At 36.3% G+C, this 111,400-nt stretch overlaps 8 protein-coding genes and 1 long non-coding RNA gene across 12 annotated transcripts; 5 read left to right on the forward strand and 4 right to left on the reverse strand.

Moving 5' to 3' along the window:
• Positions 1 to 9,391: 9,391 nt before the first annotated feature.
• LOC148694280 (uncharacterized) lies at positions 9,392 to 14,465 on the forward strand. The gene is made up of 2 exons (XR_015966384.1): positions 9,392 to 9,510; positions 14,281 to 14,465. It is a non-coding gene; the product is annotated as an uncharacterized LOC148694280 (long non-coding RNA).
• Positions 14,466 to 17,369: 2,904 nt separating this feature from the next.
• On the reverse strand, positions 17,370 to 27,980 carry LOC137739148 (Root hair defective 3 GTP-binding protein (RHD3)). The gene is made up of 23 exons (XM_068478658.2): positions 27,778 to 27,980; positions 26,713 to 26,862; positions 26,310 to 26,376; positions 26,121 to 26,223; positions 25,200 to 25,270; positions 24,979 to 25,042; positions 24,793 to 24,858; positions 24,581 to 24,628; positions 24,438 to 24,500; positions 24,231 to 24,287; positions 23,889 to 24,047; positions 23,733 to 23,801; positions 23,548 to 23,639; positions 22,808 to 22,886; positions 22,247 to 22,412; positions 21,006 to 21,130; positions 20,546 to 20,808; positions 20,246 to 20,342; positions 19,995 to 20,159; positions 19,122 to 19,226; positions 18,399 to 18,493; positions 18,212 to 18,308; positions 17,370 to 18,059 (listed from the first exon to the last, which is right to left on the reverse strand). Exons 1-23 carry the CDS (start codon positions 27,779 to 27,781, stop codon positions 17,832 to 17,834), a joined length of 2,433 nt encoding a protein of 810 aa, XP_068334759.2. The 5' UTR covers positions 27,782 to 27,980; the 3' UTR covers positions 17,370 to 17,831.
• Positions 27,981 to 43,402: 15,422 nt separating this feature from the next.
• LOC137740199 (WD-40 repeat-containing protein MSI4) lies at positions 43,403 to 49,555 on the forward strand. Its single transcript, XM_068480025.2, has 15 exons — positions 43,403 to 43,646; positions 44,033 to 44,096; positions 44,514 to 44,600; positions 44,691 to 44,753; positions 45,673 to 45,738; positions 45,892 to 45,966; positions 46,265 to 46,340; positions 46,606 to 46,813; positions 47,023 to 47,104; positions 47,320 to 47,393; positions 47,602 to 47,713; positions 47,830 to 47,904; positions 48,531 to 48,598; positions 48,858 to 48,957; positions 49,082 to 49,555. The coding sequence occupies exons 1-15, from the start codon at positions 43,525 to 43,527 to the stop codon at positions 49,175 to 49,177; spliced, it is 1,368 nt and encodes a 455-aa protein (XP_068336126.2). The 5' UTR covers positions 43,403 to 43,524; the 3' UTR covers positions 49,178 to 49,555.
• Positions 49,556 to 51,165: 1,610 nt separating this feature from the next.
• On the forward strand, positions 51,166 to 55,905 carry LOC137739291 (transmembrane 9 superfamily member 7). Its single transcript, XM_068478842.2, has 7 exons — positions 51,166 to 51,463; positions 52,733 to 52,897; positions 53,026 to 53,135; positions 53,345 to 53,453; positions 53,529 to 53,641; positions 54,207 to 54,357; positions 54,484 to 55,905. The coding sequence occupies exons 1-7, from the start codon at positions 51,230 to 51,232 to the stop codon at positions 55,639 to 55,641; spliced, it is 2,040 nt and encodes a 679-aa protein (XP_068334943.2). The 5' UTR covers positions 51,166 to 51,229; the 3' UTR covers positions 55,642 to 55,905.
• Positions 55,906 to 56,529: 624 nt separating this feature from the next.
• Positions 56,530 to 58,228, reverse strand: LOC137740584 (uncharacterized). Its single transcript, XM_068480424.2, has one exon. It carries the CDS (start codon positions 57,721 to 57,723, stop codon positions 56,650 to 56,652), a length of 1,074 nt encoding a protein of 357 aa, XP_068336525.2. The 5' UTR covers positions 57,724 to 58,228; the 3' UTR covers positions 56,530 to 56,649.
• Positions 58,229 to 60,917: 2,689 nt separating this feature from the next.
• Positions 60,918 to 62,710, forward strand: LOC137740585 (uncharacterized). Its single transcript, XM_068480425.2, has one exon. It carries the CDS (start codon positions 61,370 to 61,372, stop codon positions 62,462 to 62,464), a length of 1,095 nt encoding a protein of 364 aa, XP_068336526.2. The 5' UTR covers positions 60,918 to 61,369; the 3' UTR covers positions 62,465 to 62,710.
• A 1,917-nt stretch (positions 62,711 to 64,627) lies between these two features.
• Positions 64,628 to 71,131, reverse strand: BGAL1 (beta galactosidase 1). Its single transcript, XM_068480988.2, has 19 exons — positions 70,590 to 71,131; positions 70,291 to 70,386; positions 70,074 to 70,186; positions 69,906 to 69,972; positions 69,704 to 69,796; positions 69,408 to 69,551; positions 68,817 to 68,905; positions 68,584 to 68,689; positions 68,410 to 68,497; positions 67,698 to 67,816; positions 67,449 to 67,613; positions 67,076 to 67,254; positions 66,857 to 66,966; positions 66,478 to 66,587; positions 66,265 to 66,375; positions 66,074 to 66,184; positions 65,743 to 65,948; positions 65,318 to 65,654; positions 64,628 to 65,221 (listed from the first exon to the last, which is right to left on the reverse strand). The coding sequence occupies exons 1-19, from the start codon at positions 70,764 to 70,766 to the stop codon at positions 65,111 to 65,113; spliced, it is 2,532 nt and encodes an 843-aa protein (XP_068337089.2). The 5' UTR covers positions 70,767 to 71,131; the 3' UTR covers positions 64,628 to 65,110.
• Positions 71,132 to 99,430: 28,299 nt separating this feature from the next.
• Positions 99,431 to 103,326, reverse strand: LOC137739961 (uncharacterized). 2 transcript variants are annotated; one of them, XM_068479719.2, is made up of 7 exons: positions 102,939 to 103,326; positions 102,168 to 102,328; positions 101,389 to 101,478; positions 100,849 to 100,901; positions 100,527 to 100,629; positions 99,811 to 99,925; positions 99,431 to 99,638 (listed from the first exon to the last, which is right to left on the reverse strand). In XM_068479719.2, exons 1-7 carry the CDS (start codon positions 103,162 to 103,164, stop codon positions 99,619 to 99,621), a joined length of 768 nt encoding a protein of 255 aa, XP_068335820.2. In that variant the 5' UTR covers positions 103,165 to 103,326; the 3' UTR covers positions 99,431 to 99,618. The 2 variants fall into 2 exon arrangements, with proteins under 2 accessions (XP_068335820.2, XP_088555470.1); XM_088699344.1 differs by having other exon boundaries at positions 100,358 to 100,629.
• A 940-nt stretch (positions 103,327 to 104,266) lies between these two features.
• Positions 104,267 to 110,286, forward strand: RH20 (DEA(D/H)-box RNA helicase family protein). 3 transcript variants are annotated; one of them, XR_011069138.2, is made up of 11 exons: positions 104,267 to 104,488; positions 105,004 to 105,269; positions 105,668 to 105,847; positions 105,963 to 106,124; positions 106,345 to 106,499; positions 107,756 to 107,848; positions 108,057 to 108,142; positions 108,238 to 108,464; positions 109,107 to 109,174; positions 109,274 to 109,507; positions 109,974 to 110,286. XR_011069138.2 is itself a non-coding variant. In XM_068479954.2 (10 exons), the coding sequence occupies exons 1-10, from the start codon at positions 104,433 to 104,435 to the stop codon at positions 110,030 to 110,032; spliced, it is 1,518 nt and encodes a 505-aa protein (XP_068336055.2). In that variant the 5' UTR covers positions 104,267 to 104,432; the 3' UTR covers positions 110,033 to 110,286. The 3 variants fall into 3 exon arrangements, 1 of the variants encoding a protein (XP_068336055.2); XR_011069139.2 differs by having other exon boundaries at positions 104,280 to 104,488; positions 109,102 to 109,174; XM_068479954.2 differs by lacking the exon at positions 109,107 to 109,174.
• The last annotated feature ends 1,114 nt before the right edge of the window (positions 110,287 to 111,400 follow it).

Here is a 111,400-nt window from a genome sequence, read left to right on the forward strand (position 1 = left end):
TAATATGAACTTGATTACTATTATTTATAGTATTATATATTTATATATATGTAGTTTTTTTACTATATATGTGTTTTCAAAACGGGGGTTATTGTGTTTGAATGGTTTTAACTAGATAAACTTGATCCACTCACACCTTGTTTTTCAACCCCTGATGACATAGCAAGAATAAGGAGAACTCCAGTGGTGACAAGTGGGCATGGTAGTGAGGCATCCACCTTTGGACTTTGATGATGATTCCTTACTGCAGTTTATGCTAGTTTATAATAATTGCATGATCATACCTTTGATCATGCATGGCACTACACTTTTATGTGTTTATTGTTTTATAAGACTACTATCTGCTCTGGTGTGATGTTATAATAAGGGGATCGTATTCCTGAACTTGTGTCCCCAAGTAGGGAGGTTGATTAGGAAGACTTTGTAGTGATTTTTGTTTATTAATAATGAACGTATTGGTTCAAATTCACTCACATCATATTTATCGTATTATGGCTTTTGCCATTAAGTTGGCTTGTAGCATCATCTCACGATGGGGTCATATGGTCAATTTAGTGGTGGTAGCATATCTCAGCCTCATAACTTGTGTTACTGAGGTCGGGGTGTGTCGGATTAGGTAACCGGACGAAATCCTTCGATGGTTACAAAATGAAAATCACAATTAATGATTATTTTAGCTTTGATTTTGATGATTTTTTCATAACTACATTCCTCTACCCTGGAAGAATACAATGAACAAACTTGATCATCAATTTAAAATATTTATACTAGTGGATACCACTAAATCTTACGTTCTACTTAATGGATGGATGGGATAAACTCTAGTGTTTGTTGAATCTATTATTTGACGGGATGCTATGAAACTAGTTTCAATGATACAACCCTAAAACTTGTTTGTATATACCCCGAGATCACAAATGCCAAAAATACCAAAAACAAACTTTTGGGGATTAGGTAACTGGACTAAATCCTTCGACGGTTACAAACATATCATCATGATTTAACGGCTATATGATCTTTGATTTTGATGATTTTTTTTTTAAGATGGTAGTTGAGAGTAAAACCATATACTAAATTGACTTGATCATCAAATTCAATGATTTTTTAACCGTTTGAAAATGAATTTAAAAAGTGAGAAGAAATAATTTTTTGATGTTTGCCCGGCGAAATAGGTTCGAGTCGTTGGGCACACGAACATAGATTCGTCGGGCTACACTGTTAATTTCGTCGAGCAAACGTAAAAATTTCCCTCCAATTTTTTCCCAAAAAATCAAATTTGCCCCTAGAATATAAGGTTGCCCAGCGAAAATTTCTGAACTTTCATCGGGCAAATTTTATTTTCCAAAATTTTTTCGTCAAAATTAAATTGTTTTAAACTACCTTTGCCCGCCTAACGTTCTAAGTTTGCCTGATAAAATTTTAAGAGTTTTAAACACGTTTCATCTTTTTTAAACCTCCCAACCAACCGTTCCATTGGGCAAAGGTTTGATATGTTATAACACTAAGCACCCTTCTTCTTCTTCTTCCTCGTCGCGGCACCTCCTGAACTCTCTCTTAACTAATATATCCCGACGGCACTGTCTATTGGAATTTACAACATTATTTAAATACGACATACCAACAAGTTCCTTTCCGTCGGTTGATCACTAGGCCGTCGCATAAATTAGTTTCTACCCAACGAATAAATTTGTCGGGCAATTATCTACTTAACCAATGGATCTATTTGTCCATCGGGTAAATATTTGAGTGATGATCTTGGTCCTACTAACTTTTACCGATGAACCTCTGTCTGGTAAATACTATACCAACAAATTGGCTTTTATGCCGAGGGAGCTCTTCCGTCTGGTAAACTATTTTTTCTTGTAGTGTAAGAAAGTTGTTAAGTTAGTCAAAAGTCAACTGACCTAAATTAAAGAGCAAAACCTAATAATCGTCTACATAATTAACCTTATATCTAATTATCTTGTTTATTATGTAAGTATTAGCTCTCATTACGCTACTAGTCACACCAAGTGTACCTCATCTTTTGGAAGTAGAAACTGTGGCCCTCCTACTATTAGGTTGGTATCTCATTCTTACTAAGGATTACTAAAACTGTAGAAGGATCTAGCTATAAGCTGAGAAAGCACCATGGAGAATGGAGAAAGAGCTTTTCCTCCTTTTCTACCCCATACTTTGGTCCTATGAATGATTCCTTGTACAGGTACAATATATAAGAAGTGATTTTCGCTACTTTTTTTCCTCTTCATGCACTCTTCCATCTTTTTGTAGGCTTCAAATATTGAGTAATGGAAGATGAATCTAACTCCTAAAAACAAGATATGAGTGCGGAAGGAAAAAACGAGAATTGTGAAAAACAGTATGTACCCATACATATTTCAGTTGATCGAGTAATCTAATTGTTTGACTACCAATAAAGTACTAAATTCTCTTTGGAACATAACACCAAGGAGGTTGAAATACCAAAAAGTTATTACAAATAGTTACCACACCCAATAGTACATGTATGTTTGGGTGAGAGACTCCCAAACTACAAGGCATTTTAAGCAAATGAAGAAGAAATTTGTCACAAAAAGTTAAATAGGAGGAATTAGAAATGCACCACATGAACATTACAAAGATATGTAAAAGAAATTTGTTAATCACTTATTTCAAGCAATCATTTGCAAATCTCTCACGTGTTGCATTTTTAATCTCGCATATCTAACTTTTTGTGATTCATTTCTTCATGACTATGTCTAAATTCTCCTGGCATTTTAATGCTTTTCACTCACACATACTCTAACTGGTTTGGCAATTTGAGTTTCACCAACGTAAAAAATGCATACAATAGATGTAGTAGGTCATCTTAAATATTCACTTTCACATGCTTTTCCAACTCCCTTTAAATCTAATAAAAATAAGACAACATAAAAAACAAACCTACCTAACACATTTTCATCAATTCATATTGCTCGCACAAAGAAGGTTTTAGAGCCAAAATAGTCCCTGAGATTTGCATAACACATCACCTTGGTCCCTGAGATTGAAAATCAATAGAAATGGCCCATGAGATTGTCCACCATCCATTATTTTGGTACTTCCATTAAAAACTCCGTTAAATGTTCCGGAGCTCTTGGCCAAAAGTTTGGGCAATTTTCAAAGTTTTGTAACTCAATCGTTTCTTAACCAAATTCGACCCATAATATATCAAAATGAAGATTGGAAAGTGTAGATCAAGATTATACCATTTATAAGTGCAATGGTTTCCGGAGATAGCCTGAAAGATGACTGGCCAGCGGGAAAACTGGAAAACTCGTCGGAAACTGGGTAAATTTCAAACGTTCATAACTTCTTCAATACACAACGAAATCGAGTGATTCAAAAACAAAAATCATACGTCTCGACGAGACGAAAAGAATGGTACCTTTCTCAATGGCTAACTCACCTTTTTTGGCAGGAAAACAGCTCGAAAGTGGCTGTCTTGATCTCGAGTTAGCCACTTTCGAGCCGTTTTCCAACCAAACTATGGCATCATTTTCTTCGTCTCGTTGAGAAGTATGATTTTCATTTTTGAATCACTCAATTTTATTGAGTATTGAAGAAGTTATGAACATTTAAAGTTTACCCAGTTTCCGGCGAATTTTTTAGTTTTCCCTCGGACCAATCACCTTTTAGGCTATTTTCCAACCATCTCCAGCAACCATTGGGCTTCTAAATAGTATAATCTTATTCTACACTTTCCTATCTTCATTTTGATATATTATAGGTCGAATTTGGTTAAAAAACGATTGAGTTACAAAGCTTTGAAAATTGCCCAAACTTTCAGCCAAGAGCTCCAGGACACTTAACGGAGTTTTTAATGGAATGACCAAAATAATGGATGGTGGACAATCTCACGGACCATTTCTATTGATTTTCAATCTCAAGGACCAAAGTGATGTGTTATGTAAATCTCATGAACCATTTTGACTAAAAAGCCTACAAAGAACCAAAGCCGCAAATGTTGGGTCACCAATTTATGAGTGGAAGACCATGTATGTATATGTGATCCAGATATATACACGAGAAAATTGATGAATTTCACGTTTCTTTGGTACAAAAAATGTCACAGTTTCTGTCCTTATACTCGTGAGCTTCTGGTGTAAGATGGTCATCCAGGTAATTAAAAATATAACGAGTTAGTTCACTGAAATGTCCTTCAAATCTCAAAACGAATATATACATATATATATGTATGTATGTATGTATGTATGTATGCATTTATGTACGTACGTATGAGCTTGAAAACAGTAAGTTTAAATTAATTGGCACATACAGCTCCTTATGGCCTTGTTTGTTAGAGAGGAATGGCGTGGATAGGTCTATATATATATATTCATTATAGTGAAGCCAGTTTGAAAGAAGAAATGAATGACAACTTTCATATTTTTTTCAAATTGAGGGTTTCTATCACTACTAATTCCCACAAAAATGGTAAGATTACTTTTTTTCATGAGTAATATTTAACTTGGACAAAATAAGAAAGTTGTCATTCATTTCAATATTCAGAATACCTTCAATATAGTGAACAGTTTATCCACACCAATAAACAAAAGATGCCTATAAGAATTAATTCTCAAGTTCTCATCAACCATGGCTTGTAGGTGTCCTGGAATCTTTAATACTCTCACCAATATACTATCAGGAGAAACATGGAGTGCCTGGGTCTGCTCTGACTCTCTCCTCCAAGGACCTGTGTCAAATTAATTTTATTTATGTTTTTTTTCGAAAAGATGCTTGGATGAATTGAAGATGTGTATATAGGGTCAGCTGTAGCTAGCTAGATCTTGGTTGTATGCATTGCTGGACCAAATTTCACCTTATCGAGTCAACCACTAGACGGGTTTCAAGTTATCCACGAGTTTCATGACAGTGTAAATGTACTTTTACTACTTGGATGTTGGAATCATCTGCCTGTGGTTCATATGCAAATAAGCACTGTGATGCACGTGCCACATGGTTTAATAGATTGTTTGATCACATTTTTCGTAATGGATTATGTCTGCAGCTTGATATACAAGTTAATACTTCCACCATTCCCAGTAAAGAAGAAAGTTCTCAGTTTCTCACTATTTAACGTGACATCATTTCACCGTCCAAATGTCATAATTAATTAGAATTATTTATTCTCTTTATTATCATCTAAAGATCATCTTTAAAAAAATCATTCGATAATGAAACCATTTAGCCATCCATATGTTAACTTTGCATCCTTCATGACGACAGTTGCCAGTCAATTTCTTTTATTCATACAGATGACTAAAAAGTCTCATAATGAGTTTTATTACAGATGATTTTTAGAAGATGATAAAGAGAATGAACAATCCTAATTATGACCTTTGTATGGTGAGATGATGCCATGTTAGTGGGGAATGGGGACGTTGTTGGTCAATTCCCTAACAACTTAAGCTTTTAGGTTTGGTGACGTTGAGCAGATGTGGTCGTTGGACTTCAGATGTGTTGAAAATGAATCTCATATTGATAAGAGGAAGGACCTTGCATGTGCTTATAAGTAGTTGAGCTACTCCCTATATTGTCAATTGGTTTTATGGTGGAACCTCATATTAATAAGAGGAAGGACCTTACTTAGATTTATAAGTAAGTTGGATTATTTCCCATGTCACCAAATATTTTTATAGTGGAAACTCAACTTCCTTTAATATGTAAGCATATATGCTCCTGTACTATGAAGAAAACTGAGGTTTCAACCCCAAAGCCAATCGGCAATAAGAGTTATGACACAACTCCTAATAAACTTTGTGAGGAATTTCTTAATTAACTCTCCGATTTGGAACTTTTACTTACATCTATACGGTAAGATGAGGTGAGGCTACTCCACGTATATGATCGTCTCTCTCTCTCTCTCTCTCTCTCTCTCTCTCATTTGTTTGCATATTCACGTGCATGATGACTATGCACGCAAGATATAATGTAATTAGGTTTGATATACTTTCTTAGCTCATTTCTTAACAACATGAATCAAGATATAGTGTAATTAAGTTTGTTATACTTTGTTAGCTCATTTCTTAACAACATAGCTTTTTGTGCTAGTGGTTATCTGACGTTATACAAAGATGAAGTCTCTAATTAATATAGAAGTATAGTAATCAAAGCGATCGATCTCTTTTAGAGTAGCAAGTTTGATTATCATCAAAAGAATGGAAACAAGTTCATGGGAATATAGAAATTCAGTTAGCTAACGGCACGAGATAAGTCCATGCCGTTGGTAGCTCTTGTTCAAAATCAACTACAGCTCTAAGGTACCCTATTAATGACCATTTAAGGATGAGTACTTTTTGCCTTCATCAATTCCAAGATCCCGCTTCGTCTAGTCAATTTCTGGTTTCAACAATATATGGTGGTTGTTGTTGAAAGGATATCTTTGTTGGAGAACAATTCAAAAATAAACAAAAAATAACAGAAATAATCAGAACTTGAAATTCTAATACTTTATTAACCAAAAATACTTGATGTGTAGAATGAAATTATACAATAAATACATAAACTAATATAAGAATATCAATGATACTAACTTGATCACAGAAGATAGAGGCTAGCGTAAAAGTTATGTCCTTCGAACAGTATTTTCGTCCCACTCTTGTGCTTGTGGTTCTACAACGTCTGCTTGATCAGGATTCAACTACCTAATTCTACAACCCGCACTGAATTCTAGAATTCTAGCGAATTTGCTTTATGTGCTTACTCTCTGGAAATTTCGTACGGAAGAAAAAGAGGAAGAAAATATGATCTCACTTGGATACTGTGATTGAAAATATATACAACTCTTTCTAATAGCTATTTCTTTTAATCAAAACGTTTTTTAATTAATAAATTAATTAAAAAACTTAATCCGAAAATTAAAATTAATGAATCTGATTAATTTTAAATTCCAAGCCCAAGGCCCTTGTCTTGATTAATTAATATTAATTGTATTTAGGCTATATTATATTCAAACCTAATCCGCACAACCATAAGGCTCAAGCCTTCAATCCATTTCCAAATGGTCCAAGTTCTAATTACTAAGAAGAAGGAATAAGTCTATATAAAGGCTAGTGAAAAAAATATTGTTGACCAATGTGGGACAAGAGGGTCTCAAACTCCTACAATCTTGTACATACTCAAGAAATAAGCATTGCTCTTTCATTAATTCCTTTTTTTACTGTGGTGATATACATGGTTGTTCGTTTCCTAGCAACTCGAACGACTGTCTAAAATGATATCGAACTCTTGTTGGAGGAGGTGGTGGGCTCGGAACTTCTAATTCACGATTCATTCATCTGTGAGTACATACAGGACATAGTTGAACACAATTATGCAGTGGTAGTTCATTCCCTAATAACCGAGTTTAGGGGAGTGTATTATTAACAACGAATAGTGCTGATTTTAATGAGGAAAAGAAAGAAAGAGCCTCAAATATTTCGGGTTATGAATGTACAGGTTAACTAGTTATGCACATTGATAAGTTTTAAAGAGTTTTAGCTGGCCAGGACAAAGCCTTTCTGTATACAGCCGTGAATTTGGACATAGCTCGTCTCATTATTTGTTCAATTATTCTTTGCTAATTAGGTCTGCTGGGTTTTACCCCACAATGACAATATATGCCTCTCTATGTGAAGTCTGCCTTCAATTCTAGCTGATAAAAGCTCACCAAACAGACAAACAACCTCTAAATTTTTGCAATAGACAAGCCAACTATGTGTCTGCACACATTAACCAAACCAGCAGCTTCTGGTGTTGGAATGAACTCGTATCTTTCAAACTGATCGGAAAACTCAACTCTCCTCTAGCCTGTTTTTCCGAAAACAAAAAGTACGTACCCTACCAATATAATAAAATATTGCTTCTTACCCTTTTCTCATCAACCGAGAGTATATGTTTTCTTTTCCTTGTGAGGCAATCTAACATGTTACGTTATGAGATGGTACATCGAACGTATTATATTATTTGACCATGACTCAAGTTTGTTAATTAAGCGTATGTTTAAATACGAAATCATGATTCTGACAACGTAGGAATACCGTATATCTAACAAGAAACCATTCGTAATTTTTATGCGTCGATGTCAACAGGATTACAGATCTTAATCTTTTCTTTCTCATGCAACCATGCATCGCAGAGAAGATAAAAGAGTCATAACTGTTGGGAGTAAATGTCTGCAAGCTTCTGGTATGAACATGCTAGCTTTATCAGCATATGAACTAAGAGATTGAATCACACGTAAAGAAGCAAAAATAAGAACAAATTTTGAAGTGTCCGTGTTCTAAGGAGGCACCTATATATTTCCTTCACAAAATTTGATCGACCACTGCTATAGTGCTACGTACTCTCCATCTCCTTAAATTCTTCATTGAATGATTGAACGGTCGACGATGTATTCGTATCATTTACATTCAATGATCGATGAGGCTGGAAAGGCACGAAGTTAGAGATATTCGTATTTATGGAAAAATGGATTGTGAGGCTTGCATGGTCTGTGACACAATATGGGCTGGTCCCTGTAATTAATTGTATGATCTGGAAGAAGCTCCTACATGCATCATATATAGACCTTTTATAGAAAAGACATAAAATAAATAAATAAATAAATAAATAACAAAGAAATAGTGCCGAGAAAAGTAAGAGATTGTAGAAAAAACCACATGAAAAAGCAGTCACTAAGGACATGAAAAATGCTATGAGCATTAGGGATGGGTTCAAAAAACCGAAAATAAAAAAAAACCGACAATCGAACAGGACCGAGGCCGAAAAAAACCAAACCGAACCGAACCGAACTAATATATATATATATATATATATATATATATTTAATATTTATAAATAGTTTAGTCATACAATCATAACAAAACAAAACATGTTGCCAAGTTGGTTTCAGTTTTTTAATTTTTATGAGGAAATTAACAAAACCCTGTAACCCTAGCCACTGGTAGTAGCAGCCACACTTTCTATTTTTCATTCCCCTTTTCTCTCTCTCGTTCCCTTTTTTAATTTTTATGAGGAAATTAACAAAACCCTGTAACCCTAGCCACTATTAGTAGCAGCCACACTTTCTATTTTTCGTTCCCCTCTTCTCTCTCTCGTTCCCTACCTCCAGACTCCTTTCATGAACCCTAACCCAGTAACCCTCTCACGCAGCCTGAGCCTCCTCTCTCTCTCGCTCAGTCTTCAACTTCAATCTCTCAGGCGACCCACGACGGCGCGACCCTTCTCACTCTCAGTCTCTCACACCTCGCCCTCGTCGTCAGTCTCTCATCTTGCCGTCAACTTTTTCTTGCCATTTCGAGTCTCGACAGCAAAAGGTTAGCCTCTTCTCTCTCTCTCGATCTTCAACTTCAATCACTCTCTGTCTCTCTCAGTCTTGAATCCCAAGCGACCCCGAGTCCGCGACGGTGCGACCCTTCTCACTCTCAATCTCTCACACCTCGCCCTCGCCATCAGTCTTTCATCTCGCAGTGAGCTTCTTCTTGCCGTTTCGAGTCTCGACTGCAAAAGGTTAGTCTCATACTCTCATTTCTCTGTGTTTAATTTTTTTGTTCTATTTATCTATTGAAATTGGTTCTGATTAGAGAAGGATTGACACACCCCGACCCAGAAAGTTCACTTGGACCCTGAATCGAGCTGTGCTGGCCGACACCTGGAAGGTGACGAAGCCATAAAATGTGATAGTGTATAAAAAGTGAATAAATTTGAATCTAAAAGTGTCTAAATACCAGAGTGCGCTATGAGAGGGAGCAAACCCATTTCACTGCGCGATGTCAGAGCATAAGTAAGGTACAGTAGTGTGGGTAAGAATCATACCCTTAAAAGTAGCCACCAATACTAAGATTAGCGATATATCCTCGTCGATACGAACTCAGCAGTTAAAACCTGAAGGGGTACAAAACAAAAAGTGTGAGTAAGCAGTAAAACCAAGCTTCCCAAAACTATTACCTTTCTAACAGTAATAACCCCTCACTGTAATTCCCTTATCGTTTTCTATAGGACAGTACAACATATATACATATATCCAAACCATACTCAGAAATGACCAAAACCACGGTTTGCCATCAACTCCACCATACATTAATAAGTAAGTCAAATGAACTTAATCAATACAAAGTGATATATCAATCAGAATCATCTAAAATGACATGTACAACTTATCCATATCTCATTAATCATGGCTAGCATATAAGTCAGAGTCACCTATAGTGACCTGTATGACTTATCCATATCTCATCAATCATGGCTAGCATATAAGTCGGAGTCACCTATAGTGACCTGTACGACTTATCCATATCTCATCAATCATGGCTAGCATATAAGTCGGAGTCACCTATAGTGACCTGTACGACTTATCCATATCTCATCAATCATGGCTAGCCAATAGCTCAATAAGTATACCTGCACACGAGTCGGAACCACCTAAAGTGGTCTGTACGACAGGACTGGGTGTAAATAAATACGCTCAAGTGCTACGATCACGTGAAGACTGTGCGAATAATCGCGAGTCACCTACGAGTCATAACCACCTAAAGTGGTCTGTACGACAGGACTGTGCACCTACCTTGGATCCAAGGTGAGCGTAAGATGCGTGAGGTGAACATCACGTGAAGGACTGTGCCCTGGCCACGGGCGGGAGCACTAACACCGGGGTGCAGGTTTATGAGCTCTCAATGCATCTCAATATAACATGTGCAACTCATGGCAACCAGTACGACAGTATCGAAGTTGCCTAACACATAACTGTAGTCATGCTATAACGCAATCGATTCAACTAATACCATAAACTCACCTGAACTTACCTGGGTGTCCTGCGTTCACCTTTGCACTTGAAAGCATTCCCAATAATTATATGCAAGTAATATACATATGGATATACCATGATGCAATCTAATACTCAACCATGTCGTAGCATTTTCAATTATAAACAATACGGTGTGAAGTGTACAATCAATAACGCCCTACTCCCGAACTACTTATTTTCAGGGATAATTATCCATGACAACCCAATTAACACTAATTTAACTAACTAATTCACAAAACTAAAACTTGCTTTTACCAAATTCCTTCGCATTACTCAATTTCCCAAGCAAGGCTTTTGTCTCAAATATTTTATGGCTGCATCTAACGTCTCGTTAGACTGCCTACGTACCCTAAACAGGGATCAAGCCATTCGTAGTTCATATAGGTACTTCAAGCATTCACAATAATTATATGAAGGTAATATACCTAATCAATTTAAAAGTGTCGATAGAACTCTCAATAATATGTACGATAAAAAGGAAAAGATTCACTCACCTCGAGTCCACGTTATGATTCTCTAGCGCACGCATCGAGGCGTCCTGAATGATTGGTCTCTGTGACAAATTATCAAATCACATCTCAGAACTCTTATCCGTAGAATACGTAATTCACATAAAACACAACCTCAACGACATTCTAAAATAGTTTGAGACCCATTGACCACAAGTCAACAGTCGATCAAAGATCAACGGTAGGGTTTACAACCCTGTATAACTTGATTCGGAAGATCCACATATCAAATTTCCAATCCGCAACTCCCAACGATCCACAATATGTTTCTAGAATAACATATTAAAATTTCATTACGATCCAACGGTCAGATCTCCGCCAATTGCCTAAAACAAGTGGCCGTGAACATTTATTTTACTAACTTACAAATCCAATTCAGGAAGATTCGTATGTCGGATTCCCGATCCATAAATTCCTATGATCTTTAAATATTACGTATTATAATGTATCCAATTTTGGTGACGATCCAACGGTCGGATCATCGATTCACATTTTTATCAAGTAACGTATCGTAACGAATTTAGGTTCCAACGATCAACCTACGTCATTCAAATGACAAAACTGAATTCAAAACATTCGACATAGCCTAAAGATAGCATTGGCGGCCCACTGGCCACGCGCCGCCGCAGGTGGCGGTCGGCCGCCCCGACTCGCCGAAAAATCCAACTATTTCCAAAAATTCTCAAACTTCACAGAAATGAATATCTCAGTGAGTGGAGCAACTTTCATACCTGCCACGAAGTCCAAAAGTGGACGGAAGATGGTTAATTTTTCCCACAAAGCCGGTGGGTGCCTAAAACTTCCCGACGTCGATTCGTCGTCTACGGTGGTCCAACGGGGTCAAGGTTGGTTGGGTTTTGCTCCTGGGATGATGGGCTACAAAGTCCAAGTGGTGGCATCAGCCATCTCTTTGCCGATTTGCCGGAAAATCGAAAAGGGTGGCCGGAGCACTATTGATTTTCGTCAACTTTCGTGGCCTCAAACCGCCACATACCATGGTTAATCAAGGTGGTTCTTGGGTGGGTTTTGTAGAGGGGAATGAGAGCTTCAAGATGGTGGTTGTGGCATCGAAAAAATCCACCGGAGTTGGCCGGAATCGGCCTTGGAAAATGGGAACTCGTGGTGGGTGCGGGTGGACGGGAAAGCCACTTCCTTTTTCCTTTTTTTTTTTTTTTTTTTTTTTTCTCTTCTTTCTTTCCTCCATTTCTGATTGGGCTTCACCCCACAAAGTGGGGATTTAATTTAATTAACACTAAACCTTGAATAACCAATTTCGAACGTCCATAACTATACCGTTATAATCCGGACTCGCAAACGGCTTTCGTCTATACGTTCGTACCAACGACTACTACAAGGATATGCTAAAAGAATAAGTCCCACATCTCTCAAGTCGATGGTCAACGGAAGTCAAAGTCCTTGCCTCTAGGGCAATTTCGTAAATTCACGCTTTTAAAATAAAATAAAAACGTAAAATTTGGAACGGGTTGTCACAAGGATTCATTTCATACTTTGCATTTACTACTTACTCTTGGATTTATTAGTGTAATGAATTGACTGAGATCTATGAAAGCACATGTATATGGGCTTCTGCTTACCGATTCTTCCTGATCTGGTATTTTATTGACTTGTGAATTTCACACAGTGTGCTTATTTTTAGTGTGATTGTTTCTAGGTTTCTTTCTGCCGTTACTACTCACTTTTCGAATTATGGTTAGAAGGATAGGACTTTGTGACTCCATATCTGCCTTTAAAATTCTATGTGATAGTTTTTCTATTTTCTCGATTTATGCTGATTAACCACGTAGTGAGATAACGGTTGCATTGTTGTAGTCACAATAAAATTATGTTTCACTTCCTAACTATGAAGACGTCCGTTTCTCTTCCTTCAAAGCCATATGATATATATCTTTAGGTCTTTACTAAAACAATCATTAAAACTACATGCATAATCAGAGAATACCCATGTTTCAGAAATTGTAATATTTGATTAATTATTCTTTGTCTTGATTGAAGATTTTGATGGTTTTCTGAGATTTTGAGAACCTGTTTGTGGGTATTGCTTTGAATTTTAGATGTATATATACACAATAAAACTATTGGTGGTTACTGTTATCTGATTTCATGCTATGCACTCTTGTTTTAAGTTCATCCAAATCATTCCTCGAAATTTATAATCACGAGAGAGGTTTACAGTTTACACTACGTATTTTGGAATCCTATGAGAATCTGTAACTGGTCTTTTATTATGCAATTAGGTGGACCAATATGCAGAACCATAATTATAGTAAAAACATATTCCTTCGACCATAGTATTACCCACCAACAACAATTTTATCTTATTTTTAGCATATTTGATCTTCCAAGAGAGAATTAAGATATAAAATGAATGACGGTTTGTATTGAGGGCATTAAACGTGAAGTAATCACAAAGATATGAAATGTAGAGAGGTGTGAACAGATGAGGGTTTTCTTTTATGTTCTTTCCTTGTTGGTTATACATGTTGATTTTGATTTGATGTTAAAGTTATTAACTACATCAGAATGAATGGTTGGTTTGGCATAAACTAAGTCATTAACTACATCAGAATGAATGGAAAATCAGAGATAGGAACAGGACTGGTTGGTCTTTCCTCTTCATGTAAAATTGTGCTTGTTGTGTCTATCTGGTAGATATGTTAAACCAGAGTGCCTTCGAGTCAGATTTTGTGAGGGGGTTTTAGTGTTAAGTGGATTTTACATATCATTTGATATATGCTTGATTTCATTTGGTTTATCATAGTATACACCTCATAGGTCTGTTCTGTCTTATTCTTGCTGCATTTTTGTATCATTGGCCTTGAAAAATGATCACATAAGATTAAATCATAATTTTTTAACTTATATACCAATAACTGAATCTGCACCAATTTACTTTTGTATAAGTTTGTAGTACTAACTACTATCCTCTTATTATTTTGTGTGAATTAGATGAAGTCAAAGGCGTCAAAGGTCTCAAGGGCCTCAAGCTCAAGTTCAAACTCAATGAGATCAAAATCAAATAGCCCTCAGGATCAAACGAACTTTGAATGTTTATTTTCATTGTCTTTGATTCTATTAGAAATTCGGAATGCTTATTTTATCTATGTTGAAATGGGACTTTGATTTTATTTATACTCCTCTAGATGTATTACAAAATGGCTGCAAATTGTTTTCTTTCAATTTTTTTTTGCTATGGAAAATTTATATAAATAAATAAATAAAATAAAATAAAATAAAAAAACCGAACCGAGAAAAATCGAACCGAATATTAACCAAACCGGACACAAACCGACAAAAAATCGAACTGAACCAAACCAAATAGTAATTTCGGTTCGGTTTTCGGTTTTGGCAAAAAACTGAACCGAACCGAACCCACCCCTAATGAGCATTGATACAATATTCATTACTTGAATTTTGAAAAGACTGTTAGGGCATGTTTGGTAATGTATTACAAAACAATGTATGAATAACTGTTTTGTAAAATGAAAACAACAAATACAATTAAATGCGTTTGGTGAATTAATCCCAGATTTTTTTTTTTTTTATTTTTTTTTTTTTAGGAAAGTAAACATTGAAAATGTGTTTGATACAAATATTAAAATGTAAAAAATAATAATTAGTGTTTTTGTTTTGTTTATGTTATATAATTATAAAACGGTGGTGGTGGTGATAATATAGATGGTGGTTACGGGTGATGGTGTTGATGGTGTATGGTTAATGGCAATCACGGAGTGGGGACGAGGCATTGGTGGTGGGAGTGGTGGTGCCATATATGGTGATTGTAGCGAGGAGTAATGGTAGTGGTTGCAGTGAGTGGTTGTGGTGAGTAGTGGTGGTGGCAATGGTGGTTGAGAGCTGGCGGGGGATATGGTGGAGATGGTGGCCATGGTGGTGCGGGTTTGGTGATGAAGATAGTGGTGATGTTGGTGGTGGTGGTGGTGGTGATGGTGTTAGTGGTGGCGATAGCAGTGGTAGCGATGGTGGAAGGTGGTGATGGCAAGGAGGTTGGCGGTGGTTATGGTGATGGCAACGATGGTGGGGTTATGGTGCCAGCGACAATGATGGCAGCAGTAGTGGTGAGAGATGGTGATGACAAATATGATGGTGATGGTGATGGTGGTGGTGGGGTGATGATAGCGGTGGTAATGGAGGCGGCGGGAATTGGTTGAGATATTGATTGTGATGATAGTAAAACTCTTAACTTTATTGCGTAAATCTTGTGTTTTACTTTGTATTTGAAAACTATTCTTAAAACACACACAAAAAACATCAATATGATAAATTACAGAACCTAGACTGAATATTATATTTTGTGTATTTCATTTTCTATATTTGTTATTTATAACGCATCTAGGGCCCGCCTTGGCCCAGTGCTGGCTGGGCGACCTCGGGGCTCAAAAAAATTGGGAGCGCCAAAATTATTAGGGTGGTATATTCATATATATTTTCATAAGAGTATAAATTTATAAAATTTGGTTAAATAATCAAGACGTTTAACTAGAACTGGGGGTTTTTGTTGTTTAAAATTAACAAGGAGATCATTCGTTCAAAACTCTGTGTATTTATTTATTTTCTAACTTTTACGAATTTATTTCGTAAGGGTACAAATTTATCGAATTTGGTCAAATGATTTATAAGTTTAACTGGAATTGATGATTTATGTTGTTTAAAATTAACAATGAGGTCTTGATTTCAAAACTCTATGTGCGTTTTTTTACCTTCCAATTTTTACAAATTTCTTTTCATAAGAGTATATATTTATAAAATTTGGTTAAATGATCAAGAAGTTTAATCAAAAGTAGTTGTACATGTTGTTTAAAATTAACAAGAGGTCCTAAGTTTGAAATGCTATGTTCATTTTTATTCTTTCTAATTTTTACAAATGTCTATTTGGTTGTTGATTTATTTTTAATTACTAGCTAGTAGCTATGTGGATTGTAGTTTTTAGACATTCATTCTAATTCAAGTCTAACTTCAACAAAGAGTAATGAATAGAACAAGTTTTTAGACTAAATTTGCAAACAATAAGGTGTGTCACCAATAAGAGATAAGCACGTTAATTAACATTTAAATAATAATTCAATCATCAACAATCACATCATATGGTTATAAATCTGGTATCCCTAGCATTAACCTTCAAGAAATTAATGTATGTATGTCTATCGATAATAGGTTTAATTTTGGTGCTCATTCATTGCTGATACATATCAATTAAAGACTCGAAAGATATGATTGTTTTTTAAGTCCCATATGTTAATAAGGAAAAACATCTTACTATTTAAATAAAAAAAACACTTTAAAAGTTCAGATAGAAGGGAAACAAAACTCATCATCTATCTATTTGTACACCCGAAGTTTTTTTGGTTCCCTTTGTCTCAATACAAAATAAATTAGCTTTTTTGTGTTCTAAATTATTGAGTTTGAGATGCTTCTCTATAATATAAATTTATCGAAATCTTACATATGAAAACAAATAATTTTTTTTTATACAAAATTAGGGTATAGTAGCATCGCCATGGGCCTAAAAAATCTCAAAACCGACCCTGAACAGACCAAACACATTTTGAAAAGTTGTTTTGCAAAATGTTACCAAATAGAATCATGACTCCTTTATAATTCACATTCAGAGTTTGTAGCCGCAAGGTATAGAGGATGGCCAATAATAATCTCTCCGTCGGAAACTGGTGACTGGCTCCAATTCGTAGCTTTGAGTCAAGCAACACGTCGAAAACAGAAGAGAGCAATTTGAAGTCCGAGATGACGAAGACAACAAGGTTATGAGGCGAGCAAGAGCAGTGGTGGGCAAATGGCCCTTTAATGGAAATGTGTTAAACCTTTACATGACGACATGAATTCAAATCTTAGCAGTGACTAACCTCACATCTAATCTAACAAAATCGATCGTTTGACAAAAAAAAAATTAAAAAAATAAAAAAATAAAAAACTAGCAGTGGCGGGAAGAAAGTAAAACTACTGTACACAAAAGAGTAAACAAACAGAAACTAAAGACTAGGATTCTCTCCCGGGAAAATATAAAATTACCAAAAAGAATTAGTATAGGCTTTTATCCAAAGGAGTGTTCTTACACATGAAATACTGAGTGAATTGCTTGCCAATATTCAGTTAACTCCAACACCAAGCATGGCTACAACTTTAGCAATACAAAACTGATGCAATCAACGAACATGATCGATATCAATATCGATCACTGAAAGGAGCCATTAGTAGCTCCTCCAACACCAAATAAACAAGAACACACCTATACTGACAAAATAAATGCTTAATGGGGCTTCCTCAAAACAACAAACTGCCCCTTGTATGCGGCACTCGCTAAAAAATGATGCCTACAAAACTATTACTGCTGTACGCTTGCAAAGGTAACATACAAGCTCACAGAACTAACATACGAGGATGATAAGCGACTTAACACCCTGACATTAAGTACGCAGAACACCAGAATCTTCAAACAGAAAAAAGGGCCTTTGTTCAGATTGTTTAAACTAGTCGTGTTTTGAGGAGCTGGAGTATTCAGATTCTGTCACTCCCGATGAGCCACTTGATGACATTTCACTGCTAGAATTCCCTTCTTTCCCATAGCCCGTTGATGCTGGTGCAGGGTTCCTCGGAGGATCATTAGCTGCAGGCTTTGCCCCTTCTTCTGCTAGTCTTTTCATCATGTTCATGATAGTTGGTACCACCTTGGTCGACAAGGATAGAAGCCCGGGAAGCTGCAGACGCAGTATCACACGATTACAAGTCAACTTCTAAATAACCCTTTGCAATAACAATATGTTGTTATTCGTATTATATGACCGGAGTCCTATCTTAAATAGTTTGGGAAGGGATGAGGGAGGAGATAAACTTGTGATTTGATACTCACAGCACCATTGCGGAATTCACCCGCGACGTCTAGCTGCACCCATAGGGCTTTAACGAGTAAAAAGGCCACAAAGATGACGCACAGATAGAAAGGATTTCTGCCATGAAGGTATAGTGAGAATGGTGGTAATGGATAAAATAAAAGGTAGAGCACCAGCATCATCATCTACCTTCACAAAAGTATGTACCTTAAAAGTGTCATAAATTCATTGAATCCCAGCACAATCAAGGCAACAATAGCCCACGGAGGTGGCAACCAGTTGTTATTACGCTTGTTAGCTTCCTGAAAAGTAAAATAGCATAAGGAATGGACTAGGTGTGACTATCAGTAAGTTAAGCTCATAGAAATACTAAATTGAAGAGCTATTGATAAGAATATTTATATCACATGTATCGTTCAATATATTCATCTCAACCGTGGCTAAAAACTTTGAATCTAATGTATTCCAAGTAACAGTAACCATTTATGCAGGGCAATAGCAACACTGCATGCATTGACTCAACTGCAAAATATAAGTTAAGCGGCCCTCTATAATGATTTGGTTTTACCTCTTTAACTCCTTAGAACTATTCTCTAATCTCTACCAACAATAACAAAAGATGAAATATTACATGAGTAATTCAATTAAGAAATTCTGTTTGAAACACCTCTTGAAAAAATAATGACCCATTTGATTTAAATTAAACAAAATCTAGCAAGGCATAAGATCAATAAAGGTGTAAATGCACTGCAATGGTACAATCTAAATCTAAACCCAACAAAAACACAGTATAACAATAAAAGCCCACCAAATAATACTTTATAGGAGACCCAATAAAAAACAGTTCATGGATTCCATTAAGAAAAATAAGAAGCCATAGCAGATGGAGGACGAAACAAAACATATATATTAGCAAGCATTGTATCATACCTGTGCAGAAATAGCCTGAGAAACACTGTACTCAGTCTCTGCCTTGAATTGCCGCCACAAAGATTTGCACTGGACAGGTGTGATCAATGTTTTTGATGCTGAAATCTGCAAATAAGAGGGAAGTCACAAAAGCTACTTGTTGCTTACATGAAAAACTAAGGCCTACCAGCAGTACCACAGAACGAGCACATAAAAGAATACATTGCCAAACCCGACTAAGACTTCCGGGATCAGCTGAACCCCTGGCTATTAACTGTCTTTTACTTTGCAAATTTCTTTGTTAAGTTTAGTTGTCTTTCGTTAATGTACAACCCCTGTTTAACCACTATAAAAAAAAGTGTAACTCCTTGTAGTTGTAGTTACTAAAAGAAAATTTTAATCATGAGTAATGTGACTAGTCACTACACCCATATATGCCTCCCCTATTTCAGTTTTCTGTTCTCCTATTTCATATTTTACTTAAGTTATCTAGATCATCTCAGGTAACTGGGTGGGCCAGTGCATGCATATGCATAATATTTAAATGTTTTTATAAGAGTTTTCAGTGCTGTATTTTGAATTTGTGATACACCCATATACTAAATGTCATATTTTGGCATATGCATTCTGACGGGTAGGCCAATGTCATTACTAAATTTTACCTTTTAGTTTCCCGACAATGCTAACACTATTTTCTTAAAGATGGGACATTGCAATACAAACAACAACAACAACAAAGCCTTATCCCACTAAGTGGGGTCGGCTATATAAATCCTACAACGCCACCGCGCTCAGTTTTGAGCCACCTCTAAAATAAACAAAAGATGGGACACTGCAATACAAATTAAAAATTCACAAGCTTGAAATTTAAAAAAAATAAAATAAAAAAACCACCTCTTGCCAAGTGCTTGAAGCCAGTGGGTCAGCGGTCGTGATACTCCGATCTTTAACAGCAGCATTTGTGGAATCCACCAAGGCAAGGGACAAAGTATTCTCAATATTATCAGCGCCCTCATCATCCAAACGGATTGCAGCCATAACAGAAAGCAATTTTAAGGACTGCAAAAGTTGAAAATATAGTTGAGAAATCTTTACGGAGAATTCAGACACAAAATGTAACAGATAATACAGAAACTGTGACATACTGCAGAACGAGCAGTTTTGGTAATTGATCTAATATCTTCCTTCCCAGTCCAGACACGTGGCATTGAATCAGAATCATGGCTAAATAACGTTGCAAACCTGTAGATAATTTTAAACCCTCAGAACCATGGCTAAGTGCTGTTGCAAACCTGTCAGAAAATTAAATCTAAATTTGCACAAGATAAACTCAAATTTAGACAACTGAACGTCTCAGAACCATGGGCAAATTCAAGCTTAATTTTCATATGATAAAATCTGAAACAATTAGACACCTGAATGTGACCATTGCAAGGATTTCCTACCTGTCCTTCATACGAATCAAAACCCTTCCAGCCTCTTCCTTTGTTTTAGCTTCTACCACACCTCTTGCATACGCCTCCAGATTTGCAAGTATTTGGCCCTTAGCTTCTTCATCCATATCAAAACCAGAAAGTGCACTAGAGAGCCCGGAGACAGCTGATTCTGTCTCACGCCGGAAAAGTTTTCTTATTGAGGGCCAGGTCTCACTATTAGCTCCATCTAGAAGAGCCTCTACTGGTGCCGATAATGCATCCTTCAATTTTGACTGAAAATGTAGTCAAATTATCAGCATGGTCCATTAGATAATTCAATCAAGAAAAATATAGGTCAAAACCATATAAGTTTTTGCTTGATCCCAGTTCCCTTTTAATTTCCTTCTGCACTCTAATTTTGCTTGGGTTCTAATTATCCGTTACCCCAATCATTCCACAAGGACCAGTGAAAAAAAATATGCCAGTATACCTCATAAAGTGCAGTAAGTTCAGATAGCTTAGCAGCACGAACTGAAGCAATATGGGCTTCTATATCTCGTTTAAGTTTATCCCTTACTTTTGATGTGTCCCAGTTTGCTAGTGTGATAACAGCATCTGCAAAAATAATGTGTTAATATTACATTGTACTTTCAAAGCATGAAAAAGGAACTGAAGAATGAATGAATACTTTGCAAGGAGATAAAAAATACTCAAGAATCATCTTTTTTCTATAGCATAACTTAACTGAAGTTCCTTCAGAACGCTTACTCGAGCCAAAGCAAACGTATATGAAACAATTCTAAAACTAAATTGTTTATGTCCACAATTTTTTTTATGTGTATGTAAATCCATTTAACTCAATTCAATAACAAATCTAAATGATAGATTCATCATATATCAAAACAAAACATTTCATCATAAAGTATGAAGTAAAGAATTTTTTTTCTAAATATTTGATATTTTGATAGAACGAGAGTTCTTTCGTCTTGAAATCCGACTACTATTAATTTGAAGAGGGCTATTTCTTATTCTGTATTCTGTATTCTTTCTAAAATTCAAGGACTAACCGCTGTACAGAATTACAAAAAAATCCTGAAACACATCGATGACTTGTGATAGAACTTATGCTTGATAGAAATATTAGTATCATATAGAGTCGACGAATGAGGTGCATTCATAAAAAAATTTAAAATTCACAGACGAAAAAATGGCAAAAAAGAAAGTATTAATTTCCCTTCTATATCTTGCATCTATAGTATTTTTGCCTTGGTGGATCTCTCTCTCATTTAATAAAAGTCTGGAATCTTGGTTTACTAATTGGTGGAATACTAGGCAATCCCAAAATTTTTAATGATATTCAAGAAAAGAGTATTCAAATCTGTGGAGCCAATTCAAAAATCTGTTATTTTGAAGTCTCCCCCTTAAGAACACATTGGCTCTGGTAGGAAGAAACACTTTACTCAACTTGTCCTTGAACGTGTTATAAGGTGTACACTAGTACATGTCAAACTGTTTCGTGACCTATGTATTCTTCGATTCATCAATTTAAAGGCTTCTCATATTTTGTAATTCAGTTTTTTTAAATGTGTTCTGAGGAGTGTACATCGATACATTCCAAACTGGTTATGTATTCTTTAATCAACTTAAAGGCTTCTCTTATTTTGTAATTCAATTTTTTATTTATTCTTAAATTTTCAGCTATTGCTAAAAAATGGAATTCCCAAAACATACCTGCACATCCTTCATCAAACAGAGCCATAAAGGACTGAGAGCAATTATGAGCAGCCGCTGAAAATCCCTCCCCACCTTTCAAAGCCTTATCAAATGCTTCCTTGAACTTATCCAGAGTACCAGATCTTATATGTCCCAGTAAAGCTTGGAACGCAGGTTGGACAAGCTAACAAGAAAGGAAAAATAAGATTAGAAAAATGGGCAGAAAAGGTGAATAAGAGAACAAAGACATGAATAAGGTAGATGGTATTGGAACTCATTTTATATTCAAAAGGGATAATTTTATGCAAAACAAGTTAAACTTTAATCTCTTGGAAGGCCTCAAAAAGCTTTACTATACATTGGTCTTCAATTTCCGTAGGCAAAAATAACTTGTTTTCCAATACATTTGACATGTATAGCAGATTCAAGGAGGAACTACAAACATAACTTGTTCTTCAATTTCTATAGGCAAAAAAATTACAAAATATGCAACACTGCATAGCCTCAGTAGGCCCTACAGGGGGGAGGGGGAACAAAAGAGGAACATAGCTTGCACAAAAATGACATCGAGATTATTACTTGCAGCAATTTTTCTTCGAGCTGCTGGCGCTTCCCAGTTCTGACACCCTCATCAAAATATATAGCCTCTGCATCATACCTAAAATTGCACAAATAAACATATTAATCAACTAAATACAAAGAACTATTCAACCACACAAGGCAAAAGGTGAACTGCAACAGAAACCTTAAACCTGAAGTTGCTCAGTACAATTAAAGCGAAGGTAAAGTTACGCGCACATTTCTAACAAGCAATTTAACGAAAAATCTGAACATAAAACATAAAGCAGCCAACTTTATTTCTCTTCCTCCCCTTTTACTGTGTCAATGAGATTCTTTCTCTTTCTGTTATTACCATTTTGTGTATTGTTCACTCGTCTTTTACAAGGCCTCAACCTTGTACCCAAAAAACAAAGGAAAAACCTTGACCAATAGCACGGACTAACACTTGATCACCCACTATTCCGAAAGCGCTTTGGGTATTTGACATAACAAAAAACCATAGTGTAACCAGTGCCCATCCTCCAGTTGAATTGAAATGAGGCTCACTTAAAGAGTCTTGTGTATCATGAGTACCATAATCCAGAACCTAGAAGCAAGTTTCTACAACAAACCTAACGTGACCATCAAAGTGAATTCTAGATGTTCACAGAAAGTGCATGCTACCTAATTAGCACAAGACAGTTAAAGAACTTCTCTCTCCTTAGATCAAAATGTATCCTATAGCTTTGCCGCCAAGAAAATCAGATGAAGATACTTACTCTGATAGATAAGTATCAAGGATTGAATTGAGCTTCTTCCCAAAGCCAGAAATAGGACCGGACTGAACAGCCTCATCCAACTCACTCCACTCCTGTGATAATTTAGGAGTTCAAGGGCCACCAAATTTATAACGTCAACAAGATTTTAAGAATAAAAAAATGTGGTACCATATGAAAATAGATACCTCATTTCCTGCAAAAGCAGCATACTTCTCATTTGCAATTTCTTCACAACGTACAGTAGCCACCATGACCTACAATGATTGAACAAAAGATGGCTTATTTAAAATAAAATGCATAGGACATGAATGTCATAAGTGAGAATATATTCACAGGGTTACCTTGTGGGCAGGAAGATCAAGATCTTTGTTTTCTTTGATGACTTTCCATATCTGCTGTGCACTAAACGAAAACCCTGAAGCAGGAACTACTCCCCGTCGGTCTCCAGCAAGACCACCAGGTGCAATAGAATGATAAAATCTCTGCCTCAAGCTAGCAACCTTAATTTATAAACATAATTTACCAAAGAAAGAAAACAAAAATGTTAGATAGCTATATCTAGCAAAAAGCTAAAGTTCATTGTATCCCAAGAACAAAGAAACCAATATTAAATTTTTAATTTAACCTGATACAAGGCTAAAAATAATTCTATGTGATCAACAGACACACATATAGACATATACCTGCTCCTTAAATTGCTCTTCCTTTTCTTCATAACTAGAAAGAGCAACAACCTCAACCTAACCATTCAATCATCAAAACATTGTCAATACACATGATTCATAGTTTTCACCACAATAACATCAAATTACTGTCGTTCTTTAACAGTTTAGCCCACAAAAATGAGTACATGTCTATGCTCATATGTCAAAAAAGTATTGGCATCTTACATTAAAAAATTCACTTAGTGGAGTTTCCTTGTGGGCTTCAGGTTTAGGAACAGAGTCCCATATCTGCAACAAAGGATAAAGAAGGTTGAAAATAAACATCAACTTAAGTCAGAAAATAATAAGTAAAGAAATAAATCACTTACCTTCTGAATGTCTTCTCTAAGCACTGGTTCTAAATTTTCCAACGGCGTCTAAACAGAGAAAAGGATACAATCAAAAACTCAACCCAGAATTGAAAAGACTTATACAAAGAAACAAAGTGATGCAACAGGAACTAAAATATGAATAATAAATGCAGAGTAAAGTTGACTCCATCTCAGGCTACGACATAGGAAGCTAGAAGAGAGGAACTAACCCTTGTCTTATCACGGATGACAAACATCAGGGTTGTTTTACGCGGACTAAATAATCGCATCATCACCTGTTAGTCAAGCATAAAGTTATAAAAAATTAAAAAATTTAAAAAAAAAAAAAAAAACCAAAAGCAATCTTATGACATTTATACTAACTGCTTAAACACAGAAGCTAGGTATAAAAATACTTGGAACACAGTCTTCAGGAGAGGCTTGTTTGCAGCTTGCTCACGGCCTATATCATGGCACCACCTGGAAGACAAAAATTGTTTTAGAGAATAACTCACATGGATTATGGAAAAATGAAACCCCAAACAATATATTAATTAAGAGCAACTAAGCAGGATATAAAGCAATACATATTGACATGGTTAGACTAAAAAATATTTTAAAGGGTAGAAAAACTCACATGTTTATGAGCACTATATCTGAAACAGCAAGAGCAAAGAGGGCACTCTGCTTCTCAAATGCAGTATCATCCTTGAAAAGAAAAACAGATAATAATAATCAAAACAATTATGTCATTCTTGTCCAGAACTGTTTAAACAGTTAGATCAAATGTTACAGTATAATGCATTACAGTGTTTAAACAGTTAGTTCAAAATAAACGAATTAAATTACACAACCTAATTCCATATTAAAATACTTGAACCTGGAAAAAGAATGTTCACAGAATAATGCATTACAGTGTGGAATAGTTAATAAAGACTACAGACATTTGCGAATCCACTTTCTACCATCTTATAGTTGAGCTTGATGCATTAAATTTGAAGATCATTTTAATAGAAAAGCACTGATCCAGTGTTTTATAAAATAAAATAAAAGTGAACTTGTCAGGTAGTTGCACTCTATTAAGGGTAGTGCTACCCACACACACATTTTTACTTCTCACACACCCCCTTTCCATTTTCAGCCATCGGATCAAATGAATTAAAGAAGATCAATGGCCAAAAGTTAACAATGGTGTGTGGGAGGTAAAAAGGGTGTGTGAATGGCACTATCCTCTATTAATTCCACAAATTAATTGATCATAGCAGCAAAGGAATCATAGCATTTGAAGGCTTCACAACACTCAACATTAAAAAAATGTACAATTGCACGAGAGAAACAATGATAAATCCCTAAGTGATAACACTTTTTCCTTTCCGTTTTCTCATTTATTTGCTAGTCAAATTACCAACGTCTACTCTTACTTAATAGAGTAAGTATTGATTTTCTTTAAGCTACAAGGGCACAGAAGAATATAACAGAGAACTGGTTTTGATGATAAAATCCAAGCATGACCATTAATGATAATTTAAAGATAACTAAAGTGGGGTGTAAAAAGCACCTCTCCTCGTTCTCTTCCATCGGTACCCTCTAAATCCATTACAAGAGTGCAAGGCTCAATGCCGGCGCATTTTGCAACCCAAATACCTTTGGTTGTTTGCGACCTGGAAAAAAAAAAAATGCACCCAACATTTTGTGATCATAAAATAAAAACATAACTAATTTAATATTGAGCATCATGAGAACTTGCCTTCCTCTAAAAGCATCCATCTCGCGAAAGTTGGTAGCAAATAAATGATTTAACAATGTGCTCTTTCCTGGCCAGATCATTAGTAGGAAAAAAAAAATTAAGTGAAACCTTAACATATATTCAGGAAGAAGAAGACAATATGACATCCCTCCATGCAAGCTAAACTCAAAAAATAGCTTATCGGTGTCAGATTTGAAAACAGAAAACATATTCCATAGAAATTCATGCCTTTAATTACCAAAGCACATTATAAACTCTTCTCCGTCTGATTTAAACTTCAAACAGGTAGCAATATACTGAACAATAATTTAATAAAACACACTTCATCATATCTAAACCCTCAACAAAGTTACCCGGGAAAAATAAAGACTTATATGCTATGCTTGAGGAAATGAATGCATACCACTACTTTGTGGTCCCATAATGGAGACAACGGCATAAGAAAGTCCGCATTCAGCCAATTTTGCCTCCTTAATAAACTGATCAATTCCGGTGACATTGAATGTACCATCCCCGTCAAGAAGCTGAGTAGAGCAGCACTCCTCACTTTTTGCTGGATGAGAGTGTGCTCAAATGTTAGATAAGAAACAAAATCCATGGATTTCAAAGATACAAAATGTCCTAAAGAAACAGATAAAGAATTCAATCTGGCACACATTAGGTTTGTTGATTCAAATATCATGGAAAGCATTTATAAAAAGCCAAAATAAACAAAGACCAACTGTACAAACAAACATAATAGCCACCAATTTTCTCATTACTCTTAAAAATTCATCCAATCATATATATTTCTGCGTGCCTTTTGTACATCACAACAAAAACATAATTTTTTTAGATCTTGAATTTAGAAAGGTAAATTTTTTACACTGATCTGCAAGTATCATGCAAATTAACCTTACCCCGATATTACATTGCTGATGAGAAAGTTAAATCAATTACATTTGTGTAACAAATTAATCTACTGACCTCAATTAAGCCCAAAAAAATCCTATAATCCCCAGATTAACATCCAATTACATTTCCGGCATCTCAAGCTTAACTCAATGAATAAAAGAGAAAACATTTTGTTATGTTTTCCTACACTTTCTGACTAACCAAACAGAAACAAAACAAAAAAAAAAAAAAAAAAGGGGGCTTTTACAACCAATTATTTCCCCTTAATCTACCCTTCAAAACCCCAAAATTTGCATCCAACTGATGCAAAATCAATCAAATCAACCTAAATTAAGTTATATTACACGAACAGTTAAACACAAAAACTGAAACCCAAAGTAGGAAATGCCAAATACGCATGACCGCTCTCTGTATCACAATCAATAAACGTCTGAAATTGATGGCAATCAGGTGGTAAATCGCAATTAATTAATGGAAAACGGAAAATTAAACAAATGGATAAATAAATAAACGTCAGGTTATAATTATGATTTGGGTAATATAAATCAGGTGGATCGGAGGAATGAGAAGGTACCCATTTTCGGGCGAGATTGGCCTCGAAGAGCTTGAGATGACGGGCTTCAAAATGTGTGCGAGATTGAGAGAAAGAGATCGGTTAGGAGCAGAGAGAAGAGAGGGAGAGAGAAAGAGCAAGCGATCGCAGAGGAGAGAGAGTTTGAGCTTTTGTTCTTAAAAAGTGGGCGTGCGTGACTTTCTTTTGTTCCTCTAATTACTTTTAGGTGATTCTTTTGGCTAAATCATTTTCTTTTAATAGGTAAAACTTTTTTTTTTTTTTTTAAATTCCCTCATTTTACTTTCTCCAATCAACTTGATTGAATAATTTAACTAGTATTTAAAATATTCACGAAATTGTTATTTTTTTTGTAATATATTGGAAAAATCAAATGATTGATACAGAAAGGTAAAATGCAAACTTTACCTTATATCGTCAAGATGTAAGAAAATCAGTGGATGTCAATAATATTTACCAATTCACTACAGAATTCCACCAGAACACATTGTTGATTTTGAACTTTTGAATTTTTTTGAGAAATTATTGTAATTTCGATTAAATCTGAATGAGTTGACCCACCAAATTACAAATTTTCATAAGTTTTATTGAGAATAACTGATATCAATTTCGTTATATCCATCGATATTTCTATAAATTTGTATATCGATATTTTAAACACTAAATTTAATAGACACCAGTATTTTTTTCTTGTAGTGAAAATATGCTAGTTTTACCTATAAATGGGGTATTTGCTAATCATTTTGATTAATTTATTCAACATTAAGAATATTTTGTTTCTGATGTTTAAGCTTTTCAAATTTTTTTTTTTTTTTGTCAAATGATATATTTTGTTAGATTAGTCATCGACAGGCTTGAACCCACGTCGTCATACAAGGGCTCAACACATTTCCACCACTGTGGTAAATGATCACTTGCTCAAACTTTGTATTAAGGCTAAAAGGATTCTAAAGCATCCCCATTGAAAATATGCAAATTTGATATTAGAAAAATCATATTATATTCTTTTTTACTTGAGAGAGATGTAGATGAGAGTTATTACTTTTGATTTTATTTATATTTTTTGATAAAGACGATACTTTTCGATAAAGATTTATCTTGTACATTTGTTAAGCATTTGGCATCCCTAACCACTGTTAAATGGCACACCTCATTTTAAAGCTTTCAACTAAAAAATCATGCATTGTTGTCAATTTTCGCATCTCGAACACAAAATCATAGAACATTACTATGGAATTCTACGGCATTTCTATTAGACCACTTATTAGTATGCATGCTATGCATCAAATTTTAATTGAACATGATGGTTGAAAAAAAAATATTGTGTGTGCTCTTTATATACACACATACAAAAGAACTTGTATACTATACGTATCATAAACATGTTCCACAATTTAATTAAATCCCCGTCCTCCAAAAAATTGATACAAATTAGAGGACAAGCATATATTTCATAAAGCCTTTAGCTATTGGTCGCCATTTCTCGAGGCAATTATGACACATGATGACTTAGGGAATTATTAAAGTTGAAAAGAGTGAATTATTATTAGGAAATTTTAACGAAAAGAACACGGTACATTTAATTTTAACGAAAAATTATATTTTTACACTAAAAAATGAATTATGGTACTATTCATATTATTCTTTATTTTGTCCTTATCATTAAAACTCAAAGTTTTCAAACCATTTTCATTAGTTTTCTTTTATTATTTTGGAAGATTATAGTTGCACATATTTTTCTTCTTTACACATTGTTTTTACTTTTAACTAAATATTATAATATCGAAAAAATGTATATTACATGAGTTCACCAACATTTGGCGTTTTAGGTTAATAATAATGGAATTTGTGCTTTTTTTTTACACATATTCTTGTGCTCTCGTCAAAACTGAAATTAGTAATATCAAATGACACCTAGTACTACGGTCTACAGGTATTCCTTTTCACTTATAAGTGAGAGGTTTTAGGTTCGATTCTCACCAAATGTGAATTTGAACCACATTATTGCTAGCATATTATGAGGTTAAGCCCATCCCTTTTCCTTTAGCGTAAATAATATCGTTTGTTAAAAAAAAAAAAACAAGTCACTTAGTACTACGATTTAGTGGTATTTCTTTACTAGTAAGCGAGAAGTTTTTTTGTTCGATTCTCACCAAAGGAGAATTTGACCCACATTATCACTAGCTCATTGTGAGACTTAACTCACTTCCCACCTCCTTAACGTATATAATATCATTGTCAAAAAAAAAATTCTTGTGCTCTTGTTACAAGACGATACAGCAATTGTTTTTGCTTTTTAACAATCAATATCATCTATACTAAGGGAGAGGGAATGAACTTAACATCACAATGGACTAGCAACCTATAGTATACAAATTGATATCCAAAATGGATTTGGATCCCATCCGGATTCAAATTGTGGGGATCGTAAGGATCCTCATATTCTAGTCATTTATCGTACATCGTGCGGTCATAAATTATTTTGAATTTCTTATTAAAAATTAAATACAAATAGTACCTAACAAAAAATGATCGCATAATGTATGATAAACAACTAAGCTATGAGGATCCTTAGGATTCGCAAAAAAAAAGGATCCGAATAGGATCCCCACCCAAAAAAAAAAAAATCAAGATAGGATCCCACAAAAAAATCTGAAAATAATCCCTATAAAAAAAATCTAGAAAAGATCCCCACAAAAATGATCGGAGAGAATCATCGTCTCTTCAAAGTAGGGGTGCATGGACCCACATTATTTCACCGACCCAGTTGCCGCCCAGTGTCCTTTTCAAGAATTGAAAAAGAAAAAAGGTTGGACGGCTCGATCGGCATGGACTTTGCAGCGCCCTGGGGACACGCCCAGCTCGCAGCCTTCCGTAGTGGCTGCTTTCGGTCCACAAACCCAAGCGTGGGACCCCTCTTTGCCCGATTCAATATTCAATATATCTTCCCACGGTTTTGTACTAAAATTAATAACCAAAATACATTAATATAATAATAAAACAATATTGAATAGAAATGAAGAGCGATGGCTCTCATCTGTATCGATTTTTTTTTTTTTTTTTTTTTTTTTTTTTAGGGTGGTGGTGGATAAACTTTTTATTGTGATGGGAAACATTGATGATACACCATATATTTTTATGTAAATGATTGAAAATTTTATTTAAGTTATTAATTTTTTAATATACATATTTTACTATTTGTATAGTAACATATGATGTACCACCTCGTATGCTGATCACATTGAAAAATCTCGTGTGGTGAATGTTCCATCATTATTAAACAACATTCGTTTGTCTAATATTGGTCCACAAGATGAAGTTATAAAGATAGTCCAAAATTACACATTCATTTATTAATAATATCAAAGAGTAGTGATAACCGGTAAACGTTAAAGGTCTGAGTCAAGTTTGTTGTACATCTTGTTTCGCTTTGTTTTCTAAAATTTTAATTTGGCTATGAGGTACTATGCTTTTAATATGAACCAATATCTCCATGTCTACGAGTTTTACTAATTATTTTTGTAAAACTAAAGGTATTTTCCCATTTATTTTGTAGAAGACTGAATTTGTAATAAAAGTGTAATTTTCAAATTCTCTTAAAACTTTTTTTGTTGAACAACTGATAGTATCTACATTAAAAATGAAGGAAGCTTAGTCTCATAATGCACTAGCAATAATGTAGTCCAATTTCACATTTGATGATAATCGAACCTAAGACCTTTCATTTACAAACACATACAAAGCTACAGAGGGGACCACCCCTCCCTCACCAGAAATGAAGCCTAGGAGTAACCATCTGCCCTTCCAATGGGGTAGCCGCAAAGGCGCAAGGAGGTGCAGCCGCACCTTCAGTCAACAAAAATCAAGCCTAGAAGCGAGATTCCACCCCTCTACTTACTACTACTCCTCAATTGCGGTTGCAATGGCAACAGATCCCTTTTTTTCAGAAATCTAGGCCAAAACAACGTCGCTAAAGAAGAAAATTTTAAATGAAACGGTTTGTTTTGTTAAAACGAAGAACAAAACAGCAGGGGACCCATAATCCATATACACACACATATCAACGCACTTTGTGGTCATCTGGCGATCTGCATAGATTTTTCGCTCTTTCACTTTTAGGTTACAACTTACGTGGTGATATGAGATGAGATGACATGTTAAGGTCAAGTTTTTAGTGATCTATTTGTGAGAGTTTCCCTAACTAAAATTTTAAATCCGATTAACAGGTTAATTGAATGCCATATATGGCCTATACTTATCAAATTTTATCACCACCAATTAAAATATTTGCTAGGAGCCTAATTAAAAAGAGTTTGTCTAGATAATGTAAAATTTTTTTAAATACATTTAATATACATAGGCATGTGAAAAAAACGTTTCTCTTGTAATATGATTCGACATGTTGTATTATTAAATTATCAATTATATATTAATTATTAATTGTCTATGTAATCTTTATTTGAGCTAGGGCTTTTTTTAAATAATAACACAACGTGCCATGCGCCATTATCTAGAAACCATTCCTAATGGAAATCGTCACGAACCTGAGGTGGTCTCATGGAGCTCATTATCTAGAAAACTAACATGAAAATAGTGGTGTTTTAATGAAAGTCACTCACTAAGTTGGGATGTATTAAGTAGTCCCCTCACTCATGAATGTTGGAGAATAAGTTTGATCACTTATCAAAGGAATGATGAAATGGTAGATCAATGATTGCATGATAGAATGGTTGTTTATACTGAGAAATATGTCCTTGCTTTTATAGATGAGCCTATTATGCGATGTTTTCATGACATAAAACTTCATCGTTAATAATTGTAACTTGTTTATATTGATAAATTAAGAACGACAGTAATATTGTCTACTATCTAAAAGGATTTGGTTGTCTACATTTTCTTGGGATCATTTACCCTTCGAAATTTTGCTCCTCCTCTTGACACATCTTAACTTCGCCACTGCTTACAAGTGAAGATGAATACCACTAAACCGTAGTACTAATGAGAAAAAAAGCATTACGAGAAAGATGGGGGAAGACTATTCTTGTCACGCCTTGGCCCCGAAATATTTATTTCGGGAAATAATATTGGTGATAGGCCCAAACTAAATTCTTGTTTAGTTAACTACCATTAATCACTATTCCTTACTTCAATTCCTTAATTCCTCACAAAATTATATCCATATTTCAATTATCAAAACATACAATTAGATTATCAACTAAATCCCCAAATTCCTTCTATTAAAACAACTTTCCACAAAAAAAGTTAAAATTCTCGATTATTTAAGGCTGCATCTAACCTTTGTTAGACTGCCTAATACCCTTGAGCGGGATCAAGCCCTTCGTAGTTCACCATTCAACCTTTTATCTATTTCCGAAAATATTCTAGAAATGAAATATTCACCATTATGCTTCCACAATTGAATCACATCACATAGGTACCAAATACGGATTTAAAAATATTAAAATCTGCATGAAAAGGAAGTGTCGGCCCACTAGCCACGCGCCACCGCAGGTGGCGGTTTTCGACAAACGGACCTAATTTTTCGACTAACTCTAAAAATTACTAAACTCTACAAGCAAGTAGATTTCAATGAGAGGAACAACTTTCATACCTGGGTCAAAGTCTAATTCGGTCGGGAAACACCTGAAATCATCATTGGACCGCCAGACCCTAGAAATAGGTGTTCTCAATTCGACCTTAAACGAACTTCAATGCCCCAACCATTGCTTGGGCTTTGTTCCATACATTGAGGGGAGACTATTGGTGATGGTAATGGCTGGAGTTAGCTCCAGGTTTTGGCAAATCGAGCCCAAACCCACCGTGCGGTTCCTCTTAAAATCAACCATTTTTCTTCGGTTTCTTGGGTGTAACTGGGAGGGAGGACAACTGAGTTTAAAGTAAGGATCATTTTGGCATCGGTTCCGTCATTAACGGTGATCGAAATCGGGAGATCCGACTGGGTCGGGTCGGGGGTCAATGAAGGATCCGATTTTCTCCTCTATTTCTCCCTCATTTCCCCTCTTTTCTCCATCTCCTCATTGGCCGGTTCCCCCATCTCCTCTCCCTCCTTTCTCTCATTTCTCTCCTTACCTTTTCATCATAGCCACACACGTGGCATACTCCAGATTTTCTGGAGCATTCCCGATTATAGGAAAATTACCAAAGTGTCCTTAACTTTAAACGTTAATAACTCTTTCGTTATAACTCCGTTTCACGAACGGTTTGCGCTTACCCGTTCGTAAGTTCAAGCCCTATTCAAAATATAAATTGTGACCTAAAAAGGTCTACAGATTTTAAATAGTTAATTTCCAAACTTTAAACCTCATATGCAGTTTAATTTAAAACTGAACTCAAATAAATTAATAAAAATTCCTGAAAAATAATATAAACTCTCAATACTACGAGTACGTACATTATAATAATTCCCGTAACAAAACTTTACTATTTTTCCCAATTCTATCTTTGGGACCGTACATCGATTTAATTTCGATTTTCTTCACATATTCACAATTATGAATATAAAGTTCATATATTTAAATTTTCAGGGTATTACAATTCTGTTGACTTTTCTGTCCTCTGGCATGAAAAGAAATCAGAGGGGGGGGAGGGTGGGATTCTGGATGACATTTGGTATTTATACACCTATCTTCAAATTCATTAAAATCCATCCTCCATTAAAATCCTAGCAAATCTTTGAGATTTTCACTACCTAGACTTGTATGGACTTTTTTATAACCTAAACGACTACTCCCGGATTTAGATGTATTCCTTAAAATCCTCTAAAATTCTAATTTGACTACAATATAATTTCAAATTTTTTTAAAATCCTAATTTACTACACTCAAATTTTAAAGTCTATTAAAATTGTATCAAATCCTGATTGGGTTAATGACACTAACACCCCCTCAAGTTTATCGTGTTTTCACAAAACCCCATCACGTTTGAAACATAACACTAACACCCCTTGAGGTTCTAATTGGCTTTCACATAACCCATTTAGGGTTGACATCACCTTAAAACATTTTCTTAAAGACAAATTTAGCCTTATTTTAATTGATTTAAAAATAATAACAACTTTTTTTAAAATCAATATAGGGGTTTAGGGCCTCGCCCCCCATGCCCCCCCCCCCCCCCCCCCCCCCGGACGGGGTTTCACCACAATATAATGGAATTCCTAACATGTTTCACCTCCTCCCTAGCTGTCATCACATGAAGCTACTCCTTTGTCCTGGCTTTTCGATCAATCAGCCTCTCCACAAGCTTGGCCTCACTCTTAGCCGTAAAAAAAATATGAAAACCGCCGAATTCTCGAGAATCTTCCTCATGAAATGCAAGTTGTCGTTGGAAACCTTGAATCTTTTATGCCGAATTTTGGAGAAAGATCCAAGTCCATGGTAGAGGAAGAAAGATAACAATATTTCTTTAATTTTCTTTTTACTTTTTTATTTTTTTCTCAAACGATAGATTTTGGTAGATTAGATGTTAAATTAGTCACCGACGGAGTTCGAACCCACACCATCATGCAATGACTCAACTTCTTTTCACCACTGTGGTAAATGATCACGTGCTTCTTTTTATTTTATTTTTAATTATAATGAGGGCAAATTTTTCCTAAAGGGGTTATGTGAAAGTGAACTAAAACCTCAAGGGGTGTTATTGTTATGTTTCAAACGTTAAGGGATTATGTAAAAACACAATAAACCTGAGGGGGTGTTAGTGTAATTAACCAACCTTAATTTGACTACACCCTTAAGTGGTTAAATTCTCTTAAAACTTTTGAATCTTCATTATTAAAATTATAAAGTATTTACTATTATTTTAATGTACCATTTTGGAGAATTCTATTACGATTGCTGCTAAAAATGTTTATGTTTTCGATTTAGTTGGTTGTGGTTGTAGTAGAGGTTTCAACCTCTAACTATTTGTTTCATTATCTTTACTAATTAATAAAACACTCATTATCAACCAAAATCCTATGAAATTACAAGTTTAGCCCTCTAATTAAAACATAATATGAATAAAAAATATGGGGCAAAAATTTAATTTCACACAACCAAAATTTGCTATTTTTTTTTCAAAGCCTCAACTATATGCAATCCTAACATATCTCTAATTAAAAAATTAAAAAATTCTCACTCCCACATTCTCTATCACTCTCTTCTTCTCTCATTCTCTTTCAAAAACAAAAATAAAAAAATTTCTCACACAATTTGTGTGTGCCCATATGCTAGTCTATATAAAATAAAGGTTAATTATGTCCATTAGGCGACATGAAATTAATGAAAAATTGTGAAAATTTACGATTGGGAGAGATAGAAATTGAAAACTTATGGGGGCTTAAAAGGACAATGCTTGGGTACGCACAGGCGAGTACCCAATTTACTGACTTCATGATGTGGCACAATAAGAATAGGCTACTGTCTCATCTAAAACTGCCCCAAACATTGGTTATCTTTGTAACCAAACATCAGTCTTCTTCCTCACCTTCAAAGCCTGTTTTCTTTGTGCACCCCAATAGCAACCCCATCAAAAAGGACTAGAGTGGGATCCCCGGAGGACAAAGTGGGGTTGCCGTCAAAGAGACGATTGACGTTGGATTCGCCGGTGAACATAAGGGTTGGTACAATTGAGGTCACCGGAGGAGAGATGGGTGGAGTTGGGGTTGCCGAGGAAAGAAAAGATTGGGGCGAGCTTACTAATAAATAGAGGGTTTGGGGGTGGGCTCACCTGAGAAGAGGGGATTGATGGAAAAATTTGGGTTGGATTTGATGTAACCAGAGGTTGGAAGAAAGAGATCGATGAAGCAAAGTTCGATGGAAGTAAGAGGGATGGGATGAGACCTGGGGCATAGGCTTAAAGGAGAGTTGGCTGTTTGGTTATACGTGCAAAAGTTACATTGGTTGTTTGGTTATAGGTTTAGAGAGCTTTTGTAAATTACACGTAGGTATATTTAACTGGATCACATGACAATGTCAGTATATTGGGTCCTCCCCGGTGAGGACCCAAAGTATTAGTTCTTATTAGAGAGCTATTTTTCTCTGCCACATGTCATGTTCATGTTGGTTCTCATTAGTGGATACTTCCAGCTGTTAGTGTCACTGTCACATCCCAGCCCGGGACGGATCACTTCCCGGGCGTGCTCCACCATCGTAACACGATATTGTCCGCTTTGGGCTTACCATTCCCTCACGGTTTTGTTTTTGGGAACTCACGAGCAACTTCCCAATGGGTCACCCATCATGGGATTGCTCTAGCCCCTTTCTTGCTTAACTTCAGAGTTCCTACGGAACCCGAAGCCAGTGAGCTCCCAAAATGCCTCGTGCTAGGTAGGGATGGGAATATACATTTAAGGATCACTCCCCTGGGCGATGTGGGATGTCACAATCCACCCACCTTAGGGGCTCGACGTCCTCGTCGGCACACCACGGCCAGGGTTAGGCTCTGATACCAAATTGTCACATCCCGGGCCGGGGCGGATCACTTCCCGGGCCCGCTCCACCACCGTAACACGATATTGTCCGCTTTAGGCTTACCATTCCCTCACAGTTTTGTTTTTGGGAACTCACAAGCAACTTCCTAATGGGTCACCCATCATGAGATTACTCTAGCCCCTTTCTCGCTTAACTTCAGAGTTCCTACGGAACCCGAAGCCAGTGAGCTCTCAAAAGGTCTCGTGCTAGGTAGGGATGGGAATATACATTTAAGGATCACTCTCCTGGGCGATGTGGGATGTCACAGTCACATGGTAGTACTATATCATGAATAATTTATTGATAAATAGAACATGGTAGAGTAGAGGAAGAAGATAACAAGATTTCTTCAAATTTCTAATTTTTAATGTAATATTTTAATTTGGATTTTTTTTTATTCTAATTATTTATAAAAGATTTTTCATTTTTAAAGTAAATAATAATGAGGGAAAAATTGTCTTAAGAATTTTTTTTAAGATGATGTCAACCCTAAAGGGTTTATGTCAGAAGTGAATTAGAACCTTAATGAGTGTTGGTGTTATGTTTCAAAAATGAGAAGTTTTGTAAAAACACAAAACTTCAATAACTGTTAGTGTAATTAACCCGTACTTTATTATGGCTCGTTTGGATGTGCTTTTAAAATGATTGAAAACGCTTTTAGAGAAAATGTTTTTAGGTTCTAAAAGCACTTGAAGTGCTTTCTGTAAGAAGCATTAGTTATGTGTGTAACGACCCGAAATTTCTAATTCAGAAGCCAAACACACAGGTAGGCCACAATAAAATAATGGTTAATTATAATTCTAACTAACCACACTAAAAAAAATAATCATTTTGTTTAATTTATGGCTGCATCTAACATCCTGGTTAAACTGCCTATGTACCCTAAACGAAGGGATCAAGTCATTCATAGTTCACCTTATGCTTCTAAAACAACATACTAAAATTTCATTCCAGTCCAACGGTCAGATCTTCGCTAATCACGAAATCAAATGATGGTCAACGTTTTATTTTATAAACTTGCAAATCCAATTCGGGAAGATCTGTACGTCGGACTCCTGATCTGTAAGTTCCTAAGGTCCTCAAATATTACGTACGATAAGGTCTCAAAGTTTGGTGACCATCCAACAGTCGGATCATCGATTCACAAATTGATCAAGTAAGGTATCGTAGTGAATTTAGGTTCAAACGATCAATCTACGTCATACGAATATCAAAACTAAAATCAAGGCATCTAATTTACCCTAAAAATAGCATTGACGACCCTTTGGCCATGCACCGCCGTGGGTGATGGTCGGCCGCCCCGACTCACCGGAAAATTTCAACTGTTTCCAAAAGTTCTCAAATTTTATAGAAATGAAGATCTCAAAGAGTATAGCAAACTTTATACCTGTGGCCAAGTTCAATTTGGCTGGAAAAGGCTTCAAATTGACTCGAACCCGTCGAAAACCCTTGATTTGGGTAGTTGTCAATTCGTCACCAAAATGAACTTTCTCGCCTCATCAAAGACTTGGGCCTTGCACATGGGGTTGAGAGGAGTCTTGTGGTGGTGGTCATTGACGGTGAAGCTTGCCGGAGCCACCGGAAAAAGATTAAAGCCGCGTCAAAAGTCATGGGCTTTATGGCTTCAAACTGGAGAAATGGCAAAGAAATTGGGAAATCTAACACTACAGAGATGTAGGGCTCGTCAAGGGCTTTCCATGGACACCAAAATCACCCAAAACGGAGTTCGTAAGGAAGAGATATGAGCAGGTTAAGTTGGTGGGTCGGGTGGAGAAACCGGGTTGGCTGGTTCTCTCATTCTCCCTTCCCTCCTTTCCTTCATTTTCCTTTTTCTCTCATTTCCCTCCTTCCTTGTTTTCTGATTGGGTAGTGCTCTTCCTCCCAGCCAATGCCACACACATGGCACCTCACAATTATCAGGAGAAATCCAGATTATGGTCAAATGACTATTTCACCCCTAACTTCACTCGTTCATATCTCATTCGTTATAACTTTGTTTTACAAACAGTTTGTGCCTACGCGTTCGTGAGATCGAGCTCTATCCAAATATGCCAAGAAATACAACGAAGCATATAAGGACAAAATATGTCCTCATAAAATTACATTTAGTCTCAGAGATACATTTTTGTCATTTCACTTTCCGATAAAAATTTCCACATAATCATATATTTAAAAATTTTCAGGGTATTACAATGTGATTCTTCCATGTAGCACTTTAAATGTTTTTTCATAATTTACTTGCATTTATACTAAAGATTGGTTCCAAAAACATTTTCATTAAGAGCGTTTTCAATCATTTTAAAAAGGGTAAATTACACAAAATTACCTCAGCTATGGGTCGAACGATACTATCATACCTCATTTTAAAAAAATGACAATGTCATACCTCATCTTACAAATTTGTTCCAATGTCATACCTTCGTTAGTTTTTCTGTTAATTTCTCTGTTAAATGTTGACGTGGCTAGAGGTCGGTGGGGCCTACTCACTAATCCAGCTGGATTAAAAAATAATTAAATATTAAAAAATTTAAAAATTGAAAAATTAAAAAACTAAACAAATAAAAAATGGCATAGGGATGTGGCATTCCCTTTCTTCCACCCGCACCAACCCTTTTTCTTCTTCTCTTCGATAGCCACCAAACCCTTCCCCACCCGTCCCCCTAACCTTCCTCCACCACCCTCTCTCTCTCCTGTCTCTGGGCAACCTACAATCTGCAATTTAAAACTCTAAAAAAAAATCTAAAATTTAAAATTAAAAAAACTAAACCTAAATCTGAACCCTTCCCAATCACCCAGACCCCTTCTTCCTCCTCCGTCCTTGTCGACTCGGTCTCCCTTGTCCGTCCCTCTCCCCACTCACACTTGTCCTTCCCTCACCACCATCTCCCAACCCGACCCATCCTTCCTTTAGTCCCTCTATACCTAATCGGACCCATCATTCCCCTAATTCTTCCATACCCAAACCAACCCGACTCGATCTTCCTGCATCAAAGATCTAGTACATATTGATGCACTATGTTCATGCCGCTGACGGCGAACGACTCAAGCTGGTCAAATCCAGAGGTGGCGGGATTGATGGTGCATACGAGCTTGGTGTTCCTGGTGGAGAGGAATCCATTCTCCTGGAGCTCGGCTTAGGTGACGATGTCAACCTCGATGAAGCTGAAAAGAGCATGGTTGCGTGTGAAGCAAATGATTGGAGCCTCGAAGAGGATGTGTTGTTGTTGGTGATGAGAACAGAAGGCTCGCGATCAGGGAATGAGGCTCTGATTGAGAGCTTTGGGAAGAAAAGGGAAGCGGTTATGGTGGTGGTGGTGACTGGCAACCGGCGATTAGACTCTGCATCTCACAATGCGTGGTCTTTGGATTTGGGGGGATGGGTGAGGAAGGGTTTGGTGGTTGTCGAAAAGAATAAGAAAAAGGGTTGGTGTGGGTGGAGGAAAAGGAAGGCCTGCATCCTTAGGCCATTTTTTATTTGTTTAGTTTTTTAATTTTTAATTATTAAAAATATATTTAATTATTTTTTAATCTAGTTGGATTAGTGAATGGCCCCGCCTCTAGCCACATCAGCATTTAATAGAGAAATTAATAGAAAAACTGACGGATGTATGACATTGGAACAAATTCCTAAGATGAGGTATGACATTGTCATTTTTAAAAATGAGGTATGATATCGTTCGACCCATAATTAAGATAATTTTGTGTAATTTACCCTTTTAAATAAACATCCAAACGAGCTCGCGTGTCGTAAACCAAACTCAGTTCAGTATTAGAGCAATTCCACTGGACACAAAATTGCCCAGGACCCTGTCCAAAAATCAACCTAGCACCTCGTCAATCTACTCCAGCCCGCAAAACAGCCTGGCACCCAACCCAAGCCAGGCAGCAGACCAGCCCATTTCAGATAGACCCAGAGGTCGGCCTATTTGGCTGGCACGTGCAGCACACTCGACTGGGCGTGAGTAGGAGACAGGGGTGCAGGCAGCGGGGCCCGCTTGTCAGCCCACTTGTGTTCACTCGGATTAGAGCTACGTGGCCCTCCTCAGTGCCATTGGATTTCCAACGGTAAAAAATTTTTTAATTTGACTTTTAAAATGGACCGTCCGATCACATATTAATGGTCCACGTTTTTTTCACCAAAAATAAAAATAAAAAAAAATAAAAAAAGGCCTAACGGTCATAATTATGACCGTTGGCCATATGGCAGCGCCTTGGCTCTTGGATTTGAATATTTTTCAAATCCAACAGTCCAGATTAATTAACTATATTAAAATTTATTAAAAATTATGAAAAAATACAAAAAAATAATTAAAAAATACAGAAAATTTTTAAAAAAGTTATTTTTTTCTATAAATACCTAACCCTCATCTTCCACCTTACACCATATTTCAATATTTTCTACACTTTCTACCAAAGCTTTCATATACTTTTTGTGTGAAAAAAAAAACCAAAAAGCTCATCCTTAAATTTTTTTTGTCCATATAAACCATACATCTCTACATCCATCTTCATCGTTTTCAAATCTTGAGTTTTTTTTACAATGTCTTCTTCAAGGAGAGTGCATAAACAATTTGTGGAGCAAAAGAAAAGATTGTTGGCACAATAAGAAGAATTGATCAATCTCGAGGAAGGTGGAGGTGGAGATGAGGCTATCGCAATGGAGGAGGACTCGGATGATGACCATAGAAGGTAGATGGCCTCACATTTCCGTCGTGTCATGAAAGATGTGGATCAAATAGCCAAACCCAGACGTGCCGCAAACTTCAATAGAAGAAGGGAAAGACGAGGTAAAAATCTCTTGGAAGATTATTTTATTCCCAACAACGTATTCCCTAATCATGTTTTTAGACGTCGTTTTAGAATGCAACGAAGTTTGTTCAACAAAATCATGAGTGCTATTTGCAACCATGATCCATATTTTGTGCAAAAAGAGGATGCTTTTCGTGTTGTAGGTCTTCTTCCAGAGCAAAAAATTACGGCTGCCTTGCGATTGCTTGCATATGGAGCATCTGCAGATCAAGTGGATGAGATCGTGAGGATGGGAAAAACAATTGTTCTGGAGTCCCTGATGCGGTTTTGCTCTGCAATTGAAGCCATGTACACCAATGAGTACCTTCGGAGACCCACGCCAAGGGACATGCGAAGGCTTCTGAAGGCTTCCCTGACATGATTGGAAGCATCGACTGCATGCAATGAACTTGGAAAAACTGTCCAAGTGCGTGGCAAGGAGCTTATGGCGACAGAAAATGAGTCAAAAGTATCATTTTGGAAGCGGTGGTTTCATTTGATACATGGATTTGACATGCTTTTTTTGGTGTTCCAGAATCTCAGAATGACCTAAATGTCTTTGCTCAATCTTCAGTGCTCGATGATATGCTGCAAGGAAAATCGCCCAGATGCACATATTGAGTTAATGGCACTAAATACGACAGAGCATACTACCTTGCAGACGACATTTACCCAAGGTGGTCTATGTTTGTCAAAACAGTGCCACATCCATAGATTGAAAAGAAAAACACTTCGCAAAATGTCAAGAGCGGTGTAGGAAGGATGTGGAGCGTTGTTTTGGTATCCTGCAAGCTCGTTGGGCGATTGTCAAGTCTGTTGCTAGAATGTTTGATGTCGAGGCTCTTCGATCCATCATGATGACGTGTATTATTCTCCACAACATGATTGTGGAAGATGAGTATGATTATGATGCCGTCGATGAATATGAGTCGGATCCGATGAACAACTCAAGAACACGTATCTACTATGCTCATGACCGGACCGAAGATCCCGTGCAACACAAGCAGTTGGAACGGGATGGACATTACAATGAATTGATTGTTCAGCGGTACACTGATGTGCAAGAGCTATACTGACACGTAACCTGCTAGAATGACTTAATTGAGCAACAGTGGGGATTGCAAGAAGGTGAAGATAATTAAAATAAGCTTGTGGTTGAATAATTTTATTTATTCTTTTTAAAAACCCAGCGCATTTTGTAAGGGTGGAGATCATTTGTGCTATCGAATTTTTAGACTGGGTGCCAATGCATTTTTTTAGGGATAGAGATACTTTGGCCTATTACTATATATGTTTACTTGAGTTGGTAAATACGCTGGACGCTCAGGCAAAGTCTTTAGGTTGGAAATGCTCTTGAACTGAACCGTTCCCTGCACTTAAAAAAGCCGTGTATAGTCGTATTCGTCACTCCTTAAAAAAACCAGGAGAGTGAGAGCGACCGAGTTTGATAGAATTGGCGGGAAAAGAGGAGACTCAGAGAGAGACGAAGGAGATGAAAGGGAAAGCTACGGAGGCGTCGGTGAACGATCGATACACGCAGTGGAAGTCGCTGGTGCCAGTGCTTTACGACTGGCTCGCCAATCACAACCTTGTTTGGCCTTCTCTCTCTTGCAGGTCCGTACTCTCCCCCCTAGGGTTTCCTCTTCTTCTAAATTCAATTATTTTCGTATTTTTATCGAATTTATCACATGATTTTGCACAATGTGGGTTGTCCTTACCTGGCTCTCTTGTACTTTTACAAGCACTAATTAGTTTCGTTTTCGATCAAATTTTTCGGTTTGGATTTGGGTAAATGCGTGTGAACTGTGAAGTCAAAGTAAAATTAACTTTGTAGAGAATGTGCGCTGTTCTTAATTTGTGTTTGCAATGGATCTTTGTAGTGATGCTTGTGTTTGTTTCAAGCTTTCGGTGAATAAAAATTCGTGTATTGGTGCTACATTTGTGATTGCAGACTTCTAAGTGAATCAAAATTGATGATTTATCAATTTTGTTTCTTGTAGATGGGGACCGCAGCTGGAGCAAGCCACTTACAAGAGTCGTCAGCGCCTTTTTCTTTCGGAACAGGCATGAAGATCTCTCTTGCAGCATCTGACTCTCCATTTTGTATTTGATACAGAAATGTTGTAATTTTTTGTTTGGATAGCTCATTAATACGATCAGATGCTTAAAACCACGTGCCCTTGGCGTTGGCGTGTTAGTTTTAAACATTTCTTATTAGTAGGTGGTCGCCTGGTCGGAAGTTTGTGATGTAATGTGGAATGATTTTGTCAACTGTCAATGCCGTGCATCCCTCTCTAAAAATTAGTGCCTCATATCATATATTTACCAACATATGATTATTCGTAATTGTGGGCAACGCAGTTACTTGCCTACGCATGTAGTGTTGATATTATGTGGATGTGCCATCTTGTCTCTTTTAGATTGTGTATCATCCTCTTTATCGTTGTAGTGTGTTTTGCTTACGTTTGTTTGTTTCCACAGACTGATGGCAGTGTTCCAAATACACTTGTCATTGCAAACTGTGAAGTTGTCAAACCCAGGGTTGCAGCTGCCGAGCACATATCACAGGTTATGTTTCATTTATTTGCCTTAGCTGATATCCTGTAAATTGACTAATTTATTAGCTAATTATGGTTATCTTTTGCTTGATCTATACAGTTCAATGAAGAAGCACGCTCTCCCTTTGTGAAAAAGTATAAAACTATTATACATCCCGGTGAGGTAAATTACATTAAAGTGTGTCTGCTTACAGTAATTTCTGCTTAATGAGTTCTTGATGAGAATGATTTGCACCGAAAAGTACTTAACATCTTATTTTTTGACGTAATTGCCGAATCATCTTTTTAAATGGAACTTATTAAGATAATTGCTCTATATCGGAAATGGAAAATGGGTTATATTGGAAACAAGGAAAAAAATTTCAACTATTTATGAAGACTTGCTGACTGTAGTCAATACGCTAAGAAGATAATTTCTAGGTAATAAATCAGTGAACTATATTAGTCTCCGTTTAAGGGGTTAGCCTTGTGCATTTGATTCATTGATGGCATATCTAAAAACTAACTTGCGTTTTAGTTAATAATCTATGCATGATCTTCTAAATGATTTGTAGCCACGAGTATTTTGTCTTGCGGGAATGCTAATGTCTTGAACAAATTGGGTATGAGTTGTGTGAATTACTTATATTGAATTCAGACCAAGCTAATGGATAGTATTACGTTTAAGATGCATTGAAGATATGTAGCATAGATATTGCTAGTCAATCCCAATCGACATACTATTGAAAAGACGGTCTTCTCCAATTTTCATATGTATCCTTACTGAGATGCGTATCAGACTTTTGCATGCTCAATTTGATGCTATTTAAAAAGGAACGGAAAACCCTTTGGGGAAAATAATGGAACCAACTATAGTTAATTCAAAACCCATTGGTTGGCCGTTGCTATTACCACCTTCTCCGTGCCAGAAGATATCCATTTAGATCAACTGCCCACCAAAACCACTGAACCCTAAACCCAAACATTCCCCACCCACCTCCAAACACAAATTGGTGTAAGCTTATCTCTAAGATATTTTCTTCCATTATACTGCAATAGGAAATAAATCTGGATTGTCAGTAATCTAGGATTATGTTTTGCAGGTGAACAGAATCAGGGAACTCCCTCAGAATAGTAAGATAGTGGCAACACACACTGACAGTCCTGATGTAAGCATTCAGTTATATGTTTATTCTTTTGGATGGATAGTAACTATTAAGCTTCCAAGGGTTTTTCAGTTAACGTTATTTTTTATTACGTATTTGGAAGTTTATATAGACAAGTGGAGGTGGATAAAGTTTTTCAACTTGTAAACAAAACAGGTTCTCATTTGGGATATTGAGGCTCAACCTAATCGCCAAGCTGTTCTGGGAGCTTCAGATTCTCGTCCAGATCTGGTATGCCCTGTTTAGAGAAAACTAATCCTCCTGCTTTCAGTTTTACTTAGATCGACTTGATAGGTTTTTTTACACGGTGCATGACTATCTGTTTAGAACTCAAAATCTTCCAACTGTAACCTTAGACCTGCACCAATTAATGGCTCCTTAAAGCTTTGGAGGGTAAAAATAATTGTAAATACCTTCATTCTAATCATGATCACAATATACTGAAAGAAGAATTTATTCATTACAATAGCTTCATCATCTTTCTCTCCTTGCATAGGTGTATACTAAATTTAATTGCATTGTGTTACAGCTATTGACAGGGCATCAAGATAATGCTGAATTTGCTCTTGCCATGTGCCCATCTGAACCCTTTGTGCTCTCTGGAGGTCGGAACTTTCTATTTTAGTGCTGTATTCTTCATTTATTATACTGATTAGGCAGGAAACAATGTGTAAAGGGAATGTCAAGTAAACTGCATAGAATATTATTCATTTAACTTACCTTACTTTCTGTAAATATAACTTCCCTTGATTTACCTTCTTTCTTTTGATTAAACTTCAATGCACCCACAAACGAATTACGTGCTGCATGGACCATGTTTGTATTTTCCTTGTACCTTCTCATCTTCTGAATGGGGAGATCTTTGCGCAGGGAAGGATAAAGCAGTGATTTTGTGGAGCATTCATGATCATATCTCATCTTTAGCATCAGAACCAGGATCTGGAGGTGGCAATGCTAAACATTCTTCTAAGATTGGTGGGAGTAACGATAAACTCAGAGACAGCCCATCTGTTGAGCCACGGGGTGTCTATAAAGGGCATGAGGATACTGTTGAGGATGTGCAGTTCTGCCCATCTAGGTATGTGTTGATTAATAATCAAATACATTTCATATCCAGCTTATTTTGTTGACATTGCCACTCCTTATTTCCACTCATGTACTGGCAGCTATAAAAGCTTTTTTTTTTTTTTTGGATGAGAGTTATTTTATGAAGATAAAATAGTTCAAGATGATGGCACATCGGCAATTTTCTGATTATATTATCTGTGTGTTATTTATGTGTTGTAGTGCACAGGAGTTCTGTAGTGTAGGTGATGATTCTTGCCTCATACTATGGGATACAAGAGCTGGATCTAGTCCAGCTGTCAAGGTTCTTTTTCTTCCCCCTCAAAAGTCTATCAGTCTGCCCTTCTGTTTAGTTATTCCATTATGACATTTATCTTGCGTATCAGGTCCAATCTGCGTTGCTCTCTCTCTCTCTCTCTCTCTCTCTCTGCATGTGTATAAATATAGTTCGAGTGACGATTTTTTATTCAGTCATTATTTACATTTTTTATATTCATATTCATTTACTTATTTGAGCAGGTTGACAAAGCTCATGATGCTGACCTTCATTGCGTTGATTGGAATCCACATGACGTCAATCTCATACTTACAGGGTATCTGCATCTTACAGGAATTGCTGGATCATAAACTTTGATATCCACAGTGCAATAAAATGAAACTTGCTATCCTGATCAAAATGATCAAAATCTTTATATTGCTATGTTGACGTTTTATATTGATGCATCCATAAAAAAGAATTTTTCACATGGACAGTCTCATGCTGTTTGGTTCCATTTATTTTAATTTTCTCTTACCTCTTAGGTCTGCCGATAATACTATTCGCTTGTTTGACCGCCGATATCTCACTTCTGGAGGAGTTGGATCACCTGTTCATACATTTGAGGGCCACAATGCAGCTGTCCTCTGCGTACAGGTGCCAGGAAACTCTTCTGGCTTCTTTATTAACTCTATTTCTGCCTTTTGTTTTTCATAAAATACTTCAAGAACTACATTTTCATTTTTCTGTGTTTCGTTTTGTTGCTATTCCAGTGGTCTCCTCACAAGGCATCTGTTTTTGGAAGCTCTGCCGAGGATGGCTTACTAAACATCTGGGATCATGAAAAGGTGTGAATATTTAAATCAAATTAATGATATTTATTAAAGGTATAAGTAGTAGTAATTTCTCTGGAAAGTTTACGTGTCCAATTATTCTTTGGTTTCATATTTACTTTGTATTAGTGGGTTTGAACGTTTGATATATTTTCATAGTGGTGTCAATATTTAAGCGATTCAAAACAATTAGATGACAGTAGTGCTCTTCATCTTCCTTTTTTGTCTTTAACTCTTACCTTCTCAACAAATGGTAGGCCTTTTTCTTTATTATTTCAGGAGTTAACAGTTTTGTTTAGTCTAATCACAGTCTAAAAGATCTCTATATATGTTTATATACATACACACATTCGGGGTTTACACTCTTTCTTCTTATGTGACATTGTTACATTTTGTAGCATTTAAGATCTATTTGTTGCATTACACATTGTATTGACATTTGAAAAACCAGCTTTGGTCCTTTTTGTGATCATGAAATAAAAGAAGATGAAGGACATTGGTTAATAAATAAGGTTTTTACTCTAAAGTGACATTATCTGCATGAAATTGTGGAGGCATAATAAACGAAATTGTTGCGATTGTTAATGCCTTTCCTACCGTTTCCATCAATTTAGAGAAAAATATTATTGGCTTCCTTTCAGGTTGGCAAGAATGGATCAAAGCCGTCAAATGCTCCTCCAGGATTGTTCTTTCGACATGCTGGTCATAGGTATGTATGATTTACATACATGTTTTAACAAGAGCGGCAGTGATATGCTTCGACTACTTTCAATGCAAGCAAGATAGTGTAGATCCATCTGTTTGATGATGTCAACGGCCAACTCCTTACTATGCATGTGCAATTGGTCTTACCTGCTACCTTTAATCTTAGAAAGACAAAAAACAAAAGATAATTACGTACTAATATCAATATTGGACAAGCATGCAACCTTTTCTTGTTTCCTTTATGATACTTTCATTGGCTGTAGGGACAAGGTTGTTGACTTTCATTGGAATGCGTCTGATCCGTGGACGATAGCTAGTGTCTCTGATGATTGCGGAAGTACCGGAGGTGGTGGTACCCTCCAGGTAACAAAAACATTTCTAATTCTAGAAAGTTGACCGTCACTCTTTTTTGGCGCTTGTACTAGTTCTGTACAAGCACATTATCTATACGTTTATGGTCGATGAACGATTCATTTTGATGATGCAGATATGGCGGATGATTGATTTGATTTACAGGCCCGAGGAAGAGGTCCTCGCGGAGCTGGATACGTTCAAATCTCACCTAACAACATGCCAGGCGTGATGTCTCCTTTGTTTTCGAGGAAATGTGAGACAAACTAACCCCTCGTTCTTTAGTTTTCAAACCAGTCCGCTAAGACAGCGACTCCTGGTCATCTAATTTAGTCGGCAGTCCAATCCTATGAAACGAAAAGGAAAGCAGAACTTCTTGGTTGATTGGTGCAGAAACCTTTCCTTTCAAAAGGAGTAGTGTTTTTAAAATCATTAAAATGTTCTCATATGGTCAAAAGTACTTCCGACCATGTTTGGCAGAAAAAGTTAGTGCTAACGAATTAAAAAAAAAACACATGACGTGAACACTTGCTATGTGCTTACTTTAGAAGGCATTAGCATTTTTATTTAGATTTTTGATGTGCTTTTAATAAACGCGGTAATTTCCAAAGGGGCCCTAAAGCACCAACAAATCTAAGTAAAAAAGAAAAAAGAAAAAAAAAAGAAAGGAAGAGTTTTGTATGTACGGTTGTATAAGAATGTAGCATGCATATACACCAACTAGAAATAATATTGATGTGTTTTAATGTTAATTATTGGTTGTTATTTCTTGAGAGGATAAGTCATGGTTGCTTGAGATAGGGGGTTTGTACGAAATACAGGAGAAAATAATTTAGTAATATTTTTAACTAAAAACAAATCAGAGTAAATTGTAGTTATGGTCCTTGAACTATGATTGAGTTGTAGCTATGGTCCTTCAACTAAAAATCCATCAAATTTGGTCCTTCAATTTGACAAAAAGTGTAGCATTGGTCCTTCCGTGCTAACACCGTTAAATTTTCCTTCAATATAATGACGTGATGCACACATGGGATCCATGATTAATATAATAGTTACGAAAACCTTGTACCTAATTCACTCCTCCATCCTCCAAACCTTGTACCTGATTCTCTCTTCAAAACCCACCGTTACATTTGGTGCGGAATTGGTTATGGAATGCGGCTGGAATGTCGGGGGTGGCTTGGGTGGGGTTGTAATGGTGAGGGATTGGCTGTGGCGTGCGGTTGGGAGAGATAAAAGAGCGAGTGTCGTCGAATGGGGGAGGATGGAGGTAAGATGTGAGGTATGGCGGGACAACACCGTCTCTCTGTCCTCTGGAACATCTCTCTTTTTTTTCTTTTCCAATTGTTTAAAGGTTAGGTGATCTGTATTTGTATATATTGTTTAATTCTATTCGATTTAAATCTATATTTCAACAACCAACAATTTATTTCCCAACCATGTTAAATTGTTTTAAATTATATGGCTTATACTCTACTTTAGTTCGTGTATTTTTTTATAAATTTTAGTTTGTTGATGACTCCCACACTTGAATTGAAGGTCTAGTGGTGTTACTCTGCATTTGTAAGCGGAAAAGTCTTATATTCGAGTATGATTGATGGTGAATATGATGCCAAATTATTATGACAAACCACGGTAGTAGAGCATTATAGGCCACATTTAGACCAACATATGTTGATATTCTCCCGTCTAGACCTCTATACTCGTAAACAAGTAAACCTTATAGCGTCGTTTGCTATCTACGATTCGATGAAATGAACAATCTCCTAGTTTCAATGTATATTGAAGGTAAAAACGAATGATTTTTTATTTGGACAACATCTCCAAGACATGAAGAAACAAAAACCTATAAAATAAAGTAAAGTTTGTTTTACATAAAGGAAAAAAAGTTTGGTATGGACAGGACAATACATTTTTAATTATTTATATAACGATATATTTTACTCTAAGAAAATAAGAAGTTCTGCTAAGTCACATAATATTCAACTTAATTTGGTATCAAATTTGTCATCCGAAGAGAAAATACTAGTAGATCGTAGTACTGAGTAACAATACATTTTTAATTTTGTTGATAAGAAATGTTAATGAGACATTCTCAAAACTGGGAATCTCTGCGAATTATCTATCATCTCATTTTTTTTAACTTTATAAAATTGACACCAAAATTAACGTTAAAAATGTGATATTGTTAACATTTCTATTTGTTATTAGTACAACCCTATAAGGAGGGAAAAGTAATTTGGCTCATAAAATAAAATGGGTCACCTTTTGACAATTCTACCTCATGAATGAAGAACTGGAGATTCGCTTATGCCATTTTATCCCTGCGGCAGCCTCTGTAAGCACCTCTCTCTCTCTCTCTCTCGAATCCAAGTTGAAGAACCAGAAGAAGATGGGTAGGAGGATCTCCGCCCCTACAACCACCAAGGGGACGACCCTTATCTTCACCGTGCTCCTCCTCATCTCCTCGTCCCACTGCTTCTACCTCCCGGGCGTTGCTCCTCGCGATTTCCACACTGTAAGCTCTCTTCAAATCTCATTTTTCTCTGTTTTCCCTTCGAATTCGCCGACCCTTTGTTTGTTTATCGCTTTAATTGCTTTCTATTTCTTCATTGGTCGCTGCATTGCCGCTGAATCGTTGTCGGTTTGTCTTCGTTTCCACTGAACCAGTGGTGGATCTAGGGTTTTGGGTTTGATTTGTTTTTGCTTTTTTATTAGATCTACGACATGGGTTTTTGGTTTTTGGGGTTGGGGTTTGAGCTGGCTGTTTAATCTTGTTGTTGCTTTTAGTTGCTTTAGAGTTAAAGATTGATGTGTGGGTTAATCAAGTGGTTGCTTTTATTTCTAAAGTTTTGGTTTAATTTGGTTTAGTATATTTTTCGGCGTAAAATGATTCTGAGGATCTGTGTGTGGCTGTAGGATTACAGCATTTTTGTGTTTCCTGTGGGTGAAAGTATCGAAAATGTTAAAGAGGTCAAAGTTTTAAACTATCGAGAGTAAAATATGGTTGAAAATTATAATCTGATATCAATATCAGGCAAAATTCAGATAATTCGGAAGCAACAAAGGCTTTCAATGCTTCCAAAGAGAGGAACTAGTTAATGTACTGATAGAACATTACATATTTATTTGTTTAATATTTGTGGATAAGTTTTTATTTTTCCCAAGAATAATGGGATTTAGAAGTGTGTTTTTGGAGAGTGAAGTAGCAGACGAGATTTGTACACTCTGTGCATCAGAATGCTCAAGCTAAATTTTGTTGTCTACTAATCTTTAACAATGTGGGCATGCGTTGGTGATATTTTTGCTAAATTTGATGTTTTCCTGTTGTGTTTGTCGTAATAATGATGCCAGAAAATTCATCAAAGTGTGACCCATCCATCTGTTGTTGATTATTAGAAATGTTTTTTTTTTTGGGCTTTCAGAGGATCTGATTTTTTCAAGCTCATACAATCATTTTTCATTTCATCAATAATTATGTTTCTGCTCAAATTGTTAGAGAACATTGGGGTCAAGTTCTTTTCTAAACAAATTAGATGTATACACATAGTAGGAACTCATGTGACAGTGCCCTGGCTGTTTCTCCGACATACATGAGTTAAGCCGTCCCCCGTGTGCCATATTGTATCTGGCTATAAGTTTTTATTAAAAATGTGATTACAGCTTGTAGCCTGAATGTCGCATTATACACTTTGACTTTGGAACTCTTCTATGTTCCCTTTCCTTGTTTGCCATTTTACTACATAGAATACTAATGTTTTTACTGTGGTTGTCTTCTTTCTGACAGGGAGATGAACTTTCTATCAAAGTGAACAAATTGTCATCTACAAAGACGCAACTCCCGTATGACTATTACTTCTTAAAATATTGTACTCCCCCACAGATTATAAACAGTGCAGAAAATCTGGGGGAGGTTCTCCGTGGTGATCGCATTGAGAATTCTGTATACACTGTGAGTAGTTATAACCGTTTTTCATTTTGGCGACCCAATTAGTAGAGAAGTTTTTGAACAATATTGTTAATCTCAATCTCATTTATATAACTTTGTTTTAAAACCTCTATTTGTAAATTCTTTTCCAGTTCAAAATGAGGGAGGAGCAATCCTGTGTAGTAGCTTGTCGACAAAATCTTAACGCTGAATCTGCAAAAAATTTTAAGGAAAAAATTGAAGATAAGTATCGAGTACAAATGTAAGTAAAAATGTCATTCCTGTATTTTCTAGTTTGTAGTTTCAAGTATTCTCTTCTTTTAATTTTCCAAGTGTCGATCCTTTATGATTTGTCTGCTTTAGTTTTATACTAACTTAATTTCTCTCCCTGGTCATATTCAATTATTATGAAGTCAATGATCATTTGATGTTTCTTATTGGTTTAATTGAGACCTCTGACTTGGACTGCAGGATTTTGGATAACCTTCCAGTTGCTGTTCTCAGACAGAGGCGGGATGGAAGCCCCTCAACAACTTATGAACATGGATTCGGTGTTGGATTCAAAGGAAATTATGCTGGGGTATGCCTTAGAAACTAGTTGCTAATGTTGAAGTAAGAATCATTTATGTTATCTTGTGTTTTATTTGCTATACAGAATAAAGAGGAGAAATATTTTATTAACAACCACTTGAGCTTCCGAGTTATGTATCACAAAGATCCCGATACTGATTCTGCTCGAATTGTTGGGTTTGAGGTTACTCCAAACAGGTGCTATATCTTTTTTCCTTCTCCCTCTTCCAGTTGACGTTCATTCAGAACAGGCCTTGTATGTTTGAATGATAGAAATACTGTAATGCAGTTAAAACTTGAAAGTAAAAGAAAAGAATCTATGTACATTTCTCGTTTGGTGCATGTTCATTTGACCTCTGCTGATTACATATTTTGTTTTGTGTGGTCATTTACTTTTAATTTTGAAGTTAGAGAAAGAAAGTGCGGTATTCTGTTCTAGATTCCTGGAGGGTCTTTCCTTTGTAAAAATCTAGGTCTTTCCACAGAGATGTTTATAAGATCGATTTTTACAATTAGCTGCACATAAATAAGGGTTTAAGAATTCTTATTGCTGAATATTGTTTCTTTTGTGTTCCTTTATGCTGGATGCCATGTAATGGGTTTCTTGGCCAAGTAATGAATTCTTCACTTATATAACCCCATTGTTTTAACAAGATTCGGTAGGAAGAAACCAAGAGTTCTTGAAAATGATCACTTTCTATTCATTAAGACTGAATAACTTTATTATGATTTTCTTTTTTTCTGATACGCCTCTTTTCAATAGTATCAATCACGAATATAAGGAGTGGAATGGTAACAATACTCAGTTGGTAACATGCAATAAAGACACGAAAAATCTACCACCGGGAAGCAGTGTTCCCCAAGAAGTTGACAAAGATAAGGAGATTGTATTTACATATGATGTCTCCTTTAAGGTACATAATTTTGAACCCTTTGGCTACTTTTCTTTTTTCCATTTTACAAACTTATGAACTTTTCTTTTATTCATTTCTACAAACTTATGAACTTTGCCTTACCACCCCCCACCCCTCCCCTCCCAGGAAAGTGAGATCAAGTGGGCATCTCGGTGGGACACGTACCTTCTCATGAATGACGATCAGATCCACTGGTTTTCAATTATAAATTCATTGATGATAGTCCTCTTTTTATCTGGTATGGTGGCTATGATCATGATGAGAACTCTATACAGAGATATTGCCAACTATAATCAGCTGGACAGCCAAGATGAGGCTCAAGAAGAAACTGGATGGAAACTTGTTAATGGAGATGTTTTTAGGGCACCAATCAATTCCAATTTACTTTGCGTCTACGTAGGGACAGGGGTTCAGATTCTTGCAATGACACTCGTAACCATGATATTTGCATTGCTGGGCTTCTTGTCTCCTTCCAACCGAGGGGGTCTCATGACTGCCATGGTTCTCTTGTGGGTTTTCATGGGCTTATTTGCTGGTTACTCCTCTGCACGATTGTACAAAATGTTCAAGGGTACAGAGTGGAAGAGGAATACCTTAAAGACTGCCTTTATGTTTCCAGGAATTCTTTTTGCCGTCTTCTTTGTGCTGAATGCTCTAATTTGGGGGGAGAAGTCTTCTGGGGCTGTGCCTTTTGGGACAATGATTGCTTTGGTTTGCCTGTGGTTTGGAATATCAGTGCCCTTGGTCTTTGTGGGTAGTTATTTGGGGTTCAAAAAGCCACCTGTTGAAGACCCTGTAAAGACTAACAAAATTCCCCGGCAGGTGCCAGAGCAGGCATGGTATATGAAACCAGTATTCTCTATACTGATTGGAGGCATTCTTCCATTTGGAGCTGTTTTCATCGAGCTGTTCTTTATCTTGACATCAATTTGGCTGAACCAGTTCTATTACATCTTCGGCTTCCTTTTCATCGTGTTTGTTATCCTTCTGATCACCTGTGCGGAGATAACAATCGTGCTATGCTACTTCCAGTTATGCAGTGAAGACTACCACTGGTGGTGGAGATCTTACCTGACCGCTGGCTCATCTGCTCTTTACCTTCTCCTCTACTCTGCCTTCTACTTCTTTACCAAGTTGGAGATTACAAAGTTTGTTTCGGGCATCCTTTACTTCGGGTACATGCTAATTGTTTCATATGCTTTCTTCGTCCTGACCGGAACCATTGGTTTCTACGCATGTTTCTGGTTTGTTCGAAAGATCTACTCCTCTGTGAAGATTGACTGATCTGAAGATGCATGTAGGGGTTGAGGGTAAGATAGGAAGAACAGAGCTACACGAGGATAAGAGACTTTCTGAATCGCACCGAAACCTTCTATTTTGTTTATTGTAGATAGAGTTTGAGCAGTATTTTCGTCTACGGTGTCATGAAACTGTACGTGGTAGTTTAAGCTTGTTGCTTCGATACATCTTCGCTACACTTCTACGATTCTGTTATGTTGTACTTGCTTAATTAGTTATTCGTATTGAAGAACTTGGAAGTTACAGAAATACTCTCTTCATCACTGAAACTTGAAACCATAAGTGATACACTCCAGCTCAACAGTTTACACGCTAATTTTGCTTGCACGAAATCAATGAGAGAGGCATTCTCGTCGGGCACTCGATCTAACCATGTACATCCCCGTTCTTTGGGGCTCTTTTAATTGTGTTTTTAGGTCAATATTATTATAATGAATTAAATCATATACGCATAGGCTGAGAGCTCAAATTTGTAAGACGATTGGGCGAAGGGAGGGGTGATGGGCCTTTTATTGTTTTAAGAAAAAATGACCAACTTTAAACATCGAGTGAGAGTTGGACTGTCGTTGTTATTTAGCTTTTGTTGAACTTGTCTGTTTCAAGAAAATAGATTGAAAAGTGATATTTTAAAGGTAGTTTTGTCAAATTACTTAAATTTGTTTATTTATTTACCCAAATAACTGAGGGGGAAGAGACTTGTCTTGCTGCATATAACTACTACACATATATCAACTAGACTAAATTATGTAATTAGTAAATTCGAAACATATAGCAGCTTGGAAAATAGAAACAGATACAACGACCAGAAATAGTTACTGTCATTCCATTCAATTTGGAAATGAATCGTACAAAAATAACGAGTTACATCCTCTTCCAGAACTGTGTTGTGTTGCTACAAGAACAAACGAATCTGTACTGCGACTGCTAGTAATCCACTAAAAGGAACTATGTATAGATACACGTATGGGACTGAGAGACCGAAGAAGAAGATATTCATCCCCAAATGATCTCTCCTTCCTCCCATTCTCCGCTGAGAAAGACGTCCTCGTCGAGTCCTTGCAAGTCATATTCTTCGTCCTTGATGTGCAAACCCAACTCCTTGAGAGGGAATCCTTGTCCAACGTTGAGAAAAGGATCTTTGCTGCCACACCCGCACAGCTTCTCAAGTTCCCTGAGATAGTGCTTAGAATCATGATCAAACATCACAGACTTTTGCACACTCGAAATCCTACGCCGAGCTGATTTTCTGAGGCTATCCCTTCTCTTGGCCCTCTGCTTGGGAGGAGAGTCGTGTAGACCTTTTAAGATCTTGTTAGCTTTCGACAGGGTATCTGAAAATCGAAGCTTCAGCAACTCAACCCTCCCTTCTCTTGGTCCTCTGCTCTTCTCAGTGACAGTTGCAACAGAATGTCCAGAATGTTCAACAACGAGGGTGGCAATGACAGAGTCATCGTCTTTGCCATCGGTGTTTGCAATTGAATGAACCTCAAAAAGCCCTTGACTTTGAATAACCGTAGAAGTAAAAGAAGAAGGAGAACAGGTCTCGGCCTTACCGCCATGTATGTGTTCGGGTGAGAAGAAGGACGAAGACGGCAGAGACAATAAACCCTTGGTCTTGGGCGGTGGCAGAGGACGATGAACTGAGAATTTGGCCATGGTTTCTTCCCACTCCGTGTTAAAGAGATTACTGAGATGTTGGGCGGCTGCGCGGACATAATTCCCTCGAGGGTAATAGATCAAGGCATTCAAGAACACCCGCCTCACATCAGCGGCAAAGGAATCGGCGCTGGAGTAGTAACCCTTCTCCAAGTCGGACTTGATAGTACCTAGATCAATCGGCTTCCGGATGACGTAGAGATAATCCGGCAAATTCGACGCCACAGGATCAACGCGCTTCGAAAATTGCTTCCCATGTCCGTGCTGCATGAGAAGCTGCAAGATTTCAGCACAATGGGCCTTCAATCTGGGGTCCAAGCCCTGCCTCTTTTGCCTCTTCTCGACCCGCCGCCTCTGAAATTCAAAGGGCTCCGAGTCCGTCTGCCTGCGCTGTCTCGCAGACCACGCCATAAACCCTAAAATAATCAACCGAAAGAAAACCCTAGAAGAAAAAATTCACGACCGACTTCGCTCGATGTTCACCCTCTCGAACGAAAAACCAAAATCCAGATCACAAAACCCAAAACCCAGAAAGAAAAATCAACCGAAATCGAGCAAACCCTAGATTCCAAAATTCACGAGCGGCTTTGCTCGATCGTTACACGTTTTGAATGAAAAACCGAAAACCCAGAAGTCCCTTAATTACTGGCTCAGTCGTCGTTGCGATTGCAAAGAGACAGCGGGACAGAGACAGAGAGGGAGGCATGTGAAATCGTTTCACACAAGGAGAAAGAACTCGGAGAGAAGTCGATCGCTGCTTGGTTTTTCTGAGAATTTTGGTAGCAACTCAAGGAAAGAAGGAGAAATTTCTAATGGGTCTGGGGTTTATACCACTCTTTGTGGCGCCAACGGTCTGCTTTCTTTGGTTTTCAAATGACAAAGTCGGCTGGTAGCTTTCACTCGCTCACTCCACTCACTCCACTCACTACGCGAAAAACGCCGCTGTCAATGATCATCACTACAACTGTAATTTCCAAATATAAAAAACAAAAACAAAAACAAAAATAGTTGCACCTATAATCTATATATCTAAATTATCTATTACTAAAATGATAATGTTAGAAATATTATCTATTTTTTATAATTACATAAACTATATGATGTTTTGTTGATGATTGAATTATTATTAACGAACGTATTTTATATTAATGACACATCATATGATTTGTAAATATGATCTAAAAAATAAGGTTCTTAAAAACACTAGGCGCTAGTCAGGCGAGGAGCTAGCGCCTAGGCAGAATCTAGGCAGGTGCCTAGGCGGATTTAGGTAAATTTCTTGTATATCTTGTAAATAAGTGGATATTGACATATAAAAAATTATACTTGTATGAAATTCATGGATAAGATAATAAAATAATGATAAAATACAAAAAGAGTATTCAACAAGTTCAAAATTTAAAAACACATTAAGCATATATACCATATAACTTAAGACATTTTGAATGATTAGTAAGTTAAATAAATTAAATTCAGAGAGATGAAATATAATTCAAGACATTTTATAGTATTAATTTAAACTAAAATATAACACTTAAATTTGGGAATGAGAGGATTAAGTGGTGGAGGAGAAAACATATTAGAATTGATAAAGTGGACTGTATAGCAAAGCAACCCTCGTGATTTTTAGGTTTTTAATAAAAATGGTGAGGCTAAAAAGCCTCCCATGTTGGCTTAGGAGAGTGTTTTCAAACCAATAGCAAAAACACACCGTTTTACTAAATGGTTAGTTGTCTTCTTCTCCACCTTCTAGTTTGCAGAAGGCCATAACAGAGCAGTCGTCGCCACTGTTTTCTCCTCCACCATATACCCATATTTAGGTGGTCTGTTGAGGTCTCACAGCCACTAGTCCGGGTTTCCGGGTGGTCCCGGGACCACCCAGGTCCCTTAATAGATTCATCCCTGCGTCCGCACAGATCTTGCCAATTTAAAAAATGATTTTGAGTTAATCGTGGCGGAGCACTGCTGCCTGGCACCCAGGCGCCGCCTTAACCATTTTTTAGAACACTGCTAAAAAATTAGTTCACTACAAAAACAATATGATCTTTAATCACAAAATAAGATTATGGAATAGTAATATAATTTTGTCCAAAGTAACTTTTTGTTTTATTTTAATTAAATTTCACATGCATGACACCATAACATCTTTAATTTAAAATAAAATAAAATAAAGTAACCTTTGTTTTCTTCTCTCTTTCTCTCTCACATTTCTCTCCAACTTTTGTCCACTACCCAAAAATAAAAAAGAAGGGATCAGACCAGTTGCACAAGAGGCACCCAAGTAGATTTGAAAAACTCACGATTGTTATTTCAAATGAGTTTAAACAAAATAATTATTCCCTAATCAATAAAAGGAAAACTAATGAAAATAATTTGAAAACTTTGAGTTTTAATGATAAGGATAAAATAAAGGGTAAAGTGAATGGTACCATAATTGACATTTTAGTGTAAAAATGTGATTTTTCGTTAAAGTGAACAGTATTTCGTTAAAGTTCCCATCAATAAATGACTAAAACTTTTAGTAAAATTTGGCATGTAACACATATTGATTTGCCGCTCGTGAATGATAAAAAATTAATAAAATTTGAAAATTATATTGATATGATAGCACAAGGTGGAAATACCTACTGCGAGAATTGCGAGGATGTACAAGGCAATATGACTTAGGATTCGTTTGGTTGTGCTTTTTAAATGATTGAAAGCACTTGTAGAGAAAATATTTTTGGGTTCTAAAAGCACTGTAAGTGCTTTCTATAAGAAGCACCAGTTATGTGTTTCTTCTAGGAAGTGCTTTTTCAGGATTTACTAGTATTTATACTAAGTATTGTTTTCAAATTTATTTTCACCAAAAGCTCATTTTAAAAGCATATCCAAATGAGCTCTTAGTTACAAGATTACAAGTCCTAATGCTAATTGGATTTGATTTCTTTATTTCAATTTGCATGCGGTCCAATATTTTAGTGGTTTTTTAGTCAAAATGGTCCCTTAGATTTGTACAACACATAACTTTGGTCCTTAAGATTTAAAATCAATATAAGTGGTCCCTGAGATTATCCACCATCCATTATTTTGGTCATTCCGTTAAAAACTCTATAAGTTGAGGGTACAACACATAACCTTGGTTCTTGAGATTTGCATAATACATAATTTTGGTCCCTGAGATTTGCATAACACATAACTTTGGCCCATGAGATTGTCCACCATCCATCATTTTGGTCATTCCATTAAAAAGCTCAAAGACCACTTAATGGAGTTTTTTAATGGAAGAACCAATATAATGAATGATGGACAATCTCATGGACCACTTCTATTGATTTTAAATCTCAAGAATCAAAATTATATGTTACGAAAATCTTAGAAACCATCTTAACTAAAAAACTTATTTTAATAGATAAAATTTTAGAATCTATCTTACTTTTCTGGTTCGAAACTCCTCATTCAATATTATCGCAATATATTCACTCCCTCCCCTTCCCTAATAATAGTAAAAATAATACACATGTTTTAATTTATGTTTTTCGCGTAGTGAGTCGAGCCGAGTGGAGTGAGTGAGTGAGCGAGTGAAAGCAAGACCAGCCGACCTTATGATTTGAAAAACAAAGATATCGGACCGTTGGCGCCACAAAGAGCATATTTACCCTCCTTTCTTGAGAGCAACACCTAATTTCTCAATCCTTTCCTTGAGTTGCTTACTATAATTCTCAGAAAAACCAACGAGTGCGAGCGAGTTTTCTGACTTCTTTCTCTGTCTGGGTCTGTCTGGAGCGCTTTCAGTTGCCCCTCTCTGTCTCTTTGCAATCGCCACTCAACGCATCGACGATCGAGTGAGCCAGTGACTTTTAGGGTTCTGGGTTTTCGGTTTTTCGTTCAGCAAGTGGAAAGATCGAGCGAGGCCGCTCCGGAATTTTGGAAACTAGGGTTTACTTGATTTCGGTTGGCTTTTCTTTCTGGGTTTTGGGTTTTGTGATCTGGGTTTTGGCTTTTCGTTCAAGAGGGTGAACATCGACCGAAGCCGGTCGTGAATAGGGTTTTCTTTCGGTTGATGTTTTAGGGTTTTATGGCTTGGTCTGCGAGAAAGCGCGGGCAGATGGAATCGGAATCGGAGCCCTTTGAATTTCAGAGGCGGTGGGCCGAGAAGAGGCAAAAGAGGCAGGGCTTGGACCCCAAATTGAAGGCCTGCTGTGCTGAAATCTTGCAGCTTCTGATGCAGCACGGACATGGGAAGCAATTTGCGGAGCGCGTTGATCCTGTGGCGTCGAATTTGCCGGATTATCTCTACGTCATCCGGAAGCCGATTGCTCTGGGTACTATCAAGTCCGACTTGGAGAAGGGTTACTACTCCAGCGCCGATTCCTTTGCCGCTGATGTGAGGCGGGTGTTCTTGAATGCCATGATCTATTACCCTCGAGGGAATTATGTCCGCGCAGCCGCCCAGCATCTCAGTAATCTCTTTAACACAAAGTGGGAAGAAACCATGGCCAAATTCTCAGTTCATCGTCCTCTGCCACCGCCAAAGGCCAAGGGTTTGTCGTCTTCACCGTCCTTCTCACCTGAACACATACATGGCGGTAAGACCGAGACCTGTTCTCCTTCTTCTTCTACTTCTACGGTTATTCATAGTCAAGGGCTTTTTGGGGTTCATTCAATTGCAAACACCGATGGCAAAGACAATGACTTTGTCATTGCCACTCTCGTTGTTGAACATTCTGGACATTCAGTTGCAACTGTCACTGAGAAGAGCAGAGGACCAAGAGAAGGGAGAGTTGAGTTGCTGAAGCTTCGATTTTCAGATACATTGTCGAAAGCTAACAAGATCTTAAAAGGTCCACCTGACACTCCTCCTGAACAGAGGACCAAGAGAAGGGAGGCCCTCAGAAAATCAGCTCGGCGTAGGAGTTCAAGTATGCAAAAGTCTGTGATGTTTGATCATGATTCAAAACACTACCTCAGGGAACTTGAGAAGTTGTGCGGGTGTGGCAGCAAAGATCCTTTCCTCAACATTCTACAAGGATTTCCTCTCAAGGACTTGGGTTTGCACATTAAGGATGACGAATATGACTTGCAAGGTCTCGACGAGGACGTCTTTCTCAACGGAGATTGGGAGGAAGGCGAGATCATTGGGGGACATTGGGAGGAAGGAGAGATACATTAATTGATGAATCTCTTCTTCTTTGGCCTCTCAGTCCCGTACATATCTGTACGTAGTTTTCCTTGAGATGTTAGTTATAATTTCTACTCATTTCCATTCAATTTGTTTCTAGTCCCCTTTAGTGGATTACACGCAGTCGAACTACATATTCGTTTATTCTTGCAGCAGCACGGTTCTGGAAAAGGATGTAACTCCTTTTTGTACAATGCTTTCCAACATGAATATATAATGATATTATTTCAGTCACTATTTCTGCTCGTTCTGTTTTCTATATCTGTTTTTGTTTTCCATGCAGCTGTGTTCTGTTTCAAAGTGGAATGACTCCATAATTTCAATTCAGTTTGGAATGATTATTAGTTTGCTGTGCATTATGGGCAATTAGAGTGATTATTAGTTTGCTGTGCATTATGGGCAATTAGAGTGGTCTCATTAGTTTCTTTACTGTCAGTACGTTTGAGCGTTTCCTATGAAATCTTCTAGGGACTGATGATTTTCGTCTTTTGGATACGCCTTCATGTATGAGTTTGCAGACTTTCCTAGTTGATGCTCTAAATTTCTATGTTTTTTGGGCATCATTTATTGCTTCCATATTTGTTTTTCCTTTATTCAGTTTCTTTAATGTCAATACAGCTCCTATTACTAATTACAATGTGTGAGCATTTCCTATGAACTTCATGGGAATGTGATGATTTTGTATATAACAGATGCTTTTTCAGCAGGCCTTCATCGAACAATTTCATTTGTCCATTCTGTGTTGAAGCTTTCACTTGCAAGTTTATATGCATTAGGACTTTCCTAGACAAATCTCTGCAATGATGCTTTATATGTAGTTTCCTAAACCCTTTTTCCCTGTATAAGATTGTCATTGCCACGTACTGTTTGCAATCATAGAACTGACCGGTAGAAGAAGAAGCGACATTGAATGGACATATGCATATTAGTGTATTTAATAGCCAAGTTTGCCAACTGGAATTTGCCAAGAGGAAAATCTACTCGAGTTTCTCTTATAAACTTTGGTATCTTTTTTCGTATTGATTTGGATAGTAGTCGACTTCTTGTCACTGAGATAACCATATAGGCTCGTGTATTCAAATTGAAGTCTGGAGCATCTGCTGCATTGTTGTCGGGAAGGATTTGAAAACTCCGTGCTGAGATTTTTCTACACTTGCTTTAGTAAATTGATCAAAAGGCTCCAGCTGGTAAAATAAGTCTTCTGAAAACTGTATTGGTGTATATATCTAAAGTGTACTATAAGAGCCAATTTTAACATGGTATTGATGATTTAGATGATTTTCCGTTATAAGAATTTGAATTTACTCTGTGACGTAAAGAAAAAATAGAATAAATACGCTTGCAGATTTCCCTTCTAGGAGTTCAGACAATAAAACATTCGATGTTTCACCAATATCTGTGTACAGGTTGGCTCACAAAGTGCAAAGATGAAGATGCCTCGTGTTCCTCTTCACAGAGGATTCTCTTGGCAGTCTATACCCCGACGAGACCACCTCTTATGAAGACACTTCATTTACCACAGCCGGGTTGTTGAAACAGACGGTTGGAACTTGTACACAACAGAGTTACATGTATCCCATTCATTCTTTCAGTCTTTTCCCATGAAAATTGTGTGAAGGAGAATACCTCTGACCGATTTATATGAAAATCCTATCTTGTTCGTTTCCCTTTCCAGTTTTAAGATTGATCCTAATGAGTAATTTTTCAGAAGCGGGAAGTATCACGCGCTTGCATTCTTGTCAGCTGGTACTGCTTTGCACGTTTTCATCAATGGCAACTTGCAGGTAAGCAGCATAAGTGTTAAGTATGGATAAATGGCAGGAGTATCGGCCTCAACCGGAAGTTGTAGCGAGTATTACTATGCTGGGACATTTGACGTGAAGGAATATTTAAGCAACTGTGGGGAGGTTTCCCAGAGACGGTAAATCAAATCGTGGGGACAGGTTTTTGTCTGAATCAGGCATATCTAAATCATTGATCAAGTTGGTTTTTGCCTGAATGGGTGATCTACGTATAAATTCACGTATAAATTTGTGTCATCGTGTCCTTCATTTATATGCCCGCCATGCGCTCTCTTAAAAACAGTTGGTAAACTTTGCAGAGAAACAACGCTGCTGTCGAGATTTGATCATGATACCGTTTATCTAAGAGAGGTTTAATGATGAAATAAGTACTAAATATTATTACCAGTGGGAACTTTCTTACAACGACAAAGCAATGAAATAATTGCTTCCCAAGTTACATAACAATTGAAATATTTAAATTACTTGGAAACCGGATGCTTCCATACTGCTAACTACATTTGCACACGGACTCGATTAGCATCATCTCGATGTGCTTCCGATCCCCTCGTTGATTCCACGTTTCTCGTAGCACGCAGGGTACAGATCAAAACGGAGGATAGTGTATACTTACAGCTTCTCCACAATCAATCACAAACTGTATAGGCTTTCAACCAAGTGGTGTGTTGTATGTTTCTACAACTTCACCTTGGAAAAGCCGAAAAATGAATTGACCGAATGGGCTTGCACTGACCTTTTTTAACTTAGCCAGATATAAGTAACTGAAATTGCTTAATTGGTGTGTAAATAAATCAATATCGGACCTTCATCAGTTTACTTGAGAGATTGAGAATCATTAGCTGCAAATGGCCTCCACGGAGAGTTTCTTCATTACACTTGGACATGGATCGCCTCCAAAATTCTCAGGTTCTACAGTTACCGAGCATGAGTTCTGTCCGATACAACTCTGCAAGAGTAAAGTCCTTTAACATGTAAGCAAGATACGAAAAGGGGAGGAAAGAGTGAAAATGCTAGGTATTAGTTGTGCAAGATAGTGAAATACCCTTTGAAAAGCGTCATACGAGTTGTGGGCATGACAGGCTCCCTCACGGAAGCTTCCACAAGCACCTTCCGGCGTTCCAAAACTAGCAAACTTTATTGATGATATTTTCTGTCCAGGGCCACATGACAAATGGGCTTTAGGCCTTACCGGTTTCTTCACCTTGCCTGAGGCTTGCATTTGATAACTCATAAGATTTGGTTGCCACTCATAAATATCAGCACATATGCTATCTACTTCCCTTCTCACCAAAAATATCCCATTCGGATCTCCTCCCCACTCTTCTAATACAACCAACAAATTGCCTGTTGGGTTTAGCCACGACCGAGGAACATGATACCTGAAATTATTAACAGTTACCAGTTTGTAAGTTACCTGTACGTAAGCATAACTGGAGCTTGAAATCAAGTTTATTTGATTTGACATACCATCTCTGGGAAGCCTGTCCACAGTTACTTAAGCATTTTTTCTCATTGTATGTCCCAGCATAGTTACAGGCGCCACAATTACCAGATGCTGTATAAGCAGGCCAGTAGCGGCCAATACTTCTGCCATTTATCCATACTTGACCTTTGCCCATGCTGCTCATATCTAGAGCCAATGGTGAATTTCCAGCTGGTTCATTGAAGGTTGTCTAGAATCGTGACAAGGACACATATAAGTAATGTTTTGACACAAGCTCGGGCAGAAGTTTTATATATTGTCACCTCAGGAAACTAACAAAATTGATAAGGTTTAGTTGAAGTTTGATCTACTCACTTTGAACCATGTCAGAGGCTGCTTTCTTGTGACATATGACCCCTGAATCCACTCGACTGAGGAACTCCCACTGAGCGAATGAAGACTCAGGGCTTCTCCTTTAAGCCCAACCTGATTGAGGATATACCGTTCAATGAATATTTCACATGTCAGTGCACAAAGAGAAGGCAAGGTCAAAAGCAAAAGCATACCTTGTAAGACCATTTCTGCCATGACAAGTCCCTCCTTCCCTCATTCAGACCATTTAATATGACCGGGCCAAGAACACCAGCATTCCAAGTCTCAAAATGTGGACCAACATTCTGCACGTACATAATAGCAAACTCAGTCAAAATACTTCGGCTATCTGTGTGAGTGCGTACGTGTGCGCACGTGTGTGTGTGTGTGTGAGAGAGAGAACAAACCGGGAGGCCAACAGCAATGCTTAGAAGTGCAATCTGGTTGATACCAGCTCTCAAATTCACACCTTGACTGAATGTTAGTTTTGGGAATTCTAGACTTCCGTAAGAAGTTCCTGAGGAAAAGAAATCAACAATAAAAGGTTATGGGCGGAATCAATAACAAAACGATCAATTAGCCCTTTCCAAAAAATATAAACATCAACTATGGTACATTGAAGGGTGAAACGTAGAATTTATAATTTAAACTAATACTTCAAACTGTGTTGTAACAAATAGATTATATTTCAGTGTTTCACTTAACAAAGTCCAAGCAGTTTACTGCTAGTAATTATGGAAATGGACCACTTTGTTGAATTTGCTTGACCAGAAACATGCTGCTTACCTGCAAGTTGACCGTTGATGAAAACACGCAAAGCATGGCCAGCTGATAAGACAGTGAGTTCAGGATACTTTCCGCTTCTCAAAAATTCCTCATTGGGATCGATATTAACACTGGAAAGGGAAGAGAGTAAGATTGATATTTCATAATAAATCTGTCAGATGTTTTTCCTTCAGACAAAATATTCGTGAAAAAAAGACTGAATGGGTATATGTTACTCACTCTGTTATGTACCACAGATAATCAGAGGAATCTCTAGTGGTATTTATCTGCTCCAACAACCCGGCTGTGGTAAATGTAGTGTCACTGTAAGAGGCAGCCTCATCAGGGTACGACTGCCAAGAGAATCCTCCGTGAAGAGGAACACGAGGCATCTTCATTACTGCACTCTGCGCACCAACCTGTACACAGATATTGTTGAAACATAAGTTTTATTGTCTGAACTCCACGAGGGGGAAATCTAGAACAGATATCTTATATTTCTTTACAATAAGGAATATATGAAGAGCCAAACTGCAAACATCTAAATCGTGAATATCTGTTATAATTGACTCTTGCTAGAAGTGTTTCAGCAAGGTAACATTGATATACTCACTCTTGCGGTGTTATAAACAGTGTTCTTGCAGTCGGGAAGAATGCTAATAGACCAAGGAGGTAGGTTGTAATGCATATTTCCAAATGCCACTTTTGCAAATGATCTTGGGTTGTAATTTGCAAGAAATGCAGAACAAGCTCCAGAATTTGATTTGAAAACATGAGCCTGTATGATTACAGGTAACATGTTAGTTACCATCCAAAACAATATGAAGAAAACCAAAATAAGTGAGAATCTTAAGTCGTTAACCTCTTGAAATCTGCCAAGTGATTGTACAGTGGGATCCGCAGAAACTAGAGCTGGTTCACACAGTTTTATTGCTCTGTGCAGATCCTTCAGATGGCCCCATTTAGGTTGCCTCAATAGACCTGCATAAAGAAAGAGGCAGTACTTTTCATATTCAAGCAAAAATATGGAACTTTACAAATTTATTTAAGCCGTTTTAAAACTTGTGACTACTTTAGGGACAGCAGAAGCTAGTAGCAACCAGAGAAATGAAGGTTAGTTTAGATGTCCTGAGATTCATCATTTCTCAGAGAAAGGCCCAAGAAACTTTATGCGGCAGTCACAGCCTCTATACAGGGAGAAAGCGGGAACTTAATGATAGAATTTCAATGAGAGAATCTACGCTGCTTGCAGTCACTTTTTGCTGAATAAATCTCTTGTTATCAGATGTGGTACGACACTATCATTACTATACTGAAATGCAAAATCTTGGCTCATGTCGTATGGTGAAAGTGACACAAGCACGCACTTGGCTGACGCGACAAAGGGTGCTTGGTGACATGATACGTCTACGGTCTACCACAGAGAACCAAGAATTTAAAGTTTTAATTCCGGCCTTTTCTTACTATAGAAGAAATGAAGGAAAACAATAAATATTGCCTACTTAAGGTCTATATCAGACTGCAAAAAGTCAAAATGTTTAACAACTTCTAGAACTCAAATCCTTTGCACCTACCGTATTCATCAAGAGGAGCATCATAATCATAACTGGTAGCAATGAAAGGACCTCCAGCAGTTCGGCCAAAATTTGTTCCTCCGTGGTACTGGAATCATAAGACATGCAAAATTACATTTTTTAACATTTTCAGAAATGCGGTTGCATTAGAAACCCTCTAGAAAATAACCTTACCATATAATAATTAATGAATGATCCACCCTTCTGAATAAACCTCGCAACTGAGAAAGCTAAATCCTCAGCCGGTCGGTAAGGAACTGCACCTCCAAACTCAGTATACCTGCAGAATAAAACAGGGCAAGTATAATCAGAAGATATCCACGGGCAGTTTATTATATATAAGCCTAGTTTAGGTGGTACAGAATCTGGAATTTGTTCTATTACAGGAGACAAGCACGAAAACTTACCAGCCAGTCCAGGCTTCTGTCCACATCTTTGGTTTATATGCCTTGTTTGGAGAGAAGTAGTCACAGTAGAAGCCATTGCAGGCATTAATCTGTAGAGGTAAAATAATTATTAGTGAAAGAAGAAACTGACAATATAAAAAATAAAAAAACAAGGGATAACAAGTCACACGAAGACAAATGACAAAACATATACTTAATAGCAGAAACGTTCAACAAAAATATCGATTTGCAAATCAGGCTACAGATCAAACACATTTCCAGGAACTCCAAGATAAAAAAAGACTTTCGGTAATTTTAGCTAGAGCACCAGTGGCACCAACCCAAGATGAAAAGGCCATCAGTACAATTAAACATAAGGCATGCCCACCGTTCAATCATTACAAAAAAGGCCACACAGAGAGAGAGAGAGAGAGAGAGAGAAAGTGAAAGAAAGCACAGCTTAGCCATGTGCAATGAGTTATCATTATTCATGTAAACCATGACCAACTTGGAGTCAAGACACTATTTAGTAGCAAACCCCACAAAGAAAAAGGGAACATAACATGATAACCATCCACAAATATACTCCAGAACATGACAAGGAACTCTTACAATAGGATCAGGGGCATCATCTTGTTTGCACATCACCCAGGGGACACCCGTGCCGAGCCCCAAAGCCATCTGAGCTGCCCAGTCAGTGTACTGTTTACCGGGTGCACCGAGTTCATACTCCATCGGTCCATACTCATTTTCAATCTGTCACACAAAAGTTACTCCTCAGTTTACAATCTCCATTCATCAAATTGTATGACAAAACTGAGAAAACTTGAGCAAAAAAATTTCTAGGAAAAAAAAAAAAAAAAAGGTAGCAGATTGGATTCAACACAATAATGGTGTAATTTGGCTACCTGGGACATAATTATAGGACCACCTTGAGTCTGGAACAACCTTTCTGCTTTCATCATATTTACAATCTTGGTTGTGAATCTTTGCATTTGATTCTTCAAAATGGTAATTGAGAAAACAAGTTAAATCAGTGAAAAAAAAAATCAAATATATTTAATGAAAAAAAAAAAAAAAAAAAAAAGAGACGGAATTGCAATGCCAAACCTTGAAGGGACCATTATCTGTTCTGAATTGGATACCAGGAATGTACTTCAGCCAAACAGGAAACCCCCTGGAAAATGAAGCAATAAATTCTGCTTAGAATCTCAGAACATTAAGCTGGACTGAGAATAGGCATCTTGCTATTTTTAGAAATTACATAATTATTATTACCCAAAGTTCCATTCAGCACAAACATAAGGACCAATCCTGAGATGAACATATAGGCCTGCCTGCTGAACCAGCTTGATAAACTTGACCAAATCATAGTTGTCTTCAAAATAATACTGCGAAATAATTAAAAATTAAAAAAATTAAGGAAAAATTGTAATGTGTAATTTGCTTTCTGAATAAAGCATTCAAAAGGAGAAGGGTGCCACTATCAATTTACTTTGCCAGGTGAAGGTTCATGCCCATTCCAGAAAACATAAGTCTGAATCACATCCAGACCTCCTTCCTTTGCTTTCTGAATAAGATCTGGCCACATCTGCAAAAACCCAAAAAAACAAAATAAAATAAAATAAAACCAACACTTAAAATACAGCAAAGAAAAAAAAAACCAAAAAAAATTAAATTTAACAAGGATGAAAAAACAGAGTTGCCCAGATGGAGAAAAGCAATTTAGAACAGAAAGAAAATGAAAAGACGGAAACTTGGAGCTACCCAGCAAACACATTTGGTGAAAAATACCTCAGGGGAACTTCTTGGGTAGTGAATAGATCCAGAAATGAGGATCTTTCTCTGTCCATTAATCACAATGGCCTTGGAATCATATGAAACAGAAGCTCTCACAGAACCAACCCATGAACCCAGCAACACGAGCAGCAGCACAGCCACATTCCACATTACGAGCCTCAAAAAACCCATAAAAACATAAATTTTGGAAAATTTTAAGCTTTATTTTTATTTTATTTTTTCAAGCCTTGAGCTCTCCACCACCACCCCCCAAAGCAATGGCCTTTTTGGTGTAAATATTCTTTCTCTGTATCTCTGCTCACTTTATTATATGCTTGTTTGGGTGAGTCACAGAGAGACAAAGAAAACCCAGCTGGGTTTGTCTTCTTTTTTCCTTTTGTGTGAGATTTCTCTTTATTTTCTTTCTAGGGAAAAGAATGGGAGAGAAAATAAAAATCAAGGGTTTATCGAGGTGGGATTTCAGACTGGTGTAAGCAGCATTCAGTGTGAAACCGTGAAATAATGGGGTTTTCTTTGGGAGTGCACAAATGAAGTGCTTTGTAGCTGGTTTTAAACAATGGAGTATAGAGGCTGGGAAAGTGATAGTGGGTCCCACTTGAACGCCTTTGGACCCCACAATTTTACCCTCACTTTCACTATTAACTCGGAACTTTATTATCCAACTATTCCCTAACTCTGGAACTTTCTTATCTCATGCATCATTTTGAGTATTCTCTTCTTAATTTGCAAGAAATTAGGGATGTTTGATATGTTCAGGGTAACTAATACACCGGAGATTTGGTCAAAAATTTAGTATTTAAAATTTTGATCGAAAAATATGGCTAGTATTTCTTCTTTTATACAACTGAAAGTCTATCAAAGGAATTTAAATTGTAAAAAGAAAAATTCAAACTCATATGTGAAAGCACACAACTATAACTAATTTGGCTTTACTCTCGACGACAAGTATTTTTTTAACAAACGATATTGACTACACTAAGAAGATGAAAAAGTGGACAAAGCCACAATAAGTTAGTATAATATGGTTAAATTTGTCTTTATTCTAACTCTTGACGACAAGTATGAGTATTAGAACACTGTATAAAAAAAAATTAAAAAAAAGAGTTAAAAAGTGTGTTTGGCTGCTAATTGTAGGGGCGTTTGGTTTTTAATAACACAAAGATTCTCAACTCAATCCCGATACGGTTTGCTTCCCCCTTTATCGGCCGATACATTTGTGTTTGTTTTTCGCATATTTTCATCCCCACTTGCATAAATAAATCGCTTGAACAACAACAAACGTTAAATACCATGGATTCATTTTTTAGCAGAAAAATTAGAGTACCGTTCTAAATAGTGTGAATGTTTGTAAATGTGAGCAATAAGTATGACAAAAAAAAAGTAAAAATCTTTAAATAAAGAGGTAATTGTATCATAGAGGATGTAGATATATTTGCTGCACTTTGTAAATATTATGTCTTTTTTATTTTATATATCATTCTATATAGGGAGTTTTAACGAAAAGTTTATGATATTATTCACTTTAACGAAAAATCACATTTTTACATTAAAAAAATCAAACATGGTACTATTCATTTTACCCTTTATTTTATCCTTATGGTTAAAACTTAAAATTTTCAAACATTTTTCATTAGTTTTCCTTTCTATATATCCTCTATTTCAAAACAATATGTATAAAGTTTTAATTTTACTTTTACTATTAAAAGGAACCGATTGGCTCAATAACATAAAAACAAAAACAAAAGAAAATTGGTTGGTTTTTGGGGCAGTCTGTTCACGTGTGTGTTAGGCGCGTGAGTTAGCATCTCTCTTGGTTATTGCGTTAATCAAGGACTCAGTTTTTAGGACTGCCCCAATGCAGAGAGATTTTTCCAAGTGACGGGAACACCATGACACGTGGTGTTCCCTCACACATTAGGATTTAGTTTTTTATATTTATTGAAATATAAAATTGAAAGATATTCAAGATGTCAAATCCTAATGTGTGAGGGAACACCACGTGTCATGGTGTTCCCGTCACACCTAAAAATTTTCCCCCAATGCATAACCTACCTCGGTTTTTTCTCTTTTTTTTCATCTTTTATTTTTATTTTTTATTTTTTTGCAAACAATATGTTTTGTTAAATTAGCCACCAATTAATAAGGTTTGAACCTACGTCATTATTCAATGGCTCAACACCTTTTCATCATTTGGTAAAAGGCTACTTGGAACCTACCTAAGTTTTGCATGGCTAAAATTAGTAACGTTAATTGATGGCTAATTGATGGAATTGTTACGATCACAATTGAGTATAAGGTAATATTAGGCACAAAATTCGTAAACTAAATTTATAAATGAAATGATCTGGTGGTATTCTTTTTTACTTGTAAGTGAGAGATTTTAAGTTCGATTTTCGCTAAAAACGAAATTAAACTACATTATTATGGCTGACCTATTGTGAGACTTAGCCTAAACCCCCACCCCTTAATGTAGATAATATCGTTTGTTCAAAAGCGATAATCCAATCGCCACTCAATACAATGGTCTGGTGGTATTCCTCTTCACTTGGAAGTGAGAGGTTTTAAGTTTGAATCTCGTGGATGACGAATTATTTGATGCCAAATTAAGCTGCCTATTATGTGGCTTTGCCGAACTTCCCCTCCCCTTAATGTAAAAATATTGATGTATTAAAAAAAAAAAAAAAAAAGTAATAATCTAATCATCAATTGCTATGTCATGTAGTTTACCAAATTTAGTCTACCTAATATTACTATTTATGAAATTCATGATAAAAAAAGGTACCTTAACATTAGAATTATTTGGATCACATTGGACAACATTTTTCTTCAGTAGTCCAGACATGTTACCAATCCGCTTATTGTAACTCTGAAATGTGATCTTAACAATACACGTGCGATAATTTCTAACGACATTCATGTCGGCATGCAAATTACGTACGCAAAAAATAAAGCAACTTACATAGAACGAAACTACCATCACTTTTTACCAATCAATAATATGTTATCATATGGAATGAAACTTACACATATAATGTATAGTTAGACTGTAACACTATGTGATAGTGAATCCATGATTTCATATAAATCATTCCCTTAAAAAAATACCGCGAGTATACATAGTTTACAATTAGTTTTTCTTATTAGGAAAGGAGTTAATTAACCAAGAAGAATGTTGATGATTAGGTAAATGTCAAAAAGTAAAATAAATTGAAAAGTAAGATTTGATGCATCAATTAATTTGCAACTTCTAGCAGGTTGCTCAATTAAAATGCAACTACCATCTACCAACATGTACTAACGAACCACAATTTTTTAGTTCTCTTCATTCAATTCAGATGAGGACTTCCAAACAACGTACATCTTCATATTATATACCGCTTATCTTTCATTTTCAATCCAAAATAGTTAAATCGTGAATCATGTATTCATGTGTTATTTTTCATTAAATACTTAGTCAATTTGTGTGCGAAAGATTGACAACTGTTGATTGGTATGAATCATATGATGAATCTCACACTTACGAATATATATGTACATATATATTAAAAAATATCTTAAGATATAATGCCTTTTGCTTTTAACCAAACTTGTTGATATGCCTTCTAATCCACTCAATCTAAATAAGGATCGAAAGGAAAACCAAAAGGTAATAGAAAATGGAGCTCCATTTGGTTGCAGTTGCAATAATCATGTCTCGAGGGCTAATTTTATTCTCCTGAAACTTTGCTCTGAAACCAAGTTGTAGACAAAAATGCAACCAAAAAAGCGGAACAATTATGCTTAATTTCTTCCTAATAATTCAAGGAATAATAAACTAAAACTCTCAAAATATTCGTATAAAAATACCAGTACTATTGAAAAAAAATCATCACTAGCGTCAACCAAATCAGTTTGGTTTATGCATGCGAGAGTACAGAAAAAAAGTGAGGATCCTATAATTTGATTTTCTGAAGAAATCACAAGCATATATATATATTTATATATATTAACCAAATCGGACGATCTCTGGAGGTTGGTCTTGGATTTTGGTTCCTCCTCTCAACAATGCATGCATGCTTTGTAATTAATGTTGCCAAATGTATACATACAATATTATTATCCATCTTGGTTATAATTAGAAAAATGCAGAAAGCTTTCCGTTTCAGATACACACACACACACACACACACATATATATATATATATATATATATATATATAATATTATAGAAAATTAGATTTTAATCGTTAAATAAGATGAAGCTTAGAAAAATGTCTTATACAAGAATAAAAATTAATTTTAGTCCCTAGACTCTATTTGATACCAACATATTAAATGTCTCTCTTTTTTATTTATAATTTTATGATGTTCATAAATTAAATTTTATGAAAATTTTATAAATTTTAATTCTCATTATGGTAAGTATCTTATATAAGAAAATATTTTTGTAAAGATTTTTCGGTACACATGTTTTTACATATTTTCTTATGTGCCACTAATTCATTACAATATATTTATGTACAAACATTTCGGTACACTAGGTTAATATAATATGTTTAGGTACGGACATTTCAGTACACTAATTTATTATAATATATCTAGGTTAGTATCATGTATTTTGGTACGAAATTTTTCGGTAAACTTATGTTTTTGCATATTTTCTTATGTGCCACTAATTCACTATAATATATTTAGGTACGGACATTTCGGTACACTAATTTAGTAAAATATATTATGATACGGACATTTAGGTACACTAATTAGAGGAAGTAAAATAAACATAATGAATTAAAATGTGTATAATAATAAATAATTTTAATTTTAATGTAATGACATTAAATAAGATATTTATTAAATCAATATCCAATCTAACACCAGATTTTTTTTTATTGAATTTTAATCTTCTTCAAGGATTAAAGTTCAAAAACCCATATATATTATTATCCATCACGGTTAAAATTAGAAAAATGCAGAAAGCTTTTCCGTTTCATATATATACATATATATATATATATGTATGGATGTATGTATATGTATATATGTATATATCGTTTACTTGCCGGCCGGAGGAGAAAGCGTGAAAGGAAAAAGGAAAAAAATTAAAAGCAAAAGAGCCAAAAAGCTTTATAAAGGTACTATGTATATAATCTATATATGTTTGTATCTATACATATTATTAGAACGTTAGAACATCTTTTAAGAGTCCTCCAAGCGAAGCAAAGCAAGTCACAAAAGAGAGGAAAAAAAGGGGCCTGCGTCCACTTCTCCCACTCCTACCAATCCTCCATTATGCACTAGTTTATTACAAACACCAACCCTAGCTCCCACATTTCCAAGATTGTTCAAACTTAAAGTCATTATATCATAATTTTTATTAAAAAATGAATCATTATTTTTTTTAATAAGGGAATTTCCACGCTTTTTTTTTTTAATTTTACATGTCCAACAATTAAATTGAATAAACCAAAGGAGAATAAATCAAAGGAGAATAAATTAAAGGAGAATAAATATATAGAAATAAATATAGCTGTACTGAAGACGCAAAGGTGTATGTGAAAAATATTTTCTCTTTAATTAATAGACATTTGCTTAAGAAATATACCGGTCTCCAGAAGTTTAGCATCCTCCTTCCTCAAAGTGGCAATTTGTCCTTAGTATAGCTCAGAGATCTTGTTTCACTTAACGAAGGGCATTTCTATATTTTCCTTCCATGAATTGGATGAACGCGCCTTGTTTTTAAAAATTAAAAAATTAAAAAATTAAAAAAAAAAAGGTTAGCTGTGGTACGAAAAAGGTTGTATGATTTAGTATTCAGAAAATTTGTCCTCTTCTTTATGTGCATGTTAGCTGTGGTACTGAGAAGAATCAGGAAATTAAATTAATAACTAAACATTCGTGAACGCGTTTTGCATTATACATTAGAAAATAGAGCTCCATTCCAAAAACAAAATTGATTTTTATTTATGCATGCGAGAATTAAACATATATGTTATGAGATGCAGGACTCGGAACTTTCATTTCCTGCAAACAGTTCAAACATATGGGACAGCACACTAAGACAGTGCAGTAATTTCCTGTTCAGTTTTGTACTCTATAGTATAATGCATACATAATATATAGCCCCACAATTTCGAACAATTTTTCAGAGATCTTTAGAAAAGAAAAACGAAAGGGAAGGGTATAATTTAAAGGGAGTTTGCATATTTAATTTGAAGCATCAAGAAAGTTTATGAAATATGTTTTTGTTTGCAAGTTTATGAAGTATATGTTAAATTAATATAATTTAAGGATACTTTAGGGATACAATTTCTTGCAAGAGAGAGTTACTTGTAAATTAATGTAATGCCCATCATGGCTTACATGACACCAACCAATTCTCATATCAATACTTTAGCCACCAAGGCTTTTCTAATTTTGGTGGCAATTGGCCAATGATGCTTAATTAAGCTTTATGATCATTACTAATTTAGAATACTGATCATATTTTAGCTACACATTTGTGCTCCCGCAAGGTGGATAAACAAATTTATTCATATATATATATATATATGCTAAAATATGTTACATTGTTTAGTTTATACGTATCAAAGATGTGTGCACAACACAAAACTCAACGTACCCTTTGTGGCCAATACAAAACAGGCTAAATATGTGCACTAGTAGTTACTCACAACACAAAAAACATAACTTGTTTCCAAAACCACATAGCTCAAAACAACAAAAATCATAAGCTACACCATAACCCTAAATTATAGCTACCACCACAAAACCACAGCCACGCCCACCATAGAATTCACCACATCTAACTAAGAAGAACACGAGTACAATAGGTATATTTGGAAAAGAATCAATCTACGAATGATCCAACTCCAGTTAATAGCATATTATAGTCGTATAAGTAATTAAATAAAGTCGAGTGATATGGATGGTCAAAAGCACATGGTCGCATCAAACCGAAGTGCTTCAGATCGGGGTAGCAATAAAATTAAAAGAAATGGAAAATTTAGCGGAAGCGTTGCGAGGGAAGGATTGGAACAAGAAATTAGTATAAAAATGGTTTTCGGGTACTGAACTCCGAGCATGACTCAGACAGACTTAAGTCACTAGAAGAGACTTCTCATTAATTCACCAATACGAAAAATAATAAACGATGAGATGGGAGGAGAGTCTAGGTTTTTGTTTTTCTTTAGGGTTTTATCTCTAATTAGAATCTAATGTTAGTTTACTTGAATTTGTTCAAAAAAAAAAAAAAAAAAAAAGGGTAAATTACATAATAACTCCTTAGGTTTGAGGGCTATTACAACTCTATACAACATCTTTAAAACATTTCACTTTCATACCTCAAGTACTATTTTATTTCAATATAATACATCCGTTACATTTTCCATCCATTAATCCGTTAAAAGCTGACGAGGCTATCACATTTGTGCCACGTGGCTACCAACTCTCACCCTCTCTTCCTCCATCTCCACCTCCCTCCTATGGCGCTCTTTCCCCTCCCCATCCTACACACCTATCACGCTTTCTCCTTTCTTCATCCAAACCATCTTCCGCGTCTGATATCCCCACCCATCTTCTCAGTCCATCTTCCACATTCTCTGCAATTTCTAGTGTTTTTGATACCTTCATATGGCTTCCATAGCCGCATCGTCTTCCTGGTGCTACACATGTAGCCAATCTATTCAAGTTGGTTCGGACCCTATATTCAAACCTCTTCCCTGAGATTCATTCGATCCCCCACCTTGCCCAACGAATCACGCCCACCGCTTGCCCGCGGTTCATACCAATTAACCCGCTTGTCTGGGCTTGCGTGGGGAAGTCGAGAGGTCCAAGTCTAGTGGAGGAGATGGCGGTGGGAGCGGCGGGGGAGGGTGGAGTCTGGAGCGGATTGTGTTGTGGTTAATAGGTTTTGAGAGAGATTGTGTTGGGGTTCGTGGTTTTTTCAGAGAGAATATGGAAGCTGATTGGAAATTTCACAAAGCATGAAGGATCCTTTAGTCAAAAGCAGAGTGAATTTTAGCCACAAAGCAGGCACACTTGCTATAAGCTTATTGGTCTGTCATCAAAATTAGGTTTTGTATTGCTGTTTAGCTTGATTGCGATGGGAGCAGAGAAGGTGGATTGGGAGAGGTTTCTGGGTTGGTTTTTTTTTATTTTGATAGGATCAATATTACAATATTTTTAATGCATAAAAATTATTATTTTTTGCCACGTGGCACAAATATGGCAGCTACGTTAGCTGTTAACGGATTAATGGATAGAAAATGTAACGGATGTATTATATTGAAATAAAATAGTACTTGAGGTATGAAAGTGAAATGTTTTGAAAATGTTGTATTGGGTTGTAATAAACCTCAAACCTGAGGGGGTATTATGTAATTTACCCAAAAAAAAGAAGTTATTTTACTTGAATTTGTTAAAAAAAAAAAATGTTAGTTTACTTGAATTAAATTTGGAGGCAATAAAGCTTTTGCTTATGCAAGTGATTAAGATTGAATGATGACATCATTCAGTATTACGGTCTAATGATATTCCTTTTCACTTGTAAGTGTGAGGTCTTAGGTTCGACTTTCGGCGAAAGCGAAGTTGAACGATCATAACATACTCAGTGTAAATACTATTGTTCGTTAAAAAAAGAAAAAAGATTGATATGATGACATCATAACATGTTAGATTATAGGATTAACATATCCAAAACGTATATGTATTGTTACATTATTAAACTTATTTACTAAGTTTTTATATATTCAACAAATTAAGTTGCAATAATATGCTATTTTTAATAAGATACTGATGCTTATATATACTAATAAAATATTTTACCCATAAACTTGGGGGGTGGGGGGAATTTTACCAATGCAAAGCTGAATTTTTATTTTGCTTAAAGATTCATTGAAAACTAATCGTAGTAATATGCCACCTTAATTGAAACGTTGTTGCAATGTGTTACCTACAATGAACTTCATCAATTTCTTCACTTAAGAAGTCGCATGTGCTTGACCCGAAATCTTTCAAAAGAAGTAGATAATGATATTTATAGTTTTTTATATTTAATTAGTTTTTTTATTTATTTATAATTTTGTATAATTTTTTAATAATTTAAATTGTGGCTGACGTCATGATGATGTCAGCCTTACGTCATATAGGCAAAGTGCTGGACTAGACGATTATTGTCTTGACTTCTTTATCAGACTCGCCTTGAACCCAATTGCTCGAATGAACTGGAATGTTTTGAGAAATGGGAGAGTGAATTGCCTATCCCAAAGTAATAAACAACCGTAGAGTTGCTCTAGCAATGCATAGGCATCGTGTGTGCGCGAAAGAAAGTCCAAAAGTTGCCAGCTGATGACCAATAATGGTAGTGCACATATCGTCTGGGTTTGGAGTCATGCATAAGATATACCAAATCTGGCTTAGCCTACCAACCAATCTTGATCGACATTCCTCTTTCCCGCCATTTAATGTCTTCTGAGACAGTTCCTCCACTACATGCACCGAATTGCGTGAAGACCCAACAGCTTTCAGGTTTTTGAAATTCGTAATCATACTCTAAACCCTAACCATATCTTATTTAGAGTAAGGTTGGATAGATTAAATTTATCGATCAAATTTGTAGATTAAATGATATGTCATCGATAAAAAATAAGTACAATAATTAACATTTAAGTAATAATTTGATTATTATTTTACATGTCATTTAGTTTATAAAATATAGTCTACACATTTAATCTCTCTAACTTTCACTTTTATGTATTATCTTTCTTCTGCAACTGCATTCAATTGTCTCTCATGCACGATGCATGCAATCTTTAATTCTTATGCATTCACGGTCTCACAGAACAAGAAAGCTTAGCTGCCTAAATTAAGGTCCCCTTGACCTAAAAAACAAAAGAACAATTTAAGAACATCTTGGACTTTCGGCTGTTGGGTTAGTGTCATGCTTTATTTGACATTTGAATCAAATAAATTGGATAAAAAAATCAAATAAATTGAAAATTTGAAAACTTATAAATAATAAAAATGTGTAGAAAGAGATAAAAAAAAATAAAAAATAAAAAGTGTACAGAAGTTATGGTAACGTTTTTATATTAATATTCTATAGAAGAATAATTTTCTTATAATCATAAAAAATTTCCGTCACAATGTGGCCTAACTATTTATAAGAATAAACTCCACATTGTAATAATTAACTTATAAATTATTGGTCACGTCTTAAGGAAACTTGCATCCATATAGTAATAATTGTCAATAAATACAAAAATATGAAATGTCACATATAATAGTTTATTAAGATGAACGAAAATATTCTCTAAAGTTGTTTGGGACAATACTTTATTTTTTACAGTTAATACCACGTCTTTGAACTTGCGAGTACGTAATACCTCGTCAGCATGGACATCTTCACGATGAAGTCAAATATTTCTAACTTTTCAAACATGTTTACAGCTTCTTGACATGAAGCTTTTGATAGTTCAGTACTATCATCCTAAAAATTATCTCTTTCCTCTTCTTACCCAAATGCATCAATGATTTCTTCTTCAGTTAAAGCATACACAACTTCTAACACAGCTTAACACAAATATTTTCATTTAGCTGACTTCACTTATTGATGGGTAGCATGACTGATTTGATAAAGGAAGAAGAAAAAGTATTCACTTGAATTGGTTGAATATTGCATTTGGTGTTTTATATTAAATAGATCGCATCAAAGAGAGCACTATATGACACACCTCGACCCGAAATGTCCACTAGGACTCCGAATCGAGCTATGCTGGCCAACACCTGGAAGGTGACGAAGTCATAAAGTATAATGATGTGGAAAATGTGAATAAATTTAAACCTAATAATGTCTAAAGACAAGAGTGCGCTGTGAGCGGGAACTAGCCCATTTCACACTTGACGTCAGAGCATAAGTAAAATATAGTAGTGTGGGTAAGGATCATACCCTCAGAGGTAGCCACCTATACTGAGATTCGCCATGAATCCTCGTCGATACGAACTTTTAACAGCTAAAACCTGAAGGGTGTGGTCGGGGCCCAAAGCAAATAATATTGTGCTACGGTGGAGTTGAGTCCGGGATGTGGTGGTGGCTCGGGCCGGGATGTGATAATTTGGTATTAGAGCCAATCCTTGGGCGGAAGTGTGCCGACGAGGACGTCGGGCCCCTAAGGGAGGTGGATTGTATGATTCCACATCGTCCATGGGTGATGATCCTGTAAGCCTTATATGTATATTCTCATCTCTACCTAACACGAGGCCTTTGGGAGCTCACTGGCTTCAGGTTCCATCAGAACTCCGAAGTTAAGCGAGTTAGGGGCGAGAGCATTCCCAGGATGGGTGACCCACTGGGAAGTTCTTGTGTGAGTTCCCAGAAATAAAACTGTGAGGGTGTGGTCGGGGCCCAAACCAGACAATATCGTGTTATGGTGGAGTCGAGCCCGAGATGTGGTGGGGGCCCAGGCCAGGATGTGACACTATATGCATACATGCATTAGCTTTTAAAAATTAAGTGTCTCTTTTTTTTCAACGTTAGATCTTGAAAATTGGTATGCTCCACTATTAATGTAAACTTTTATATCAAACGTACAACTTTCATTAAGGATAACTATGTCACCAAATTATATTTTTAACTATTCCTCTATTAATTAATATATTTCTTAAAATTATAAAATTAGTTTGGTCCCAACATTCTACAATATAGAGGTTTTACTTTTTCCTAATTTATCTACGGACATTATTTTGGCACTTCACGTTTAACTTCCCACACTATTCTATCATCTTGCACCCGAAGAGTAAATAACTAATTTATAGTAACTTCGGAGTGCCAAAAATATCACTTTAGGGAGTTGATTTTTTGTACACCATTTTTAGGCTCTCACATTCTTTTCATTTATGGCTTTCGGATTGAGTAATTCAATAAAAAATAATGGACATGATTAAACAAAGGTGTACTGCATGAGAAAATAATATGTGTTCATTAGTTCCTAATAAGAAATGGGTCATGTTAAGGTTAGTTGTGTATGATATTTATGATCGTAAATAATGATGAGGTTCATATCAATGACAAAACTAAGTAGAGGTTGGGCATGCTCAGCCCTAATTTGGTCCAATGCTTCGGACCTTCGGTCTAATGTACGACCCCCAACTCTCCATTCGAACGCACTTTCATTACTTGAGTTTTGAAGAGCAACTTGCATGAAAAAGATGCACCATCACTATGACATCTTGATCTAATAATACAATTTTATATCAAAATAAATTTACATATAATATTATAAATTAAATTAAAACAGCATGGTAACAATATGCCCCTTATCTGCAAGTTATTCTCCTAGGTTCCGCCATCCATTCATCAATTATCAAAATTGCTCACACGCACGGCTGCAATTGAGCTTTAGGAGCTCAATTTTGAAGAAACTACGTCAACACAGCATGCAATTCAGTGAATTCACGCGCGCGTTTTGTTAAAAATTCGAAACCGCAAGAGACGTGACAAAAGGAAAGGGTTTTTTTGGTCATGGAAGGAATCAACGAGCTGCGTGACACGCGCTGCAATACAACAGAAAGTACAAAATGACATTGTAAATATATTATTTATGTTAAATGAACCTTCAAGAAAAAATGAAGAAGATAAATTTGAGGGAATGTCAGGCAATTGTGTCATGTTTAGTCATCACTCATGTCATGTGTGGTTGGTTTTGATTAAATGCGAATCTAAATAAAAAGTAAACAATTTCTGTATGGCTGTCAAATTGCAGTACCCCAGAAACATATCTGCCTGTCAAAATTTAACGAGTCTTTAAAAATGAAACTTCGTTTCCATACAAAATTTAACCCGATTTATCTTAAATTTTTAGGTTAAAATTTAAATTTTTAATCTAAAAAATTTAGGTTTTAATTGAAAAATAATTTTTAGGTTAAAATATTACTAAAATTAAATTAGAATAGTCTACATATGTCATTTTTAAAGATAAATCGGGTTAAAATATTACTTAAATATTAAAAAATTACTAAACCGGCACCATGAAACTCGTGGAACACTACAAAGAATATGAAACACATAAACTATTTTTTTAATTACTTTAACAATTAGATTTAAATTTGGACCATTAGATTTTTTTTATTTTTTATTTTTTTACTATTAGATTTGTTCAAATTAGATCTTAGATGTTGGATTCAATAAATTTATAAATATAAAACTAAAAAAAATATGGTGGGTCAGCCTCACTAATCTAGGGAGAATCTTGAGCTAAATTTGTCCCAGAAATGAGTTTTGAGTTTTAACTCATATTTGATCCAAGGGTTGGAGTAAGTTAGGGTAAGTTTAAAACCTAAAATTTGAATTTTACTCCAATGATTGGAGTATGTCTTATCATCATAAACTATAGCGTAGGTAAAGCATATACCTAATCATTTGCCACATGCCTTTTCACTTAATCTTGGTTTTTTTTTTTTTTTTTTTTTTTTTTTTCAAAATTGAAAAATGAGCATTTGATATGAAAATTAACTAGAGTTAGGTGAAAGATACAATAGATAATTATGTGTATGGTGAGTATACGCTAGAGTTATAGTAGTGAGCAAGTAACGAAGCGGACTACGGCTCCCCAATAAACAAAAAAATGTGAGAGCTTCCGAGCTCGATTCTTCGAGTTAATAAGTCTGCTTGACTGTGATTATGGATATAATGAAAACTTTTATAGCTTCTTCTGGCCCAAAAAAAATAAATGATTGTACCGTACCACCAGTTCATCTTTTTTAGAAAGAAAAAAAAAAAAAAAAAAAGCAAAAATGCTTTCAACTTAACCACGCTCCACTAGTTGCAGCGCGCATCACTTGGACTTCTTTTCCACTAAATTGTCCCCAGAGCGAAGCGCAAAGAGTGCCAACCAACTTTTAGGAAAAGATGTTAGGAAATGATTATAAGTTTGAAACATTTTTCAGAACTATATTATAAGATCATTTCTAATACAGGGTTGTAAATTGACCAACAGGATCTTCTTCAGATTTTTTTATGGAGATTCTGGAGATACGTGAATGGTGTTCATAAATCATACATCGTGCGATTAGTTTTTGTCAAGTACTGTTTATATTTATTTTTAACTAAAAATATTTAAAATAATTTCTGACCGCACGATGTACGATGAACGGATACGATTCATGGATCTCTAGAATCCTCACAAAGAGAATCCAGACTTGTAAATTGAGATGTAAAAGTTATATTTACAATTTTATTTTATTTTATATTTTTAAAATATGTTTATTTTAGTTCTCATCCGTTAGGATTTCTAGCCAATCGAAAATACAAAATGCTCATTGCAAGGCATTTGCATCTTCCATTGAAAATGTTCTATATACAGTACTGCTGTAATGATATGTCAAGCTGCTCAGGCAATAGAGTAATACTAGGTAGACTAAATTTACAAACTAAATGATGCGTCACTAATAGAAATAAGCACGTTAATCAATACTTAAATAATAATTCAATTATCAACTTCCATGTCATTTAATTTACAAAATTTTAACTACATATTTGATCTTCCTAGCATTACCCATTACTAAATGACTCGTCATTTTAAATTTTTCTTTCATTTTGAATACTAAAAGATTAGGAGAATACTTTTATTTCATGCATTGAGATATTACTAGGGAGATTAAATTTGTAGACTAAATCTTGTAACTAAATGACATGGATACTACGAGTGTTAAGACGACCATGTTAGTTACTACGAGTAACTAGTTACCGTAATTTATAACTAGAATTAGTTAATACGAGTGTTAAGACAACATGTTAAAAAATAGGGTGAACTATTAATTTAGTCCCAAAATTATCACCAGAGAGAAAATGAGGTCTCTAATGTGACATCCCACATCGTCCAAGGGAGTGATCCTTAAATGTATATTCTCATCCCTACCTAGCACAATGCCTTTTGGGAGCTCACTGGCTTCGGGTTCTATCAGAACTCCGAAGTTAAGTGAGTAGTGCGTAAGATCATTCCCAAGATGGGTGATCCATCGGGAAATTCTTGTGTGAGTTCCCAGAAACAAAACCGTGAGGGTGTGCTGGGGGCCCAAAGCGGACAATATCGTGCTACGGTGGAGTCGAGCCCGAGTAGTGGTCCCCCCGGGCCGGGATGTGACAATTTGGTATCAGAGCCTAACCATGGCCGTGGTGTGCTGAAGAGGACGTCGGGCCCCTAAGGGGGGTGGATTGTGACATCCCACGTTGCCCAGGGAAGTGATCCTTAAATGTATATTCTCATACCTACTTAGCACGAGGTCTTTTGAGAGCTCATTGGCTTCGGGTTCCATCGGAACTTCGAAGTTAAGCGAGTAGCGCGCGAGAGTATTCCCAGGATGGGGGACCCATAAGGAAGTTCTCGTGTGAGTTCCCAAAAACAAAACCGTGAGGGTGTGCTAGGGGCCCAAAGCAGACAATATTGTGCTACGGTGGAGTCGAGCCCGGGTAGTGGTCCCGCCCAAGGGAGTGATCCTTAAATGTATATTCTCATCCCTACCTAGCACGAGGCCTTTTGGGAGCTCACTGGCTTTGGGTTCCATCGGAACTCCGAAGTTAAGCGAGTAGCGCACAAGAGCATTCCCAGGATGGGTGACCCATCAGAAAGTTCTCGTGTGAGTTCCCAGAAACAAAACCGTGAGGGTATGCTGGTGGTCCAAAGCGGAGAATATCGTGCTACAGTGGAGTTGAGCCCGGGTAGTGGTCCCCCCGGGTCGGGATGTGACACCTAAACTATATTTTAAGAAAAATAAGTCATTGAATTATAAAAATCTGCCAATTACATCCTAATATTAGATTTGAAGCTACTATATTCAATTTTTCGTCACTCTAAGTCACGTTACTTGTATGTGATACACATTTGATGATATATTGGTAATTTTTCATAAAGAAATAGTGTATGGAGTTAATTTTGGAGGGTAAATTATACGTTAGATTTGCAACCTATATGAAATGTTAACAGTTTACATGTGAGAAAATGACGGTATTACACTTTAAAGTGTGTCAAATTACTTAAGTTGACGAAAAATTGGATAAAATAGCTTTGAATATAATTGTAAGGATGAAATTAATAATTTTTAATAAATTTAAGAAATTATTTTATCGAAACAAATAATTCAGGAATCTAATTTGTATTGAGATGATAATTCAAATCACCCTAAAAAATAAGAACCTTTGGAATTTCTTTATATTAATCTTTGAAAGCAAAGATGAAAGACTGCATGTATGTCGTGTGTAGACGACATCAAACAAAGCAAACCAACATTACAGGTGGGTTAAGTGTAACGGTGCATGGTGCACGGTGCACGGATGCGTGGAAAGGCTTGGTACATACGTTGAGGTAAAAAATTATCTGCCGGTAGGAAGCAAGTTGATCATTTTCCTACTACGTCAATGTGGTAGCTTGTCGCTGGTTGTCAACTTGTCTTTGTCTTCTACATCAATTAGGAGTTACTAGCTACTAGCTAGTACGCAGTAACTCTCAACAACATGATCCTTTTCCCTTTGGGAGGCTTTATTAGGACAATAAACCCGGTGGTTAGGATTTTTTTATTTGAACTCACTGTGTTCATGTTCAAATCTTACTCTAGTTTTTTATGTAAATTAATATTATAATATCGCTTGTAATAAAAATAAAAATAAAGACAATAACCCTACACAAGGATAGAACCTGACCAAACAGCATGGCAAAGGGAAGTGGATTTCCGCCATCTTTTTGCCCTTTTTCCAAATTTTCACTTTGTTTTTCTTTGATTTATTTAATGATGGCTTCAAAACCGTGTAGAAGATGAAAATGGTAGTCCAAAATCACTCATATACGGTAAAGCCAGTTAAAGGGTCAATCGACTTAAAAAAATAATTGAATTCAAATGTTGTAGCTCAATACACTTTATCCTTCACTCGAAGTTCTGTATTCGAATCTAGTTTTTGAATATTACTTGTCGAAAAAACTGATTGCTGAATGGATTAGGGTCACATCTTAATTTTGTTAAAGAACGGAGTTAGAAGGAATACATTAATTTTGAGGATGATAGTCAATCATGACTATAGAGTCATGGAATTCAATTATAAAATTATTGATATGATTTAATCGTAGCGTAGCTTAGCTATATAGGGCAAAGTAGGAGATATGACACAATAAGGTCGCCCAAACACAAAATAAAAGAAAGAAGATTCCCCATCTCCTTCAACCACATACGTTTATGTTGTCAAATCCGAATATGTCTAATGAAAGACCATCTTTACCAATATTTATATTATTAGGGTGTTTTTGTTTGGGCTCACAAACTTTCTTTGGATTGGACTGGACTAATTGTTAGTCCAGTCCCATGTCTGTTAGGCAACGGGATTAAGTTAAGTGGGATTCAATCGGACTCGCTCCGACTATCTCCTTCACTAAGAGTTCTTAGCGAGCACCCTCAAATATGACGAGATTGCTAAGACCGTCTTCGAAAGAGTTCGCTCGTCCTGCTTCTCGTCTTCATCTTGCAGATCCTGCTCCCTCATCCTAGTCTTGCTCTTTCATCCTCTTCCTGCTCGTCCTCATCCTGCTCCTCTCCGATTTGGTTTTGCAAATCTGAAATTATTATTAGTTTTTATTTTTTTTAATTTTTTTTTATCTATTTTGTTGTTTTGGGTTCAGAGTCTCTGAAATTTTTGATTTTTTATCACAAAAATTGGGTGCGATTAACACACCCCGATCGAGATCAGGGCATGCTGGCCGTCACGTGGAAGTGACGTAACCATGTGCACAGTGCAGAAGCTAATAGAATAATAATAAAAATAGTACGAATAAATAAAATCCAGCTCTACACAAGGTAATAACATACATGTGCAAACGTAAGTGTGAACACAAAGTTCAGAACACGAAGACCTAATGCAGTCCGGGAGAAAACAACACAACAAAAGCACACCCGAAGGTGGTCCTACACTGGTAATAATCTGTCAGATATGCCGGAGAAATCCTCCGGGAAGCCACCAAGAGTGCTAGCCAACTAGAACCTGGAGGGGCGCAAAACAAAAAGTGTGAGTGGGCAAAAACAAAGCTTTTCAAAAACCATTTCATAAACAAGATTCTAACCCCTCGCCGTAAAACCTGTATACTTCCCAGAAAAATAGAATATACATATAAATATATAAATCATGCTCCAAAATATGCCATGTCAATTGTCTCTAAATAGAATGCAAGTACTCAGGAATATCAAGTCAATGTCATATAAGCTGTCAGCCGGAGTCACCTAACGTGACCTGTACGGCTGAATCTAGAGCTCAAATCTCCATCTCACTAACTATACCTGCACACGAGTCGGAACCACCTAAAGTGGTCTGTACGACAGGACTGGGTGTAATATAAGTACACTCAAGTGCTACGATCACGTGAAGACTGGGCGAATAATCGCGGGTCACCTACGAGTCGAAACCACCTAAAGTGGTATGTATGACAGGACTGTGCACCTAACTTGGATCCAAGATGAGCGTGTGGTGCGGGAGGTGAACATCACGTGAAGGACTGTGCCTAACTCTGGGCGGGAGCACTAACACCGGGGTGCAGGTTATGAGCTCTCTAAGCATCTCAAATCACTACTGAACGTAAACATAAATCATAACTCACCTGACACTTACATGTGCGTCCGCAGCACCAAACATATATAAACATATGCGACTCATAATGCGTAAATAAATGACAACTATAATCATGGCATATAAACGAATAAACGTTTCATTTCACTTTCTGGGAAAAGTATAAGTATATAGATATATACGGAAAACCAAAAGCCCACTCACTGGTATGTGGAAGCGTCGTAACCCCCTTGCCTTGAGTGATCACGCTCGTCCTCGGGATAGGTATCACCTATATGCGAAACAACTATAAAAACGTTAATTTTAAAGCACATAACCAACCTTAAGAAATAACTTCTCATACAATACTCAAATGGGGTGTATGAATACACCAACGTGATCTACTCAACCTCAGGAACATCCCCATATTTTTAGAAAAAATTTTCATCGTCACACGCGCCGGCCAAGGCACGGCCACACGCACAAGCACGTGCCTGGGAAAAACGTAAGTATATAGGTATATACGGAAAACCAAAAGCCCACTCACTGATATGTAGAAGGGTCGTAACCCCCTTGCCTCGAGTGACCGCGCTCGTCCTCGGGATAGGTCTCACTTATATGCGAAACAACTATAAAAACGTTAATTTTAAAACACATAACCAACCTTATGAAATAACTTCTCATACAATGCTCAAATGGGGTGTATGAATACACCAACATGATCTACTCAACCTCAGGAACATCCCCATATTTTTAGAAAAATTTTCCACCGTCGCACGCGCCCCCACGCGCAGGCACGTGTCTGGCACGCTGACGGCGTCAGTTAACACCGTCAGGAATATTCCGTTAACTTTAACGGATTCCATTGACGCCGTTAGGAATATTCCGTCCAAACTGACGGAATATTCTGTCGTCTTCTCCGGCGAGGCTCCGGCGCCGGAAAATCGTAAAAATTTCAAACCTTCATATCTTCTTCGTTTCAACCAAATTTCACAAAATTGGTACCAAAATGAAGCTTACAACGAGAGGAACAAATCCATACCACTTTCAAGTGCTAAAACACACGGAATCTCGCCGGGAAAACACCACCAACTCCGGCCAACCTTGTAACTCACGATCCCGACGTCCAAAACCTTCAAACGAACCACCCCGAGCCTCCTAAGGACCTCACCAAGCTTCCTACAAGCTTGAAATTCCCAAAAATACAAGAATTAACGTGTGCATGAACAGTGACAAAATCGGGGTATCCCGAGTTCGACATGAAAACGAAGGTATCCTTACCTGAAATGGGTATGGTTGAACTTTTACGGACCTCACGAGCAAGAATATGTACTTTGTTTCCTCGATCTGTGAAGATTTAGAGGGTTTCTAGGTATGTCCGTACAAATGGAGGTGAAAATGGGAGAGAGAGAGGGCTCGGGACAGGGGTGCAGGGCAGGGAAAGGGTGAGGGTGTGTGTGGGGAAATGTGTGTGGTCCACAACCAGCCAAACCAAGCTCAAAAACAACCACACAACGAAAATTCACACTAGGGGCAAAATCGTCATTTCACACTTACGGTTTGAAAATTCCGGAACGGGCTGCCACATCGATTGTGTTCTGTGATTGGGTGTGTTTTTTAATTGATTGCTACCCATTTTTTTTCAATTTTTCTGCTATCTTTCTTGACAATTTGTTGATCGTTAGAGATGGGAAATCTGTCCATCTCTCACTAGACGAACAAACAGGTTTGTAATCGTTTCCCTTTTAGGTTTCTGTCTTGAGAATCATGTGAAAGGGTTTTTATTTTTTGGTTTCTGGGTTTTTGAATTGGCGGCATATTTTGATCTTAAAGTTGTTGTCTTTGTTTGGTTTTTGGTGGCTATGTATATTTACAGGGTCTCGATTTGTTTCTTAGGACCTCTATCAGGATGGGATTTTCAGTGCTTCCATTAAGTTGCCTGCTGATTACACTTATGGAGTTGTTACGTTTTATGCGAGTTCATTCTGTTTTTCTATCTGATTAAGGTTTTTAATTTGTTTCCCTCTTTGTTTGTTGTATGATTATATCTAAAGGTTGTATGATTTTATTGTCAACAAAATAATATGACCCAGATTTTTACTTCTCAATTTTACAGTTTAGTAAAGTTCAATGTTTATGGTTAGCTAATTTATCTGAATTTTTTTTGTTTTAAACTTGGTGGCGTAGAACCTAGAAATGTTAGGGATCTATCAATATCCCAAGTAAAAACTTGTTTTCTCAAACTTGGTGGTGTAAACAGTACTATTTTTATTATCTTGATTCTTAATCCGGCACTACATCAAACGCTTGACTAAATCAGTTCAGCTTAGTCTAGTCTAAGTCAGTCTAACTTAGTTCTTAAAACTAATCCAGTCCAAGATAACCTGATGTAACAAACGCACCCTTATCCACACACACACACGCATGGTGCATGTTATTATTATATTATTCATTATTGTTATTGGAGGGAGGTGGTCAAACTTTGTTTTGGACATTGACTGTAGATGCCTAGCAATTGCCAGCTTTCATTCACATGAAGAAACACACTTTATAGAAGACTACACGTGGTTAAGTCGAAGATAATATCAGTGTTTAATTATTAGTTTGTTTTTATAAAATTTATTTTTTATTTTTTATTTTTTAATATAACGATATATTTACATTAAAGAGTGTTGAAATAAATTGATTTCAAATTCGTTATCCAAAAAAATCGAACCTAAGACCCTTCATTTATAGCTAACGAAAAACACCATTAAACTGTGGTATTAAGTGATTTTTAACTTTTTATTAATTTTTTCAGAATATCATTATGTAGTTCTTTACGTATTTATCATTTGGATAATGTTAGACAAATCAAATTTTTAAACTAAATTTATAAACTAAATTATATGTTACTAATAAAAAATAAGTATGCTAATCGAAATTTAAATAACAAAATTTGATTAAAAGATTCAGATTCCTGACAGTAACTGTATCATTTAGAATGACAAATAGAAAAGTGCGCGCGAGGGAAAAACAAAATATTGATGCGATGTAATTCAACGGCGGGTCCAAGCATAGAAAGAATGACATAATGTCTTTTGATTTACAAGATTTAGAACATCTGATAATGGTCTGTCTTCCACTATCTCTGCAAGTGTGCTGCAGCTGCGGCCTGCTTCCCGTTGCAATTTGCACTCCGGTAATCTTTATGCCAACCAAACTTTTTATCTCTTAACAAAAAAGGGGAAACTTTCCCAAACACCCTTACTAATTTACCAACCAAACTCACACGAGAATGTGCCACCTTCACTAATTTTTGTCAAATCGTATCGTCTGCAAGTTATATGGGACATTTTTCTAAAAGTCCTTTTTTTCATTCAAATGATTAGGCGGTTTTTTCAATTTCAACGATCTTTTGTGAGAGTACAATTTGAAATTAAAAATTTCAAGAAACTTATTTTCTTTCAATAAGTACATTCAGAATTAAAAGACCCCTAGGTGATTTTAGATATGAATTCAGTTTATCCAAGTTCGTGAGCCATATTATCTGGCTTATCCAAAAACAAGTTATCGTCACCAAAATTCTTACCCAAGGTGCTCAAGTACACAACACATGACGACTTTGGATGCAATTGTTAATGAAAATTGACATAGGTGGTATATCTACACTGAAAGTAGAGTCTAGGTTCGTGTTGACAAGATTTTTAATTTGGTTGGTATCTGCACACACGCATAATGTCCAAATCTACTATATATACAAGAAAAAATATTAGTATAATTGCAGTTATGGTTGTTAAATTAGCAACGTAATCGTTTAATTTGTTATTTCAAATTAACCTTATAGATGAGTATTAACTGCGAGGTTAATAAATTTGACCCCACTAATTAGCACCGCCAAGACAAATTTCTTAAAAACATATAAATGTAATGGCCAGCTCAGGAGTAAGGTTTTGTTTCATTTCAGCTATAATTGCATGGTGGGTTACCTAAACTCCATTAAATATTTATATTTATACGCGACTATCGCATCTGCATGCATTGTCAATTACTCATCAATTATTGAACTGAACACCATATTAGCCTAAAATCACATGCACGAGACCCCATTATAGACGAATCCGGATCCTCTCTCGATTCTTTTTGTGAGGATTTTGCGAATTCATAAATTTTATTTATTTATTATATATCGTGTGATTAATTTTCGTTAAGTAATGTTTATATTTAATTTTAAATAATAAAATTTTAAATAATTTATGATCGCACGATATATGATGAACGGACACGATACACGGATTTCCGAGATCCTTACAAAAAGAATCCGGATAGGATCCTTGTTCATTACAGTATCACCTATTGAACAGTCTGGTTCAGTACGAGTAACTACAATGATTTAATATATGTGATTAATTATGATCATAATTATCTAATGATTTAACAGTCTGGTTCAGTACTAGTAACTACCAAGATAAGTTGTTACTATTGAAATATAAGAATTGGGAAGCACGATCCTTGAGCCGAGGTCTTCGGTTTCATTCCTCCCTCCTCAAATATCACTTGTATAACACACACACACACACACACACACACACACAGATCTATGGTCAAGTTCGGGGAACAAATATTTTTTTTTAACACACTTTCTTAGGGTCCACCTGATAACATTTTCAACCATCCGTACGGTCTAAGTTTCAATTTGTTATTCATAGGCCATCCTTGCAAAATTTTTAGGCAAATCCAAAACTATTAAGACATTCAGTTGTAGTGAAGAAAATGAATGTTTATGGTTTTGCACAGAAACCCTAAAATAACTATTATTTAATCTCACGGTCATATAGTTTCAAATTTGGTTGATTTTTGATAGACGTGATATTTGATGGAAGACCTAAAAGATGAATGGTTTGATCGTTAAAGTAAATTACGAAATTGGCCCTATGTGTGAAAAAATGAGTGTCCCGCGATCCTAACCTATATATATATATATATAAGAACTGTAAAATTAGCATTGACTTATAACCACAAACATGAATCTAAATAATATCTATCTTTTTGCAATCATTGAACAATTTTGCAAAAACTTGTGAACATGTGAATTGCAGAGTATGATTTGGATTTTCTTTTGCTTGCAGGGACGTCGTAAAAAATTATGAATAATGCAACAACCTTGATTGGGACAAATCAAAGACAAAAGCCAAAAGCCAAAAGCCAAAACCTAGATTTGGAGTTTCATACAAGCAAAGAAAGGTTGTTAAACATCTATAGAAAATATGGGAATCCATTACCAAATGCATAATAAAATATAAAAAGAAAAACCAACCGACTTAATTTCCTGTGTAAGCCTGTAAGGGCTTTTACTTTTATTTTTCTCTTTGGGGTCTTCAGGTTCCAAAGACGTTGTCAGAATTCAAACTTTAATCGGACTTGTGAAGGTGAATGAGTGAATACAAATGTTTGTCCTCAAAGAAACTGACAATTTGTGAAAGTCCTCTTAATTTGTTGTTTTTCTTGCCTTCGCACTAGGGTTTCCAAATTCATTAAAGTCTACTTTTATCTTTCCTTCACGGTAATTGCATATAATTCTTCGTAAAATGATGAACATGGAAGATTCGAACTTGTAACTTCTTTTAAAATTGAAAAACGAAGTATTACAGCTTCGCGTGAGGTCCCCATCGCACCACTGACTTTTTTTTGTCTTCTTATATTCTCTGTGGTAATTCTATGCTTCCTAGATTTCCATTAGTCAAGTGCTTCATAAGTTTGTCAACTGCAGTTTCAAATTTGAAGTTTAAACTCTATGATTTATCCTACCTAAACTATCAGTACCTTGTGTTAGGTAGAATGTAGGGCAATTACTAGGAGTGATTAGTTTTTGACATTTGGTTGTAAAAATGATCAATTTTTAGTAATGACAACATATTGATAGTTTATTGATGACTCAATGATAACATAACAAAGTACACAATGATGATATAATGACAACGTAATAAACACTACCATTTTTACAACTAAATGTTAAAACAGATCATTCCTGCTAATTGTCCTAAAATATATTCTAGCTCTAGCTCTATCAATTTGCATGGCTTTTACACACACACACACACACACACATACTAGAATAATGTCAAGGAGAATAATTTTGTAGACAAAATTTTGTAAACTAAATGAAATGGAAGTTGATGATTGAATTATTATTTAAGCGTTGATGAACGTGCTCATTTTTATTGGTGACACATTATTCAGTTTGTAAATTTTGTCTACAAATTTAGTCTTTATATCATTACCCATATGTGTGTGTGTGTGTTTATAATTTTATTTCTTAAAATAGTTTTCTTGATTCAGCAACATGAGGATGACAGATGAAAAGATACAAGTAGCAAAACCATGCGAGACAACTTGATGAGTGCGATTCCTTATCCATAATATATATATGGGATCATGAAACAACACTACATATAGTTAATCCATTCAAACAGTTTGATATACATCATCTTAGAAGGATTGAGCTTAGAACAAAACAGAAGAGGAACAAGATCATACACGCATCTATGCATACATCCGTATTTCATACTAACGAGTGCATGATAATTTATGCGAATTTTTTCCGACTCCCCTCCAATATTATGAACACAAAGTTGTACCTACTTCTACCGTTGATATAGCATCTTAGTGCCATGCCAACAATTTTTTTATTATTTAAGATTTATACACTTGAAATTGTGTAAGGAGCACCTCCTATTCTTTTGGATGAGTTGTCCAGTTGCCACCAAAAACTTGAAGCTCTATTCTGGATGAGTTCGCCACAAAAAACATTTTGCAGATAAGTACATTTGATCCTCTGGATTGGCAAGGTTGATCCTTGATCCTGCATCACTATCTGTGGGCCTAAAGATATGAACATGTGATAGCTTAAGCATCTGATGTCATCTTAAATGGATTTTAACTTTTGGTTAGCCATAAAGGAGTAGTTGGGCCTAGTGTTTTCTGCCTTTTCACTATTCCTAATGAAATTAAAGAATATTAATACACATTTGTATATGGTTCAAGCATTTGACATAGAGGCACTTTAATGACACGTTTACTAATTCATAAACGGGTGAGGAAGAGTTGGTTTGAGGAGTTAGGGTTCAGATTTCATTGAAAGATGTATGATCAACTATCCAAAATCGGAGTAAGATAATGATACTGATTTTATATAAATTGTCTACTAATACACATGAAGGTAAATGTAGCAAAAAGTGCATACATTGTGTATGATATACAATAATATGTACATGATTGCGATGGGGTTTTTTGTGATCCTTTGGCAAGGATAAAGATGACATATTTGGTCACTATATATCTTGCAAAATATGATTAAATAATGGCTATGAGGTACAAAGAGGGTCCAACACATACCCAATTTCTTGGACCACCATGCATGCCAATGACATGAAGGGCAGATAGCTTGGTTTCCTTGTGCCACACTCTACTCATTAATTATTGAAATTGGTTCATTGAGACAACTAATCACTGGCCTGTGTGTATATGAATCTGTTTCAGCAAGGCCTCCATTATATTGGGAAGCTTATCCAGAAAGTAACATGGCCCTACCTTATCACAATACCTGTGGCCAGATGGTACCACTTTTCTGGGTTTTCTTTCTTTCTTTCGTTTGCTTTCATTCAACATTGTGATATGATATGCAGTTATCCATTTCAGCACCATAGGTTTTTCATGTTATATATGCACAAAAGTGGATAGGCCTTATCATCCTACTCATGGAAGAGAGACACTACATTTATGATCTAACATTCTAATGACACCACGGGATCTCTCGTGGAAAATCTCAAATTTTATCTTGAATTGACGAGTTATGGAACTTAAGGAATCAATAAAATACCATAGAAGGTTGAAGTGAAAGAGGTTTACGTAGGACAACAGTTATCACACTCTATATTAAGTATTTTATAGGTTTTCACAATAACAATAAAAGTGTCATAAGTCACTCGAAGAGTGCCAAAATCCTTACCCAAAAATAACCATAATTAGTTATCAGTCCATTGCATAGTTTATGAAAGGCCATGCAGCATGGCCTTTGAGATTGTAATGCCACATATTTTTTTTGTTGATAAGATATTAAGATTATTGTTACATATTGATAAAACCATATCCAGAAAACAATTGGTCTTGCATGTTGGTCCTACTTGGCTCAATATACGCAACAACGATCACATGCATGCATATCCTATGATTCCCATCGTCTTCTTCCTACTGTTTAAGCAGTACTAGATTGAATTTGATTCGAAGATTAAGTTTGAATTATGTCGAATGAAATGACATGTAGCTAATAATGTTACCCAACTTGAATTGAGTTGATCAGCATGAAAATTCGTTCACGATGATGGCTCACAATATGAATAGATTCACGATGGCTCACAATTTGAACAGATTCAAATGATAAGAGAGATACTAATATAAGAATATAATCTAATATATTATCAACAAACAAAAGACAATGCAACTCGAATGATTTTAGTTATGTTTTGAAGTTTGAAATGTGAAAAGAAAATAGAAAAAAAGACAATTTGCACATTACTTCTCGAAGTTTTATTATATTATTCTTATCTAATTATTAATATATTTCTCCTTTTTATTTTTGCGTAGGACAAAAGGGGTTTGCTTAAACAAATAATTGAAGGTTCTCTAATCGCACTTATATCCATTTGTTAGATGATTAGTTATGTCCCTTTCCCCCTACTCCACCACGTCATTAATCATCACCAACCATAACAAATACTTGAATTATAATACGATAACCATTGCATGCATGTCTTTCATCTTGGCCATACCCTCTAATTAGCATTGGTTGTAGCATCCTAATCGGATTGTTTAAATAGTAGTGCAAATTTGTTAGTGATGACACACCAGCAAAAATGCAGGACCATTACGTGACAAATTTGATTTTTAATAGTTATAATGAAAGAGAATCGAAAAGTTTACATGATTTAATCTTAACTCATTTCCTGCTCGTCCTCAAGGCCTCGAGGGCATCGTGAAAATACAAGTGATACCTCAAAGATGGACCTTTAGATAGCCTTTGGCATGGATGACTTTGGCATTATGATTCTTCATCTCAGAAAGTGATATCTCACCAATAATTTTTATTGAGCAAATATATAGATCTACGGACCAATTTTTTATTTTAGGAATCATATAAAGTTTGAAGCCATTATTTTTCTGCCGGAGAGAAGCACTTGCAACCACTTTTGACTCTCAAATGATTCGAAAGCGGCATCAATCACTATATATAGTGACTAATGAAGATTGATTGATTACTATAAAAATAAATTAATACATAAAGGAGGAGGTTTTGAAATAAAGGAACTAAATTTCGTGAGATTCGATAATACTTGCTTTTTCTCATAGGAAAATATACGCATCACACTTTTTATGAATAACTTATCTTCACCATATATATTTGATAATCAAAGCCTTTCAATTTTTAATATTTATCTAAAGATTGAATCATAGATTGTTTACACATCCAAATGTATAGAAAGAATTGCCAATATGAGTATCAATTGACGTTTTCATGATGAACCATCCATTTATTTGATACATTTGGATGATTAATGATCTCTGATTCGAATGATTTTTTTGTAGAGATAGATCTTCAAATAGAGATTAAAAAATTGAACGATTTCAATTAGAAAAGTTATGTAGTGAAGATAGGCTAGTTGCAAGGAGCAAAATATGTACATTCTTGCCATTGGGATGCAAGTATTATATCCATAAGGATTTGTTATCCGTCACCGTTAATGTCCTCGTTAAGATGGTTCCAAACCCCCATGCTCTAAACATTTGTCCATCTTGGTCAATTGTCACAAGGGGACCATGGGTTCAACCACCCAAACCCAAAATCCACCTAACTGACAATTTTTCTTCGAGTTCAGGTATGGGCTAGAGACCCTAGTTACACCCGAATCATCCTCTAGAGTTACACTGCAACGATTGGTCATCTGCAATCAGGTATCGAACTAACTACAAGTACGTATTGTTCAAACAAACCTAAGACCCTCTTAAAATAAAGCAGAGACAACTACCACTAAACTGAAGAAATATGAAATTAGTTTCGTAGTTTTGAAAACTTAAACTGCAAACTTAAGCTTGGTACAAAACTAGAAATTTTAAGTTGGAGGTTGAGTTGATGCAAAACTTTTTGCTTGACAACTTTTTGCTTGAATCCGCAACACCGTTGCTGCTGCTACCAAACCACGTGTTATACTTACGCGGATTTGGCGATTATACTTTGGGATGCAAACATTAACAAACACACTAAGGATTTTACTCAAAATTGTCTGTCAATACAAAAACATATGATGGGCACAACTGTTCTCGTGTATCCTAAACAACATTTCTCAGTTTACGGTATTGCTACATCTAAACAATTAGTAAACGGCGGCCAGCCTTCTGCTTACGGTACAAACAGCACACCTGATTCAGTGGCGTCTTCATTCACTACGATGCGTGCCTGCCAAGAACAAACAGATTGCTGAGCAAATATACGACAAATTGACATAGACTATCGGAAACCAACGACAAAGTAAATTAACATAAAGCTCTTCCCCCTGTCAAATACAATCTTTTAAGAAAAATAAAATAGTAAACTGCATCGATGCATGAAACGGCTTGCGTTGACTTACCGTTTACCTCCTCAGGCTCCTCTGAAATTATCTGCACAGAAGAATCAGTTGAGAATCCCAACTTTATCATGACTTCTTCTAAGCGATCCATATTTGTCAGGTAGAGATAACCAACCTACACAACATGCAGGGTCAGTTTATGTTAAACATTCAGAATCTCATTCCTGGATAGTGAATTGCAAGTTGCTTAGAGGATCTTAAATTTAAATAAGCATGTAGGATATTAACATGCAGATTGCCATCAAGAACATGCTTGATTATTCCAAAAAAAAAAAAAAAAAAAAAACCCCCTACAATTCATACATATGCATGTGCGTGCATAAGCTTAGCTTATGTATGTGCATAACAGCTAGATCCTAAGATTTCCTGCATTAGCGAACTGTACTATGTGAAAAACTCAATATGTCAATGCTCTTTAGGCCTAATTGTAATAGCACCGTCTCCCTTAAGAACAGTGGTGGTTTATTGCCCCGCCAGCATTCTTATAGATTATGCTGGATAAAATGAGGAAAATACAGTCTCATATCATAATCATAGAAAGCCTTACATGTGTGTGCATGTGTTTGTTGGTTCAAATGGATATCAACAAGAACTTGACAAATGAACCCAGCAGGGGTTTCATTGTCGGCTTCCTTTAGAATCCACGAGTTTAAAATTCCAAAGATGAGAGTGAATAAAAAATGTTCAAAGAAACCACAAGGTCCAAAGGCACAGACCAATGCTTCCAAGGAAGATGCTCTGTTATAAACTGCTGAACCAGCACGTTTTTTTGTTCGGGTTTTTGCTGAACCAATATTCTTTCCCCACCGGAGAACATTCCTGAAGCAAAAAATTATCAAATGACATAAGTCGACATAACAACTACTGCACTTGAAATGTAAATGACTCCAGTATGTTCGGTATATTTTTTACAGCCCTCCACATAGTGAAGGGATGACGTAGAAGGGATCCTGCAGTTTATGCTTGATTCATTGAAAGATGATAGTTGATATATAGAACAAAGGAAAAATAACTGAGCCCAAAAAATAATTTACAGACCTTTCTTCTTCTAATAAAAAATCATCACTCAGAAGTTTCCGGAGCAGTGCATCCTGAAATGCAAAGACAAACTTTTTAATGCCTCCTTTGAAAAGTATGTTCAACTCCAATCTATATAAGAAAGGAGCACTTCACCATGTAAGAACTACAAAACCACTTTGGAAACACAAAAAAGGGGCACCTAGACAGCTAGTGAAACAGAATGGAGTACCATATTTTATTGTTTACTGTCCACAAGAATATCTATGGGACATAAGTTATGACGACTGGTGCTGGGTTGCAACTTCTCAAAATAATGAAGCATTTTCCTTCTTATTTACTCTTGAGGTTGTGGAACATAAAGATTACCACTAACAATGCAGCTCATGGGATAGTTCATTGGCATGAGCGAGCACAGGACAATAAAAAGTTAAAATAACAGCAACAAAGCAGAACCACATTACACAGACACACATCAGCACGGAGGGAACAAATTCCTCATACCACTATGATATTGCCTATTTGACACAAACATTAAAACTGTTTAAGAAGATATCGTACCTGTGCTTCACAACGTACAACTGCCATCACACGATCATTATATTCTTCAATATTCAGGGGAGGAAACAAAAAATGCCTGCGAGCATATAGCTGCAACAGAAATAATGGTAGTGAACCAAATAGGAAGTTCAAACTTCAGAAGTATAGTAATTATGTCAGTTATTATACTGCAAACTAAGCAGCACCAAGGTATATGGTTTTCTCTTGTGCCTTCCAAATGATGAAAATATATTCCATTCTATATATGGCATTAAATTCTTTTAAGACCTTTTACACTCGAATGTTCATGCATGGCGTGAATTGTTGAGCCATTTCTTTGCTATATTTTTTGTGTGGAAACAGTTGTTTTACAATATGATCATGTTATTTTTTAATTTTATTGACCCCCTATGCGGGTTCCTTGAACCCTTTTGGAGTGGAATTCTGCACTTACTTACTAAGCCATCTTCATGTCTCAATGCATTTACCTCCTCCCTTGTGGTCATGCTTCTACATGTGACATGCAAGCTCTTCGCTCGATCTCAACATTAAAGACATCCAAACTCAACTTCAGACCCAATTATTATGCCTCATTGCTAATGGTATATTGTATGGAATTTTGTTTTTGTAACAATGCACCTACATATATAAAAGTACGGCACACATGTAACTTTAATTATCGTGGGTAAACAGCTGTATCCTCAATACAGAAGCACAAATACAAGTCTTGAATAGTGGTCGGGTGCAGTTCCCTATAAGAATGCAAAATGGCAGAAATATAAGTTGAAACAGAAACACACCTCGTAAATGCAATCACCGATATAAGCTAGCGATGCTGCATTGAGTACAGACCGAGGCTTCTGTACCTTTGGTGGACTAGGCAAACGCTTTTGTACCTTTGTTGGAGTAGGTGACCATCGCTCATAGCCCAAGTATAACTCATCCATTTGTACTGTTTCCCCTACCAAAATAATATTGCAGAACACCGTTATCATAATGTTTCATAGAAGAACAACAATACTAAAGGGATACAAAACACCTAAACAAACTGAAACTTTCAATGTTATTTTCGCCGTCTTTATATAAATTCAGGAGAATATATACACACTCCTACAGAACAAAAATATATTTTAAAGCTCCATTAAATTGTGCTTAGAAAGCTATCTTTTCCATCCGAGCGAAACGAAAAAACAGTATAATACAGAAAACTGCAAACCCAATTTTCATTCACTTTCCTCAGTTTTCACGATACCCAAACGTTACCAAGTAAACAAAACCACAAAATTCAAGCACTCACTCACATTTTCTCATTTTCTCTTCAATTTTCTCGGTACTGAAGTGAGAAACTCAAACCAAACATTTCCCATAATCCTAACTGAGACTAAGTTTTCATTTCCCATAATCCTAAACAACAAAACCCACAAAAATTAAACAACTTTCCCACATTTTCTCACTGTCTGCTCAATTTTCTCAGCAACCCAGAAGCATACAATCCAAAAATTTGCAAAGCAAAACAAACCCAGATGAAAACGAGCAGGCAATAACAACTGGGGAATGTAAATACTAAATACCTTGAGGTGTGCGTTTGAGGAGGTCAACAACGGAGTCGGCCGTTCGGGTAGTTGTGGTGGTTAGTGTGACGGTTGGAGGGGGTTTGGCGGTGGCGGGGCTTTCGCTTTTCTGTATCTTTCTTGGAGCGTTGCGGTTGTATGAGAGTCTTTGCTGTGTATCCACGGAAGCTCTCACTGTCACTACTCTCGCACTCATCGGCGGAAAAGCCACTGATAGAGTTTGCATGCTTGCTCTTTTCCTACGTCGGCTCTGATAGTGGTAGCTCCGCTCGTCCGACTCCCAACGAATTGGGATTTTCTCACTTCACTTCTCGTAATTTAGGTCCCTATATTTTAAGAATTGACCCTTCACTACCCTAAAGTTGCTTTTTTTCCCTTCCTTTCTTTCTTTTCTTTCTTTTTTTAAGTACAAATGATATTGTAACACTAAATTACAAACCATAAGGATGAGAAGAGTTTGAGTCCGGAACGCTGTTAATTAAAAATGCATGTTTTAAGGTATTTTACAGTAGTTTGAATAAGTGTGATACCTTTATATCGGAATTAGACAGTCTGAATTTGATACATATGATATTACTACTACATTAGTGTGAGTTCAATATATTAACACTTATGAATTTAATATATTAAACTCGTGATTAATGTATTAGTATCACGCTCAAAATTTTCATGCCTTACAAAAGTGCGGTTGATATATGAGTCAATATATTACTCTCACACTAACTTTGTTCAATCTACTGTAAAAGGTCTAACTACAAGAATAATACACCACTTATATTAAAGTTACAATTGTTCTTTTTTCTTACAAATACTCAATATGCCTACCTTTTGTTTACATGATTCGCAAATTAATGACATTTTTTTTTTAACAAACGATATTATCTACACTAAGGGGAAAGAGGTAGGCTTAACCTTGCTAGTAATAATGTGGTTCAAGTTCCCTTTTGGCGAAAATAGAACATAAGACCTCTCACTTATAAGTAAAGAGGAATACCAGAAGACCGTAGTATATGGGCAATAGTAAGAATTCGTAATCTCAGTCTTTTCAACAAAAATTTCCAATAATAAAATAGTGAAGTGTCAATTCTTAAAAGTCAGGGACCAAAATATCACTCATCCAAAACTCGGGGTGCAAAGTGTTAATTGCTTTATTTTGTTATTGGGTTTTAATTGGATTTCAGAAGTAGAAGAACATTACATTGGGCCGATTGGGATAAACTTGTGCTTCATACGATGGGCCTTGTGTTTTAGAAGCCTATGTCGCACTGTCACCGATTACACGTGGCTTCTCGTTATTGGTTATCCAGGTACTCAGATACATTAGACCCAAAGGCTTAGCATACAACAAGCCGCAGAGAATCATAGGAAGAGGAGAAGAGAGAGAGAGAGGAGAACATTCTGGCCTCTTGGCTGTTCGAACAGCTGCTTCTAAAACCCTCAAAATTCCCTGATAATCTCACCGGCGGTGACGCACAGGAGGAGTAACTCGCCACCATGAGCCGCTACGACAGCCGCTCCGGCGACCCCACTTCCTACCGTGACCGGAGAAGGTAACGCCTCCTTCTGATTCTCTCTCGTAGGAATTTAATTACCCTCCTCTGTGCGTTGTATTGGTTCACATTACATCAAATTGATTTTTTTTTTTTAAATTCTGTTGACTTGATTTGTAAGGTTTAATTGGGTTGAACCAAAATACAGTCAATTCAAAATTTACTGCCTTCAAATCCATTTTTCTTCTTTTATTTGCCTGAATTTTGTTGTTTTCTGAGTTACCCTTTGTAAAATTGTGCTTAATTTTAACCTATTAGCATTGTTTGTGTAACATGATTCTGTTCTCCTGGGCCCAACTCAAAAACTTATCAATTTTAGATAAATTTGATACGTTGTTTTTTTCTAATATTGACCCATGAATGAAAAACTGTTGCTTTTCATTAACATGTATGAATTTGCTCAATTTTGTTTTGTAAATTCTGTGGTGTTTTAGTGATTCTGGTTTTGGTGGGGCTACCGGTTCATTTACATGTATGAATTAACTCAATTTTTTATAAATTTTTCGGTGTTTTAGTGATTCCGGTTTTGGTGGGGCAACCGGCTATGGTGGCTCAACACGGTCTTCTTCAAGCAGGAGGGAGAATGATGGTGCCGAGTCACCAGGGAAGTTGGATTTGGACGGATTGATACCTTTTGAGAAGAATTTCTATGTTGAGTCGCCTGAAGTGGAAAAAATGTCGGAGGTGGAGGTTGAGGAATATAGGAAACGGAGGGAAATTACTGTTGAAGGCCGTGATGTTCCAAAACCCATCAAGAGTTTCCGTGACACTGGGTTTCCAGGTACTTTTTATTTTTTCATACAGCAAATTTATAACTATGTTTTTAGGTGTCACATTGATTTATCGTGAGTACATGTTATAAAGGTTCCATTATTTGGTTCATCTTGAAACTCTTTGTGATTAAAGGATATGGTAACTTAGTTGGAGAGTGATTAACAGGCAGCAGTGATACTATACTTTCGAATTATCAGTAGTTTAGGTACCAATTATGCTCATTTTACATTATTCTTTCACGTAACTTTTCATGTACACTATGAGCTCAACTGTATTATAAGTTCACGTAGTCAGATTTGTTCTTGGAACTAGCTAGCTGACTTACTCAAGGAATGTCCCCTTTGGATGTTAATAAGTTGTTTCCATAAATAGTGCACTAATTGAATGGCTCCTCTTGGGCTGCAGAATACGTTTTGGAAGAAGTTACAAAGGCTGGATTTGTGGAACCTACACCAATCCAAGCTCAAGGATGGCCAATGGCTTTGAAAGGTCGTGATCTCATTGGTATTGCTGAAACAGGATCAGGGAAGACACTAGCCTACCTGTTGCCTGCAATTGTCCATGTCAATGCCCAACCAATTCTATGTATGTAATCATTAAGATGGTTAAATTCTCAAATATTGATTATATTTCTTTTTACCTTTTGAATTACATTTGTATTGGTTGGGCATAAGAATCTAACTTTATAATATTTATTTAGCTCCTGGAGATGGCCCGATAGTTCTAGTTTTAGCTCCAACCCGTGAACTCGCTGTTCAAATCCAACAAGAGGCTACTAAATTTGGTTCATCGTCGAAAATTAAAAGCACGTGCATATATGGTGGGGTTCCAAAGGGACCTCAAGTTCGTGATCTGCAGAAAGGTATGTGGTGGTAATGGTGAACTTAGTTTTTGGAATTGCTATTGTACTGCTGTAACTTTTATTGTATCATATATTAATATTATATACTCAGATATCCTATTAAGACATTAATCATGGCTAAGATGACTTATCAATTCGTTGAGGTATAGTTGGTAAATAAAGCTCTTGTTTTAGTAATTGCTTATTTTTCTTGTTGACATCATTCTTATTTTTGGATCAGGAGTTGAGATTGTAATTGCTACACCCGGGAGGTTGATTGATATGATGGAATCACATCATACCAACTTGCGAAGGGTCACTTACCTTGTATTGGATGAAGCTGATCGGATGCTAGACATGGGGTTTGACCCACAGATAAGGAAGATCGTTTCACAGGTTTGAGATTTTACCAATCTGTATGAATTAGAACATGTTCTACTTTTATCTGTGTATCAGGATGATTTATTACTTAGTTTTCCCTCCGCTTGTCAAACCCTTTTTTTCTCTCTTACTAAAATCGTATCTAGCTTTTGATACCTACTGATGTTCATGTGGACGTATGATTTCTTGAAAAGCTGGAAAACATTATTGAATGTCTTTAAAGTCTACAACTTAGCTCAGAAGAAATTGAGTAGTTCTAAAGTTTTTACTCTGGGTTTCTTAATCACAAAATGTCTTGATTTGTTAGGAAACTTATTCTAAACTTTGTAATCTGGGTAATGCTTGTTTAGTTAAAACATGTATTACTATTTTGAGTTCAAATTATCTGGAGAAAGTTACGGGTCATTCAAAAATTATTCCTACCATACTGAAGATCTGTAAACAAATCAAGACTTTTAGAATGCATACGATATGGTAGGGCCAATATCTAGGTGAAACGATAGGGTATCATGTGTGAATTATCAGTGAATGTATGTGCTTTTGCGTGGTAGCAAAGTGGTGCATGTATTTTTATTTATTTATTTATTTATTTTTTTGTGTGTTTTCTTTCCCCCAGTGTTTATGTTTGGTAGCCACTGTTTCAAAGATACAGTTCCTCTTTAAGATTTTTATTGAGATCATAGACCATTTGCTCTTTCGGTTGCATCTCCAACAAAACAAAATAATGCCATTGAAAAGCATTGTGCCTCAAATGGTACTTATAGAGATAATTATTTCCATCATTTCAATCATATTGTAAGAAGTTTTGTTACCATTACACATGTTGAGAACTTTCTGGTGAATACCATTTAAAGCACATTTGGATAAACAGCACACGGAGTATCAGTAGTTTGATTTTTGACAGAAGAGTGAGGTTTTGATGTTTCTAATTTTTCTTGAGCTGTTGGACATCGCAAAACAACATTAAGTGTGTTTGTTTATGATCCTGTATTGTAACATACTGCCGAACTGGGAAGCTTCTGGATCTACTCCTTATTCTAGTGGCTGTAAGTTGTCAGAATATGACTTACATAGTAAGTATTTTGACGTAGGTACATTTTAGTCAAGCCCAACTAGGTAGGTCAAATCATTTTTGCATAAAAGGTGCATCCTGAAATGTCTATAGAAACGAGTGAAAATGAATTTATCCCTTGCATATCTCTCTCTCCCGCTCTCATAGTTTATGTTCAGTTGGAATTTTCCATTATACTTTAATGTTTCATTGAATGCAGATTCGCCCAGACCGTCAAACATTATACTGGAGTGCTACCTGGCCAAAGGAGGTTGAACAACTGGCGAGGCAGTTCCTCTACAACCCATACAAAGTACTCCATCTTTCGTTTAGTATAAAAGCGCTCTGCATCTATTAGGACAATCTTCAGTTGTCAGTTTGTCACGTTCAGTTATTTATACTGCATGAAACTGGCAATAATAAAATTTCCTTTTCTTCTATCATGTGGTTGCAATAGTTCTTATTGTATATATAATATTATTTTGCCAACAACTAATGTACATATTTTTTATGTTGAGCAGGTGATAATAGGTTCTTCAGATTTGAAAGCTAACCATTCGATCCGCCAAATCGTTGACATCATTACTGAAAATCAGAAATATAACAAGTAGGGTGCCATCTATGTTTTGGTTTGTAACTTTCAAACGGTTGGCCTTGTCATATTTCTGCAGGTTATCATTCTGATTCCTTTCAAATTTCCAGATTGGTGAAATTGCTTGAGGATATCATGGATGGCAGCAGAATACTGATATTCATGGATACTAAGAAAGGATGTGATCAGATCACTCGGCAGCTCCGCATGGATGGTTGGCCTGCTCTTTCGATTCATGGTGACAAGAGTCAAGCAGAAAGGGATTGGGTCCTCTCTGAGTTTAAAGCTGGCAAGAGCCCCATAATGACTGCAACAGATGTTGCTGCTCGTGGTCTAGGTATGGAAAGAATTTCTCTTAAGCTTGTGAAAAGACTTGAAAAGAATTCTTATTTGGTTAGGTTTTAACTGTTATTTGCATTATCTTCAGAGTTGAAGACTTCATTTAATCTATGAATGGAATTTTTTTCACCCCCCTCCAAAATCATGTTTCATGGTAGTAACTTAAGAAAATGGAAGCTGTTTTCACTTAAGAGAATTTCATAGCATCGATTGTCAAATGCACGCTGGACACCATTTTATTTTTCTCTTTTCCATGTTCTATATATGACATTTTTGTTTCTCAGCCATTAATTTTTCATTACTTATCTACTGAAAGATGATATTCTTCCCAACTCTTTTTTCAATTTCTTTCCCAACTTTCTCACGTGGAATGAGACCCACCCCACAAAGGAGAATACTATTTTTCTGATTATTAAGGCTATTCGTGCATACTTGAAGCATCTCTACCAAATTTTAGACTGTATGATTGGACTGGAACAAATACGTATTACACAGTAGTTAATTTACATCTATTGCCATCCACATTTGGCTGGATGGTACTGATTTTGGGTTTCATATGGAAGCCTACACTTCATCCTCTAAGGTTTTGGTGGTAATCATCTCTGCCTGTGAATAATTGTTTCCCTTTGAGCCAGGTAAGGTTTTGGAGTGCATCGGATTTGCCTTTGGTCTTTGGTAGGCAAAAACTGCTAACTTTGGGGTGCATAGGTGTGTTAATCTAGCAGAATTTCTTGAATGTACTTAGCCTATGAATTGGCCTACATTCTAGTTTCTAATCTCTCTTTGTGATGTTTGATATGGTTGCAGATGTGAAGGATGTGAAATTTGTTATTAACTATGATTTTCCTGGATCCCTTGAGGATTATGTTCACCGCATTGGCCGAACCGGAAGAGCTGGGGCAAAAGGAACAGCTTACACATTCTTTACAGCTGCTAACGCTAGGTTCGCAAAGGAACTTATTGCCTTGCTTGAGGAAGCTGGACAGAAGGTCAGTCCTGAGTTGGCAGCAATGGGTCGTGGTGCACCACCTCCCCCTTCAGGTCAGTTAGTCTGGACGCCTTTAGAAAATATTGCTGGACACATACGTACAAGTAGTGGATACCCCTTTTGATGAATAGGTTACCTTGTCTGTCTTGCTCATTGTAGTTTGGATGTCAATGTGAGAGTTTTGTTGAAAAATAAAGCACAAACGTAAGGACCATCTACCAAAATTTAGCTTTTCCAATATCTTTACAAATAGTTTAATTTTTGAAGAGGGACCATCTTCAGGTGATCATATGTGATTAGTTTGAAGTTGATTAGAAGTATGAAACTATGTTTTCTTAAATCTGTGTACTACAGTTTCATGGAATTTGAAATGTCTATGCACACGCTGAAAATGTGCGTGTCAGTTTAATGTATTGGTGTGCATAGTGGCGTCCATGAATCAGCATGCTAAATTGTCTCGATGAGTGGTTCAATAAACATTACTGAATTTGTATGGTTTTGTCATTTTTAATTGATCAGGTCACGGGGGCTTTCGAGATCGTGGTAGGGGCTATGGAGGCGGTCGTCCTTGGAACTGAATAATGATGGTGCGCTTGAACTGGACGTCCATAACGAGAGAAAAACTGAGCAACCGAATCCGTCCAATATGGCAAACTACAACTGTATTCTGTTCACAAAACAGGAAAAAACTTGTATGAATGCTTACTAGGACGTGTGGAGTTTGTTGGAACTAACAGAAATTTTAGAGTTTGTTTACTCTGTCCCCATTTCTTTTTCTTCTCACACACTGGAAACAAGTTGTCCAAGATGATATATGCCACTGCTTGGGATACTATGGGTTCGTAGCATGTTATTTTGGTTGGGTGCAGGGGTTGAGTTATTGAGAGTTAGGGTTTGGGTCAGGGTCAAGGGTTTCGGCTCAAACCTCGCCTCTCAAATCCCGGGTCTTGGAATATGGCCACACTTGTTCAGCCAACGAGTAACAGGTTTATTATTGCGTTTGAACAGACCCTTGCTTAGAATTTGTTCAGGCTGCCACACCATATGTCCATCTGGTTGAAGTGGCGGTAATTGGGCAGAGGAGCTGACATGATCACCCACCTTTTTCTTCAACAAAGAGACATGGAATGTAGGGTGGGTTCGAGTAGTTGGGGGCAACTCTAGCTTGTAAGCCACCTTACCAATGCGTTCCAGGACTTTATAGGGTCCAAAGTAGCGGGAGTAAGTTTGTGACGACGATTTTTCTTCATTGTGGTCTGGCAATAAGGTTGGAAGCGCGCATAAACAAAATTGCCCGCCTTGAACTCGCGTTCAGTACGATTTTTGTTCGCATAGTTTCTCATCCAATTCTGAGCCATCTGCAGGTTATGGTGAAGCTGCTTAAGGAGAGAATCTCGCTTTTGTAGGGTAGAATCCACTGTAAGACTGCTGTGGAACCTTGAACATAAGAAGCCACAGTAGGCGGTGGGTAGCCATAAACTAGTTCGAATGGTGTCATCCTTATTGCGCTTTGGTAGGTGGTGTTACACCGCCACTCGGCCTGGAGCTCCACCTAGTCAGTTAGTCTTGGACGAAACATCAATGAAGTCCATTGCAATGTCCTGCCATATATTTTCCGGGATTGGCAGAGGCTGGAGTAAACCGGGGGGCCTTCATAGCCTCATAATTTTGGCATTGACACACGTCACAAGCAGCGACAAATCGCTGGACATCCTTTTTTGAGCTTTAACCATTTGATTGAGCGAGAAGTTCGCTTGTAGATTCGTAGAACCCCTGAGTGACCTGTAGTCGAAGTTAAGTGATTGAATTGATGTCTCCTGCATCCAAAATCCTCTGTGGTTTCTCTATGACCAATTTTATTAAGTGACCCGTGTCCTTTTAACTTACTTTATTTTTAGTTTTTAATTTTTTTTATTGAGAAAATTAAATGAATGGACACGCACGAC

The sequence above is a fragment of the Pyrus communis genome, chromosome 9 (assembly GCF_041283825.1).
Source record: "Pyrus communis isolate YQ-2024b chromosome 9, ASM4128382v1, whole genome shotgun sequence".
Taxonomy (NCBI): domain Eukaryota; kingdom Viridiplantae; phylum Streptophyta; class Magnoliopsida; order Rosales; family Rosaceae; genus Pyrus; species Pyrus communis.

Bases quoted from the DNA above. Each gene is read 5' to 3' on its own strand.
- LOC137739148 (XM_068478658.2), bottom strand. The intron at 23,802-23,888 runs GTAACCCTGTGA...CAATCATTGTAG, and splicing joins TTGATCTTCCTGCCCACAAG to GTCATGGTGGCTACTGTACG. The intron at 22,887-23,547 runs GTAAGTATCTTC...GTGCAATTTTAG, and splicing joins CTTGATACTTATCTATCAGA to GTATGATGCAGAGGCTATAT.
- LOC137740584 (XM_068480424.2), bottom strand. From the start codon at position 57,723: ATGGCGTGGTCTGCGAGACAGCGCAGGCAGACGGACTCGGAGCCCTTT.
- RH20 (XM_068479954.2), top strand. From the start codon at position 104,433: ATGAGCCGCTACGACAGCCGCTCCGGCGACCCCACTTCCTACCGTGAC. The intron at 105,270-105,667 runs GTACTTTTTATT...CTTGGGCTGCAG, and splicing joins CCGTGACACTGGGTTTCCAG to AATACGTTTTGGAAGAAGTT. The intron at 105,848-105,962 runs GTATGTAATCAT...ATATTTATTTAG, and splicing joins CAATGCCCAACCAATTCTAT to CTCCTGGAGATGGCCCGATA.
- LOC137739291 (XM_068478842.2), top strand. From the start codon at position 51,230: ATGAATGAAGAACTGGAGATTCGCTTATGCCATTTTATCCCTGCGGCA. The intron at 53,642-54,206 runs GTGCTATATCTT...TCTTTTCAATAG, and splicing joins TTTGAGGTTACTCCAAACAG to TATCAATCACGAATATAAGG. The intron at 54,358-54,483 runs GTACATAATTTT...CTCCCCTCCCAG, and splicing joins CATATGATGTCTCCTTTAAG to GAAAGTGAGATCAAGTGGGC.
- BGAL1 (XM_068480988.2), bottom strand. From the start codon at position 70,766: ATGGGTTTTTTGAGGCTCGTAATGTGGAATGTGGCTGTGCTGCTGCTC. The intron at 69,797-69,905 runs GTTTGGCATTGC...ACCATTTTGAAG, and splicing joins CAGATAATGGTCCCTTCAAG to AATCAAATGCAAAGATTCAC. The intron at 67,817-68,409 runs GTAGGTGCAAAG...TTCTTTATGCAG, and splicing joins TGCTCCTCTTGATGAATACG to GTCTATTGAGGCAACCTAAA.
- LOC137739961 (XM_088699344.1), bottom strand. From the start codon at position 103,164: ATGCAAACTCTATCAGTGGCTTTTCCGCCGATGAGTGCGAGAGTAGTG. The intron at 101,479-102,167 runs GTGTGTTTCTGT...TTTCTGTTGCAG, and splicing joins TCGGTGATTGCATTTACGAG to CTATATGCTCGCAGGCATTT. The intron at 100,630-100,848 runs GTCTGTAAATTA...TTTTTGCTTCAG, and splicing joins TTTTTATTAGAAGAAGAAAG to GAATGTTCTCCGGTGGGGAA.
- LOC137740199 (XM_068480025.2), top strand. From the start codon at position 43,525: ATGAAAGGGAAAGCTACGGAGGCGTCGGTGAACGATCGATACACGCAG. The intron at 45,967-46,264 runs GTATGCCCTGTT...ATTGTGTTACAG, and splicing joins CAGATTCTCGTCCAGATCTG to CTATTGACAGGGCATCAAGA. The intron at 46,341-46,605 runs GTCGGAACTTTC...ATCTTTGCGCAG, and splicing joins ACCCTTTGTGCTCTCTGGAG to GGAAGGATAAAGCAGTGATT.
- LOC137740585 (XM_068480425.2), top strand. From the start codon at position 61,370: ATGGCTTGGTCTGCGAGAAAGCGCGGGCAGATGGAATCGGAATCGGAG.